The sequence below is a fragment of the Pararge aegeria genome, chromosome 4 (assembly GCF_905163445.1).
Source record: "Pararge aegeria chromosome 4, ilParAegt1.1, whole genome shotgun sequence".
In the NCBI taxonomy this organism is placed as follows: domain Eukaryota; kingdom Metazoa; phylum Arthropoda; class Insecta; order Lepidoptera; family Nymphalidae; genus Pararge; species Pararge aegeria.
In genome coordinates, this window is record NC_053183.1 from 2,454,952 (window position 1) to 2,567,000 (window position 112,049).

General features: G+C 36.9%; 4 protein-coding genes across 6 annotated transcripts; 2 read left to right on the plus strand and 2 right to left on the minus strand.

The window, feature by feature from the left end:
- Positions 1-672: 672 nt before the first annotated feature.
- LOC120637686 (DNA-directed RNA polymerase II subunit RPB9) lies at positions 673-2,022 on the minus strand. Its single transcript, XM_039909633.1, has one exon. The coding sequence runs from the start codon at positions 1,839-1,841 to the stop codon at positions 1,467-1,469; it is 375 nt and encodes a 124-aa protein (XP_039765567.1). The 5' UTR covers positions 1,842-2,022; the 3' UTR covers positions 673-1,466.
- Positions 2,023-3,118: 1,096 nt separating this feature from the next.
- On the plus strand, positions 3,119-6,701 carry LOC120637687 (40S ribosomal protein S23). Its single transcript, XM_039909634.1, has 5 exons — positions 3,119-3,224; positions 3,571-3,730; positions 4,992-5,190; positions 5,864-5,953; positions 6,620-6,701. Exons 1-4 carry the CDS (start codon positions 3,221-3,223, stop codon positions 5,930-5,932), a joined length of 432 nt encoding a protein of 143 aa, XP_039765568.1. The 5' UTR covers positions 3,119-3,220; the 3' UTR covers positions 5,933-5,953; positions 6,620-6,701.
- Positions 6,702-13,421: 6,720 nt separating this feature from the next.
- On the minus strand, positions 13,422-65,003 carry LOC120637688 (receptor-mediated endocytosis protein 6 homolog). Of its 2 annotated transcripts, none has more exons than XM_039909637.1 (31): positions 64,460-65,003; positions 60,489-60,712; positions 57,863-58,030; positions 56,404-56,616; positions 52,399-52,582; positions 51,317-51,505; positions 49,375-49,481; positions 48,165-48,305; positions 45,959-46,146; positions 45,053-45,179; positions 44,171-44,312; positions 42,417-42,523; positions 39,932-40,040; positions 38,518-38,641; positions 37,639-37,739; positions 36,883-37,008; positions 36,061-36,128; positions 34,625-34,760; positions 33,544-33,647; positions 31,700-31,870; positions 31,001-31,453; positions 29,654-29,790; positions 28,786-28,951; positions 27,276-27,387; positions 25,414-25,622; positions 24,373-24,599; positions 22,514-22,628; positions 20,691-20,838; positions 17,928-18,041; positions 15,682-15,879; positions 13,422-14,511 (listed from the first exon to the last, which is right to left on the minus strand). In XM_039909637.1, exons 1-30 carry the CDS (start codon positions 64,751-64,753, stop codon positions 15,697-15,699), a joined length of 4,887 nt encoding a protein of 1,628 aa, XP_039765571.1. In that variant the 5' UTR covers positions 64,754-65,003; the 3' UTR covers positions 13,422-14,511; positions 15,682-15,696. The 2 variants fall into 2 exon arrangements, with proteins under 2 accessions (XP_039765571.1, XP_039765570.1); XM_039909636.1 differs by having other exon boundaries at positions 31,700-31,876.
- A 655-nt stretch (positions 65,004-65,658) lies between these two features.
- On the plus strand, positions 65,659-99,403 carry LOC120637858 (dual specificity mitogen-activated protein kinase kinase 7-like). Of its 2 annotated transcripts, XM_039909896.1 has the most exons (16): positions 65,659-65,901; positions 67,198-67,289; positions 67,635-67,778; positions 68,955-69,182; positions 72,828-73,007; positions 81,796-81,942; positions 86,363-86,439; positions 87,350-87,634; positions 88,223-88,321; positions 89,083-89,164; positions 89,437-89,537; positions 90,071-90,153; positions 90,589-90,670; positions 91,122-91,228; positions 97,165-97,276; positions 98,922-99,403. In XM_039909896.1, exons 1-16 carry the CDS (start codon positions 65,760-65,762, stop codon positions 98,998-99,000), a joined length of 2,040 nt encoding a protein of 679 aa, XP_039765830.1. In that variant the 5' UTR covers positions 65,659-65,759; the 3' UTR covers positions 99,001-99,403. The 2 variants fall into 2 exon arrangements, with proteins under 2 accessions (XP_039765830.1, XP_039765831.1); XM_039909897.1 differs by lacking the exons at positions 97,165-97,276; positions 98,922-99,403 and adding an exon at positions 92,294-93,133.
- Positions 99,404-112,049: the final 12,646 nt, after the last annotated feature.

Consider the following 112,049-nt stretch of genomic DNA (forward strand, 5'->3'; position numbering starts at 1 on the left):
AGGCATATGTTTCGTTGTATTATGCAAATTATAAAATCCAATTAAAATTTCAAAAACGGTAATTGCCATCGAAGCGTACACATGTAAACACTGTGTTCACAGTGTTTTAAAATATTAATATTTTTAAATTGAATGTTTGCTCTAGGTACTGAGTTTATTTTTGTTATTCTTTTGAGAAAAATAAAGATTTTAAACCATAAAAAAGCTATGAATAGCTAATAAAAAAATTGCAGGTATCCTACCTAATTTCTCCTGTTTCGAAGCTTGAATAAGAATTTGTCTCTCCTATCTTTCTTTTCCTTTACACTAAGGCTAAACAAATGGTCATTGAATTATAGACATAATGTGGAACCAGAGAGAAATATGTTATTTGTATTAAGCTATATTAAATTATTATTAATTAGTTATAATTATAATAAACGGCTGTGAATTGTTAATTGTTATACTTAGATATGTGGCTTGGCAATATTTTAGTTAAATAAATCATTCAAATTAATGTGTTTTTCATTTATTATTTTAAATAAATTTTTTTAACGTAAGAAGAAATCAAAAAATGTTAGAAATTTTTAAAAATACACACTTAATATAATAAAACAAAAGACAATAAAAAGTATTAACGTAGACTTTGTTGTCTCTTTGTTGGTTTTTGTTAATACCCAATTTTTTTTTAAATAAGTTTAGGGAACATACCCATAATACAGGATTTATTCAAAATTAAATTCATCCCACTCTAAAAATTGTATATCTTAAACTCTATTTTGAAAATGCATAAAACAAAGTCTGATACTAGTCAACTTGATGAAAAGCAAAGAATATGTGTTATTTAATGTTTGACTCAGAGATAGAACAAGGACTGCTTTGGCTCATCAACAATGCATTATGCAAGTCACCACTCTTTATAATAAAATTAACCAAAAATGTGCTACATACCAAAATATGTATGATTTACTATGCAATAAACGAAAGAAACAAATTTTTTTTTTATTCATTCATGTAGCATGAGTTCCTTAGTCATAATATCCTATCTCTCTCTGACTGAATTTCACAGATACACAGTAACAATTCCATTGACCCATAAGTCAAAATGTGGGATCAGACAGGAGATAATATTTTGGCACTACGAAAAGCCATAAATCAAAAGAAGAAGAAGGAGATAATATAACTCAATTTTGGTGTTGTAGTAGATTACTGTTAGCTTATCTATATGCAATGTAGGTGATATTTCAAGTAAGTCTATTAGAAATGAATGAATTTTTACAGTTCAGAGGGAATTTTCAAAATTTAAATATACAATATATATTAACTCAAAATATATGTAGCAGGGAATACAGGTGGCGGGAGGGTGTACATCTTAGAAGTTTATATCAGAAACATGGACAAAACCTTATATGCGTTTTGATTATTTTAAGTTAAAAAATAATTACATTTGCTATATTCTTAAACTTATTAATTAACACTACAGTCCTTCACTCAGTCCACCTATGCTTACAGCTGGTACACACATAGTACAGCCTCATTTCTTCTTCAGCTCGTCTTGTCTGCCCCTGGAAGAATACCGCCTCTCTATGGTTGCATTTTGGACACATATGATCCTTCGTGCGGGGTAACGTTGGATCGCTCACAACGTCCGGATTTATGTGAGTCAGCTCGTCGACTTCGTGCATTATTTTGTTCACGTACACGCAGTTTGAGTCCGCCAGTTGCTTGTAATCACAATTTCTGCAGGCGTACAACAGAACTTTATTGTTTTTATCCTCGCGCGGGTAAAGCATGTTGTTGCACTCTTGACAAAATTGTATGCCGACGTAGCCCGGACCTCCGTCCTTTCTATTGATATTCATTTCTATTTTATGTTGCCCTGGAACTCAACCTGCAGGAAGCAATCTTAAAACTTTTGAAGAAACTTTGATTTACCGGTGTAAGTTTTATGGTGCTTATAATATCACAGAATTCACAGATGAATAACCTCTCAGAACGACAAACGACATAGAGGTCAAACGAGGTCAACTGTCAATGCTGAATGCTAAGTCGTGATTGCCATTACAAAATTATACTTCGTGTAAAACGAACGAACGCTTTTCATTAGATTTACCTGTGTATTTGTTTAACATACAAAAAAACATATATGACAAAACCGTTAGAATGGAGTTGCCCCGGGTATCCGTATATGCTTCACGAGAAACGCGAGAATGGACCAAAGCTTTGACTGAATGGGAAGTTATGGCTCAAAAAGAAAACGGGGTAGACCAAGAAAACGCTGGGCTGATGATATCAAGGAGACAGCAGAGGCATACTATTGTCAAGGAAAACTCGGAACCGGAACACATGTAAACACTTGTAGGACGCGTACCTATGCGTTAGGAGACGCGCTGATTTCAATAAACTGAAGTGCGAGAAACTGAGTACAAATATAATTCGTATTTATACATTGTACATACTTTGTATCAGCAATAAAGGCTTTATTTATTTATTATGGGTATGATAGGAACCGACTCCTTTGGAATTTGTATTTTTTTATGACTCTTATAAACTTTGCAGATATATTGAGGACCCAGGACAATACACTAACTCGATAAAATTATTCAATTTTTCAAATTGCAAAACAAGATTTTGGTTAATTTATATCGTTTTCATCTAAAATCGATAAGGCAGAAATGATGTTAATTTTATTTTGCAACCATTATCTTTAGCTGTTTTTTTTCTAAGATTAACAAATTTGATGATGAATGGGCTACCGATTAATTTTGCTCTCATAAAAATAAAAGGTAAAAAAAAATTAAAAAACACTCTTTTAATTCTTTTATAAATCAATTAAACTAAAAGGTACACATTAGTTTGGTTTCTTATACCAAGCTTGTTTTTTTTAGTTGTTTTAATTTTATTTGTTTTAAGTTTATGGTTTCCAATTGTACCAACCGTACGCACCAATCAAGTAATTTATTTTCAAAACAACTGCACCAAGCATTGATACAATAAATCCCTATAAACCCATACTGAATATAAATAATTCCTGTTTCATAATAATTATCTAGGTAATAATACTTAAATTTTTTTAAAGTAAAATTTATTTTATTTCGATTTCAAAATAACTATGGCTCTAAAAACTAGTAACACTATTTTGTTACTTATGTTGGTAGCCATGAGGATTTGAAGGCTAGCAGTGGTTGGCTAAATTTTATTCCTTTTCCCATCCGTAGCCGATTGGTGTCGTGCTATCCAAATGGGTAAGAAACAGTTTTGTGCCAAATTATTGAAGTTTATTAGTAATTATTATTTTAAGTTGTGCCCATTGAGTGTAAATATGCGCGGAATCTATGTGAAAGTGTATAACCCGAGAATTCCACCAGAAACTCCATAAAATTGGTTTCATACTTGCACGCCTAGCTGTCGGCCATGGCGCAGACATGTTTTTCTCGTGGTGTATAAATAAATCCCTTTCCATCCCGTAAACGCTACGATGGTTGTGAGGTATAATAAAAGATTTGCCGTTCATGACATCGTAAAATTGGTGTAGTGTATCGATTTCGGTGTCTCTTGTGAAGTTTGAGTGCTAACCGGCATCTATTTCAGGTAAGCCCCGTGGTATACGCACGGCGCGTAAGCACGTGAACCATCGCCGCGAACAGCGATGGGCTGACAAGGATTACAAAAAAGCCCACATGGGCACAAGATGGAAGGCCAATCCCTTCGGTGGTGCATCTCACGCTAAGGGCATCGTTCTCGAGAAAGTGTAAGTACTAGTACGCTATAGTTAACGGTGCATGTAGTGTTTTTTATTGCCAGATTCTTGTAAAGAAAAGTGTAGTAGTGTTATTTATGTTAATGAAGTGTAACGGCGGACAGTGCGTGAGTTGGTGCGCGTCAAGAAAGTGTGTCGTCGGACGCAGCCGCCCCCGGTCACGTATGGAACGCCGGCGTCTCCCCGCGCGGTATTAGTTCTGTGAATGTGTTTCCACCACAATCACAGGATAATACTGCGAGGGGATTCGCCGACTCTCGCCGGACATCGATTGTACGCAAGTCGCAAATTCGTCTGCCTCACGTGGGTCAATGAACTCTCAATGGGGAGTGAGCAACAAGTATGGTGTTAATACAGCACATTGTAAAACCGTTATGATAATCTTGCCCATCAGAAATGATTGTTGGGTATATTGTAAACTGTTTAATTTTATTTATACTTTTTAATATTATAATTTTAATTATATCGGTTACTTGTTGGTTTATAATACCAAATGTTAACTAATCAATAAAATGCTATCAAAGTTGTTTGCTAGGCATACTCTATGCTGTTGAAAAGCTATAAGTGAAAAATATGCAATTTACAAAATCTATGCTATATATCATGTATGTAATATAGTGTATATGCTATATATCATGTATGTAATATAGTGTATAAGATTTACTCAAAAGTGTGAACTAGTTTCAATAATTGTATTTTATTTTAGCTTCATTTCGATTGTACTCATAATTTTTCAATTAATGACATTATTTTTAGCCCTTGTTAATTAAACTTTCAAGAGGAATAGAATCTCAAGTTTTAGATTTTAAGGTATTACATTTTAAATGGTTTTACTCTAGTAACAAACTGTTTCCCTTGATTTCTTCCTAAATTAACTGTTAGTTTCACCATGTACTATTTCTTAAGTTAGTATTACTAGTAGTTTGTTCTCAAACCACATGAAGAATTTAAGACTGTTAAAAATTTTAGAACTAAACCAAATTGATTTGGTTACAAGCAGTGTTATACATTGTGAAAATGACAAAAATACTTTTAGACTGGTCAGTTTTGTTTAGTTCAAAAGTTTTTGTAATTACCTATTTGTACCTTATGGGTACTATCAACAAACCTTAATATTATGAGTTGTATCTTATATATTACTGCTCTATTTAATTTGGTTTTTTGTGATTTTTCTTTCAATTTTTATACTATGTTGAAAAATTTGTTTAATATATTATTATTCTCATTTTTAAAATATATATATTTCCTTCAGTGGTGTGGAAGCCAAGCAGCCCAACTCTGCCATCAGAAAGTGCGTGCGTGTACAGTTGATCAAGAACGGAAAGAAAGTAACTGCGTTCGTACCACGTGACGGTTGTCTGAACCACATTGAGGAGAACGATGAGGTGCTAGTCGCAGGATTCGGCCGAAAAGGTCACGCTGTCGGTGATATTCCTGGAGTCAGATTCAAGGTTAGTACATATATATTTCTAGACAGCTGGCAACCAGATGGAATTATTCATTTCAGATTGTAGAGCTGTTGATTTAGCTGAATAAGCATGGACAGGTTGTGTGGCATAACTTAAATATGCTATGCATTAGGTGCTCAAAAAAATATTTGTTACTTATTTAAATGCCTTTGAACTTCATGTAACTCACTTGTAATGATTGATTAAGTGGATTGTAGCGTTCGTAAACCCTCGCTCGAGTGCTTCATAAGTTCACAGGAAATACCGAAAAAATTAAAAACTAACAACTGATTAATAGTACCTGAGGAATATTTGTCAGAAACAGATTCTGAGAGATATTCAGTCTTTATTTTTATAAAGCTAAGTTTCTTGTCACATTGGGGATGAGGGACTTAAAAGTAAGAAAATGAAACATTGTACTTGTCTTGTAGTGTTAACAATCTTTTCATTACTTTTTAGTGTACTTTTTTATATAAAAAAAAGTATGGTAATATAAATAGTCATTAAACAAGATTAAAAGATATTTTCTATATCGAAGTGTGTTCTTATTATTTTAATGAACACTATATGAAAATGAAACATTGAACTAACAATTACTTGCATAATTCATTATCAACATCTTATTCTCTTTTAAAACTGTTTTTTTTTGTTTTATTTAGACATATTTTCTTTACAGGTGGTCAAAGTGGCCAACGTATCACTCCTAGCGCTGTACAAAGAAAAGAAGGAGAGACCTAGATCATAAGATCTAATTCATTGTGATAAGGTAATTAAAGGATTTTTTTTATACAATTTTGTTTAAATCTTTCACCAGTAAAGGTATCTTGTCAGTGCAGTGCTTAAAACTAGGCATTCTGGTGTAGATTTCACTTGTATAATAATTAAATAATATAATAATAATATACTATACTTTATTTAATTTGCATAGAGTTAAAAACTAGCTGATTACAAGAAAGCTATAGGTAGAGGGTGACATCAAAAAATAATACTCTGCTGTCAGTTATGCAAGGTTTAAAAGTAACTTGTCTGTTTCCTCTTGATACCAGAACCACCAAAAGAAATAGAGATTCTAAGAAATTCATAGTGTAATTTGCACATCCTGAAAAATTAAAACATCTTTATCACATTAAACTTACAATGGCTAAATTATACTTTCATCTGTATTCTCTAGTCTCCACTACTTGAAGATAGAATACAAATAAGATTTTCAAAATCCTAGCTATCCAGAAATGTATTCCGACAGAAAAATAAGTGTACTATACTAAATTTTTAAGTATTGTGTGGAGCACCTACATGTTTCATGATGTATCTAAAATTTTTATTTGCTACTGCTGAATGCCATGACGTTACAACATTTCTGATTAAGACTAAAGATTAGAAGTGTGATTTTATGTTGAAAATGGAAGATTTTATATGGCTTCTTTTGTTTCAGTGCTGCCTGGGGTGGTGTTGTTCATAAGTGTAAAATTTATAAAAATGGAAAAATCAAGTACACAATAAAAGTGTGTATGGCATTGCATTTGTTTTATTTGTCTCACCATTATTCTCCTTTAGGCGTTCCATATCGTCATACAGATTTTGACGGTAGGAATTTTAATGTCCCCACATTGGGACTAAGGTCTCCTCATAGGTGTTACTTTAGTAATCACTGACTATAACAAGGACCTACTGTTTAGCTCTAAAGCACATGAATTGATGCCGCCTTACCGAAAACTGCTGGTATAAGCGTTTTCTCCGAGCGACCAAGTTTTAGTAGTAATTAGTAAAAAGAGGATGTCTTAATTAAAGAATTATAAAAGCGATAATTAAGAGTAGAGTAACTAGGGACCGACTGGTCCCACGTACGCGATGGATTTGCTGTTCACTACCGCGTATGCAACGGTAATTTAGCATCGGAAACTTGTTTTATAGACATGTTTTATTGAAAATACCTATACATTTTACATTAGCAGTTTTCTAGCTATTGTCGGACATATAGATAGGTGATGACATAGACCGATTCGTCACCAACACCGGCTTCCCGTGTAGCTAGGACCTCCCTTGTGCAGTAGTGCTTCTGTAAGTCATGATTTCCATAAGAATCCAGAGAAAATATACCGAACTGAGAACCTTATATAGGTAACATAAAATATACGTAAGTATTTCCATACTAGATCGATCTACAAAATGGGGCTAAACAGTTCGCTTGAACAACTTTTTGACAACATATTTACAACAAAACGCGAGCACCAATCTTGACATAGGTACTTAACTACTTTCCCTGCTAGTGGGATAGTCTTCGTTCTTTCTCGTTTTGGGTGTCAAAATACCAGTGTACGGATAGGCGTTATGCCAACCAAGCGTCCTACCAAGTATGCTTCGGGGTCTAAGTTTCATTTCTTATATAACATAATTAATTATTTTACCTCTAATATTCTGAACTTTCACCATAAAATTAGGAAAAATCATTTCGCGGGTGTGAAGCGAGACAATGCACTGCATGCAATAAGGGTTCTGTATGTTCTTAATTTTGTGCCCCTAACCATCGTTCAACTTTAATCGATAGTTCGGAGCGAGACGGCGTGAAATACCACTGCCTTCTTTTGCGAGAGCGAGAGGACATCTCTCCCCTCGCATTAGACGCAAGGGGCGCTTGAGGGAAATCAATTACCTCCGGCCTCCATGAGTTATAGGCCTGCGGGTGGCGAATTTAAAGTTTATCACGGGACTAAATGACAGGTGAGAGAAGGCGGCGTGCCGTGCCAGCCTCGCTGGAGCATTTGGCAGCAACCAGGCTGCCGACGACGTTGGGATACGTACATTAGAGGCCTTAACCTTTGCGAGAGTGCGTTGAATACGCAAGTAAATCCCGTACTATTACTTATTGATCCGTCGATGGACCGAGTTTTTAGTGCGTGCAAGTTTCACATAACTACCTACGATTAACCAACGGAAGCGGTATGCGTCAGGCATTTTCTCTAAAAATAAGTATAGCCACATTGCGCTAGGACACTGGCAGCTTGGAGAAACGCTTATGTATGCGGGCGAGTCAGCCGCGTAACTCAGTGTGATTCCACCTTTACGTTAGAGTGACCACCTTAAAGTCTCGAGTTAGATAGCGTATATTGTAGAAAGTTCTATTTTCTGTTGGTTTTCTTTAAGAATTGTTTTTTTCCAGTTCTATTAAGATTGTGTCACTAAAGGCAAGCTAAAACATTCATGTCCTTTTTTTTCTATAGAAGTATTCGGGTATTTGTTACAGAGAATCTAAATTCTTGCAATAAAAAACCCTACAGATTTATTATTTATTTATTTCTAAATATATTTAATTGCTCTGGTTACATATTAATCTCTAATAATAAAATAGGTGAGCTATACAATTTGCAGTCTAGTTAACATTCTAGGCAAGATAAGTTAGTAAATAAATACACAACAATATGTAATATAGATTTTTATATAGTAAGCACATTACGAATTTGTAGGGTGAATATTCTCAAGTAGTTAATATTTCGAAAGTGTGGAATGTTATTCTGACCAATACCTGAGCTTCTCATAAAAAGTTTTACATCAAAAATATTAGTTGCTTTTTTGTTTTATTTTTTTTAAATAGTCTAGCTTGTAGTAGAAAGCAAAGAGGATAATAACTTTACAGAAGAAAGACAGAGTGATCTGCATTTTTTAAACTTTACTGTATTTTCCTCCATTTTTAATGGTTTCTCTATACATTATTTACACCAAATAAATAACAGCTTTTTTTACCTAAAGAATTATTTAAAACGGCTAGATGTAAAGTTTAACAGAGTGCTGTAGCCTGAGTCCAAGCATTTGCTCCCTTTCCATAGCTCTTTATCGTCAAAGTAAAATACACACCACCTAACGTTTTAGTCTTAAATCCTGTAGGTACTATTTATTTTTATTTTACAAACTTTCTTTCAAAAGCCCGAGTTAAAGTATGGGCATGGTGATAGTAACAAATAATTGCAACAAAAAAAAAAAACATTGGATTTATCTAATGATATATGAGTGTATTATGAAAAACGTATTGAGATTTATTTTCAATAAATGAAACTGCAAAATCTAGACATCCGCCCGCCGACAGGTGAAACGCCGAATTCAAAATTATGGCGTCAGTCGTCACGTCTATATAAACATAATGTTGTACCGCTTGAGCTTCGAATATTTCTGCGGGTTTTGTTATCAATACCAAAATGTATCTTTAGGACTTGCTAAATTTCTAATTCTCCTATGAAGTCAAGAGTACGGCCACGACAGCCGGCGAGCGTTACAAACATTTACAAAATATATAATTTACGATATAAATCAAGAAAACCTTTAATTTCTGCAAGAATGAGACATTTTTTTGATATAGTAGATACTTCCGAACATAATAAATAAATTACGTGTTATGACATATAGAATTACAGCTTCTTTTATACTTAACTTCTAGAAGTTAAGTATAAAAGAATAGTAATTGCATATTATAAACATAACGAAATTAGAGATTATCTAACCCATGTTTAACGGCTAAGTTCGAAGGATGTGCTAGGTATGCTGTCTGGACGTTTTTTTTAGCTCTATATAGGTATAATAGACTAGCTGACCCCCCGACTTTGTCCGCGTATGGATAGACATACGCGGACAAAGTATGAGCAATACGTAATGATAGACATACGCTGTCGCGAACTTTTTAGATCTTTTAAGAGGTTCGATTCCTTCATTCATTGTTTTGGCGTAACTTAAACCGCTTATGCATCACACGCATCGGAAGCTCTCAAAAAGAATTATGTTTTACGTTTTGGCAACATTTTTGATTGGTGCTCTGCTCCCTTTGGTCGTAGCGTGATGTTCTATAGCCTTCCTCGATAAATGGACTATCCAATACAAAGATTTATCAATTCGAACCAGTAGTTGCCGAGATAAGCGCGTTCCACCAAACAAATTATAGGCCATAATATGGTTTAGAAAAGATAAATATCAAGAGGACTTTGGAATCTTCTAGGGCAATCACCTCGCGAATGATAATTATTGTCTTATCATCATCCTAGAATATAACTGAGGGAAAAGTAGCTGGAAAGAAGGAACGAGGACGTCCGAGACTGGCTTTTTGACAAAAAAACGAAAGGTTGGGGATGGGAACTTATAAATAGTTACTTATAGAGAAGGTTTGAAAAGGCTACACTGACAAGTTTAAGAAGATTTTAAAAAGAAGAGTGGCATCTTGTAACGATTAAGAGCCCTTACAATTGTAATTACTTTCTTAATTAACGTTACTAGATAAATATTTTAAAATTTTATAAGATTTAATTCAAAACTTCGTACGATCAAGCTCGAAAACTAATTTTATTAGCATTTAATTACCTACGTGTTCGTTGATGGTGTTTTTTTTTTATTTTAATTCTTATTTAAATATAATGTAACCTATGGGGGCTTCCATTAAATAAATCCGTGGGCTCAAAATAGGGGAGTACACGAAAAATAACATGTTCATTATAATATTATAAGTATATACATTTTGTTTTACAATAACCCAGTGCAGACATTTATTTAAATGAATTAAAACCCATAGTGAATTGCGTTCCATAAAATTTATATGGAAAATTTCCCAATCGGTGAGGATCCGAGAACATCAAATCTAGCCGAGTGAAATTCAAATTACAAGTTATCTATGTGCGGTGCGCAGACGCAGGTATAAATAAATGGTAGCCCCCTATTCAATAAATACACAGAAATATAAGATGTTGATAATACAATGTTGTTAATTGTATAAAAAACAAATCTCTAAACTAAACTAAAACAACAATTGAAACTATTGCTATCCCTTTCATTGTTCCCGATGAAAAAGGATAGAATAATTTTAAGACATTTTTTTTTTTATAAACACCATTTGTTTTAAAGCCCGTTCGTCTATAATAGAATAAAAGATGCACTCACACTGTTCCTTAATATTAAAGCTTAGTTAAATTTATGTGTGTAGAGCTTAATATTGGACCTTAAACTAGTCGCAATATCTCGGTGAATGCGGGTAAATTAAAAATAAGCGCAACTACTGTCGTAAAGTCGGTATAGAGTATCCAAACGCTATTACGTCAAAGTAAAATGGACCTATAAGTACTAAACAGAGTCGCAATTTTTTTCCCTTCGATTTTTATTTATGTTAGCAGCGCTTGCTGTAGAAGTTTGTTTGTTGTAGATAGAAAATGAGCCTTAAAACAACTATAATTAAATTCCATATTATCCTGCAAGCAAACAAGTATCTCAATACGAATCTACTAATGCAAGACGCGTAGCGCGAAAATGACGCGTCCATAGACGTTCGAGGCGCGTGCGAATTTATGGGCCTTCACATCAACTGTCCTAATAAAACATTGGTGAAACCTCTAACCATTTAACTACATAAGATACTTCCAAAAATATATTATCCTCCAGTACAAGATAGTCACGTTTATGGCTACCGCACACAGTATAAACTCAACATCGACTTCGTCCATAACAAAGCACTTTTTTTTTTATAGAACACCAAACTTTAAGTAAATCATCCGAAACGTTTCATATCAGACTTTGACGATACAGGATTAATTTTTGAACTTTGCCAATTCTCAGAATCGTTAATAGAACTTATGCATAAAATATAAACCATTTTTAAAAAACCTACATAATGTTTCATACACTGCAAAATTCATAGATAAAGGTATCTAAGTAAAGACAAAAATTAGTTTATAAACTTACGTGTCGATGGAATGGTCTTGCGTTTACTTGGAAAATCTTTGATACAGGTATTCTCAAAGAGTGGCTTTTCACAAAAGAGAGATGGCATAAAATCTTTCCCCTTTATGAGTGATATAATTTTTTTTGGGTAGGCAGTGCTTTTGCGCCTGTATGAAGTGCACGCCACTGTTGTCAAAACTTCCAAGACTTATTTAATAATAATAATACAGTACCTCTATACTGTCCTCCATATTCTAATTTGAAAATGCAAAGTTTCGAAAATTAGCCCTATTTAAAGAAATTGAATATCGCAAACTTCATGTGCTACTCAAGCTGTGCCTGGCTAAGGCTCAGCGCAAGCGAGTTCTAAACTACAATCGCACGCTTGCATAAAGTTAATTTTTTCTCACCTATCTTATAATGAAAATAACGCTTTTTCATTACTTTTTAGTCGTATACATGTTTTAGAAATAACAAAGAAACAAAAGAGCTTTTTGATGTATATAACTTTTTAATTTATTTCTAAATCGACTAAATATTATTGTAGGAATTGTTAACATTTTAGGATAGGTGAGTAATAATCTATAGATTTTTTACCAAAGTTTTTAATACATGAAGACCTGGGACTCACGCCTACAAGTGCGACAAGTTATCGCATGCGAGAAAGCGACGAGTGTCATAAGCTGGCACAAATATAGCATGCGGGGATTCCCTACATAACGTTATAGCGACCAATGGAATTCACCATTCAATAGTAGAATAGTAGGCAGGCATGCGTTTCAATGAATGCTTCATGATGTGGAACCAGCCAATGACAATGTTTCCCAGAACACGGATTGGCCAATGAAACGAATGACCGATCGAAAATATGTAGTCTGCGCTGGCTCCACAATGCCAAAGAGTATAACAATTATTAGATTATTTCGAAAAAAATTTAGTTTCCGAATTGAATTATTCAAATACATTATTTTTAAGTAAAATTAATTTAATTTTCGATAGATTACATTACATAATATTCGTTATCACACTTAATGTTCCGATTAAACAATATACGATCACATATTAAGTTACTTCCACAGACTATAAGGTTTTATTCTAGAAGTTATAACTTTATAATAAATTTATACACCTGTGTCTTAAAATGACTAAGATTCTATATTTTGTTTGCAACTCCCTAACGCGCGTAAGGGTGGTAAAATAAAAAAAAAACTTAGGCATGCCGTGGTGGAGTTTACCCCTCGTGTTACCGCGTGTGTCGTACGAGGCGACTAAGCAATTATTCTCTGTGCTACTACTACCATGTACTGCGATCATCAACTATTTTATACACAAAAGCTGTTTTTTTTTTACGCACGCATAACAATGGTGCTAGTACGGCTAAACAATTCGCTGAACCATACTTAATAGAAGGATATATAATAAATAATAATAAATATATTACGACAATACAAACATCGCCATCTAGCTTGTGTTATAGGAACTAAGAATATATAGGAATAATATACATAAATACTTATAATATACAGATTAACACCCAGCACTGAAAAACATTCTTGTTCATCACAAAAACATTTTCCAGTTGTGGGAATCGAACCCACGGCCTTAAGACACGGCTTAGGCCACTGCCCACTGCGTCAAAAGTAGTACTATCCTTTTTAACAGGGAACATTATGAAAAGGATAGCAATACTTTTGGAATTATCAATTTAGTTTGGTGTACAGATTAGTGTATACACACACATCGTGACCAAACTAAATTGACAGATATATTGGTGATTTCTTAATCAAACTTGTGTGAATGGATAACAACTACTCTGGATGGAGAGAAATATATATATTATGTAAGCAAGAACTAAGTCTGTGAACAGCTAAAATGTGACTACTTAATAAAATAAGATATAGAATAAAAAAAACGTTTGCTGAACAAACCACTAGCATCTGTTAGATATACCTTCTAAAGTCAATAAAACATTAAAGCGTCAATTTAAAATAAACCTAATTTCGCTGGATTTAAAGTCTTACTTCACTTTGTTCACTAATGTTTTTTCAAAGCCGAGCATATTTAGACATAATATAAATCACAAATGGCCCCTGCCGGAATTGAACTCGGGACCTTGACTGATAAGCACAGCGCTCACCACTGCGCCAGGAAGGTCGTCAAAAGATTATATTTAATAAAAGTTCGTTGAAATTAGAAGTGTAGACGAAATTAAGCTTTAAAACAGAGTTATTAGGTCTATTTTACTCTGACATTAGTGTTTCGATTTTAAACGCTTCCCGATTGCGAGCTTGTAAATGTCGTACTAAGGGTATTATCCGATTCAAAATTTATGTTTTGCAGAACTTAGCTGCGATTGTAGCTTCGCGCAGGTAGTCAACTGTACACACTGATTGGCGGATATAGAATATAGAATTCTGCGCAACGATACACACGAAGTTCGAGAAGTCATAAAGTTTGAATCGGACTGTACTGCTGAAGAAAGTACGCCACGATGTAAGAATTTGATGATTACAGTTAGTTATATTATTATATATTTAATACATTTTAATTATTTTTATTCGTTTACAGTGTGTTCCTTCGGTCGATGCGTGCGACGCCTTGGAACATTTTAAACCTAAATTCGATGTTTCGCGCTGATCTCTGAAATAAAAACAAATTATTTAATACATATTTTACTCATTAAATATTTGTTTGTGGTGTTTTAAAGTTATTCGCCCATTATTTGTGAAATATTTAATATTAATAATATGTAAAATGAAAAGATAATAAGTAAAATAATAAACAAATATTTTATAAATTTATAAAAAAAATCGGAACCGACAGGCTTTCAAGAAAAGACTCTCTGCCAATCGCGGCTGAGCGCATTTACCACTAAGCTACGACTCTCCTTAGCAAAATAAACAAACAGTTTCGTATGCACACAATGGACACGACAAGAGCGGTGGCGTGACGGTATAAGAGAGCGTTGTTCTGTTTACCGTGACGGCGTGGTGGACTATGGCCTAAGATCTCATTCTAAGAACAGACTCGTGCCTCGTGGGTCGGTGATGGGTTGATAAACAGTGGCGTGCACAAGGTTTTTGACCTTGATTTAAATTAATATTAGAAAAGAGTAAAGAAAATTATATGGAGGATTTAATTAGAAAAAATAGTATCAGTAAAATTCTATTTTCTTACTTTTTTTAGTTATTAATATAATTACAGATAACCTCAAGTATTTAATACTCAATAGTTTTTTTTTATTATTTATTATTATAGTTTATATTAGTTATCTATCATTTATTATTTTTCTTTTTTTTTTTTAAATTATTAACAATGCTTAAGAATAAATTAAAAAACACTATTAAAAATTTATAAAAAAAAAAAAAAAAAACTTCCACCCTCCGCTTGCGGGGCTTTTGAATGCCCAAGCAACCGGTGGTCAGGGCTCCAGAGTGAGAAACCTCCTCACAATACGCGCCGTTTCAAGGACTACTGTCTTCTGTATCCGACCCTTGATCCAACAACCAAGCGAAAGCTTCTTGAGATGTTGGTCGAAGCTTTTCGCGAGAAGACCATTGACTGTAACGACGATCGGAACAACAACGGTCGACTCAACACTCCACATGGCGGTAATCTCGTGCGCAAGGTCCAAGTATTTAGATACTTTACTTTACTTTTTACTTATAGTTTTATTATTACCGGTAGGTATTTTGATGTTTACTACGAGGTCTCCACAACATGTATCATTTACTATGTAAGAAACGAAATACAAACAATTTATACTTCAGTTTAACTAATCCTCATGTGACAATGGTTATGAGGACATACCAGCGCCTGCCCCCGCTAGGAGTCGCTGCTGGAGGGGGGTGCGGGCGGCGCGGGCGCGGCGGCGGGGTAGTCCATGGTCTTGATATAGGCCACCGCAGCGCAGAACTGCGTCCACCAGTATAACGCCTCGCCCGACAGCGCGCTGCCACCCAACGCGTTCACCAGCTCGATGGTCGACAGCAGTGACGGCGGGTTCACCTGTACACAGCATACGAGTAACTTTAAAAAAAATATATTATCATCAGACAACAAGGCCCAAGTGAAAACACCAGCATACTTGTAATTTTGTTATATAAAAATATCTACAGGCAACAAGGCCCGTGCAAAAACACCCGCATACGTGTAAAATAGTAATTAAAAAAAAATCTGGCGTGACGGTCAATATAAAATCACCAGCATACGTGTAACTTTGTTGTTCGATAAAAAAATTATCAGGCAATAAGGCCCATATAAAAACGCATTTTTTTAGTGATCTAAACATGTTGCTCTTAATATAATTCGATCTGGTTTAAACAATAAACACAAAAGAAGTTTGCTTTTGAAGATTTTTAGAGCTTGTATTGTGTTTTGAACCCTCGTAGCTTTAGTTTTAAGATTACAAATGTTTTTATCGCCATCCTCTCACTACAATGTACTTGTTTATGTTATGGTTCTAATTGCATGTAAGAAAATATAACATTAATATATATTTACACATATATATATATAACGTTATATATTTATATTTACACATATATATATAACGTTGTTATTAAAACTAAGCCACTATGGCATCAAAAACGTTGCACTCAATTTAATTGCCTCTTATCTAAGTGATAGAGTTCAAAGGGTATGCGTAAAAGACATAAAGTCTAAGGGATCATCTGTCTTAATGGGTGTCCCACAAGGCTCAATTTTGGGTCCCTTATTGTTTCTGGTGTATATAAATGATCTGCCACACCATGTCAGGGGCACTTGTGAGATTGTACTGTTCGCAGATGATACATCTCTCATTTTTAAGACTGATAGAAATAAAGATAATTTTGACGACGTAAACCGTGCTTTGTCACATGTGTCAGACTGGTTTACTGTTAATAACTTACTTTTAAATGCAAAAAAAACCAAGTGTTTGGAATTTGTTTTGCCTAACGTAAAAAAAATTGATAAAAACATCATAATAAATGGAGAAACACTTGAAATAGAAAACTCCACTGTTTTTCTAGGAGTGACCTTAGATTGTAAACTACAGTGGGGTACCCATATAGAAAGCCTAGCGAGTAAACTCAGCTCAGCTGCATATGCAATCAGGAAAATTAGACAGCTTACCGATGTTGAAACAGCTAGGCTTGTTTATTTCGCATACTTTCACAGTATTATGTCCTATGGGATCTTGCTGTGGGGAAAAGCTGCAGATATTGAAAGTATATTTATACTACAGAAAAGAGCCGTACGATCAATATATAAACTTGGATCACGCGAATCGCTTCGCGAAAAATTTAAACAAATAGGTATTCTTACAGTAGCTTCGCAATACATTTATAATAATATAGTCTTTGTGAGGCAAAATATTACTCTTTATAAATCAAAAGCTGAAATTAACAATCGACTTACCAGAAACGGTCATAAATTAGTGATATCTGCATATCGTCTGCGAAAGGTGCAGAACTCCTTTGTGGGGTTGAGTATACGCTTTTACAACATGATTCCTAAGGAAATTCTTGACCTACCAATGCATACATTTAAAAAATGTGTAAAAACGCATCTAGTACAGCGAGGTTACTATACATTTGATGAATTCCTCAATGACAAGGTAGAATGGAAGCAGCCAGCCTCGCTCTCATCTCCCGCAAGATAGCAAAATGATTGTAAATGTTGATGTTGGAAAAGAGCAACTACTGAGTTTCTTGCCGGCTCTTCTCGGTAGAATCTGCTTTCCGAACCGGTGGTAGAGTCACACAAACATGCATACTTGACGTTTCAAAAGTGCTTATAAAGTAGGCCTACTTGAAATAAATGAATTTGAATTTTGAATATATATACATAAATACGAAACAAAAGTTATGTGAACCGGACTTTTTATGGCTTGCTTCCCCAAAGCGACGGAAAATGATGCTCTCAGACCATAAAGAGTCATAACGAGTGGGTTTACAGTTATAGAAGCTGAAGATTGCAGCACGGTGGGTCTCTGCTCTAAAGTCGCTCCCTTATTAGAGAAGACGCCAGTGTCCAGTTGTGGGATGCTATTAGGCCCGAGCATGATGTCTAACCTTGATAATCACGAGTACTAAGGTCGGTGTGAGATCGTCTGCTGCGGGCGGAGACCCATCCGTCAGCGCCAGAGTCGACACTAGCGAGCGTACGCAACGCAAAACGCACGTCACCTGCAAAACAATTAGTATAAAAGAATTATAGGTACACGAGCCTGGGGCTTAGCGCCTATGCACTAACATATAACATTTATTTATATAATGTTATTAGGTACACAAAACAGGTAATAACTAAAGTTAGATCAAAATATAAGTAATAACAAGTTTTGTTCTAAGCTAAAACCCAAAGTATGTAAACACCACTTGGAATTAAATTATATATAATGTTTGTTTTATTTTATAAATTTAGCTTAGTAATTTGATTCTGAAAAATATAATATCTTTTGTTAGAAAATGATAAATATTTTATACATTATTACATATACATAGACTACGTGTAACGGAATTAAGAAATACTGTTGAAGGGTGCATAGCAAATCATCCAGTAAAAATATTAAATCATAATAAGCATATTTATTTTTCCATACAAACTAATTCAAAACATTCTAAGTGTTTACTTATGGAAACCCTGTTGAAGATAAATATTTAACAAGTTACTTTTGCCTGTGATGTTAGGGCTGTATCTGATTTCTTTCAGTACAAACTATGGCAGTTGTTTACTCAAAAACTATTCTCGTTTCGGTTTCACAGATAAATCTCAGTGACAGTAAATAATGTACCTCTAAAGTATTCTTTCTTTTTTACAGTAAGTTTATTATCAGTTAGCATTCTTTTGAGTTTATTGTAATTGTGTATAATATTGTTAATAAATAAGTTTTGAATTAAAATGAAGGAATAAATAAATTAATATGTAATATAAAATGAAATGTTGTATAATAACAATACGAAATACTAACAATAATATTAATCATAACAGAAAATTATAATTATGGTAGTAGAATTATTGGCTTTTTTATTTATTTTATTGATTTTATAAAGTATTCTTTCGGTTTTTAATTTACATGTTGTATATAGAGCTAAAGAAGTTTTACTTCAGTCGTGTGGTCTAAAGCACAAGCTTAGAAAAGCTTTTTGTGAGAGTTCATCCGGGGATTTTCCGTGTTACCTTGCTTATTTCTGCCGCTAAAGAAGCATTATTTTAATGCTTTCTTCCGGTCTAGAGGGCGTGGTTTTCGGTGTAATTTCAGACATATGAGGTTTAATATCTACCCCTCAGTTTGAAGTACACAGCACGGCTAGCATGGGCAGGAGACAATTATATCCCCGGGGAAACACAAAAGAAGTTTGCTTGCCCGTTTATGAGTGATATAAAATTTGTGTTGTGTGTGAGTGATATAAAAAGGTGAGCAAAAATAATCTATAGATTTTTTACCAAAGTTTTTAGTACATGAAGACCTGGGACTCACGCCTACAAGTGCGACAAGTTATCTATGCGAGAAAGCGACGAGTGACATAAGCTGGCACAAATATAGCATGCGGGGATTCCCTACATAACGTTATAGAGACCAATGGAATTCGCCATTCAAAAAAGGATATAAATGTATCTTCTCCCACAGTTTTATCAACTCTTAGGGCATTGCCACACAAGTGGAAATAATATCCAAATAATATATGTATAAATAGCCGAGAGTTAGTCTTGACTAGTCATGTTTGGGGGCGTGGCCTACTCGGACGATGCCGTGGCGTGGGGCGCGCGGGGTACAAGGCTGCGCGCACGCCAAACGGAGCTCATCCGATCAGTCCTCCAAATTCCGACGTCCGCCTAAGCCGAGGTCCGAGTCTCGCAGGAGACGCCCCTAGGTAGACGTCACCCCGATATTCCTCGAGCCCTGGGGCTCAAAACCCTTCATCAGGCGACGCTTCGCGCTCGCCCCGCCCCACCGGTGACGCTGTTGAAACCCGTAAGGTTCACAGCTAATAACATTTCGAATCCACACAACGGAGCTCGGTTCGGCTTCAGCACCAGAGATAGACGGACGTTATAGTTGCATAATCATTTCATAAACTTGATAAATAAAAAATGTTTTCTTTAGTTTTTGTTTATTAACTGTTTTTTTTAGATAAAATAAATCGTAATTGCTTACTGTATAATAATAAACGGGGGTAAACTTCTTTTATTCCTTGTTCCCTTACTTTAGCAGGTGGACACGTTGATTATATCCCTTGTCAGTGGATATAATCGGGTGATATAATTTTTGTCTCCTGTTGCTCTGTTTATAGGCTATAGTTTTTCACTTAACATTAGCTTGGCCATCTACTTGTTCTATCAATTATATAAGGCAGATTTAACCTTGAATTGAATACTCTACATTTCACTTCTCGCGATGCAAGAAAATTGAATTTTGAATAGGCGGGAGTAAACCTGGTTATTGGCGTGACGATACAGGCCGTGGCGACGCATCGCCACGCTATATTATTATGGAGTATATGCACATTACGTAGTTGAGTTGTGGCGATTTCAAATAAATTGTTAAATATTTATTTCTTAATTTTATGCCGTTTTTAATAAAAATGTAATAAAAATGTAATCAACAGTTATTATATTATGGAATAAATTTGTAATACTTTATCTTTTCAGTACGCTATATCTGATTCCTGACGTGGTCTGTTCTTTTATAAATATCACTTATATGAAACAGTTTCAATGTTTCCCATCTGTGAGGCGTCCCGTGATTTTTCATCTATCCTCGTTAGCTCGCTACCTACTTACCACCTGGTTGCAGTCTTTGCGGCTAACTTGTAGTGCAGTAAAAAAAAAATTACCTTATCCCGGGGCGTGCGGTAGACGGGCAGGTACCGCAATTGTAGCATGGCGTGTGGGAAGGGCGCGGCCCACAGGTGCCGCGGCGGCACTCCCGCGCGGATGGCGTTCGTGCTGGCGGACAGCCGGCGGATGTGCTCACTCAGCACCCTGCGCACACAGCTCCACTATAGCCACTCCGAGACCGATAGCTTCGAACATTCGAACATTCGAACTTGCTTCGAACATTCGAACTCGCTTCGAACATTCGAACTCGCATCGTACATTCGAATTCGCTTCGAACATTCGAACGGGCATCGAACATTCGAACTCGCTTCGAACATTCGAACTCGCTTCGAACATTCGAACTCGCTTCGTACATTCGAATTCGCTTCGAACATTCGAACGGGCATCGTACATTCGAATTCGCTTCGAACATTCGAACTCGCTTCGAGCATTTGAACTCTCTTCGTACATTCGAACTCGCTTCGAACATTCGAACTCGCTTCGAACATTCGAACTCGCTTCGAATGTTCATTATAAAAATTAAGCTTAGTTTGCTATACTCCACGAAAAGCAGGAAAATCTGTATGGTGTAATTTATAATTTCTTCAATCCTTATACTCCACGCCAAACAGATCTTCTGCAATGTACCCTCTAAGCACGCTTCGTTCCGAAACCGGAGCATCCTCAGGAGATGTTGACTTTACAATGAATAAGTTAAGATTATTAATTGTTAGATATTGACTTAAGAATTATTCATTGTAAAGTAAACGTCTCCTGAGGATGCTCCGGTTTCGGAGCGAAACTTGCGTAGAGAGTACATTGCCAAAGATCTTTTTGGTGTGGAGTGTAAGGATTGGAGAAATTAGAAATTATAAATTCTAAATTCAAAAATTCAAAATTCATTTATTTCAAGTAGGCTTAATACAAGCACTTTTGACACGCCAAGTCGGTCCGTGTGTAATGACTCTAACACCGGTTCGGAAGGCAGATAAATAAATAACACAATACAGATTATTCCTAGTTTTCGTTGAGATGTTGAGAATTAAGCTTAGTTTTCATAATATATCATGGAATATTCCGTAAATTAACGCCTGCTTCTATCCAATATTCGAACGTTCATCATTATCAAACCATTACGGGCCAACGGCAGGGCACGGGTATTGAAGCGGTTAGCCCAGTGGGCAGGAGCTCAACTTTACTTCAGAGGGGCCGAGTTAGAATCCCAGCACGCACCTCTAACTTTTCTAAGTTATGTGCGTTTTGAATAATTAAAATATCACTTGTTTTAATTGGCCGAGTGCAGATTGGCAGACTTCACACACACGTTTGAGAACATTATGGAGAACTCGCAGGAATGCATATGCAATCCGCCGAATCGGTATCCTAACTTTAGATAGCGCCTAACGTCGTTAGACATCACATAACAGTTCGTGGAACTTTATATTTCTCTAGGAATCACCTAAATCACTAGGTATCCGATTGAGGCGATTCCTAGATTTAGTGTGATCATCATCGGGCAGGGGTCTCCGCCCACAATGAGAAGGGTTTAAGGCCGTAGTCCACCACGCTGGCCCAGTGCGGATTGGTGGAGTTCACACACTTTTGAGAACATTATGGAGAACTCTCCGGTATGCCGGTATCCTCACGATGTTTTGGTTTACCGATGAAGCAAGTGATATTTTAATTGGCTAAAACGCACATAATTCAGAAAAGTTAGAGGTGCGTGCTGGGATTCGAACTCGCGACCTCCAAAGTGAACTCGACGTTCTAACCATTGGGATATCACCTGTAAGATTTAGTGTAAACGGGAATTAATGTTAAAACACTGAAGAACACTCACTGATCCCTGGCGATGTCTCCGTCGCCGTTCGGGAAAAGCACGTGCAAGTAAAGTCTCGCGAACACCGCGCGCTCCACCGTCACTTCCGCGCTCTCCAGTATCGTGGCTGTCGCACCTTAGATAACATGTATGAATGAATGAATGAATATACTTTTATTGCACACCATATAAAGTACATAAAAAAAGAAAAGTATAACAAAACAACGTATACATTTTGGCGGCCTTATCGCTTAATAGCGCTTTCTTCCAGGCAACCAATGGCGAAGTAAACCAATACAGAAAATAGTTAGGTGGTGTATATATACATATAGCCATAAAATAAATATATCATTACTTAAATAAATATCTACCAATATATAAAAATGATATTTACTTAAAAATAATATAAGAATTAAATATGAAACAATATACATATATTTATTTCTATATTTATACAATATACAAATATAAATAATTATACTCAAACATAAATAATAATAAAAAAATAATAAGAGAAGAAGGGAGCTGTGAACTGTCACGAGTAATCAGATCATTGAGACAAAAAGTGATCTTTCACAAGTTAATATCATATTATAGTTGCATTGCTAAAAAAACCTTATTGCTTGGGCATTAAAGTTTATAATCACTTGTGTTGTATACCAACTACTGGATAACTTATCCATTATTTATAAAAAACAAAGTAGCTGGGACAATATGTCTCAAATTCATAAACGTACGAAAGTTAACAAATAAATACATAAATAAATAATAAATATATCACGACAAAACGCACATTGCCATCTAGCCCCAAAGTAAGCACTTTGGGGGTTTATTTATTTATTTATTTGGTGGCTTGTGTTATTGGTACTAAGACAATAAATGATAAAAAAAAAATATCCTACGACAATACACACATCGCCATCTAGCCCCAAAATAAGCACTTTGGGGGTTTATTTATTTATTTATTTATTTGGTACTAAGACATTAAATGATAAAAAAATATATATCCTACGACAATACACACATCGCCATCTAGCCCCAAAATAGGCGTAGCTTGTGTTATTGGTACTTAGACAACTGGTGAATATTTATGAATAATATACATAAATACTTGTAAATGCTTTTAAGATAAACACCCAGACATTGAAAAGCATTTATATGTTCATCACACAAAAAAATCCAGTGTTGGTCCAGTTACCTTAGGTGTTTATAATATGGCACTGTGTTCTTGAAATCTTAAAATTTCACTAGGACTATACTTTCACTACACTACACCAGCTCAAACAGCTTAGTAGTAGTACTAGCGTCTTCTTTCTATATATATAAAAATGTTATGTTGGTTTGTGTACGCTTTAAAAACTCAAAAGTTCTGCACCGATCGAGCTGATATATAATACGCATCAAGGATTGTTTTTATCCATTTTTGCATTAGTCACATAGCAGACAGTGGAAAAATTTATTGTTCAAATGAAATGTATTCTTTATTTTGTTTCTCATTTCAACCATTCAATCACAATGTGCCACAGCAAAGCGTGGCATGGTGCATCTAGTCTACGAAGACCATTCGCAGATCCCGGTTAATGTCTTAATTTCTTACATATTGTGGAGCATTAACGATTCCTCTGAGTGCTTTATTTTGTAATTGCTGGATTATTATTATTTTAAGAGATTGTTTGGTACATCCCCATCGCTGTATATTGGCATTAAAACTTGTTTGATGATGATGACGTTGAATGTCCTGTCGTGTGCGTTAATATTTTTTACATCTATATTTTACGTCTCTTTTGTATCCACCACCTAAATCACCCAGCAAATGTTAGTTCGCTGTCGTTCCCGACAGCAGTTTATTCGTTGGCCGAACATTTGGTAGGTTTGCTTACCTTCCCAAGACGGGTCAGACTTGATCTCGGCGGTGATGGCTTTGATGCTGGCCGTCAGCCTGGCGGCGCGCTCGTCCATGAGCTCGCCGTTGAGGAGCGCGTGCGCGTGCGCGTGGTGCGCGGCCAGGCGCCGCAGCGCGGGCCCGCGCTCCAGCTGCTCCAGCACGCGCGCCGCGGCCGCTGCGCGCGCGCAGCCCGCCCACTCCCAACGGACCAGCTTGATTTGCCTGAGGGCAATTTGTATATTTACTTTATGTTTGACGTTATACTTCTTTTGGCGCGTTAGGGAAAAACAATGAGAGTAAATTTATATATAGACAACATTTTAGTTTTTCTAAAAAAGGATTCACAGTCCTCCTTCTTAGTCGTTCACATTTGACAGAGTAGTCGTGGTTGACTACGATGCATTTTCTTTGGCTACAGCAGCCCCCACGATGCGCCTCCACTTGTTACGGTCTTAAGCGTTTCGGGAGTTTCCGAATTCATTCATTCCGGTGATATAATTGATACAATTGTACAAAAATCTCAAATTTTAATGTCGATTGAAACTTGGTTGTCCGTTAATTAGTCTATTAGTATTCCAAATCTTATTATGTTTATTATGTCCATGACTTTAATTATGTAGAATTTTTTTTTTGTGATAATTATATAAACATTATTTAAGTAGATAATGCGTGATTTTAACACTTTCAATGTATTAAATAACTTTTTTCTATTATTAGCGTAGTTTTTTCTATAAACGTAGAATAAGGCGAGAGATTTTCAAAAATATTATATTGTAACTCCAAGGAAGTATATAAATAAATAAATAAATATACTACGACAATACACACATCGCCATCTAGCCCCAAAGTAAGCGTAGCTTGTGTTATGGGTACAAACACGGATTTTTAAAGAATTTAAAGATATGAAACATGTAATATAATAATAATAATAATCTTTATTTCAGACATTTGTCCATATCGTTTTAGTAGAACAATGAAGTTAAACCTATGTTAGTACTTAACAACTAAAAAACAACCTTATATTCAGGTCACTCACGTCTGTAGGTCGTGCAGCGAGTGTGCCAGGGCCGCGCGGCACGAGGCGAGGTACGCAGCGTAGGGTCGTCGCGCGGCCAGGTCGGCACGCAGGGCCGCAGCCAAGCGTGCCGCCCGCGCACCGCACGCGGATAACGCACGTGCCGCCGCGGCCGCCTCGGCACTACCGCCCGCGCGGACCCACTCCGTGAGATTCGTACTTGTACACCGCTGTTATTTGAATTACAATGAAAAGATAAAAGCGATTACTTTCAAGAGCTAACTTTTAATAAAGTAAAATAAAATGTGCGCTTTAATAATAATATATAGTACTTATCAATCTGTTATAATAGCTTAAATCATATTTACATTATTTTTACATTTTTAACTAGCGTACCCAGCCCGCTTCGCCGGGCTAGATTTTACTTTACTCGATTTAAACAATTAACTTACATCATTAAATTTTTAATTTAAGTCTCATAATATATTTAAACATTTATTTCTCTCCGTATTCATTCTATTCTCTTCTCGAGCGGGTGAAGATCATTATCTACACCCATGTACACCCAACAATAGAATATCATCATAGTTAATAAAAGCTGTATTTGACAGTTCAAAAATAGGAGTGCTCCGATCGTCACCAAACTTTACAGGATTACTCGCCAGGTCAATCCGGAGATTCCCTGAAAGTTTCATTGAAATCGGTCCAGCCATTTCGGAGCCTATACGGAACATACCCACACTTTCTCTTTTATATTATTTTTAATAGTTTTTAGTTAAATACTTATTTTAGTTTTTATTTTTTTATAATGTGACCGGAGATAACAACAATAATTCTGTATACACCTATAATTGATTATTGTTATGGCACTAGACGGAATTGTGAAATGTAATTCTAACACATAATAAATTTTTTTAATTAAGTTACAATTAATTGCTGGTGTGTAAATTAATATATAGTCTAAGGAACGAAAACAAGAATTACTTAATATACAATACATTTTGACTGTTTTCATCGTACAAAAGTGTTTTAGTTAATCTGTCCAATGTTTATGATAAAAATACACAAAAAATATGAATAAGATTTTTATAATAATTGTTTGATGTATAACACGCATTCTTTACCGAGTATCAGCGGCGCTTTGAAACGTTTTAAAATTCTCTTAATGCATAGTTAATTATTTAATTTTTTAATTTTTTATCACTGGTAACCTTCAATTATTTTGAATGTTCCTTAAAGATACTGCAGATCAGATAAATAAAAGGGGCTGCTGATATTTGACGATAAAAATATTGCTGCGATTCCAGATACACTCGTAAGAGACGTGGCGCTTTAAAGGTAGCCAAATTTAAGCTTTCAAATGCATAGGAGCTACCTTTAATAATTGGATAGGAGGGTCGCTGCCCACTGCGCCAGTCGGTCGTCATTGTCAGATATATTCCCTCGCTGACTTTTTTTCTAGGTAATAATGTACTCATTATGTATCATACAAGTATGTAATACATAACTTCCAAATCAAAAGTTTTCTCAGTACTCTTCTTGTAACTAATTTTATAGGCAATTTTTTTGCTACTTTGGGTAAATTTAGGCAAATTTTCTTATTTGATCCAATTAACAAAAAAAAATTTAGGCTTTGTTTCTTCGCGATAGAAAATTTAGCTTTCTTTTGGCGAAGAAATAGTTAAAATCGATCTAGTACATTCAGATCCTATTCGATACAAAACGACAAAAAAAAAATCCTATCTTTGACATAAGACAGATAGATAGATACTTTATTACACACACAAAAAAAAAAGAAAAAAACGCAAAAACTTAATACATTTATGCAAAAAAATATTACTTTTATATACTATATGTTTAATAGATGCAAACACTGCACTTACGTTGGGTACATATTGCACACAGTGGAAGTCGGTGTTGGACAGCACGACGCGCAAGCGCCGCTTCATGCTGTTGAACACTTCCGGGTCGTTGAGATCCACGACACCCTCGCACCTGCGAGACAAACATTTTTTTTATTAAACTACAAGTTTTATTTAAGACAAGAATGGCTTAAAATTATGGAACGAGCATTAAAGCGGAAGTTTGAACGTAGTGCCACTGAGAGAAAAGATGAGGAGTAGTGGACTTACATAGGAAAGTTATGGTATACTGAAGAAAGAAATATAGATTTGAGATGGGCATAAACGTTAAAAATTAATAATACTGCTACATGTTAATGCATAAAATTTGCAGTTATTTTTAGCAACTGTTAAATTTATCACAGACAGATTGTTACATAATTAATTCCCATTTCCTTCATACTTTTTTTGTAGTAGTAATGAAGATCAGCCTTTATTTAACACTAATTAAATATAACATTTTCAATTGCAACAGTTAGCAGTAAGTTATATCAACTTGACTAAATAATAATCTGTCTGATGAACAGTGAACAGAAAATTAACAGTTTGCAGTTGCTATGTTGAAAACAATTCAATAGAGAGAGACGGAACGAACATCATTGTCATCGCTTCCTTTCCTTTCCTTTGTTTCGTCGTCCTGCGCTGCGGCCTGCAGTAGTAGGATAAAGGGAGACAAATATATATACGTCCGTGTCACCGCGCCGTACACTGCTCCGCTGCCATTATTTTTATCTGTGATCGTAAGAGTTGTGACTTGTGACTAATAGATTTAACAACTATCTCAGAATTCTCAATTTCTGAATCTCAGAATTTATTTAACAGGTGTTGACACTAAAAAAAATTAGCAGCGTTAATTTAGCAGCTTATTAATATTAGACTCTCTAATATAGATGTGTTCATCAATCTATTAGCAATTAATTGTTCTTTAGTGCACACAAATTCATGGGAAGAAACACAAATGAGGTACAATAATAAATTTATGAAAACATTGGTATGCAGGGGCGGCCTTTTTGCTAAAGAGATCTCTTCCATACCACCCATGAGGAAAGTAATCTATGATTATAAAGGTTAGCGGCGCAACATAAAAAATATACTGAATATAAACATATTAAATCTACTGTTATATATATTAACTAATAAATACTATAAATATAATTTATAGATGTGTATATGCACGTTTATTAAAATATATACACAACACAATAAGTAAATTTCATAAGGAAACTTTAAATAAAAAGAAGCATCACCCATTACCGGCCCACTTCAGGCCTCGGGTCTCCTTGTGTCCTTCCACAATGAGAAGGGTTTAGGCCGAAGTGCACAAGGGCGGATTGGTTGACACTTTTATATAGTAGCAAGGAATGTATAAAGTACTTTAGAATATTGTAGGAAGTTATATAATTATATGAATATGAAATACACAAAAAAACAAAATACAGTCGAAAAACAGTCAAATTTTGATAAGGATAAAAATTTGGTCAATGTAAGCTACCTCTCCATATCATGGCCATCGGGTAGGTCGGAGTGTCGCGATTGCCTCCGCGGCGTGCACTCGGCGGCTCGTCGGTACTTGGCGAGGATCTCCTCGGAGCTCTCCCCTTCCCGGATCTCCTGGGCCACATCCTCGCCGCCCAACTCCTCTTCGGATACCTTCATCTCTGCAATGTTTCAAATCTTAGAACAATAAATATCAACTTATCAACAGATTACAGATAGATTGATATCTGTAATCTGTTGTATGGATTTTTTTGTCAGCAACAACGTTGCCAAATGATAAATCTGAAGGTTACGGATAGATTCGATTATAAAAATTGGGTATGAATATCGTAGCAAATATTGATAAACTTTGAAACTACTAAAAAGCTTTTTTATCTAGGATTAGCATGGGCTATCTTTTATTTTAATATTTAATTATTTCTTGTTTTTTTAATAAATGTATCAGGGAGGTGTGAAAAATATAATGTTTAACGTAGCTAACTACCCTATTGTTTTCGTCTCCGGCGCCCTTAAGCACCCCGCTACACTCAGGATTCTAGATGTAAAAATATTTGAGTTACTTTGAGATGTATTCCGGCACGTAAACCAATACCCCCATGTTCAACAGTCTACTATATAACTATCATCCTCGTCATGTCAACCAATGGACGTCTACTGCTGGACATAGGTCTTTTGTAAGGAGTTCCGAAAACCATTGTCTTGTGCCGTTTCTGTCCAGCTGCCTGTAAATAGCTTGATGTCATCCGTCCACCTTTTTGGGGGTCCACCAACGCTGCGTTTACCCGTGCAAGGTCGCGCAGTCCACCTACCTGAAGGTTTAGTTACTCTCTGTATGGATGGAAGTTCACTGTCATCAATATTACCTCCGCTATGATGGTGCGAGCGACCCTTGTGCCGGAACATTTTGATTTTGTGCAGCAAGTTGCCACCGGAGCGTTTCACGTTATTCTTCAATTCATCCAAGTTGTTCACTAGTCCGTCTTCGCCCATAATTCGTCTCCTGTTTAAGAGTTTCATTATTATTATTAGAGTGTAAGGAAAAATAAAACAAAAATTAAACAAATCAATTATTCGAGTTATCGGACAATATACGTGACCATATTTATGTATTTTATTTAAATGAAATTTTATTTTATTGTACACCTAACCGAAATAAAATTATTAACAAAAAACAAAACACTAAATAAAACACAGGTATAATAGGCGGGCCTTATCGCTAAAAAGCGATCTCTGCCAGGCAACCCAATTTAAACCACTTTATTGCATAATACAGGAAACACACGCAGGAACACTTACGTACACATAATTATGTGCAAAAGCGGCCTTATCACTAAAGGGGATCTCTTCCAGGCTACCTTAACTAATGGAATAAAGCAATGAGTGACGGTAAATCGCAATTCTATACAATTCTATACATAGATTAACGCACTACAAAAATACATAAATAATTAAAGAAAATAGTAAATGTAATAACACATAAATACACATATGGTATTAACATATTTATAGTGACAAATAGTGCCTTCTTACACGACTATTAAAATTCGCAAGGAACTTAGAGCGGCGAATGTCATCAGGGAGTGCATTCCGTTGCCGCTTTTCAGTAAAGGACTCCGAATAACTGGGAGAGTTACATTTTACCATTCTTAGAAAGTTTTCATATTTCATACTTAGAATATCTTCTCTGGTGGATCGCTGAGAGCCGATATGTTAGTTGCGGATTTCTTTTAAGGGTTTTAATCTAAACTATCTTGCCTGTGAAATTTTACTCCGTCTTTTTGGAAACCCGGAAGTCTGAGTAATTTTACATCACATATTACAGAGCGGGAAACCAGCGTATTCGTTGTCTTATTTACGACTTTCAAAAGCGGACGTTTTTGCCGCGCACGTCTATGCTAATATTCGAGTCATCCACTTATATCACACCTAAAAGTATTGGCAAGTGCCTGTTAAAGGAGTCTACTGGATATGTGGTTGCTGGTACACACAAATGTTTTGGGGACCATCCATAAATTACGTCACACAACTTGTCACATTTGTGAGACTCCCATCCATAGTGAAGCGTAACATATTTTGAAATTAAAAACATCAGTTGCAATGTGACGTCAAGAAATTTAGAAAATCCTCCCACATTATTCTTTTACAATGACTCCGTAACGTGTGACGTAATTAACTGAAGGGCCCTTGTCACAATCATTCATTTCACTTACCGCTGCGTTTTCTCGGCTGTGGCATCGAAGCTGATACTCTTCGGTATAGCGCCCGTCGAAACAATCTTGGGAGGCGGACTGATTCTCCTCTCCGTAACGTTCTCCGAGTTCACATCCTGACTCGAGCTTTTGTCTGACACCGACGTTTCGACACTATTAACCGAGAGCGTACTGAGGGATATATTACTTTCGTTTCTAGTTTCTCTCTTTTTCTCAACTCGCGACGAACTGATATTGACGATGCTGGTCCTCATTTCTGATTTGACGATTCTTGAGGTAATGTTGTTGACGAGATTGGAGCTGATTGTGGCCGAACTCATGCGCGTCATGAGGTCGGAGATGGCGGACCGGGGCTCCGGGTCGGGGCGGTCGGACTCGATGCCCGAATCGAATCGGCGGTCGTATTGGGACACTGAGAGTGCGTTGAACGAACTTTCGCTAGAGTTTAAAGATCTGAAACAAATATACATTATTTATTCATCATCATCAACCCAGTGGAGAAAACGTCAGAATATGTGTGGAGAGCATTGTATGGAGTTCCGGACTTTCTGAATCTGAATTAAGTGGTGAATAATGGTGTGAGGACAGCTTTAGTCGACTCGTACACAACCGCGGAAATAGAACAGGGTGGTGACAACTGTATTCTGATCTGCCGTCACTATAACGCTAAAATAAATTAAAAATCAGCATGCCACATACCTGTCCATGAGATCGTTGTTGTCGTACGCCTTGGAGGTGGAAGGCAAGGCGTACTTGGCCGGGAAGCTGTCGTCCACCCACTGGCTGGTCGCGTCCGAGCCGGATGCGCAACTGAGTCCACTTGGCTCCTCGCCGCCCGCCGCGTCTTCCACGGTCGACTCGGACGGTGCACTGTTACTGGACACAAACACCATTAACAATAGTCGTTAATCTAACATCAATTTTGATGCGATAACTTTTTTAACCGCTTTGAGCGAGCTTTGGTAGGGTTAAAAATCTTATGGGGTTTCTTTAGAAACTAAAGTGGCTTCCTGTACGTCGTAACCGTCTGCATTTACTTTTGCTCCTGTACTGTGTGTTATTTCATTTAAAAACTCGTTCATACTTTAAAGAGAAGCTAAATTTTTTGAAGGACAATCAGTCTAAGGTAGTGCCCTGCTCTGACGCTGAGTATGCCTTTCCACATGACCAAATTTTATAAACATTTATGAGCTATTTCAAAAAGCGTTGCAAGTAAGATGACTGTTTATTTACTCTTATTTAAGTAAATATTGTATGGACAAGCATATTTTATTAGCTTATCCTATTAAATATTTATTATATTTAAGATGTATTTGTGTTAATGTATTAGTTAAATTGGTTAATGTTTTAGTTTGTAGTTATTCGCATGTGTGCATTTAAATTTATTTTCCATCTGCAGTTGAGGCCGCCTTTCATATTCTTCTTATATTTTCATGTTTCTGTTTTCTTGTCTATACATCCTTTATTTAATGTGGTGTACTAATAAATAAGCTATGCAGAACCAAACCACTGCCAGTCATATGGAGAAGTTACTCCGCAAAATGGAGCGCGTTAGCTAAGATTTTGGATTATTGATTAACCGCAGTAAAGCCAAAATGATTTTTATAGAGAGAGCCAAAAATAATTCGCCGTAAATTATTCAAATCGCGAACTGCCAGGGAACGCGTTTTTAAATCGCAGAAGCGGGCAGTCAGGATACTTGCTCACGTATCGCAAGACACCCCAGCTCGACCCAACTTTATCAAATTAGGTATTTTAACGTTACCTTGCCTACTAATTTATAATGTAGCAGTATACGTAGCACAGCACAGAAACGAGTTTGCCAAAAGGAGTCATTCTTACTTACGGTACCCTCATAGACTTCTATCCAAATATCACAGCCTTAAAAAGGCAACAAAGACTGTAGCAGGCATGGGCCCAGAAGTTTTTAATAGGATACCAGGTAGCATAAGAGATGAACCAAATAATAACTTATTCAGGAAAAAACTGAAGACTTGGCTTATCGAGAAGGCTTTCTACAGTTATAATGAATTCTTGGAAAGTAAAATATTGTGAAGATTGACTGTACTTATTTGTTATTATAGAATAATATTATAATGTATTTATGAAGTCATATACATTTGCATGAGATAATTTATTATTTAATAATTGCTATAATTGCTTGCTGTGACGTATAATATTAATATTTATAAATAAATGACTATTGACTATTGACTAATAAACCTTGTATCGCGGCATCGTACAAGATTATTTTGGATTTTTTTTAACCCAATGAACCCGTTTAGTTTTCGGCATAAAAATAAAAAAGCTTCCTATCCTCACGGACGCAAGCTCCAAATTTGCCCTCTATGTAGAACTTCTTCAAGATCTGTTAAGCTTAACAGCTTAAGTAACGAAAGTATTTTTTTTATATTCTGATATGTTTTATGATGATGGATTTGAAGAAATAGATATACTTTTCGCTACAAAAACTATTAAAACACGGCGTAGTTATTCCAGCGTTACACCACGTTAAATGAGGGGGCCAAAGCATATCAACAAACCTTTGCTCGTTGAAGTTATTCTGTGGCACGTAGTCGAACACGTCATTTGACATAGGGGGCGCTGTACTTGGACTCTCCGGCGCGGACGCGTAGCATGTCATTACCTGAACAAGATAATATTTGTTACAGTAAAAACACAAGGCGGGTTTTACCGGGTGATTGCTTATGAAATACACTTATGCATCTTTCAAAATTATTATATAACGTTGCATTAGGCCTAAATGAAATAAATGAATTCGAATTGAATTTGTGGACTATGGCCAGTGGCGTGCATAGAGGGCATAAGTTTAGTTATCAGGGCCTCTAACGTATAGTTACGCTTTGGTGACCTGTTTACATTGTTTTGAGAAAAATAAATTATTATTATTATTTAATCCCTTTTTCAGTCATCTCTCAGAATGAGAAGGGGTGGGGCCGTAGTCAGTGGCGTGCATAGAGGGAATGCAAATGATATAAAATGAAGAAAATCTCCAGTACGAGTTATAAGTACTTAAGTAAGGGTAAGCTTTTTATAACTCTTACTGGATATCATCTTCATTTTATATAATTTGTATACCCTGTGCATACCCTCTATGCACCCCACTGACTACGGCCGAACCCCTTCTCATTTTGAGAGATGACTGAAAAAGGGTTTATATAATAATAATAATTTATTTTTCTAAAAACAATGTAAACAGGTCACCAAAGCTTAACTATAAGCTAGAGGCCCTGATAACTAAACAGAGTTTAACATATGATGGTGATTAGGCTGATTAAAAAAAAACCGGCTAATAAGAGCTTCAAATTTCCTACAAAAATATGCTTTGGTCCGCTAATTCAATGACCGTTGCAAAAAAACGAAATATAATAATTTTTTTTTAATTTTGCAATTAAAAAAAAATTATTCCTGTGTTATTTAAACGGGAAATAGAAATTCCCGATGCGCGACCTCATAATAATAATATTAAGGGCACTGCTTTTTACAGGCGTCTTTTCACACCTTCTCGGAAGTTTTTATGTGAGGAATTTGAAAAAGAAAATTTAGCCGTTTTTTTTGAATTAGCCTAATAATTGTGATGAAGATGAAACATCGCGTACATACCGGGTATCCGTTGACGAGGATGCTCTTCCTGTTCTCAATGGGGTAATTACGCGGCGACGTGTGAGGGGTGTGCATGGGCAAATCGAGTTCCCCGCCGCGACACAGGGCTGCGGTCGCACTGAGGTATCCAACGTTCCTGTTTATATAACTTTGACATTAGGACACTGTTAACCTGCTGTAGGCAACTGTCTTAAATACTCCTCTGCATACATGCCGGAGGACGTCGTACGACACACGCAGCTCTGCTAATCTGCCGTCACCACACGGCACAATGTGGTGTAGCACACAAATATTATTAAAATTAAGCTTCATTTTCTATACTCCGCGTATATAGCATTGTAAAGTCAACATCTTCTACAGTACACTGAGAGTACACTGCCGAAGATCTGTTTGGTGCGGAGTATAAGGATTGAAAAATTACACCATACAGATTCTCCTGCTTTTCGCGGAGTTTAGCAAATTAAAATTAAGCTTAATTTTCATAACATATCATGGATTTCCGCAAAGTAACGCCTGCTTCTATCCAATAGATATATTGATGAAAAAATTATAAATTCATATACATGACCTAGAATTTATTCAAATAAATATATGTACTACGTTTTTGCGGCGCTTGCGTTTGAGACTCTAGGGCCATGGTCTTCGGACACGAAAAATTTTATTAACATCGTGTCACAAAAATTGGTCCTTAAGTCTGGTGACCCAAGAGCTGGCGCTTATTTAGCCCAACGGCTAAGTCTAGCTATACAAAGGGGCAATAGCGCCAGCATTTTGGGTACCATGCCCATAAGTGAACAGTTAGTCGGCTTATATTTATTATAAATATTAATTTTAGTTCGTAATTATTATTTCCATCTATATGTATTATTATATAACAATGTATTATTGTATAAACAATAAATTAACATAATAAATTTTTTATATAACCTTACATTGCTGTGTTAGTTCATTTAACTGATAACTAATGTGTCTTTTTGTATACCATTTTGTATACTTTTGTAATCAAATGTACCTGTTTCTTTGTGCCCAATAAAGAATAGTAGTATATTATTAATACACACATCGCCATCCAGACCCAAAGTAAGCGTAGCTTGTGTTATGGGTACTAAGATGACTGATGAATATTTTTATGAATAATATACATAAATACTTATAATATACGTATAAGACACCCAGACACAGAAAAACCATTCATGCTCATCACACGAACATTTTCCAGTTGTGGGAAATAGAATAAAATGAAATAAAAACTAATAATATTTACTATAGCGATACTAATTTTAGGTGTGTGTGTGTGTGTGTGTGTGTGTGTGTGTGTGTGTGTGTGTGTGTGTGTGTGTGTGTGTGTGTGTGTGCGCGTGTGTGCGCGCGTGTATATTTGTAGATGAGAGTATATAGTGTTGTAAAAGAAATCCAGTTATTATACGCTCATTCACCTGTTAGTTAGATTGGGGCGCGATGTATGTCTAGGGCTGCTCACATCAGGTCGTTTTGCAGTGCCATTCTGTGAAGAAGATAGAAAAAAAAACTATAATCACTATATAAATACACTTGGCCAGCGTAGGTGGTAGACTACGGCCTAAATCCATCTCATTCTGAGAAGAGACACGTGCCCTGTAGTAGGCTGGTAATGGGTTGATATGATGATGATTCTAGTGTAATAGTCACAGAATTAAGAACATACAGAATCCATGTGCAAGACTAATATTGAAGCATCAAAAACCACTCCACTTTAGTAGTGTTTCTCGAACAGGCGGTTAGTCACTTCATTCCATTTAGCAGTTGGACAGTTATTATTTTAACTCTAATGTCCTAGTCGTTTTAGTAATCATAATATATAAGACACACACAGATAATGGGCAAAGTTTTTGAACTAGCAACATTCCGCGGAAGTGAAGTGAGTTGTGCGCGGGGCGTTTTCACCGTTTTAGGAAACAATGCAATTATGGCTAAATGAGGGTTCCGTATGTTCTAAAATGGGGAAAAAGGGCAAAGTTTTTGAACTAGCAACATTCCGCGGATGGGAAGTGAATTGTGCGCGGGGCATTTTCACCGTTTTAGGACACAATGTAATAATGGCTAAATGGTGGTTCCGTATGTTCTAAAATGGGGAAAATGGGCAAAGTTTTGAACTAGCAACATTCCGCGGGTGGGAAGTGAGTTGTGCGCGGGGCGTTTTCCCCTTTTAGGACACAATGTAATAATGGCTAAATGAGGGTTCCGTATGTTCTTAATTCTTTGTTAATATAATAACTTACGGCAATTTGGTGCAGCTTGTTGGTCGAGTTGGCGGTGAGAGGCGCCAACTCCTCGTGGTGGGACGCTCGTCGGGGCCACGAGGTGTCCGAGCGCGCCGCAACCGACACGCAATCGTCGGTGTCAACCTAATTAGAAAAAATTTATAGTCCTTAATATTTACTACCGCACCAACCTGTTCTTTATAAGAATTACTTTCACCAAAGGTTGTCTGGGAGAGATCGCTTTAGCAATGAGAACGCCTTTGCACACCTAAACTAGTTTGAAGTTTCTATATTGTTTGCGGAGGCAAATTAGGAATTTAAAGTTTTCGAATTTTCTCTAGTCTGCTCTGGGTTAGGTTAGGCCGTGGCCTATCGGCAAAGACATTTCTTCAAGCGAATTTAGCGTTCCGGTACGTCAATCTTAGACTGCATTATTGATTCATTATCACTTACTACCAGGAAATTTAATTCATTTGCTGACTTGGAAGTGGAATATTTTTTTTTTATCTCGACGAAAAAGAATCAGTTAAACATGTTAATAATCATATAGCGATCATCCAGCCAATCGTTTGCTATAGGTACAAGGATAACTGATGAATATTTTAAACATAAATACTCATAATGTACACCCAGACACTGAAAAACATTCATATTCATGAAAGAAACATTTTTCCAGTTGTGGCAATCGAACCCTGGCCTCAAAATGCAGTGTCACTGCCCACTGCGCCACTCGGCCCTCAAAGTTTACAAGTTTACACATGCTTCATAAATCACCTCTGTATTGCGGTCGCTGTCTGAAGCCAGCACGTCCATACTCCACGCGGACTCACTCGCTGTCTCCGACACGTCCGGCGCCACCGTGTTCGCGTTCGACCCTGGTCAAACGAAAATCCATAATGTTATTAAACAGGTTTAGCGCGGGAGGTCGTGAAATCGAAAGCAACAGCTATATCTTATAAATATATCGTATATCGATAGTGATCAAAACGAAACCAAAAATTTGATAATTTTTGTCTTGTGTCCCTGTAACGACGGTACTCGATACTATTTCATATGTACTGATTTGACGATATCTGGTAAAACCGCCAAAACGTGCCGCCAAACTTAGTTTGGCGTAGCGTTTAACCAAGCAGATGATCTGTTAACTATTTCAATTATTAAAAGCTACTCAATGTGGGACTTGTGGCGGCGGCCATCAAAGTTAAAGTCAAAAATATCTTTATTCAAGTATATCAAAAGTGCCAGCTATGGGCGGCACATTATATATAAGAATTACACGGTAGTGAGATGATGGCGATAACCACATTCGCAAACCTAAAACTAAATCTACGAGGGTTCCAAACGCGTCCTGGTCTAAGAAGAAGCCCACAACAAACTTAGCCGGGTACCATCTTGGACCGCTTTCATCAAGAACACATCCGACTGATTTACCTTTCAAACAAAAAAAAAACAAAATAAAAACCGTTTCAACCGCTCGGCAACTAAGATGCCTCAGATAGAAACACACACACACACGCACACGCGCACGCACACACACACACACACACACACAAACACACACACACACCAAACTTATCACACCCCTTCGTTTTTTCGTCGGGGGTTAAAAATAAAAGGTCAGTGGTGGAAGATATGGACTGGAAGATCGCTAACCTTGACTGGTGGCTACTTGAGTGTGCTCGCAAGAATCACCGATAGTCTCCGAGTCTGACGCCAACACGTCCGTGCTCCACGTGTCCGACATGATACTTATCGTTTCGTCACCCTCTAGAAGTTTCTGCGAAACGAAGAGAGATTCATCAGTGTAGCAGAGTGCTATTTTTTCTTATACAGAGGCAGCTGGCCTTTGTTGCATAAAAATAGCTGATAAGAGATGTGCCGAATATTCGGCAAAGATCACCGACCATCCGGCTTTCTTTTTCTCGATTAAATGTATATAAAACTCGATTGTTTATAAATATTTTTATTTCATAATCAGACTTAGTGCGCGATGATATTTGAAACCGTCGTCAAACCAACTGTTAAACTCAAAAAACTTTCTTAACTTGTGTTATCTTTGTTTGTCCACATGTGTTGTCTTTTATACGTATACGTACGGTACGTGACGTTCGCATCCGCAATCAGTAAATGTGTCTAATTTGTTTGTTTTCCTTTAAACTCTAAATGAAGCCAAAATAAACACATGTTGTGAAAACTTTGATGGTTTATTGGAATATATTAACTATCTAATCCGAGGTTAAAATATGTAAAATGTATAGCCGTTTGTTTTTCAAATAAATAAAAAATGGTCGTAGGGACTGGTAATTTCAGCTGCATTGATCACTCTTCGCAAGTTGAGGAATGATGTCCTCGGTTAGATATTTTCTGGCCGGTATTTCTGATTATAAAATTAAAAAAAATACTTTGAATCCCGTAATCGACTTGCCCGGCTTCTTTACCACCGACTTATCTCTGATCACCGAAAAATCGGCTAGTAGGCGTAATTCATAATCAGTACATCTCTAAATATATTAATTGGACGTAGTTTAACAAAAAAGATCCAACTCACTTTAAAGAAGTTTCGAGATGTATAAACCATGACAAATAAATGTGGCAAAACGTTGCAATAGTTATGCACTTATGTCAGTGTGAAAAAACACTAACTATTGCCCTAAATAACTTGAAACTACATCAATATACGTTGGATCCTTTTTAATTAATTACTTCCAATTGTTTATAAAAATTTAAATATATATATATATATACAACGTGTTAATGAAAACTGAAATAATACTTCGCAGGCTTTAGAGGTACATTATGTACTGTCTCTGAGACTTATCTGTGAAGCCGAAATTCTTATAGTTATTGAGTAAACCACTGCCATACTTTTATTGAAAGAAATAAGATACCTTCATCACATCACATGCATTTTTTTATCATAAGTAAACACTTAGAATGTTTTGAATTCGTTTTTATGGATAAATAAATATGCTCCTAATGAAATATACTTATAAATCCTTCAATATTATTTCGAAATTCTGTTACACGTTATATAAACAAATGACAGAGATTAAATAGATATTTTTACCTTAATTTCGAATTTGCAGAATTTATCTTCAATATCGTTACGACTTTGCTTCAGAAGTTTAGCCTGAGCGGCGCTCGATGCTTGGCTTACTGGAGCGTTGGCTTGAATCCTGGCAAATATAAACTAATATTATAAATGTGAAAACGTTAGTTGATCCTTCTTACATGCAGCGACGGCAACTATATGTCTGGTAGGAGGCTATATGTAAGGTAACTGTTTGAAATTTAATTTGGGCTAACACTAGCACGAAAACATACATTTATCTTCTTTTCTTCTTAGTCGTGCACTCTTGGCAGAGTGGTCGTGGCTGCTGAGATGAATATCATGGCGCTAGGCATCATTGGATTGCACGGCTTCTCGCGCGAGTCTTCTCCACTTTTGGCGGTTGGTAGCGTGTCGAAAACATTCTACCACAGTTGTCTGGGTCAGCGATTTCACCGTATCTACCCACTGAGTAGGTGATCGCCCTCTTGCCCTTTTTCCTTCAACCTGTCCTTGCACCACCAATCGTTCAATCGACCCCTCATTCCTTGAGATGTGGCCAAAAAACTTGAATATGCGTAACTGCACCGTAGACGAAAGTCGTTCCTTGATATTCAGTTCTTTTAAAATTGAATTGTTGGTGCGGAATGCAGTCCAAGGGATCTTTAAAAGGCGTATCTAGGCACCACAGCACCACATCTCTAGGGCATCGATTTTTCGGCGGTCTTGTAGTCTAAGTGACCAGGTCTCCGCTCCGTATAAAAATATTGGACAGACAAGGCACCTCATGAGTCGAATCTTAGTGGTTTTGGTTATTCTCTTATCTTTCCATATCTTATTAAGCTTCTCCACTGCAGACCTTGTTATCGCACACCGCCTTCGAATTTCGAGGTCACATCCCCCAGTATTAAATATAGTTGAACCAAGATAAATGTAGGTTTGCACAACCTCACAGTGCTTTCGATTTCCAGCCTATTTTGGTTTCCTCTACTATCATCATCTTGGTTTTGTCCCTGTTGATGTTAAGACCGAATTCAGCACTAGTTACTTCCAGACGTGCTAGCAGAATTTCTATATCCTCTTTGGTTTGGGCAAGAAGCGTAGTATCATCAGCATATCGCATATTACTCATTTTACGTCCTCACACCGATATACCTTTATCCCAGTCTTCCAGAACAATCCGCATTATGTATTCGGTGTAGACGTTGAACAGGAATGGAGACAAAATACAACCTTGCCTAACGCCAGCCTCGGTTTGAAAAATTGAAGAATGTAATTCGTCTACCCGAACAGCCGCCGTACCATCTACGTACAGTCTTTGTATGAGATGTATTAGGTGTTGAGGCACATCCATTTCCAGCAAAATTTGCCAGAGTTTGGCCCATTTAACAGTATCAAATGCTTTACGAAAATCTACAAAACAGATTTATAAAGGAATGTTGAACTCTCTAGCTTTCTCTATTATCTGGCGGATTACAAGAATTTGCTCCCGTGTACCTCTTCTTTTTACGAAACCAGCTTGCTCCGGTGAGATTTGGTGTGATAGATAAGCTTGAAGTCTTGTGTTTAAGATATGAAGTAACACCTTACTCGCATGTGATATTAGAGAAATCAGCCTGTAATTGTTGCATTTCTTTGTTGAACCTTTCTTATGTAGAGGTATAAATAAGGAATGTGACCATTCCTTTGGCCAACACCCTGTTTCCCAAATCCTGCAGCAGATGGTATATAATACATCAACGCCTGACTCTCCTATTGCCTTAAATATCTCAATGGGTATCTCATGGCTTTATTACACTTAAGATGTCGGATAGCGGCATATACCTCGTCCCTCATTATAGCTGGTTCCTGCTCTTCAATAATATCACATTTATCTTAGACTGCTTCATTACTCACCATTTGCACACGAGGGTTAACTTGTAGTGAAATAAAAAATAAAAAGAACACGGTAAGATGTATCTCGCACACCCAAACGCTTCATTGGAAGTAACTAATTTGTGAACTTTTTTAAGTGTTGTTTTTAATTATGCGTGTACTTTTTTTTTTCTTAATTAATTATCTGTTATAAGTGTTGCTAGCGTTGACTAACTATCGGGAAACTATTGAAATGGATTGCTTTATGCCCTAATGTGCAATGTACTAACTCGTAGTGAAATAAGATTATGTTTTTTCCATTTTTGCCTGGAAGAGATTGCTTTGTGACGGCCAAATTGTATGCGTCGTGTGATCTTGTTATTTACCATTTTTCTGTATTTTAAGTACCGTACAGTAAAAGTATCAAGTCATTCATTCATTCATTCATTCCTTAAGATATATCTTCCACACCCAACTGCTTCAGCTCACGGAGGAAAATAAATTGATGTTGCAAAGTAATTTGTTTATTTTTATTTATGTGTGTCTTAGGGGAACACGAATTGGGAAACTGTCAAATCTCTCTGGATATTTGCATTAATAAAATTTAGAAGATATAGTTAGATTCATGTATTCATCGTCAATATCTCACCGTCTCGGCGGCACGTCCCCAGCCGCGTCGCCATCTGTGACTTGCGACGAGGGAGTCTCCCGACCGGATATGTTGGGGCTGCCACGACCACTCACATTTGCAGACACCTGGAAATAACATTTACGCTATACCAGCTGTTGCTCGCGACGTCTTCCGCGTTTTTACGGTTCTTTATGAACCGGTAATCATTAATTTTCGAAGGATAAAAAAGAGTCCTTCAGGTTGCCATCTCCATGCCAAATTTGGCCAGATTGGTTTAACTGTAAAACCGTGCATTATATTTTTAATTTCAAGTTCTAAGTAACCCTAGTACATTTTCGGGATATAAAAAATCATATGTCCATCTCAGTTCAGGTTGCCATCTCTATGCTGAATTTGGTCAAGATTGGTTTAACTGTGAAGTAAAAAAAAAATCGGGATATAAATACACACGTTCATCTCTAGGATCTACGTGCTCCTTCCTACATACATATATGTGCCAAATTTCATCTAGATGGGGTGAAGTAGCTGAGCCTAACGAAGGTAACCAATCCATAAATAAACAAACAAACCAATACGTTAAAATTACCATTTATTAAACTATAAAGATCAGACATTTCATTTCCAACCTCTGCGAGTATGATACAGTGTGTTGACGGCCGATTGGCGCAGTTTGCAGCGACCCTGCTTTCTGAGTCCAAGGCCGTGGGGTCGATTCCCACTACTGGAAAATGTTTGTGTGATTAGCATGAATGTCTTTCAGTGTCTGGGTGTTTATATGTATATTCTAAGTATTTATGTTTATTATTTATAAAAAATATTCATCAGTCATCTTAGTACCCATAACACAAGCTACGCTTAAATTGGGGCTAGATGGCGATTGGCGATGTGTGTATTGTCGTAGTGTGTTACAGTAGTTTTATAAAGTGGGTAAATAATTGAACTTTTCATAACTATAAATTCATATCCTCCTGATGTTTTATTAAATTGATCAGGATTTTTACAAATGCGCTAATGATTATTATTTATATGATTATTATATTTGATTTACAACTAATGTTCATGATATGGAGACTTCATACTGTAGAAGCTAGTTTGAATTGTTTTTTTTAAATGGAGAGATTTTGGTGAACCAAATAAAAAAAAAACTCTATGCCAAGAAAATTGATTGTTTGCTAAAGAAGAAACAAACAAACACTTTCATATTTATAATATTAGTGAGAATAATAATTTCACTATACTTCAAAATTTTCAATATTTTAGCTTTACTAAATTCAATCCGCAATATGAAGATTTTGGATTAGATTGATTGCATAAACTTACAGGGTTAAAGTATTTTTTTCTAACATATAAATAAATAAACTACGACAATACACACATCGCCATCTAGCCCCAAAGAAAGCGTAGCTTGTGTTATGGGTACTAATGGGTACTACTGATGAATATTTGTATGAATTATATACATTAATTCTTATACATCCAGAAACTGCAAAACATACATGTTCATCACACATACATTTTCCAGTTGTGGGAATCGAATCCACGGGCTGGGACTCGGAATTCAAGGTCGCTGCCCACTGCACCAATCGGCCGTCAAAAAAACAACGCAGAAAGCAATAAAAATACTACTTGTGTTATTAATCGGTCGATTATAATGCCTGTACCTTTCACTTTTAAGGAATATACACAGGCAACCGCTATAAATAAAATCATTTAAAACCATATCTCTATAAAGCATAGATAAATATAAAGCGGTGATGGTCCGTATAACTCACCATATCGGAGAGATTGTCGTTCTGATCCTCGGTTTCAAGTTCGAGGCTGGAAGTGACACTGTGGTTGGAAGCCGCTTCTGATACCGCTTCCAAGTTGTCCGAAGTATTCCCGAGGGATACTTCGTCGTGCGACACCGAGAACCTAATTTTAAGTTTTCAGTAGTAGTAGCTCTCTGTGACAGAGCTCGTCCGGGGAAGTACTATGTTTCAGTAATTTTACAAAGTGGGAGGTAAACAATTAAAGTTTTGATAACTATAAATTCATATTGGCCAACTAGTTTAAAAATTTCATTCGAATTTAAATTCAAAAATATTGAATCATGTTGACCAGGCAATTAGGAAGAGTTCATACTCGTACATATATGTTCACATAATTGTAAAACGATGGTTAAACCTAAAGCTACTTGGCTTCCAAACGCGCCCTGGTCTAAGTAGAGCCCAAAACAAACTAGGCCGGTTAATTTTTTTGCTATCACCATCACATATCACAGTAAATTATTATTAAGCTATGTAGTTCGAGCAATTCACATTTACAATTATCGTTTAAGTAATCCTTAATATTGTTATAGGATTTTTCTGTAAGCTTACGTTTTATATAAACTTTGAACTTATTGAGAGACATCTCAAGGATTTCATCTGGTAATTTGTTATAAAATGATATACCCTTAAATGAATTACTAATTTTATGCAGATAACTTATAATAATTCTTTAAATTCCGCTTGTCTGTTCTTGTCATCCTCCCGACTAAGACGTACCGTGGTAGAGGTTTGGGTGTTTTATAACTGCCATAATCCTTAACAGATTAGCCCGCTACCATCACTTAACAGCAGGTGAGATAGCGGTCAAGAGCCTAACTTGTAGTGTAATACAAAAATACATACCTGGTACGCTTCTGAACGGGTGCAGTGACGCCGGTGGGAGGTAAGTTACCTACATCGCCTTCCGTCTCAACTTCACCCTCGCCGCCACCGTAGTAGCACTCGAGAACCTTTGACTCGGGAACTAGACCTGTGCAAACACATTTCATCATCATCGGTCATCACTTAATTTGCTATACTCCGCGCAAAGCAGGAGAATCCGTATGGTGTAATTAATAATTTCTTAATCAACAGATCTTGAGCAATGTCTAAGTAACAAATTAAAATGTTACTAGGTAGTGGCTAAGAAGAAGAAGAAACACTTTATTGCACGTATAACATACAGGAAAATAAACAGTAAAGAGTATACAGTACACAATGTAGACATGCAAAGGCGGCCTTATTGCTGCAAGCAATCTCTTACAGGCAACCTTTGTAGATCCAAATGGGTAATCTACAATAACATATTTGTTTTTATTATTTAATAATTTTTGCTTATTGTTTTTATTTGGGTTAGTTTATTATTATTGTAATTTTTTTTAATTTAAATCTTCATTTTGGTTAGCTACATATATATTTTTTTTCGAAATTAAAATATCCATTTGATTACGAAAAAAAAATGTTTATATTCGTTGAACAAGATTTTTTTTGTTTTTATAGCCCTCAATTGAATGAAGTTGAATTATTTTTATAGCCCCGGGTAGACGAATTGGGCAACTGTAATGTCTTCACAGGGGTGTGTTTTTTCTAAATAAATTTAATTATAAATCTTATTTTAAGGCTGTAACATAAACTTGACTTTGTTTTAATGATGAATTATTCAGATCATTGTTTCATCATAATAAATATACTACGACAACACACACATCGCCACCTAGCCCCAAAGTAAGCGTAGCTTGTGTTATTGTGTTATGTTAAGTATGTACTAACCGACATAGCCGTGTTCGTCGACGTTGATCAGCTTGATGACGAGTACCTCGGGCTCCAGGTCTCGCTCCGACACCCTCTCATCCGAAGAAGTGGAGCGAGGCACGCGGGCCCGACCCACCTTGCCCAGGATACCGCGCTTGCTGTGACCGTTCTCGGACATTGTCTCTTTGATGTCTGTAGGCGAGGTTCTGTCAAAAATAGGTAGATTAATATAATAAAATTGGTTGTCTGTAAAGTCGGCTTACTGACGATAGTTGAACGTGACAACGTCGTAAGAAAATACTGATGGAATGGTTGCATTTTTCCAAAAGAAAATTTTAATTTTATTTGTTTGTTAGATATTATCGTTGCTATAAACAATTGACACCACATTCACTTTTCACTGCACTTCATCCTTGCCGAAAACATGTAAATGTATTATTGTATAAAAGCTGTCCACGCGCCGCATCGCTCATTCAAGTAGGAGAGAGACAGATGTCGAACGCGGAGGCCGACTGTGCCTCTTTGTCGCTCGTTCCACCCTCTCGCTTGAAGTGCAAGCCTTGAATGGAACGCCTCAGAGTGAGGTACCACCGTATACGACATGTTTTTTCGTGCGTGCAGCCGGCTCCATCGAATTATAAGACGTTGTCACGTCAAAAAGGTCACATAAATAAAATTCATTTATTTCTTTAATGTAGGTAGTTCAAATATAAAATTTGTAGTAGGTGACGATAATGGTCGACTTATAACAAGGCATACGGATCAAATATGACCGCGAGCACGATGGTCTGGTGTTGCTTGTCCAACGGAAAATGACAAGGTTGAGCGTGAGGATGCAATTTTGGAACCAACCTCGGAGATAGCAGAGTCGGAGATGACGGCATCTAATGTAGCACATGAGTGCGATAAGGACAGGAATACCGAAACAGAATCGTCGTTAGTAAGGCAGACGTCCAAAACTACAACAAGCATGTCATCTCCGCCACGAGCGGCCGAGGTCACAGATAATCTTCCCAAACGAGAACGTAAAAAGGTTGAACGTTTTGGTTACACGTACAATTGTTACGCAGTCAATGAGTTATACGGGCGATCGACAATAAAGGATTGACGCAATAAGGTGCATGGTGTTTTATTCATGCTTGAGAGATATTAAAATTTCAAGTAGGCCCAAGTACTTTTGAAACGTCAGGTCTGTCTGTTTGTAGTGACTCTACCACCGGTTCGAAAGGCAGATTCTACCGCGAAGAAGCCGACAAGAAACTCAGCAGTTACTCTTTTCCAACATCAACAATTTTCATTTTAACATTCATTTTTCTATCTTGTGAGAGATGAAAGCGGAGGCGGATGTTTCCGAGCAACCCTCTCATTAAGAAATTCATCAATTGTATAAATGGATTGTTTGATGTTTGTTACTTGAACGCAATGATCTCAGGACCTACTGGTCTTTAATACAGACTTTCAGTGTTGGATAGCCCATTTATCGAGGAAGGCTTATCTCATTATCACGCTATGACCAATAGGAGTATTGCACCAATGAAGTGGGGTTTTTTTCCTCTTGAGAGCATCCGCTGTGTGAGGTAAGTATACGGTAAAATTTCGATAAAATCATGAATGACAAAGTTTTTCCCCTTTAAAAGTTCTAAAAAAACACCGCGACAGCATATAAATTTTTTTTTATATACCTAGACAAAACACACATCGCCACCTAGCCCCAAAAATTACAATTTAATTACATTACATTGTGAATGAACAAATATACATTATTGTACACTACAGATTAAATCATCTGTAGTCTATATATATAAATGGCAAAGGTGGGTGACTGACTGGCTGACTGACGGTTTAATGGGGGATGAAAATTTGTGTAAAATCGTCATTTATCAATTTATTTTTCAAGTTACATCCGTGAAACTTTGATTTTAGGTTTTCGATTAAAAATAAAGAAATACGTGTTTCAAAAATTTAAAAAATTCGTTAAAACTAAAAGTAGTTAAAATTTACCAAATCAAAAATGGTACTTGACGTGAGCGTAGCCGCGGGCAAAAGCTGGTGTACAACAAAAGTGTATTTATTCATTCACATAGTTATAACTTTATTGTGAAATCACCCTTGTGGGGTTTCCTAAAAGAGTAGAGTTCTGCAAAACGAAGTATGCTATAGACTACAAATAGTGGAAAGTAAAGTAGAAATTCTAGTGTAGAGTAAAATGAAGTAATTTACTTACTTAAGCGCAGTAAAATCCGGCATCTTCCGTAATAAGTCGTGCAGACGTGCTCGGTAGTTAGGTTCTGTATTCGCCACCAGAGCAGCTAACCGAGTCCCCCCACCTCCTTCGGTTTCCGCCAGAACGTTCGCAGACTCGTTGCTGTACCAATATAATATTAGTTTTAACATCATCATATCCACTGATAGACGTCCACTGCTGGCCTTAGGTCTTTTGTAGGGAGTTCCAAATACCACGGTTTTGTGCCGCTTGGATCCAGCGGCTACTTGGGACGCGCTTAATGTCGTCTGTCCACCTCGTTGGGGGTCGACCAACGCTGCGCCTACCAGTGCGGGGCTGCCATTCCAGCACCTTGGGATTCCAACGTCCATCCATTCTCCGAACTTAGGTGCTTATGTTGTTTTATGCGATGGTATTATGCGATGTGCTTAGTAGCGATAAGGCCACCAAATTGTACTCTCTTGCTCTGTGTTTATCTCTGTAACTACGTTAACTACTTTTTTTTTGGTGTACAATTGAATCAAAAAAAAAAAAAGTGTATTCATTAATTCATTCATTCATTCCCATATCCAATACATAGGAAGTTTTAAGCATGTGATATAAGGTTTTCTCAGACTAACCGGTTGCAGTTTTGTTGCACAAGTCACGTATGAAATTAGTAGACATAAATTAATAATAATAAATAAATAAATATATATACTAGGACAATACACACATCGCCATCTATCTAGTCCCAAAGTAAGCGTAGCCTGTGTTATGAGTACTAAGTTAACTGATGAATGAATAACTAGCTGTCCCGGCGAACTTCTTACCGCGGATTTTTTTTTTTGATGAATGTTATATTTTAATACTTATCATCCTATTCCGGTCTAAGAGGAATCCAAAATGACAAATATCATAAAAATTGGTCCAGCCGTTCTTGAGTTATAAGTAGTGTATAACACGACTTTCTTTTATATATATAGATATACATAAATACTTATAATATATAGGATAAACACCCAGACACTCAAAAACATTCATGCTCATCACACAAATATTGTTTAGTTGTAGGAATCGAAACTAAGGCCTAGGACTCAGAAAGCAGGGTCGCTGCACACTGCACCAATCGGCCGTCAACAACATACGTCAAGACATATTTGTACAATCGTAAATACTGGATTTCGTTGGTAGATTTTAGAATTGATAATGCGATATTTTAAACACCAACCTAAACACAGATTCGTCGGAGTTTTGTACGGGGCCGTTCGCGTTATCTTCGCTGCCATTCTGCGTGTTGTTATTGAGCTTGGATGAGATTCTTCGCAGGAATGTTATCTGAAGCAAAAATAATGGTGGCACCTGAAGTGTTGGTACAAATTTTAAAGGACGTGGCGACTCTTAACTCTTCTTATACAACGTGTAACGGAATTACGAAATACTGTTCAAGGTTGCATAAGTATATTTCATAAGAAATCACCTTGTAAATATATTAAATCAAAAGAAGCATATTTTTTTTTCCATACAAACGAATTCAAAATATTCTAAGTGTTTACATATGACAACCCTATTGAAGATATAAGACCGACACATGCATAGTACCTACGCTACGCGACGCGTACCCGATAAAGCGACAGGAGTCACTTGATTTTACTTTTTCAAGGTACTTTAGGGCTGTATCTGATTTTTTCAGTAAAAACTATTGCAATGGTTTCCTCAAAAACTACTAGCGTTTCAGTTTCACAGATAAGTCTAAGAGGCAGTAAATAATGTACCTCTAAAGCCTCCGAAGTATTATTTCGGTTTTCATTTACACGTTGTATAGCAGCAGTCTATGTTTTATAAACTATATCTAGGCAATATTTAAAATGTTTTGGCTAACTAAATAAATAATTAAAATAATAACAACAACACACACACATAAACCCATCGCCACCTAGCCCCAAAGTAAGCTTAGCTTGTGTTATGGGTACTAAGATGACTGATGAATATTTTTATGAATAACTAGCATACCCAGCCCGCTTCGCCGGGCTAGATTTTGCTTTATTTTATTAAAAGCTGTATTTGACAGTTCAAAAATAGGATTGCTCCGTTCGTCACCAAACTTTACAGGATTACTCACCAGGTCAATCCAGAGATTCCCTGATTCATTGAAATCGGTCCAGCCGTTTCGGAGCCTATACGGAACATACCCACACACTTTCTCTTTTATATATATAGATATACATAAATACTCATAGTTTACATATAAACACCGAGACACTGAAAAACATTCATGTTGGTCACACAAACATTTTCCAGTCGTGATAATCGAACCCACGGCCTTGGATGCGCCAATCGGCCGTCAATTTATTGACGCGATGATAGCCTAGTGGGTAAGGCTATGGCTTTCCTTCCGTGGAGATCTAGCCTTATCCCCGGCACGCTCCTCTAACTTTTTGATAATAATAACTATAAAGTTGCACACTGTTTATAGTGCACTGGAGCTTTATTTTCATGGTAAATCTTTTTCTAGTACACTTCTCCCCACTATGTACGAGTCCTGTGCAGTGAACAACGCAACAGTTGTCAGAGTGCCGGCGTTCTGTCCGGTCGGTCCTGAGGAGCGCATCACAGGGCGGCGCCGGGCGAACGTGTCTCCTGCTACCCCAACTACCAGTGACCAACCCCGCAAACTTCATGTACACTACTCACCAGGAGATGTGCGTCGTGTGCGGTGAACAGCACCGGAAAAGTAACGGCGTCTGTCCTGTGGGGCGTGTCAGAGGGCGGCGCCGGGAGAGGCGGGGCGAACTCGACCCCTGCTACTTCACCAGCGACTTAACGCTCAAGCTTAATGTACACTACTCACCAGTAGGTGTGCGTCGTGTGCGGTGAACAGCACCGGACGTCAAAGTAACGGCGTCTGTCCTGTGAGGCGTGTCAGAGGGCGGCGCCGGGGGAGTCGGGGCGAACTCTTCCCCTGCTATTTCACTAGCGACTTAACGCTCAAGCTTAATGTACACTACTCACCAGTAGGTGTGCGTCGTGTGCGGTGAACAGCACCGGACGTCAAAGTAACGGCGTCTGTCCTGTGGGGCGTGTCAGAGGGCGGCGCCGGGGGAGTCGGGGTGAACTCTTCCCCTGCTATTTCACTAGCGACTTAACGCTCAAGCTTAATGTACACTACTCACCAGTAGATGTGCGTCGTGTGCGGTGAACAGCGCAACAGTTGTCAGCGGGACGGCGTCTGTCCTGAGGGGCGCATCAGAGGGCGGCGCCGGGGGAGGCGGGGCGAACGCATCCCCTGCTACCCCCTCCACCAGCGACCAAACGCACGAGCGTTCAAACTTCATGTACAGGTCGCGAACTTTGGGCTCTACCTGTAACAAAGATTTTGAAGGAATCAGTTTGCCTCAACGTTCATACATATTAGGTTCTGGTTTAAAATATTGTTGCCTCGTTGGTTGGTTTTTTTAACTACGGATGGCGGATACGGATTTACGAGGGCTTGGGATGGCTAAACATGTTTTGGGGTTTTCTGTAAAATAAAAAAAGTCCTAACCCCGTGAATCGTGAAAGCCCGCCAAACCGCATTTGAGCAGCATGGAGGAAATTCGCTCAAAAGCAATATATTGCTGGACTTTGACGTGTCAAAACCTTGACAACTTGTAATGTACCCAACGTTATGCGAAACACGATAATGTTTATTCGATCTAGTCTAGGCGATCTTCTGAATTCTGTTTTAACCTTTTCCCTCATAATTGAAAAAAGGGAACATAACTTAGAAAAGTTGGAGGTGCGTGCTTGGATTCGAACTTTTCAGTTCGGTCCCCCGAAAGTGAAGTCGAGCTCCTACCCAATGCGCTATCACCGCTAAGCTAATATTAGTAACAAAATTCAAAATTCATTTATTTCAAGTAGGTCTAATAAAAGCACTTTTGAAACGTCAAGTCTGTCTGTGTGTAGGGACTCTACCAACGGTTCGGAAGGCAGATTCTACCGAGAAGAAGCCGGCAAGAAACTCAGCAGTTGCTCTTTTCCAATATCAACAATTTACATCTTACATCTTAACGTTCATTTTTCTATCTTGGGAGAGATGAAAGCGGAGCCGGATGCTTCCAAGCAACCTTGTCATTAAGAAATTCATCAATTGTATAGTACCCTTGCTGTAATAAATGTGTTTTAACATACTTTAAACTTATGCATTGGTAGGTCCAAAATAACCTTAGGAATCATATTATAAAAGCGTTTACTGCGTGACAGCCAAACTTACCTCCTGGTACCTGGCGAGGCAGAGCATCTGAATGATCTGCGCCACCTGGATGAGGTTACAGCGCGCGATGTAAGACACGGGCACCTCCACCACGCCGTGCGCCTCGGGGTTCACGATGGCGGGGCATATGAAGTGGTTCAGCACCAGGTCCGTGCATATCGCGTGGATCTCGCGGTCGGTGGTGCTGCAACGACATTCAAAGGGTCATACAACACGTAGCTGACGCTAGGTTACCCGTTAGCCTAACTTAGTTTTCATGGTAACATGGCAAATTAAAAAATGTTTCAATCACGTAGACCTTATCACAGGCACTTATGAATCGTTCATATATAGTATACTAGCCGTTTCCAGCCCGCTTCGCTGGGCGAATTGAAAAAGGAAATAAATTACATTTAATGTAATGTAAATTGTGTTTATTTTTTCATATTTTTATTATTCTCCTTTTTTTTATTTTTGTATGAACATAAATAGGCCCCGCGGATAGAACTGTAAGCATCGATATTGTTTAGACTTACTCAAATTCCAAATTCCATCGATTTAGCCTGTATCTTTCATCCAGGTGATTTTTCTCACTCATATTCATTGTAACTTTCAATGTGCAATCATTATAACATTTCCGTGCCTTTCTTCCAAAAATTAATAATAATTGACATGAAGAAAAAAATTTGAAATGAGCATTGAAAGTTTAAGTTAAAGTCATTGCAAGTCTCATATGTGAAGTTGAAATCTGTCTAGGTTCAAGTGCGACGAATTTTCTGTTAACTAAAATTTTCTCCGTGACATCAATTTTTTATAGAAAATTAATTGTGCATGTTTTTTTTGAATTCTATTGGAATAAGTAACTAAATTTCTTTTCCACATCTCATGTGCTTGGAAAATGCATTCATTTTAATCTGTTACATTTCCGCGATCCCGCAATAAAAGAATTCGTCGGTTATGTAGTCTGCAAAAGTAAATAAATGTAAAATTCTTAGTCCGTTGATTGGATAGCTACATGTAAAGTTAAGTTTTTGAAACCTCTCAATGACTTTTTCTCCGCTTCCAAAAAGACGATTGTTGTAAGGAAATACACGAATATCCCTACATACACGAAGATCCCCACCAAATTTGGAGTCTGTAGAAGTTACAGGTTAGAAATAAAAATTTTAGATTTTAACACCCACCCCCGCAATTCCTGTCGGAAGTAGACTTTATTGAAATCCATTTTGAGATGTTCTTTATGAAAGATTATTTTCTTCTATATAAAAGATTCCTACCATATTTAGAATTTTTAGAAGCTATATTTCGAAATTGAAATTTTTTATTGTTAACACCCACCCCCGCGAACCTTATTGGAGGTGATTCATTGTAAAATCCGCTCGAAGATCATTTTTATATTACATATAGAACACTCTCACTAAATTTGGAGTCTATAGGAGCTATCGCTTGGAAATTGAAAATTTTCATTGTTAACGCCCCCGCAATCTTCTTTGGGGTGGGATATCGTAAAATTTGTTCATAAATCATTTTTACATCACTTATAGAAAATTCCTACAAAATTTGGAGGTTGTAGGAGCTTTAGCTGGAAAATTAAAAATATTAATTGTTAATACCCACCCACGCAACCCCCTGTGGGGTGAGCTATCGTAAAATTCGTACATAGCCCATTTCTACACCTCTTACAGAAGATTCCTACCAAATTTGAAGTCGATAGGAGCTATAGTTTAAAAACGGGAATTGTTCATTGTTAACGCCCCCGCGATCCCCGTTGGGGAATGAATTTCTTAAAATCTATTCATAGCTGACCTCTACATAGCAAAAGTAATATTCCTACCAAGTTTCACGTTTCTAAGTCTTATGGTTCCCGAGATTTCGTGGTGAGTGACTATATAGATGAGAATTCTTCGATTATAATCGAAATTTTTAACTTTTTAGCGGGCTTTTTTAAAATTTTCTTACATACAAAACTTTCTCCTGACAATTCTGAAGATAAAAAAAAGCCCAATTGGTCCAGCCGTTCTCCACTACCGTGAGTAGATTCTTAGCTGAATGTAAAAAACCATAATCCGTTTAATACACTCTGTTGAAATCCATGAAAACAAAAGTATCAAGAGAAAATGCTTATCTTTTGTTTTTATTAGCGGGATAAATGTTCATAAAAGTAAAACAGCAATAAAATAATGAAGGAATGTTGGAATTCAAAAAATAGATAGCCATAAACCATCTAGGAAAAATTTCGCATCGAATGGTGGTAGTTTCATGTCGATACGATCAGTGGTTTAGGCGTGATTGAGCCTCAAACGAAGACCATTTTCATTATATATATATATATAGATATATATATATATATATATATAGATATATATCTATATATATATTATATATATCGTTAAGGTTACCTGGCAGAGATCACTTTTAGTGATAAAGTCGCCTTTTGCTTTTATTTTTTTTTAACTATATTTGTAATTTCTCCTTTACTACGCAATAAAGATGTTTAAATAAAATAAATATATATATATATTATGTGTATATAGTATATGTATGGTATACTACGACGATAAACAAATCGCCATCTTGCCCCAAAGTAAGCGTAAATTGTGATATATTTATATTATTCATAGACTGAATATGTTTATGAATAATATAAATAAATACTTATAATATACATATAAACACCCAGACACTGAAAAACTTTCAAGTTCATCACACAAACATTTTCCAGTCGTGGGAATTATACCCACGGCCTTGGACTCAGATAGCAGGGTCGCTGCCCACTTCGCAAATCGGCCGTCAAACATGTTCAAACATATTCGTACATTTAACATGTTAACACTAATGTTAGGTGATCGCGGTAACTGAATTCGTTAACTTAAAACTAACGCTAGGAGGGTTCCCAACGCGCCCTGATCTAACCACGCCCACAACAAACTTAACCAGGTAATTTTTTTTTGTTATCACCATCTCACAGTCGATTTAATGTTTAGCTATAAAATTACAGCAATTTATATATACATGTAATCCTTTATATTTTAATAGGATTTTTCCATAAGCTTACGTTTTATATATAAACTTTGAACTTATTGAGAGACATCTCTAGGAATTCATCTGGTAATTTGTTATAAAATTATATACAATTACCCTTAAATGAATGACTAATTGTATGCAGCCTTGTAAACTGCACTACAAGTTAATTTTTACTTCTAATATTAATATTGTTACAGTCCACTTTCTTTTTGAATTTTGTTGTATTTTTATGTACATAAATTAAATTCTCAAATATGTATTGATTATGCACCGACATTATTTTAGCTTCTTTAAATTTATCTCTTAAACAGTCTCTTGGGCCCGTTTTATATATTGCACGAACAGCCCTCTTCTGCAGTACAAAAATAGAATCAATATCAGCAGCATTACTCCGTAATATTATGCCGTAGGACATAATGCTGTGAAAGTAACTAAAATACACAAGCCTGGAAGTTTCTATATATATGTCTATCTTTTTTATGCTATAGAGCCCAGCCTATTCGATAAATTATTTATCATTTTGTCTGTCTTCAGGATGCTTCCTGTAGATATATATGATATAATACAATGAAGAATAAGCTTCACTGATAAGCAGGGGAATCTGTATGGAGCATTTTATAATTTCTTCATTCTTTATACTCCACGCCAAACAGATATTCCGAAGTGTACTCTCTGCGAACACTTCCGCCCCGACACCGGAGCATCCTCAGAGGAAGTTGACTTTACAATTAACATTTGCTAAGTAAGTAAGTATTGTATAACAATTTTTAACTTATGCATTCATCGACATCATTACCGACCCATTACATACATGCCACGGGTCTATTCTCAGAATGAATTGTATGAAGAAAGGCATGCAGGTTTTCTCACAATGTTTTCCTTTAACGTTAAAGCTATATAATATTACTGAAATTAAAAAAAAAAAAACTTATGCACAGGTCGGTCCAAAATTACCAAAGGAATCATAATATAAAAGCAAAAGTCTTTATAGATGCACAGTACCTGGAATGTTGTTTGAGGAGGTGCACAATCTGTTGGACGATCCAAGCGATGGTTGCGGGGAAGTTGGCCCAGTGCTCCTTCAGCGAGGAAGTGAACCGGCTCGTGAGGTTGTACAGTGACTGGACTGTCCACTTGCGGTATCGCCCCATCTTCGTCGTGTACTCGGTGCTATTGGGCTGGCCGAACTTCTTTAGACGATCCGGCGGTGAAAACCTGAGGGGAAAGAAATAGTATATACTAAATCCTATTTTAAATGCCAAAGAGTATAACGTGTGTCATTAAAGAATATATTTTTGGAGTCTGCCAAACCTTTTTAACATCGGTGCAGTTATATAGTCGAAATATAACGTAGGATAAAACAAATAAACAAATGCGCATGCCGTGCTTTGTGTTTTGCAGATAGGCATTAACAGATATACGAATATAGTGCGAAGGAGATAACACGTCACCGGACGCCTTTTATTAATCTATTCTTTAATGGCGCGGGACATATTTTGTTCCTACGTTATATTTCGGCTATACCACTTTACACGGATGTTGAAGAGTTTTGGCAGAATCCAAAGAAACATATTGCGTCTTGGAGACGGACGTATAATATCGTGATACTCCGAAAAGCGTAAACACCCGGAGACCGTTGCCTCAAGATTTAAAAAAAAAACCTTTATTACCAGCAAGTACCACCACTTGACAAAACTATGAGATAAGACTTAGCTCCGGAGCCTCGGGAAAATAAAGGTAATCTAAAACTGTGACGACTCTTCTCTTTTCCTTTTCCTTTGTTAATGCAACTGGCTTTTGTTGACGCGTATTTAACATAAGAAGAAGTAATTACTCTTGAACTTCTGCGTATATTTTTGCTAGGTACGAGTATAACACTTTTATATTTTCTAGCTTCAAGGGTAGTGGTCTTTTCGCGTACTAAGACTATAAAGCCAAAACACATTGAACTACTAAATGATTCATAATAGACTGTGTCTGTATACGTGCCCCAAAAGACAATAACCTTCGTCTACGAAAAAACAAATTATTCGTTGTCCATTCCTGTAACACTGTTGCACGAAACATGGCACCCATACCTTCATTCAATGCGCTATTGGACAGCAATACTCAATGGGATCTATTCCATGACGGGTGGACAGCATTGTTCCGTGAATTGTTGAGATACTCAAGAATATTGAATGACCTTTACTTCATAATTCGCAGAGTATCACTATATTACACTATATTAATATCATGTCTTTTATCATGTTTAATGTCCTCTTTAATTCATTTGTCTTATAGTTATCCATAAATTATGTAGTTATATTTTGTTAGTGTAACTGGCCCTGCCGTACTAACGAGATTTAAATAAATAAATGACAGAACTTTACCCATTTTTTTTTTTTTGTTAAATAGCACGAAAAGTTAAAAAGATATTCCCCAGCAGATAAAACGCATCCTTACAACCCTGAAAACTCACCTCTCAATAGCTTTATCGGGATCTATGTCAAGGAAAAACTCGTCCTCATTCAGAACTGCCATGACGGGAGCTTGTAACGCTGCTATAAGGAACTGCCGTGCTGGAGTGTGGCCATCTCGAAACACCGCGTACAGCGATGGCAGAGCGCATTTATTCGTTCGAATTAACCTGGTAACAACACTAATAATCAAACTCACGGTATTACTGTGGAAGTTAAGCTTAATTTGCTATACTCTGCGAAAAGTAGGAGAACCTCTGCGGTTTAATTTATAATTTCTTCAATCTTTATACTCCACACCAAACAGATATTCAGCAATTTTTTTTTATAAATAAATAAATATACTACAATACACTCATCGTCATCTAGCCCGAAAGTAAGCGTAGCTTGTGTTCTGGGTACTAAGATGACTGATGAATATTTTTAATGAATAATATACCTACATAAATACTTATACTAATACAGATAAACACCTAGACACTGAAAAACATTCATTTTCATCACACAAGCCTTTTTGCAGTTGTAGGAATCGAACCCACGGCCTTGGACTCGACAGGGACGCTGCCCAATGCGCCAATCGGCCGTCCACAGCAATATACTCTCTACGCAGGTTTCGCTGGGATGTTGACTTAACAATGAATAATAGTTAAGATAATTAATAATAAGACTTAACTTAATTGTAGTGAGTATATCAAAATAAGCTTAGGTTATTTTCATAATGTATCAAGGAATTCCCCAAAGTAACGCGTACTTCTATCCAATACTCAGTTTCAGGGTTTTAGTTTCCCACTACTGGGCCCCCATTGTGACCCCTATCACATCTGCTCATCCTAGAGATGACTTTTTAAACTCTTTTTACGACCTCCCCGGCGCACCGGTGAGTAATGTGGGATTAAGTGGGAGGTCCCGGGTTTTTAGTCTGATCTGGTCTGGTGGCTAGGTACCACCCTATAGAAGACGTGCCGTCGCGATCCAGTGCGATGTCGCGTACAGACCGATTAGTGGTACGGGTTTAAGAGAACTCCCACGCTCTTAACAGGTTAACCCGTTAACATCTTAGACTGCATCTTCACTTATAGTGACTTGTAGTAAATAAAAATAGATTATTATATACTAGTTGCTAAGTTTAAGGGGAAATGGACATATAATTGGTAAATTTCGAACATGGCATGTCTTTTTAGCCATATCTTACTGCAGAGACAAATTTAACAAAAGACGAACTCTTATCCATTGATAACCTTTTCCAAAGAGCGTTTATACAGAACGTGGCATTGTGACACCATGACATCACGCTAACAACGTTCAGGGTTGTCTGAAGAATCTAAATCTGTCTGAGTAACCGATGACCTTCTGACCTTGAAAATTGTATATACATATAACTGAAACGTCAGTTGAAATTTATAACCAACATCATCATCGCATTGACCTATTACCGGCTCACTACATGGCACGGGTTTTCTCCCACAATGAGAATTGCTTAAGGTCCACCACGCTGGCCCAATGCGGATTGGTGGACTCCACACACCTTTTGAGAATTTTATGAAAAGCTCTCAGGCATGTAAGTTTCCTCATGATGTTTTCCTTCACCGTTGAAGCTAGTGATATTTTAATTGCTAAAAACGCACATAACTTAGAAAAGTTCTTGGTGCGTGCTGGGATTCGAACTCGGCCCCTCGAAAGTGATGTCTAAGTCCTGCCCACTGGTATTACTTTCCCAATACTGGGCCCTATAACTGGAGTTCCTTCACGGCAAGCGTGCACTAACCTAGACCTCATCATTGCTTTCTAACAGGCATGACTGTCGTAAAGCGCTGGCCGATCGTTAATAAAAAAACTACACCGGCAACCACACCCTTTAGACCGGAACAAAGCACCGCATCCTTTCTAGTGGCACGACAACTTTTCTATTGGCACGACACAACATAGACTTAAGACTATTAATCATTAAGTATTAAATTATAAGTTACTCCGTATGTAAGTCTGTTTGTGTTGTTTTGGTAAATAAACATATTCTATTCTATTCTATTCTACATTCGTTTTAAACATAAACGTTTGCCAGCCCTAGGTCACCTGTCCATCAATCCTCGCGCTCCTGACGTCATCAACCAAGCCGCCTGCAAATATTTATTAAGATGTCTATTGAATTTGTTGAGACATATCTGTAACATTTGTATGCATTGAATCGGTACATCCGAATCTTGTGACTGATTATCTTACAGCAGAAGCCTGAGATTCCAGTTTATAAGCAATTTAAATATGCGTGCGTTTTAAGCAATTAAAATATCACTTGCATCAACGGTGATGTAAAACATCGTCAGGAAACCTACCTACCTGAGAGTACTCCATAATGTTCTCAAAGGTGTGTGAAGGCTATGAAGCGATAAGGCCGCCAAATTGTATTCGTTGTTTTGCTATACTTTTCTTTTTTCAATATACTTTTTGTGGTGTGCAATAAAAGTATATTCATTCATCCATTCAAGTCCACCAATCCGCGCTGGGCCAGCGTGGTGGACTACTGCCTTAACCCCTGCTCATTGTAGGAGGAGACCCGTGCTCTGTAGTGGGCCGGTAATGGTTTGATATGATGATTATTATGATGAAAAAATACAGAGTTCGTTAGAGACTTACTTTCTCGGATCGCTCGACGTGGCCATCTGATGTTTGATCAGCGAGCGAATGACAGTCAACAGCCGTGTCCTGTCTGCGGGGGAGCGACAGCTGCCGTACAACCCGGCGACCAGTGACGCCGGCAGGCTGGGAGGCATGTGGTCTTCGCCTAGCATTAGACACAGCGCCATGAGGTGGGGGGTGTCGCGGAGCCATCCTAGCAGATCACCCAGTGCTTGCACCTCCTAAAAGTAATATACCTTGATTCAAACTAATATTCTTAATAAGAAAGTGTAATAGTGACAGTGTGAAGCGGTGATATTGGTAAGGAGCTGGAATTCACTTACGGGGGCCGAGTTCGAATCCCAGCACGCACCTCTAACTTTTTTAAGTTATAAAATATCACTTGCTTTAACGGTGAAGGATAACATTGTGAGGAAACCACCTGCATGCCTGAGAGTTCTACATAATGTTCTCAAAGATACGTGGAGTCAGTGCCGTGCATAGAGGGTATGGACAGGGTATGCAGATAATAAAAAACTAAGAAAACCTCCAGTATGAGTTATAAATACTTGAGGGTAGGCTGTTTATAACTCTTACAATGCCTATCCTTAAGTTTTTTATAACTCTTACTGGAGATTTTCTTCATTTTATATCAACTGCATAACCTCTATGCACGCCACTGCGTGGAGTCCACCAATCCGCACTGGGTCAGCGTTGTGGACTGTGGACTCCTTCTCATTGCCGGAGGGGACCTGTGCTCTGTAGTGGCCCTTCAGCCCGGATCACAACTATGCTGCTAGGCGTAAGAAATCAGCATGGCTACTGAAGACCCTAGAAGAGCTCTGGTACAAAAATTTCTACTAGGTTCTACTAAAATCCTTCTTCTTCTTCTTCTTCTGCTTGCGGCTCAGGTTCGTCTGATCCCTGGTGTCACGTCGACCGACTACGATCTATTGTGACGCCGCTGTCTAGATCTCCCAGCAAGCGTTGGTCGCCTTCAGGAAAAGCAGCACTTTCCTTGCTGGAAGAGATTTAGCATCCACTGGTTGCATTATGTGTTTCCCCAAAAGAGTGCTGCGTTTATGCATCAGCGCGGGGCAGGAACAGATCAAATGCAGCGGCGTCTCCGCAGCCTCCTTACAGAGTCTACATAGATCTGTATCCTGCAGCTTTAGGTTGAACATGTGTCTATTAAGTCCACAGTGCCCCGTAAGCGCTCGCACTAGTATGCATAGGTTTTTTCTGTTGAGTGCTAATGCCTCAGAGGCGGCCCTTTTGTTAAATGGTTTTATTAGCGCTCGAGAATGGTTCATTCCTTGGAGTTGCCTCCAGCGAATAAGTGTGTGGTAATTACAATAGGTTTGAAGGGTGAGTTGCGCCAAGCTTTTGGGTATTCCGCATACCGGCTCAGGGCCAATCTGCTTCTCCAAAGCGCCTGACTTTGCAAGCTCATCGGCCATTTCGTTACCGATGATCCCCTTATGGCCAGGAACCCAGCGTAGAATGACCCTGTTTATTAGCGCCAGAGTATTCAGTAATTGTCTGCAGTTTTCTACCAGTTTTGAGTTTAGAACCTCAGAAGATAGAGCAGAAAGTGCAGCCTGACTATCCGAATGGATATAAATAGTTTTGTTTTTGTAGTTCTTTAGCAGACAGGTTTCCGCACATTCAATTATTGCGAAGACCTCTGCTTGGAATATGGAGGCGTAGACACCCAGGTTACGTTGGAGCCCTAACCTGGTGGTCTCCTCAAATATTCCACATCCTACGTTACTACCCGACTTGGAGCCATCTGTGTACCACTTAAGGCTCCCCGGTTTCCAGGTGATCCGGTTTTCAAGCCAGTCAATACGGTTTGGAATTTCCACAGTATATTGCCTGAGGAAATTAAGTTTTGGAGTTGTTGAGTCTGTTGGCATCCCCAAAACAGGTATCTCAAGAACTGAGTTATGAAGATGCCTCAGTTCTCGTGAGATCCAGTTTACCACACCCTGGCTTGCTAGCCTGTACATGCAAGCCTTCGCCTCCTTCCTAACATGTAGATGAAGAGGAGGGAGATTCAGCAAAGCATCCAGAGCAGCCCCAGGGGTGGTGCTCATCGCTCCTGTTATGAGTAAGCAGGCTGAGCGTTGTAGACTGCTTAGCTTGTTCTGGGTTCTTACCTGCATCGTATTACTACTCCAAACCACGGATGCGTAAGACACAATAGGTCTCACAATGGCTGTGTAGAGCCAGAAGGTTATCTTGGGTTTCATACCCCATCTGTTCCCCGCCAGCCGACCGCAGATCCCCAGTGCAGATTTTGCTTTTTTAAGTACGCCATCTATGTGGGAGTCTACTACATAGATGTACTACTAAAATCCTTAATACAAACTAATATTTTACATAATAAAGTGTTTTAGTGTCATCCCCATACAAACTAGAGATGCAACAATATATGTTAAATTTTTCTACACACAACAAACAAAAAGGTTTATGTACGAAAACGGGTTTAGAAATATATTGCTGGCACTTAATAAACAAATCATCATTTCCTATGCATAGCTTAAAGGCTGATCCAATATTGACAAAATTTTGTAAAGACAACAGAGAAAGGTTACATCTTAGACATAATTTTTATACCATTGGGAATTTTATATGAACTGAAAAAGTTGTTACTTTTATATCAGTATAAGAACTGATATAACCAGGGTATACGGGATATACTGACAAACAGACAAGACAACGAAGTGATTCCATTCTGCTTTTCCATAAGTAATAAAGTAGTGAACTCCAAAAACAATCAAAATCTCATATTAGGCAATTCATAAATAAAGGGTTTCATTTATTTCGAGTAGGTAGGGTAATATAAGCACTTTTAAAATGTCAAGACTGTTTTGTAGTGACTACTGACAAGAAACTCAGCAATGCTTCAAATAACATAGTAAATGTATTATTTGAAAGTTTGTTTAAATTAAATTATCAAATAGCAGTTGTATTGTTACTATGAAACAAAAGTGGGTGGATATTTAGGTCACAAAAGAATGGTTGTGACTAACAACTGATTACAATCTTTACGTACAATTAAATCATAAATATGTTAATTGAATGTCATTAATTTAAAATTAATTATTTTTTTGTCCAGTGGGAGACACTACCCTATGGACAAAAATGTGTGGCCAAGCAATGAAGTGTTCCTGTAATATGTCACGTAGATACTGATTTGGGGAATAACAGCTTAGCTTGCTAGCATCATCACTTTTTGACATAGCCCCTAGCGCAGCAGGTAGCGTTGTGGATTTAAGAGGGAGGTACCAGGTTTGTTTCCAAACATGGGCAATTTGGGAATTTATAATTTCAGAACTTATCTGGTCTGGTCTGGTCTGGTGGTAGGCTTCGACCATGGCTAGTTACTACCTTAAAAACAAAGATGTGCAGCTAAGCAATTCAGCATGCTTACTAGCTTGGAAACTGATTAGAGACTTGGACTGACGGAAAACCATTACTATTATAGAATACATCATTAAGTGAGATTGCAGTCAAGGGCTAACTTGTTGTGGCATAAAAAGGTGAAAACCTTACAAATAGGTGAGATTGCTGTGGTGGGTACTTGTAGTAGACAAAAAAATAATCACAAAGGCCCACTTCATTTGTACATTTTACAACTCTACCACCAGTTCAAACATCAATTTACCTTACACATTATCTTCTTAAAAAGAATTCTTAACCTCACAAGATATATCTATATTACTCATGATGACAGTAACAATTATTAATTATTCATTATCCTATCATTTTTAAAAAACTTTGGCAACATCAAAGTATAAAATGACTACATGCCAGAGATTTATTTGAACTCGGTCCGAGTTCAAATAAATCTCTCACTCCTCTGCTGGGTTAGTATTGCTATCAGGACATGATGTGCTCTCTGTCTGAGGCAATTGAGAAAACAACAATAATTATTAACTTTAAACAGAATACCTAAACCTAAAATAAAATTGATCGCCTACCTTGTACTGCAACACCTTGTGAGCATCAATAAAAGTGGTGCCTTCTAGAAGACTAACACGTTGACAAGCTACAACAGACTCTGCCTCACATCTTGAAGTGATAAGATTTGTGAGATTCTGTCTCTGTAGAGAACATATCCACGCAGTTTGTAACAGTTCCAGAACACTCTTCTCCACTTCCTCATTGAGATTCTGTAGCAACTGCCTTTCGGAGTTTATGAAGATTTTCTCCCTTCTCAACAGATTTGCTAACTCCGCGATATTCATACAGCCGTCTGACGTAGGCTGCATCATCCTGCCTTATTACACTGATCAGCACTATATTTTGTTCATAGTTAGATTATATTTTCATCTCATCACAGGAAATATTATCACTACTAATTGATTAGAAAACTGAAATCACAGGAGAGTTTCAATACATGGCGCAGCTCAAATCAAAACCATTTTCAAATGTTCTAGAGGGTATGTTACTATTTAAATAACACGAACAAACAACTAAACGCAGTTTATTTAGTGGACAATACAATAAAAGATGCAAAATGAATCGAGATTCTATGTTGAATGAAAGCTATTTTCGTTCATAAATAACAACAATAGTAAATGTCAAATGCAAAAAACTGTAAAGGGGCAGAAATTAAAATTAAATTATTTATCATTTTTCTCACCAATAATTTGACTTTAATGGAAGAAAAAATTGATAAAATTTAAACTCAATGATTTTACATTTTCGGTTTATGAACGAAATACAATTAATAGAAAAGAAACTATGACAACGATCAATGAGAATACAAACAATACATGAAGTTTCCAGATTGTTAAAAAAATCAGGTAGTTAGTTAGTTACTGTTCATAGCTTATTTTTTAAAAGTCGGATAAAGTACTTTTAAAATAAAGTCAATCGATAACTGCCTCTCAAATTATCAATTTAAAATATACAAGATTGGTTGACGTTGAATATTACTAGTTTAACATTGAACAAAGTTTTATTTGACTTATGTGTCGTTAAAGTTACGATTTTGGAATGATGATAACTTTTAGGCATCGTTTTTAAATGTTATAAGTATATAAGTTGACATGAACTTTATGTTTATATACTCTTTGCCTACGTCCTATCGATATCCTCTAGCGAGAGTTTTGCTTGGTGGTTATGTTCTGTCATCTGTGGGCCTACCCTAGTTTGACGGAGAAAAGAAATCTTTGGACTGCAGCTTTGACTTTACTAATTTTTGTGTAAATAATTAAAATAAATGTTTAGAAATAGATGTTTAAATGTGACTAGTGGACGATTATAGTAACTATAATGTCAGAGAGTTCAATTGAGGGAAAGCTGAGAGGTTTGCAAGAGCGTTTAAAAAATGAAATGTGTAATCGAGAGGGTGCTTTCCACAATCAAGGTGGACTTGGGGCTTCCAGGTCTGGGAGTAGTCGGAGGCCTAGACCCCGTAAGTAACATAACTGACATATAATCTATTATAAACTAGCATCTTACTCTCATTTTATGTGTTTCCTGAGGCTAGTTACCTTTGCCATAACAATTTGTTTTCCTTGCACTTAAGTTCAATAATCACTTTGTAGTAAGGTTATCGATAGATACAACAGCTCTTAATATTAAAAGAAAAGGATTATAATTAACATTTAACTCTCTGAAATCCGTTTATTTTTTATATATTTACGACAAACGACAGTTCCAAATTAGTACAATAACACTAACATCTTATTAATAGGAGTAGATTAGATGCAATCTATAATACTACTAGACAAAACACAAGATTATAACCTCTCATCCCGGTAGACTTAATTACAAGTAATAGGATTTGGTGTATTGAAGAAAAGTTGTTTGAAACAATAAAACATGTTATACTTCCTATGATAGTTAACTTTATTATGTACCTTCATTGAACATTTACTTGAATTGAAGTCATGAAGATTTGATTTTTTTTCGATGAATTCTATATAACAAATATCTATGGCAACACACATAGGCAGCATAAAATTTGAATATACTTCCATAATCATCCATAATCTATGAATAAAGATGTAAGACAGGAGAAACACCATCTCCAAAGCTCTTCTGGTAAACACTTCATCGTCATCTGCCTTAAAATAAATGGTTGCTGCCTTAATCACTTGATCTACATGATCTATTGACAAAACTGTTGCACCTAAATAAAATTCACAGATACTTGAAAGTAAAAGGTCAGTAAAGTCTAACCAAACTAGTTAGACTTTAATGACTTGATGTAAATGAAAGTAAAAAAATTGAGAGATCAGCTCATAGTATTCTTTCTAATTTTCTAATTCCTGCTGAATAAGGATGCCTGAAATACTCCTTGCTAAGTACACTTTCTACTGACAGCCTGTAACAACCTGTAACAACCTGCAAAAGTTTATTTAGCTTTTTAATTATTATCCTGAACACATACAAAGTTTTCAGCTACATATTACTTGAGTACCAATCTCATCATTGCTTTCCATTAAGCACAACAGTAGTCATGCCTGTTTGTTGTTTATGTGCTACATACAAGACTTGGCCATGGTGTGCAGCTCTCAGTCTTGTTACCAAACATAGGATACTTTTTACCTCCAATTTTCTTTAATGGAAACACAAGTTAATCTAGTAGTTTTATAGGTAATTTTATAGTTATGCTATTAATGCCTAAATTTTTCTGTAAATTGCTTTGTTAGTTAATCAGCAATAGTTACAACAAAGTAAAAGTGCTTTTTCTTCCATTTTGCAGCCCCAATGTTTTCTACAAGAGACATACCAGCTTTTCCACCAAGATCTCCACAGGCTGTTGATACTGAGTATAGAATGCGGGAGGTCTACAAGGTATGTTTAAAAATGTGGCACATTATGTAAGGAAATTTGGACTTGATATATAAATAAGCTTTACAATCACCAGTAGTTCAATATTTTGGAATGACAGTTGACGAATTCCACTCTGGTGTTGCTAAAAACACAAGCTGGATGATGATATTAAATTAAAAAATCCTACTTCATTGACCCTTTCTATAACAATTCAAGTAATTAACTTAGGATGACATATTGTATAACAGTTTGAGTCAAGCTAATAATTCGTACATATAATCTTACAAGAACTAAGGTACTTTATTTATGAGTCAGTTGATTCTGAGGCTTTGGACTAAATGTATGTGGACATATTTTGTGATCCAGGTGAGTGGCAAACTGAATGTGGATGGAACAGAATACAAATCTCACATAGATGACCTGCAGCAGCTGGGTGAGCTGGGCAGCGGGACCTGTGGCCATGTTGTCAAAATGCTGCACAGGCCTTCTGGAGCTGTTATAGCTGTTAAGGTTTTTATATTTCTCTTTTTGCTTCAACAAAAGAAAACAATAAGAAAGCTGGATTACAGATAAACTGATAACCATGCTGATAACAGGATTGTCTATTGCTGTACAGAATTGAATGGAGTTAACTATATTATAAAAGAATTATATTAAAAGCTGCCCAAGATAGAAAAGCGTGGAGATATGGATGTGGCTTTCACCCATCCTACGGGATCCATCTGACATAAGAACTAGCATACTAACACTAACTTAAGAATTTATTGAAAATAACAATAACCAAGAACTAACACAAGTAGTTTGCAAGGATTGAAGTTTTTTTGTAAATTTAGACGCAATAAATAAACCTTTATTAAAACAAAAAAAAAAACTATGTAATATAGGGTGTGCATATTAACCCAATAGTCATATATTTCTGAATTGAACATATAGATAAGAATGCCCTTGGAATAACGTGAATGTCAAACCGTTATCCATACTAATATTATAAATACGAAAGTATTTGTTTGTTGGTCCTTAATTACGCCCTATCAAAGTCAAAGTCAAATAATTCTTTATTGTAATAGGCACATACGAGTATATTGCACTTTTGATGTGTACATTATATGTAAAAATATAACATGAGTTGATGGCGATAACTAAATTCGTCAAAAGCTACAAGGGTTCCAAACGCGCCCTGGTCTAAGAGAAGCCCACAACAAGCTTAGCCGGTTGTTTTTTTTTTTGTTATCACCATCTAACATTGTAACTTAAAACTATTAAAGAAGCAACCTGGTTAGAGCAATAATTTACACCCAAGCATTGTTATCGTTGACATAGTCCTTAATACTATAATAGGACTTTTCTATAAGCTTACGTTTTAACCCTAACTTTTTCAGTGACATCTCCAAGTCATCAACTGGTAGTTTATTGTAAAATTGTATACAATTTCCTTTAAATGAATTACTTATTTTATGTAGTCGAGTATATTGCATTATCTAAGCAAACAGACTTGATTTTTGGCATTTAGTTAATTGAAAGGACAGAGAGTAACATATATAGGCTATACTTTTGGTCCGGGGAAAACATAAAATTCTCAAGTGTTAATATTTCTGCACGTTCTAACAAAGCAACCAAACAATTTATTCACCACGAACGCAGTTTTAAGAGTCGTTTTTTTTTTTAAACTTGAATCGTCTTCCATAGCAAATGCGCCGTTCGGGAAACTCTGAAGAAACAAAACGCATCCTGATGGACCTCGATGTGGTTGTCCGATCGCACGACTGCCCCTACATAGTGCGTTGCCTGGGCTGCTTCGTGACGGACGCGGACGTGTGGATATGCATGGAGCTCATGGCTTCGTGTTTTGACAAGCTGCTGAAAAGGCTCGGCGAGCCCATACCAGAGGTTATACTGGGGAAAGTTACTGTGGCGGTAAGTATGCTGAGTTTTAGTTTTTTCAGCAGAAAACACTACAGTGAAAAACCCTCACACCACCACAGTATAAAGGAGTGATTCAGTAGTTTGACGCCTTTGATCTCGTGGAAAATGCCGATTCTCGTTCTCACACTGTCAAGAGACTATCTAAGTTCTTTACTGGAAAAAGTACGCAATTTTAGCTTCTGGGAAAAGTAAACAATTTTATCATCTCCCACAGCTTTAATAATAATAATAATTGTTGACATTATTCCACATGACGTTAATCTGGTGGAAGCTGAAAAGGAAAAAGTATCTAAATACTTGGACCTTGCTCACGAGATTACCGCCATGTGGAATGTCGAGTCGACCGTTATTGTTCCGATCGTCGTTTCAGTCAATGGTCTTCTCGCGAAAAGCTTCGACCAACATCTTAGGAAGCTTTTGCTTGGTTGTTGGATCAAGGGTCGGATACAGAAGGCAGTAGTCCTTGAAACGGCGCGTATTGTGAGGAGGTTCCTCACTCTGGAGCCCTAAACATCGGTTGCTTGGGCATTCAAAAGCCCCGCAAGCGGAGGGTGGATGTTTTTTATATAATTTTTTTTTCATAAATTTTTACTCCGTAAAAATAAAATAATAAATTTAATTAAAGACCTAGTATACATAAAATTCACATAATATATAAATTATAAAAACATTTTATCAATTCTCCGAGCATTGGAAAATAAGTGGAAATAATATCCAAATATTAAAAGGGGGTAAACTTTTTCTATTCCATGTCGTCGTGCTTTGGTATGTGGACAATTTAATTTTATCCCTTGTCAGAGGTTATAATTTTTGTCTCATGCCCATGCTAGCCATGCCGAGGCTATACTGGGTACAGTTACTTTATCGAGTTTTATTATAATCTCACCTTTTAGAGACACAATATGTGTTTAATACGCTTGTTTAGATGTTGCCTTTTCACTCTTATTTTAAAGTTACCCAAAATCTTGAAAAGACATAAATTCAAATTCAAATTCAAAATTTCTTTATTCATGTAGGCCTATCACAGGCACTTATGAAGCGTTCATACATAATTGTTTACATAATTGTTTACATAATTGTAACGGGATGGTGATAACTTCGTTCGCCAACTTAAATCTAAAGCTACGAGGGTTCCAAACGCGCCCTGGTCTAAGAAGAGCCCACAACAAACTTAGCCGGGTAAATTTATTTTTTTGTTATCACCATCTTCCAGTAAATTTAAATTAAGCTATGAAGCTAGAGCAATTCACACCCAAGCTTTTTTATCGTTTAAATAATCCTTAATGTTATAATAGGATTTTTCTGTAAGCTTACGTTTTATATAAACTTTGAACTTATTGAGAGACAACTCAAAGATTTCATTTGGTAATTTGTTATAAAATAATATACAATTGCCCTTGAATGAATTTGCAATTTTTTGTAGCCTAGTAAACTGCACAACGAGTTTATTTTTGCTTCTAATATTAATATTGTTACAGTGCATTTTCTTTTTAAATTTTGATATATTTTTATGGACATATAAATTAAATTAAATAACATCATGAAATACAAAATGGCGTTGTGAATCTTAGTCATGTTCCTACTATGGAGGTCAATTTTTTTATTTTTTATTATCGCTTTCTTTTTTAAGTCTCTTTCCATGTTCGTAGAATGCGTTTTGTTCGGGAGGTATAGTTGAACGTTCGTGCGTGTTGATTTGTAGTGCTTCGAGAAAATCTTGGTAAAATAGCCCAGTAGCCATATCTGTATGATTGAACAGCCTTTAAGCCTTCTTAGTTGAAGAGCGTATTTAGACGAGCTCGTCCATGCGAAGTACTTCCATCATTATTTCTGACGCTAAGCAGATTTTATTTCATCAAAAGTACAATTTATTTCTTAAATTACCCTGGACCCTGGACTGGACCTTGGGATATCCTTGTTTGGGGGTCAGTGTCTTCCCATATGTGCATCGAAATTAGATAATTATCGAGATAAAACAGAGAGAATACATACTCGTATTTAGAAGATTACATTATTGACTTTCCATTTATTATGAGTAAAAGTGTTTTTTGATGTGTGTGTGTGTGTGTGTGTGTGTGTGTGTGTGTGTGTGTGTGTGTATGCGTCCGTGCGTGCAAGCGTGTGTGTGTGTGTGTGCGCGCGCATGCGAGCGTGTGTGTGTATGTGTGAGTGTGTGTATGTGTGTCTACCATATTTATTTATTCAAATTAATTTTCAGTATATATACATATATATATAGTAAATGTTCAGTAGTATGACTTAGTTGACGAAAAAAAACCTGGCATAGAATACTGCTCAAAAATAGCCAAACGAAATCATAGTTTAGTTCGCTAGTTTGAATGCTGACAGATTAAGAACAGAATAGAATTTTTCACTGTTTACACATAGAAAGGCAGTTGGCAATGCCTAGGAAAGCATTTAAAACATTATACCCACAGCCGGGCGTACAATTATAGTATTAAAAAAATAGGTATAAAAATAGGACATAAACAGCCGGATGGCGCAATGGGCAGCGACCCTGCTGTCTGTTGTGCCGTGGGTTCGATTCCCACAACTGGAAAATGTGTGTGTGACGTACATGAATGTTTTTCAGTGTATGGGTGTTTTATGTTTTATTATTCATACAAAAATATTCATCAGTCATCTTAGTACCCAACACACAACCTACCCTTACTTTGGGACTAGATGGCGATGTGTGTATTGTAGTTATTGTTAGACAATCGTTAAAGATGGCCACAGTCTGAAAAACAATAGTCATTAAGAACAATCGTCATTTCAGCTGACAGTCAAATCGAACAAGTTCACCACGTGGACTAGACTTGCGTATCGTACCACTTCTGACTGATAAACGACACCGGGAGGTATCTTTGCATCGTTCGAGTCCATGTAGGACTGCGGTGCATCGATAATGCAGTCGTATTTATATCAAATTACCCACCAACTCAATGTCATGAACATAAAAGTTTAATTACACGGGTCAACATGAAATTTGACTTTGATTGCAAAGCATTGAATTTCGGTAGTTTAGGTCGTAATAAGACGGAAAAAAAATATATGGCATGAAAAACTTTGCTTTTGTGCTTAGAAGACTGTTATAATTGACCACATATAAAACAAAATGCATCAGCATCGTATTTGCACTTTCGTGACGACATTTTAAGTTATTCTGGGCTTGTAAATAACACCTGATGGTTGTTTATCACTCGGGTGCCATCTAGCGGCACAGTGTAAACGTTAATTCCCCACTCTCACCCCGCGGTCTTTTTAAAAATATTAAAATCAATTAAAATTTATGAAAAAATTGAAAAATGATTATTATTATTATAAGTATCACAAAAGCAAACTTTATACCGAAAAAAGGTATTTTCTTTTCGTTTTTGTGCATAACTAACTGGAAAATAATAGTATAAACTTTAGGACAAAGAACGAAAATTTTTTTGTAGAGTCGTGTGTAGTGGGTAAATAACCCACTTTATAAATTTACTAAAACATTATATATTTATTTATTTATAGAGTGATTGGTACCTGTTACGAATGGTATTACTTAAAAAAAAAACTATGCCCTACCTCCCTCTGGCGTTGTGCCGTATGAATGAAGAGTGTCAATGCAAGTATTAAGTGATGCGTTGTCCTCAGACGGTGAACGCGCTCTCGTACCTGAAGGACACGCACGGCGTGATCCACCGCGACGTCAAGCCCAGCAACATCTTGCTGGACGAGCGCGGCAACGTGAAGCTCTGCGACTTCGGCATCAGCGGCCGCCTGGTGGACTCCAAAGCTAAGACGCGGAGCGCTGGCTGTGCGGCCTACATGGCGGTGAGTAGACCCCAAGCGAATAACACATGATTAACGAGTGCGGCCACGCGAATGTTTCCCAGATCATCACCGTCGTCTACCTTATCTTGTACCTTCTATCCTAACGCTCTATTATATTTGTATTTTGTGAATTTTCTTTGTGTGGTGTACAATAAAACTGTATTCATTCATCCATCACTTCAACACCATCCTCTTTGGGGCCATATATACTGGATTTAAGAAAGCCTGCAGGGTGATCCATCCAGTCCTATGGAACATCATCATTAGTGCAAATTCTCTGCCGGCGTCCATGAAGTACAGTCAACCGCAGACAGAAATATTAATAGTATAGCACAGCCAGCCAGAGTTGCACGGAGTGTTGAGTGGAAATGTTCTGTCTAGACAAAGATTCGGAGAGCGACTGAATATTTTGTGGGCTATATTATCCCCACGGGAAGACTATAGAGGAAGAGAAGAATACAGAAGAAGGTAGAGAAGGTTTCAACCATAATACCATACACTTGAACTAAAAGATGCGAGAACATCGGAGTAGTACGCCGTACGCGCAACGCGTACGAAAAGGGCCGTTATTATTATTTTTTGTTTATTTGGATTAGTTTCGCGGTCTGTTTTCAGATTTAATGCAAATTTAAATAATATGATAAAACAATCGTTTACTTCCTGGGAAAAAAATACGCCATCGTCTTTTCATACTTAAGGTTAGTAATTTTTGGCTGACAGATTACACGTACAAAATTATGCCATTTTGTACGTGTAATCTGTCAGTCGAACAAATGAAGACTGGTGCGAAATTCATACCGTTTTGTTTTTATCGTTTATGAGCGCTGACCCGAAGTCTATTTGATATTTGGTCAGTGCAGATAATAATCTAGTATATTTATTTATTTATATTTAAAGTAAGAGTTATCGCGAGTTTAAAAAGTTTAAGGACACTATACCTTAACAAAACATTTAATTTTAGCGAACACTTAAATCAAAAACTTCTTTTTAAAAATGCTAGTATCAAATAAAATTATTAATATATATTTAACCTATTAAAAACATAACTAAATCGAAAACGAGCACTAATAACAGTTAAATGCAAAGGCAAATGAAATATCTACAGAAATATTAAAAATAAATTAAAACTACAAGTAACAATACACAAACAATACAACGTTAAATAATCAGTAAGTCACAACTATTTAAGAAATAAAATAAAAAACAACAACGTGTACAGATCGCCATAAGGAACAGTTTCGGAACGCAACTCAGTTACGCCAACTTTCAGATGTCATGTGTCAGTGTAATTGTATCACCGGCCACCGCCCGGCAGATCATTGATTTTTGTAAGCTGCGGCAATGCAGACTTAATGCAGTTACAAGCTCTGCGCTACTGCCGGGAAATAACTGAACGACTTAAGTTTTTTAATTCAAGATACATAGAAAAAATACACTGTGCAATGAAAAGAATAAATAAACGCAACTCTAAAACCTCTACTTCGCTGTGGCTTTGTTCGCACGGGAAGCCATTTCAGTCGTTCGACGCTTTTGGATCTAAGAACTGGATGTCTGAGGAAAACTGTAAGCACTGATGCTCAATCTTGGGTTGTAATCTTTCTTAGAGTTTTATTATTTGAGATGACATTTATTTTTATTATCTAAGCTAAATAAAACGCTCTAGTATTTATCTCGGTTTAGTTCAAAATTCATTTATGTCAAGTAGACCTAGCGTATAAGCACTTTTGAAACATCAAGGAAGTCTGTTTGTAGTGGCCTTTCTTTCTTTATTCCCATTATGTGGCAGATTTTTTTCTATTCAGATGTCAATGCAGGAGCAACGCTCTAGTATTGGTCTCGGCTTAGTTAGAAATTCATTTATTTCAAGTAGACTTAGTTAATAAGCGCTTTTGAAATATCAGTCAGTTTGTAGTGACTTTTCTTTCTTTATTCATTTTATTTCGTGTTCATTATTTGTCTTGGGCAAACCATGTATAAGCAATAGATTCCTATGTGACCACATCTCTTGCTCGTTGTGGCCTGTTTTGTGTAACAGCAGCTGTTGTCGAAGCAGTGCAAGTGTTTCCAAACTAGAGTTTAAAAGATGGAGAACTCAGCGTGCTGTGAAATTAGGTTACCAGAAGGTTTGCACGAGAGAGACTTTAGTGATTACCGTCTTCTTGCCAGCGTTTAGGCGAAAGTATCCATGCTGGAGTAATTAATTCTCACAACTTCTTCCACATAGGCGCGCAAGCCGTCGACGCGAGCGCACGTTTGTTGTTATCTACTAAGAGGAATTTATCGAGTCGGTATTTTAGTATTATTCTACCTACTTTTTAATATGGTGATTTATTATTATGGAGGAGACTCGGGAGTTATTTGATACGAGTAGTAATATGTCTGAAGAAGAAATAATTATGGGAAGTGAGCAACAACATGGGTCAGTACCCAAACAGTGTGAGGGCGAGCCTCGAAATGTGGAAAAAAGAAGCCGCGAGGAGGACTCAACGGAGGATGAACAAGGTTTTATTAAAGTGCAACGAGCATCTAAACGTCATGCAAGAAGTAACTCTGACAATTTGGAAGAAGATTCTGGTTTTAGGGTATGCATTATATCAAAAGAATTATTACCAAAGCAATTTGGTATGGCAAAGTTGTTGAGATCTGAAAATATTGCGGGTATTAGAAGAATTATGTATAAAAACCCTTATAAGGCTATCCTGTATTTTGGTGACAGAGAAAGTGGTAACAAGTTGATGAGTTGTGTGAGTTTAATAAACTTGGGATATAGAATCCAACCAGCTGATGAGATGTCTCTATGTTACGGAATCGTTCGGCAGGCTGATCTAGAAGAAACAGATGAGGAAATTTTAAAAAATTTGAATTCAGAATTTGAAATAGTCTCGGTAAGGAGGCTCAAACGGGTAAGTGACTCAGGTGTATGGGTTAACTCAGAAACGATTCGGTTAGCCTTTAAAGGCCCAACCTTACCGCCGTATGTTTTTGGTTATGGCTGCAGATTTAAAGTAGAGAAATATACCTTTCCTGTTACCCAATGCAACGGGTGCTGGAAATTCGGTCACCTGTTTCGATCTTGCCCCACAAGAAAAATAGTGTGTCCTAAGTGTGCAGGTACTCATGCCAATTGTGAGACAAGTAATTTTAAGTGCGTGAATTGCAAAGGTAGACATATGGCTTTGTATAAAAAATGCCCAACTTTTCTTCATGAAAAAGAAATTAGAGACATTATGACTAAGAAGAACTGTACGTACCGAAATGCATTTAAAATTTTCTCAGATAAGAAACAAACTGAATATAACGACACTGATATTCTATCGGAGCACGAAAGTATTGAATTCGACCAGCCAACCAGGAGTCATATGCAAAACAAAAGATCTTATAGAGATGTAGTTATAGAAACTGAAATAAATGGAGAGATGTCCACAGAGGAAGATGATGAGTTAAAAAAGAACCAGTCGGAGACGACTAAAAAAGTACCAAAACAGGGAAAAAAGAAACAGAAAGCTGAAATAAGAAAGGAAGAACAATCAAACTCAAAACAGCAACCACCGAGTTGGGCAGACCAAGTATTTGGGGAAAGTGCACAACAAAGTGACGAAGCGCAGGTGAAGAAGAAGAAGGAAGGGTATGAAAAAACTTTTGGTAAACTTCTGCTAACCACTGTAAAAAATATAATAGATATTTTTAAGTCTGCTCATAGTTTTAAAACTAAATTAGAGTTAATAGGAAGTTTGTTAGTTAAAGAGATTTGGGAATTAATATCGAGTTTTGTTCAAAGTAGGGCTATATGTAAAAAAATGTTTTCTTCTTTATTTAATGGATAGTTTCAACAGACACAAAGAATTTGTACTGAATTTTTTGCAGTGGAATGCGCAGAGTATAAGAAATAAGCGTACGGAATTTGAGTTGTTAATGTCGCAGGAAAAAATTCATATTGCTTTAGTTTGTGAAACATGGTTGGGCTCAGAGTCTCACTTTAATATAAGTGGTTATAACATATTTAGAGAAGATAGGGAGGATTCATATGGTGGTATAGCTTTTGTTATTCATAAGTCAATTAAAATTCAAGAAATTCCTCTCGTCATTAATAATTTAGGAATAGAAATTAAATGTGTAAGTTTATTAAATTGTAAAGAAATTAAGAAAATAATTCTAGTATATTGCCCGTCGTCAATTAACACTTCTTTAGCGGATTGGGAACATATTTTTTCGATATATCCTAATAACTGTTTAATAGCTGGAGATTTTAACGCACACCATACTAATTGGTCATATAAAACGGACACAAGAGGTAGAAATATTTGCGATGCTGCTTTAGATGCAGGTTATGTATCTCTTAATAATGGTGACTATACAAGAATAAAGTATGTAAATAATCGCCCTCAAAGAACGTCACCTGATGTAACCTTTGTGACAAGCAATATAGCATTAAATTTTGAATGGAAAGTCATAAATGAAAGTTTAGGAAGCGATCACATGTTTATTAAGATGAAATTTAACTATAGAGACTCTGAGGATATGACACAAAAGCGCAATTTTAAGTTAGCAAATTGGGAATTATACAGAAGTGCTTTAGAAGTTCAGTTTACATCGTTTGATAATGACTTAGATATTCAACCATTTTATGACCTTTTTATAAAAATGATAAATGAAGCGGCTGATTTGTATATTCCGATGGTTAAAACTTGCCATAATCCGAAGCGGGGCTTCCATCCCAAGTCATATTGGAATCAAGACTTATCCAAATTGGTAGCTAAACGTAGATTGGCTTTGAGTAACTTTCGTAAGAACCCCACACCGGATAATCTAAATATTCTTGAAATGAAGACTAAGGATGCTAAGAGCGCTATTAGAAGGGCAAATACAGTGGATTGGCAAAGTTATTGTGATAGTATTAATGAGAAAACAACAATCCCCTACATGTGGCATCGGTTGCGGTGGATGAAAGGTTATCGGTCTCCTAAATGTTATGCGCCTCAGAACGAAAAAGTTGAGCTTTTATGTAGTCTTGCCCCTGATTACGTTTCCAGAAAATCACCCGAATTTTCCTCGACAAACACTTCTTTAGAAGGTAATTTTTCAGTGCAGGAGATGTATTATTGCATTAAAGCAAAAGATACAGCACCGGGTGACGATGGAATTACTTATTCCATGATATTTAATTTGCCTACAAATGGAAAATACTACCTGCTAAAATTGTTTAACCGCATTGTAAACACTGGTAATATTCCTATGCAATGGCGTGATATTCTCGTAGTGCCAATACAGAAGCGAGGTTCATACAATACAGCAAATAGTGTCAAAAGACTAAGACCAATTTCTCTAATATCATGTATTTGCAAAATTTTACATTCTATGCTAACAAAACGTATTGAATGGTTTGTGGAAAAAAATAATCTATTATCACCATTCACCGCAGGATTTAGAAGAGGTCGTTCCTGTCAAGACTGTTTGACAAGATTAGTTACGCAGATTCAAATAGGCTTTTCAAAAAATCAACAAACAGTAGCGTGCTTTTTAGATATTGAAGGGGCTTACAATAACGTCTTAATAGAGAAGCTTACTGTAACGATGGATGAATTGGGTTTTGGTAAAAAGTTATGTCAATATATATGGAATTATTTAAGTGAAAGGCATCTCAAAATGCAAGACAACATTGATAATCGGAGTTATATTACAAGATTTACATATAAAGGTTTGGCCCAAGGTGATCCAATGTCACCAATACTTTTTAATATAGTGACATTATTTTTTTTCCATAAAATAGTAAATATCTCAATGTACCAATATGCGGACGACTTTGTTTTACTTAGCACCAATAAGAATGTACAGGAGAGTGCTAATAAAATGCAGAGGGCTCTGAATATATTTAATGAAATGTTGAATGAGCTTGGCCTGGAGATATCGGCAAAAAAATCAAAGTGTTGCATATTCCATAGGGGTCATAAAAGACCAAACGTGGAATTACAAGTAGAGAACTGTTCTTTGGAGTTGGTAGAAGTTTATAAATATTTGGGTTTGTGGCTTGATAAATCTTTGCGTTGGGGTAAACATATCGGCGAGACTGTCGTAAAGGTTCAAAGATGTTTTAATTTACTTAATGTTCTGGCTGGTTCGTCGTGGGGCGTTCATACTAAACATCTAAGGCAAATATATTTATCATTAATAAGAAGTCGTATAGACTACGGCTCCGTTTTATATGATAGTAGTGCTAATTGCCATTTAACAAAACTAGATAGACTACAAAATCAGGCATTAAGAATAACTGGAGGTTTTATAAAAACTACTCCAATCCATGTAATGGAGAGTGAGCTCTGTATTCCACCATTGAAGTTAAGAAGAAAATATTTAGCTAGGAAATATAGTTTAAAGTCTCTATCTTGGAAAGAGAATGAAACTATTAAGCTAATTCAAAAACTAAGTGGCTTATGTAGCAACAGTTATTGGGCGAACAAGAGAATCCCTTTACTTGTATCGGTTTATGAGGAAGTTAAGGAAGAACCTATTGCGTCTTCATTATGTCTTGAAATGTTTACACTTAAAACGTGGGTTACCAATATTAAAGTACATGAAGTAATTAAATATCACTTAGAGAGTGTTAAAAAGTCCAAAAAGTTATGTGAATTTAATAATTTAAAACACGATGTTATTAGGGAGCTTAGAGAAAATTATGCTGGCTGGTTTGTTATTTATACTGATGGGTCTAAGAGCGCTGAAGGCCTTGGTGCTGGATTTTATATTAGTACAAAAAATGATTGTAACTTATATGATAATGATTGTTTAAAGATAGATGGAGGAGTATGTATTATGACATTAGAACTCATTGCTATTTCAGAGGCTTTATCATATGTAAAGACGACGAATTATAAAAAGGTACTTATTTGTACGGACAGTAAAAGCGCACTTCAGCATATAGCTCGATCCGCCTCTGGTCTTAGAGGTGTATCGATAGCTTATGCTGTGCTAGCTAAAATAGATGATTTGAATAGTAGGGGGGTTGTTCTGAGATTGCAATGGGTTCCATCGCACATTGGCCTGTCAGGTAATGAGGAGGCTGACTTGTTGGCAAAACATGCATCCAAGAAAGGTAAATATACTAAGGTTATGGTAAATTATTCTGAATTGCTACCGAAATATAGGCAATTATGTCAGATAGAATGGAAAGAATACTTTGATAGAATATGTTTAGAAAAAGGGATATGGTATAGAACACTTCAATGTGAGCCTCCTCATGTACCTTGGAGTACTTATACACGGCTGAAAAGAAAATATGTTGTTTTCGCACATAGGCTAAGATCGGGACACATTCCATCTAGCAAATTTGGATTTCTTATGGGAAAGACACCCTCTCCCAACTGTGACACATGTGGTGTAACAGATGATGTGCATCATTTGCTGATGGAATGTGCTCGTTATGACGTAGTTAGGAACCAGTTAATTGCATCTTTAAATCTAAACAAGTTGCACGTTGGCGTGTTTCATAACCTATTAGGAAGACCAGACTCCATCGAGGCGTGCCACTTGTTTAGATTATTTGCTGATAAAATGTAAAGTTAATGTTTATTAGGTTACAATAGGGCTGACATGCAGCTGTTCTGTAAAAGCCATTAAAAAAAAAAAGAATAAAAAAAAAAAAAAAAAAAAAAAAAACTTCTTCCATCGCGTAAAAAGTTAGCTGGTGGGCGATGTATTCCTCTCTCACTCGGTTTCGCGACTACCTTCATCCTTTTAAAATCGTGAAACCATATGCGCGCGCATTTTGTTACATCTTATAATTTCATTCCCATGATTCTTTCCTAACGCCCCAAAAGAAGTATAACTTCAATTAATTTCAGGACTACACCTGAACAAAACAGTTAATTTTAGCTAACACTTAATTAAATAACTTCTTTTTAAATCTGTCACTGTTAAAACAATAACATCGTGAACGAAGTCGCGGGCAACAGCTAGTATCAAATAAAATAAATAATATATATTTAACATATTAAAATACATAACTAAATCCAAAACAACCAAGCGGATTAAAATCAGCTAATTAGTTACTCCCACATTCACTGCCAAAAATCTAAAGAAATCCCTCAGTAAGTCACAACTTTTTAAGAAATAAAATAAATAACAACAACGAGTACAGACCGCTATAAAGGAACAGTTTCGGAACGCAACTCAGTTATGCCAACTTTCAGTTATCGAGTGTCAGTGTAATTGTATCACCGGCCGACGCCGTCCGCCCGGCAGATCATTGATTTTTTGGAAGCTCACTGCGTTAGTTATTGATTGAATGCAGATACAAGCTCTGCGCGACTGCCGGGAAATTAATAAACAATTTAAGTTTGTTAATTAGTTTTTGGGTCACCTGCTTGTATTTCGAGAATAAGCGATTTTAAATACATAGAAAAAAACCACTGTGCAATGGAAATAATAAATAAACGCAACTCAAAAACCTCTACTTCGCTGTGGCTTTGTTCGCACGGGAAGCCATTACAGTCGTCACACGCCTTTGGACCTTTGAACTGGATGTCTAAAGAAAACTGTAAGCACTTATGCTCAATTTTGGCGTGCAATCTTTCTTAGAGTTTTATTATTTGAGATAAAATTTATTTTTATTATCTAAGCTAAATAAACCGCTCTAGTATTGGTCTCGGCTTAGTTAAAAATTCATTTATTTTAAGCAGACCTAGTTTATAAGCACTTTTGAAACATCAAGTCAGTCTGTTTGTAGTGGTTTTTCTTTCTTTATTCCCATTATGTGGCAGATTCTATTGTTGCAGCCATTAAATTATTGTTGCAGCCAGAGCGGATAGACCCGCCAGACCCCAGTCGGCCGGACTACGATATACGCGCGGACGTATGGTCGCTGGGCATTTCGCTGGTGGAGCTTGCCACCGGGGTTTTCCCGTACCGGGACTGCCAGAACGACTTCGAAGTACTCACCAGGGTATGTCTTTTTTTCAATTTTCATTTACACTATAACTGTTTTCGTACGTCGCGGGCGGAAAATTCCAGCATGCCGATGAAATAACAAAGTGCAAAGTGTGAGATTTTTTACCTTTGTTTACTTATTCGATCGCAAGAGAGTTAACTTCGTTTTGTATGGTATCTAAAGGGCGCCATCTAGTACAATACTGGGAAACAGTATTGTCACTTGTAACCTCATTAACCTAGCGACATGTATTTTCTCACTCGTTTCTCATCCTACTATAATAACTTGAAAGTTTGTAAGGATTTATAGATGTTTGTAGCACTTTCAATTATTAAACGTATTCTAATACATTACTAAGCGTAAATTAAACGTATTGTAATATTTATAACAACTAAATGTGTACAATAACAATTTTACAGTAATATCAATTTATACAATTGAATAACACATACGCTATAATTTATATACATACCAGCGTTCTTTGTTCGCGTTTATTAAGGTTTTTACACATCCCATTGGCACGGTTTGTCTTCCTGGGATTAAGAGTAGCCTATCTAACTCTCTATCCTTTTAACTAACTATAATAATACTAGCTGTTGCCCGCGACTTCGTCTGCGTTTGATGTTGTTTTTAAAGTATTCAGTATCGCTAAGCCTTAAATGAGTATTAGTAGTATATATATAACATGTGACTGTCAATTAATTATAGACAAATAATTTGCAATAAAATAAAATTGCAACTATAATTAAAGATCTAAGCTATCCTATCTCTTAAGTTGGACCAGACTGCTCACGGTGTGCCAATTTAATTTAAAATCGGTTAAGTAGTTTAGGCGTCCATCGCGGACAAACATCGTGACAGGAGATTTATATATATTAAGATTATATTTAGTTAAAAAGGATCGTTTTTTGACATATGTCAAAAACCAAGCAGATGGTTTGCTTAGTTTGGGCATGGAGGAGGGAACATTAGGATTTTTGTTATGATTAAATAAAATCTCTATAGGTACCTATCTAGAAGTCGGAAATAATTGAAATTGTTATTGATGAATATTTTTATGTGAATATTCGTCTGTCATGTTATTACCCATAACACAAGCTACGCTTACTTTGGGGCTAGATGGCGATGTGTGTATTGTCGTAGTATATTTATATTTAAGTACGATTGTCAAACCAGTGGCGCGCACTTCATATATGCACAGAAGCATTGTCTACCCTAATATTTTTTTAGGTATGACTTTTATACAGAAGGAGGATTTTTCCTTTTTATGCTATTTTTGGCCTACCCTAAAAACTGCACGCCACTGGGTCTAATGTACTGTATCGCTGTGTTGTGATTGTTTTTCTATACTGTATTTACTTTACAATAAAAGTGTATGCCCAATTTCGCGGACATAGTTACTTCTAAACAATCATATAGGTAGAAAACCGCTAACCTTAAACTGACCGATTTATTACAACGATAAAGAGTTGTAGTTACCGTTTCTATCAGTAAAGATTTATTTGTTGTACTAAATTGTTATGTATAAAAAAAAGATATTTGTTTTGTATTTGATGGACCAATAATCTATCTCCCATATTATGGGGACCGTTTAGTCAGTAAGGGACTTTTAAAAAGTATTTGACGGTATCCTAATCCTATGGTTCGTTGTTGAAATAGGGCATGAGTGTAGTAAATTCACTAATTCATAAAAAAAATCTAAAATTATCATGACCAGACAGGACCTCATGACAATGTTTATACACGTGCATGCATGGAATGCAAATGAATAATTGTACCAAGCACTTATAACGAGCATAAATATAAAATTGCAACCAAATAATAATTTGCATGCCAAATTGGTGTGGTACAGTTAAGATCTCCAAATTTTCTTAATACCTATTTCACCTGTATCACCAAATCAATAAAACTGAATTCAATTGAAATAAATTGAGCATTTCAAAGTGGACTGCATGTATGTCGTGGAATTAACTGTTCGGTATAAAGATTGGCTGGTTTGATTATTGCTTCACTCCTCTCATGAGATTAGTCACGAGAAGCTCTACCACTGCTAGAGTAGTAATACTCTAGCAGTGGTAGAGCTCGTCCGGGAAAGTACTACCGTCATGCTCTTTGGCGTTCATAGGCGTTGGACCCAGGGAAAGCACAAGGCAGTGAAGTTATACTTCTTTTGGCGCGTTAGGGACAAATTATGAGCGTAAAGGAGAATGCCGAATGTAGTATGGGATTTGGTTTCACATCTGCGGGATCATTCCGGTGATTTATTAGATTCAACTGTATTAAAATCTCAAATTTTAATGATGAGTGAAACTTTGGATAGTTGGATAATGCGTTATAATAAAAACTTCAAAGCGTTAAACACCATTTTTCCGTTGTCTTTTTTTCTTCAAAGATAAAAAAAATCAAAACATTTTTGTCTTGTTACGCCAAAGAAGAAGTATAATTTCTAACGCGTGTACATAAGTACACACACGTTTTTTTTTAAAAGTTTATAGTAGTACACACGCCATTATATCTTTGCACGACACACACACTACTAAAAACGTGTGCACACATCTACAAAGTTGTGCTTTTGTTTCTCGTGCTTATTTCAATATCAGTACAGAGGGCGTCTTAGTTCGAGTGGTTAATAATGAATTTACCCTGCAATGGAAATTTACTCGTAGATAATATGAGATTTAAATTATATTATAAGTTTTTTTTTAAATCTTTTTATCAGGTAACCGTATGCAGGTTAAATTAAGGAAGTAGGTGATTATTGAACTACGTGCGTGCGTGTATAGAGCGAGCTCCATATTTGCGTAGAAGTGTCTCCGGTGTTTTATTGCCGCCTTAATCTTTTCTTATCTGAAGGCCTAGAAAGAGGCAAGGTTAGGGCAAGCTTCGGTGTTGTGTGAAGCAACCACATGGGCGCATGATAACGCAGGACATGAGCCCATGTGGTTCAGGGTGCTTGGACTTTGGATTTATTGGTTTTTAAACTCTGACAAAGAAACAATTGGAATTTATGTCTGCATGTAGGTCTGGTTGTCAGTGGCAGCGCATTTACCGAACGGATGAACCGATTTTGATTTTGTTTGTTAAGATAAATTAGTCGGGAGTATTCTTACCTATGTTCGATGAAAATCCAAGAGGGATATTTTCACAGCTCCCTCGATATGGATATCAAATGAAAGGGTAATATTATATTATAATTATATTTATTGACTAGTAGAATCCTATACTCGCTTCCACAAAATGGCGAATTTTCTACTAATTACTACCCCCTCAATATGGGTATCAAATTAAAGGGTTTGATTAGTTTATTGGAGGTTCGGGGGTTTTTTAATTACTCATTTATATTTTATATATCGTGTAGTCATTTTTCTTCCATAGCTGTTTAGGTGATGGATGAGAAGATGAGAAGTTGTATACGGAGAGAAGGAGTGCATGTTCGTAGACAACCATGTTTGTTGGCTGGCTGACTACGAGCATGCTCTCAGTTTCTCCGTAACCCCACTTCGAGGAGGCCTAACGAAGCGGCCAGGACCCAGCAACGCCGAAACTGTCTGACCATCGAGGATGCCACGGAACAAATTAACACCGTCTACGTATTAATAATTATAATATAACTTACTATATTAAATTCGCACATTGTTTCCAATAACATCGGTTTTGTTCACTGTGGCTATGTGGATAGCTGAGCGAAAATGCATGATTAATCATGTTAAGCTTGGAGACTGTATTAAGCACGTAATCGCGTACTCACTGAATTATTATATTTACGTGATTTTATTTTAACATCTTCCTTCCTACTCGTACCTTCCCTTTAGATAGGGAAAGCACTACTAAATTCAATCTTCCATTTAAAGTTTAGGGATTATCCTGGGGTTGAAGCGGTGATAGTCGATTGGACTCCGTCTTCACTTTCGGAGGCCGAGTTCTAATCCCAGCACGCACTTTTAACTAACATCTAAGTAATTTGCGTTTTAAGCAATTAAAATATCACTTGCTTTGCTACAACGGTGAAGGATAACATCGTGACGAAGCCCGAGAGTTCTAAATAATTTTCTCAAAGGTGTGTGAAATCCACCAATCCGCACTTGGGCTACGACCTAAACATTTCTCATTTAGAGGAGAGACCCGTGCCCTGTAGTGGGCCGGTGACGTGCCTCAGTGATCTACAATCAGATCAAAAGCCTGAATCCTGCACGGTTCGATCCCCGGGTCGAGGAAACTGGCGTTGATTCACAATTGGCGGACCAGCGTCTGAGCTTTCCGGTCGTGTCGGAGCGGCCATTCCATCGGACTATGAGAGTCAAGGAATAGAAATTGCACCTGTTTTTGCGCTCTATAATAACTCCTGCGTAGTTGGAAAATCTATCCGACGACCACCAGACCAGAAGAAATCATGATGATGCGATAATGATGTGATGATGTAAATGTTTTTCAAAAGGTAATAGCGGATGACCCGCCTCAGCTCCCGGACGACAGGCAGTTCACACCCGAATTCAAATCATTCGTCTCACAATGGTAAGGAACTCTCTCACTTTCTCTACGAATTTATTTTTCAGTAGTAAAATAAAATAAAATAAAAATAGTTTATTTGGGTAAATAAAATTATTGTAAACACTAATGGCTGGAGCCTTCTTTTAAGGGTAGTATTACTACCCCTCCGCTCTTCCATAACAAGAAATAAACATAGAAACGAGGGTAGGTATACAAATATTTGTGTAGATATTAGAAATAATAGACACTTTACATAGCGGAAGTTAAGTTAACTATAAAATAAAAATTAAACAAAAATGACATTACAATATATTTAAAGTGCAAAGTAGTTCGCGTGCGTGTTTGTGAGTATGCGTTGTGTGTGAGTGTGTGTGTGTGTGCGTTGTATTAGAACTTTGTGTTCGTCCGGGAAAGAATTTCTGCCATGATATCTACCAGCATTGCAGTGCTGTGTTCCGGTTTGAAGGACTTAGTTGCTGATGTTAATACAGATTCGACGATAGCGACCGATTAGAGTGCCTATAACTGGGCTACAGTGCTGCATTAATAGATAATGGATTTGACTTGACTTGGAAAAGATAACTAAAAATCATTAAAACAATAATTTTACTCCGTGTTTTAAGTTGAATTATAGAATAACTGTCACCTTTCGGTTCAAAGGGTCGCAATGTCGATGTAAAAAACACCGGGGCCCTTTCGGAGAAAGTCCTATTGCATTTAGTTATAATTCTGATGATGGGGATATATATTTTTGGCTGCTAAATCATAAAAAAAGGTAATAAAAAAATTTGGTCCAAAAAATTTCAAATTAGATTATTCAGACCTGCCGAATATGCAATTTTTTTAATAGAATCTATCAAGCCGTGTCGAAAGAGTGTGTCCCGAACATAAAGTTCGGCCACTAGTATTTTATATATGAGATTTATTTTTTCAGCCTCACAAAAAACTACAGACAACGTCCGAAGTACGCAAAACTATTGGAACACCCGTTCGTAGTTAAATCAGCGCGAAGTTCAATATCGGTCGGTACTTGGTACGCGTCCTTACCGCTCGTCGGCCACAGTTCGAAGTACAAAGCCGCCTGTGTATCGAGTTCTACGCATTCTGTGAATGTGTCGAGCAATGGAGTGGAAGTGCCGAAGACGCCTGTGCCCGTCAGGAATTTCGTCACGAGCTCGCAGCATTGGACGCCGGAGCAGGCCACGCCTACACCCGGCAGGTAATACTGCTGTTATTTACACATAGTTCACTATCCAAGGTCGCCCGAGTATCGAATTCCAAATATTCTGTGAATGCGACGAGCAATGGAGTTGAAACGCCGAAGACGCCTGTGCCCGTCGGTAATATCGTCACGAGCTCTTCGGCTTTGAACGCTGGATCAGGTCACGCCTACACATGGCATGTAATACTAAAGTTGTTTACACATAGTTTGCAATCCAAGGTCGCCTGCGTTTCGAGCTTTACGTATTCAGTGTATGCGACAAGCAATGTAGTGGAAACGCCAGTGGCTGTCAGGGACTTCGACAGAAGCTCGCAGCATTGCACGCATGGGGATTCACCCCAGCAGGTAACGTTTTAGTTATGTACAGTTTGATGTCCAAAGCCGCCTGTGTTTCGAGGCCCACGAAATTCTGTAAATGCAATGCGCCATGGAATACAAGCACCAGTCACGCGGAGTCCAAGGTTAGCTGTGTATTGCACTCCATGCATTCTGTTACGAGCATTCGTGCGAGCGAGAGGGCAATATATTTGAATGCGCGTGACCAAGACAGAATGTGCAATGTAAAGTTCCTGTAATTCGTTATAGAGCGTGGTGGGCGAACACCGCGAACCCGGGTGGGAGCAGTTCGCAGCCCGCCAGCCTGGAAGCTGATCTCTCGAGCCATTCGCCTTACCCCAGACGCAGGTACTGAAGTTTAGGAGTTTAACTAACTTTTGATATAGCAAGGTTTTCTTTTGATCTAAAAGTAATTAGATCATTTGTCTGGTGGGAAGCTCCGGCCGTGGCCAGTTATTACCCTACCCACAAACACGTGCCGCTAAGCGATTTAGCGTTCCGGTATGATGGCCCGTAGAAACCGATTAGGGGTATGGGATAAAAATGGGCTTACCACCAGGTGAGATTGCAGTCAAGGGCAAGGAGGGTGAGGTTGTAGTGCAATAAAAAAAAAAACAACAACTGAGTTCGACTCGTCTTGCATCTGCAATAGCTTACCTGCGTGCGTATCTTATTGGTTTTTCTGTTTCTATGTCTTTCCTTTTCGGTTTCTGAAGAACACAAGACCGATCGAGCTCTACCAGCGTATCGCTATATTTATTACTCGTTTGTGTCTGTCTGTGTCTGGTTTCCGAAAATAAAAGCGTGTAAGATACATAGAGGTATTTCCAAAAAACCCGAGTAAGGCAGGAGCTCTCCCTGCGTATCTTATTCGATTATTTTTCCTATGTCTGTCCGTTCTCTACCAGCGTATCGCTATATTATGTTATACCCACTTGTATTTTGTCTCTGTTTCTGGATTCCGGAATGAAACAAGTAAGATATGAAGAGGTAATCCTTTTGCAGAAGCCAGACAAGTCTGAAACTCAGTTTTAAAAATTCACCTTTTATTAGTACGACAGAATAAGTTGAAATTGGCATGCATGTAGTAAAATATCCTTTATTATCAGGACGATAGAGGCGTGTGCGTCGCCTCCGCCCGCGCCCGCACGCCGCGTGTCCGCAGACAGCCGCTGGAGAGCTTCGCCCGCCGTGAGTCTTATATTTTTTTATGTGAACGACCTACTGTCGCGTTTTAGCATTAAAGTAGACTTCCATGCCATCACGGTAAACGGCATGACGCTCTCTTATGCCGTCATGCCTTGTGTGATACTGTTTACTGCCTGGAATTCCGTGACTGCTAATTCCAGTCAGGGAACTGCAGTAGTTCCCGGTTATTATCACTCACAATGAGAGCGTACCCTGTAGTGGGACGATAATATGCTAACAGTGGTGGGTAAACTAATCTAAAAATTTGTACACAGAGTTCCGGCAACACGAGTCCCATAGTATTACAAAGATTCTATCACCAAAGCCAGCAGAGAAGGTCGAGAGTCGATCTGCATTCTACGCCCAGACATCGGAGGTAAGTGAAAAAGGAAATATAACAGAAATCGGGCAGCAGCGACCACCTGTTCTAATACTACCATCTAAGGTCATCATCAACCCGTCTGCTTTGTGATTATGGGCAAACCCGCTGGGAGAGGTCTAAGGGGGCGTTCATAAAATACGTGGTATGTTTAAGGGGGGAAGGGGGTCGTGTCAAATCTCATGTAATCTTACGCTTACGTTGGAGAGAGGGGGGGGGCAAATATCACGTATTTTTTTCTGATTGAAACAAAAAAAAATTATACTATTTTGGTCCTTTGGTCTTATTACGATAACATTCCAACGCGTTTACGTAAGAAACCCACATTTTAAATAATCTCACGTGAGATTGGGGGATGGGGGAGCGTTTGAATAAAAATCTCAGGACATCTCACCAGAAGGGGGAGGGAGGGACAGATAATTCAAATAAACACCTCACGTAGTTTATGGACGCCCCATCATTGCATTATTGGACTGTTATAGACTATTTATATCTAATGGCAGTTCATGTGAACTATGGTGTGTTTGTAGCCTTAGCCGGGAGCACAGTTCGGGTCGCTCGCCCGAGCCGCCTCCACGCACTGTCCGGCTTCACCACCTCGAGCACCATAAAGGTAATATTTCATAATAATTGAGATTAATGACAGTCTGACAACTCAGACAGACAGTAACTCACACTAACAGACACACACCGACACACAACAGACACACACCGACACACATACAAACACACCGTCACACATGCAAACACAAACCGACACACTGGCACGCATACAAACACACACTGACACACATACAAACACACACCGACTCACACATACAAACACACACCGACTCACCCATACAAACACACACCTACTCACACATATACACACACACACACACACTTACACACACACATACTTACACACACAGAAAGACACGCACACACACACAGACGACACGCACACACTTGATGAGTTGAAAATGATGATCATGATGAGTTGAATGATTTATTGGTGCAAGCAAGCAATATTAAATACATTAATTTAATATTGCTGTTATTGCAGCTAACGGAAGCATGGAGCTGGAGCCCCCACCACTTCACGATAGACTGCACCCACCCTCGCCTTTACTACTAAGCAACGACAGGTAATACTAAGCAAATCCTAGAGTCTTTTACATGAAATCTGTAACGATGTCGAATTCGGAAGATATTTAAAAAAACTAGAACTGAATAAAAAATTTTAGAATTTTTCATGGTTAAGCTTCAGCATACGCATAAACTAGCAGTGCGATTTCGATTCTTCCTTTTACGATTACTATTTTTTGTCACTAGAAATTAGGTTTGACTGATGGATACCATCCAACAATATTGATCCAAGTCTGTCAATGAATGGGTTCCGGCTTCGGAAGTTTTGAAGTCTCTTCAGAACTTCCGAAGCCGGGACCCATTCATTTATCCATTCATCCAATATTGCTTACCCAACACTGTCGACTTTGTGGTGCTGCTATTAAAACACTGTTGGCAGACATCTGTTATAAGGAATCAAAGGTATTTTATTTGTTAATTTTTTTTATCTTGTGTTACTATTGTTAAAAGGTTATCGGAAGGGCGGAGCCAAAGTCTAACGCGGGCGGAACTACGGAACGGTTACCGAACCGAACTGACGGCGCCGGTGCAAGCGAAGCACCACCACGACGACCAGGGTGAGTCCGCCGTCTGCTTCCTGGGACTAGGCTCCAGGGTACTGGCCACCCGGCCATTGCTGGTTTAGGAATACTGGTACACAGGTATGAAGTGTAAAAAAAGTTGGCCGTCCCAGACGGTGGCGTAGAGGGCATGACGGCATAAGAGAGCGTCATGCCATTTACCGTGACGGCATATGGGTTGATGTACTGGCCAGTTGTGCCCATGTGTTTCTCACCAAAAATGCATTTGCTGGTTTAGGAATACTGGTACGCAGGTATGAAGTGTAAAAAGGAAAGTTGGCCGTCAAGGCTGCTGGTGTATAGGGCATGACGGCATTAGTGAGCGTCATGCCATTTACAGAGGGCGCTGTGTGTTTCTTACGTGTCACCAGTCTGGGGTTAGGGGTCTGTGGCCATCACTTAGTATGTATCAATACAAAAACTTTAATAAATTTAAATTATTAGATTTAATTTCTAATTTATTACAAAGAAAAAAAAAAATCTTATTTAATATTTTATCAATGCCGTGCATTGTTGTGATGCACCCAATAATCCACTGTGTAATAATAAGAAAGAGTACCAAATTTTGAGGAGATCGGGGAGGGATTTATCTTTGTATTGTTGTTGAGCTAGGATACTTAATACGAGGACGATATTATGGCGACCAATCCCACATTAAATGTATCTGTGGCTCTGATCAGGTTTATTACGAAATTACGTGATATTAAATGATTTATTCATAACCGATCTGTGACTTTGTTAACAGATTATTTATCGGTATCTCGGTTTCTAATATTCGGTTTTAGGATTTTTGGGTTTGAATTTTGCAAATCCAAGGTCACTAATATAATTAATGCCGGATTTGTCGTTTACCGTTCGTCGCGGGGTTTAAACTACCAACAAACACACAAGACATGCAGAAAATAACATTATTTACGTTTTCTTCATAGCGAATCACCTTTTTCATGGATTTTTTTTTATTTCTTTCCTATTAGCACTAAATTGACCAAAATTTTGGGATATATTATAATTTTGTTCGTATGTTCTTTTACATGTTTTGTGTATATGTGTTATGGAGGGCAGCCAGCCTATGATGTAAGACGTATATATACTAATTGGTGTTAAATTGCTGCGCTTGCCACTCTACGCCACTTTTTTTTTCGTTTGGGAAGTGATTGTATGTTTTAAAAGGTTATGTACACTGATAAAGAAGTGCCATTAGATTCTTTGTTGTAGCAGATTCGGCTGTACATAAATCTTTGAAGCTAAAGTGAGAGGTCTAAAAGCAATGCTATTCTTTTCCACAAGAAACATTGTAAAGACAGCAATGCTTTCAGATCTGTCTAGTTTGACATCAGAGATTTGCGAACAGCCCAATTGGCAGCAATCTTGGTCGATTCAAAATTAAGTAATTAATACAACCCGCGATGTAAATCTTGAAATCAAAACCTACTGTCAAAAATTCAATATCAATTTTTTTTGTATTATTTCAACTTTTTTTAATACGCATTCAATTTTCTTTCGATTATATTATTTTATAATTCACGAACATTCCTTTATTTAATCATGTATTTCATTTGCAACATCTCAGAAAGCGAGTGTACATAAATTGAACAGATAAATGAGTATACAATCAATTCGCCATATCACTATGTATCATTTCCATATATTTGTCATACGGTTGTCCCATCATTGTGTCGATGTACATAGGGCTGGTACGACAAAATGAATTATACGCTTAACGCTTTGCGGTTCCGCTTGCGCCAGACGATATCACTGTGACAGGATTAAAAAAAGGAAAAAATCGGCTTCCGTGTCTACAAAAGTTATGCTTAAAAGTATAGATGTCCATTACTGCACACCTCCTCTTTACTTCCCGCGGGTGTCGTACGAGGTGACTAAGGAAATGTACACAGAGAACGTGCAGCAGCGTCCTCTGTGCTACTTCTACCATCTACTGCCAAACAACGGGAGGGTTGGTTATGACCAAGAGAGAGAAGAGAGGTCTTTAGTTCAGCAGTGGACAGTAATGCTATTGATAAAATATTACTGTAATTGCAAGTGGTTTACTGCTGCCCTATATAAGAAATCCTTGCTCTATTCTCTCTGAGTATAAAAAGGTTGAGGTAAGCCCATAAACCAGTGGCGTGCATAGAGGCAATGCACAGAGTATGCAAATGATATAAAATGAAAAAATCTCCAGTACAAGTTATAAAAACTTTAGGGTAGGCATTTTATAATGCTTACAATTCAAAAAAAAATCAAAATTCATTTATTTCAAGTAGGCCTAATATAAGCACTTTTGAAACGTAAAGTCTGTCTGTTTGTAGTGACTCTACCACCGGTTCAGAAGGCAGATTCTACCGAGAAGAAGCCGGCAAGAAACTCAGCAGTTGCTCTTTTCCAACATCAAAAATTTACATTTTACATTTTAACATTCATTTTTCTATCTTGTGAGAGATGAAAGCGGAGCCGGATGCTTCCAAGAAACCTTGTCATTAAGAAATCAATGCCTTTCCTTCCAATAACGTAAAAAAAAAACTACATAATCGGTGTAGAGAAGCGAGGAACTTGGCCTATAAAATGATGGATCTTAATTAGTCCTTCTAGATCTCACAGTGACTTCTATGTTTAGACAAATAATTCCGACTCAATTCGAGGCTAGTAGTAATAAGTGTAAGCTAACTAACTTTTGGCTTTAACTAGATACTTAATGCAGTATACGATACGTTCTTAGCACGTGATCGAGCTCTTTCAAACTGTAAGGCAATTGGAAAAGGTAAAAAATATGTGTTACGCTATGATTGTTTATTTCGTGCAGCCCTTACCTTAAGTTAAGTGAATGTGGTCCCAGTTTTAGTACTATACACTTCCCTATATATTGAATTCGTTAAAATATTTAAAAGCCAATTGTTGGCGGGGGTGATGATACGAAACTAATGCCCGTCTTCGCTAACTACGAACATGGCAATAGGTTCTTAGGCATACGTCAACCTTTCACCAACAGTTATTACCTAAGAGTTGGTGAAGCTTTACTTTCCTATAGACGTCGCGCAAATCATTATGCATTCGATTTAGGCGAGGTTTTATGAAAACGGTCATAAGCCGCTTTTTAGTTCGCGCAGGTTAAGCTGGAAGGTAGAATAAATGACGTACCGTGTACGCCAAAATAGCCCAAATCTGTAATTTTATATGGACGAGATCATTATATAACAACTCCTTATAAACTTACGTTACGGCTACTGACCTAGCAATAGCACAAAATAGTGGCCACTATACTAAATGATATTACCTCTCCACTATCCTTACAGTTGACTTCGACATGTGTATGTTACTTCAAAACTGTGTATCTCATGTACTATGTGTAAATTATGTTGTATATTTTGCGACGCGCCAATATTCGTGTGTATAGCTACTATTGACAGATTAAATCTCAAGTCTAATTGCAAAACAACTTGGTTACCATGCTATTTCTAAATTAGCAATGAAAAGACATTTGTCAAGGTTTAAAAATTACGATAAAAGTATTTTAAGTTTAAAATCCGATAGTCCTACCAATTCTGCTGTACAAAAATCTCTAAAATCAACAAAATTGACAAGTGTCAAGATAATATTATTATTCCTTTCAACGCAAAACATAGTGAACAGGATGGGCACTACACACTTTCAAATCTGCCAATTTTGTTTAGTTAAGAGATTTGCTTACAGCATAATTGGTTCCAGTGGAGCTCAAGGTCAGAAGTGTGTAAATATTGCTGGTCTGTATTTTACATAACTCTCATTAAAGAAAAAATAATTACATATTTTATTAATGACATTAAAAGTAAACCCTTGAATCCAATTTCACCTAATGGTGACTGATGATGCAGACTAAGTTGGTAGCGAACAAACCTGTTAGAGATATGACAATTATATTAAACCTAATCTATTTTTTCTAGCGAAATATAAGTGCACACATTTTCGCATTTATAATGTCAGGAAATTTAGTTTAGTGGACACTTCGACAATCGCTATACACACGGAATATTAGTGCGGGCGCACAAAACCTGTGCTTTGCCGCTGTCCTCACGCGCCCCACATTCGCCTGTCACGCGCTCGCTCACACCCTAACACCGAGCTAACCGCGCCTCACTGGGGAAGCTTTGGTATACGCTTACATGTATTTATTGAGGCCATCGGCTGTTGTATCGAGCGGGCGATCCGAACAACTAGTATAACTGCCATGAACTCGTTCCTTGGGATATTTTTCATATTCTAATGTACTAAAATGTTTAAGAGGAATTCTTGCGGTGTGATGTATCAAACGCTATATTTTTCGCAGTTCGATATACCCAAATGTCTCCAAGAATAACTGGCATTACTGGAGTGGTACATTTTCAAGTCAGCATTGTTTACGATTGCCCTCAGAAACTCATTTAAGCTCTGAGACTCCGCTTTATTATTTGTTTTGGGTAATTAATGTAAGCTTTAATGGTGCCAATTCTGTTGATTACAAATCTCTAAACTAAATTGACTGGATTAATAATTTTGCTATCCTTTTCGCAGAGAATAAAGTTTTTTAACTTTATTCTCTGCGAAATATACCTGTGATAGCATCACTGTTAGACCTGAAAATTTAGGGTACTTCAGGGATTTGTATATAACAGAATTTATACCATTAGCCTAAAGTCTATTCTGATTCTGACACATTCTAATGGACATCCAGCGACAAAATTTCAATCACATTGGCACATTATTTTCGTGACAGCAAACAGGTTCAAATTTCAAACAATGATATGTATAAAAAAAATGTTCTTGGAAACAATCACGTAAAACAAACTGCGAAATTTATTTTTATAGCTGGATAATTCTGAGGAGTAATTTAGCAGATACATTAGAGAATGTGAAGAATGTCCCCCCTTGGCCAGTAGCGTGGTGTGTGGGTATCATCATCAACTCATGGTCTCATGGCTTCGCTCATCGCTCAGTAACATTAGCCAGCCATATCGTACAAACCGGGGAGCTCTTTGATTCTTTAAGTAACAACAGATAACAAAATCTCCAACATTCGTCAAAGCAATTGAGAATTCTATCATTAGGCTCGTTGAAATTGGTTGGGTGGGAGTTGCTAAGGAAAATGGTCGCGTACAAAACTGTGAGCGATGTTGTCAATATTGCCGTGCTTTTCGCGTGAGGGATGGGATAATATGGATAGAAGGTCACGCACTTATAAGAATTAAAGTACGAGGTAGAAGTATATTTTACTCTGCCAATTTTAGTTACGGAATTATCAATAAAGTCACTACACAAAGTTCATTCCTAAACATCTCCGGAGCATCCTCAGGAGATGTTGACTTCACAAAGAACAATTTCTAACCATATGTTGCACAGATTTATCGACCTAACACATATATGGATTAATTATTGACCAGTGTTATATATGGTCTTCCGCAAATAACGACTGCTTCTATCCGAATGAATGATACGATTTATAAATAGGTCGCGTGATCAAACCGCTGGATTTAAAAATAATCGAATAGGGTCGAATGATCATGGAGCTTGGACTTCAGCAAATTAACGCCTTCCATCCGATGGAGCGGATGGATATACGCGTTATGAAACAGGTTGCGTAATCAAAGCGCTGCACTTCCACATATTCAACGCCTGCTTCCATCCGAATGAATGATACGAGTTTCAAAACCGGGTTACATGATCAAATAGCTACACTTCCAAAAATCAACGCCTTATCAAAGTTTATGTCGTCGCGGAAGTAAGCAGACGTCCCATGATGTTCTGATACCGAGTGTTAAATTCTGCGCATACGCACGACGTTCGTGAAGTCATTAAGTCTGGTTCGGACTGTTCGAGTTAAAAAATGTGTCGCGTGATCAAAGAGCTCCTTGGGTCGGAGTGGGCAGCGTGCGTAGGGCGGGGCGGGGCGCGGGTAGGCAGCGGGTGACGGTGGTGCTGCGTAGGCTGGCTGCACTCGCTGGCGGGGCTGCTGAAACGCCGCCTCAGCGGGTACGTCAAGTGGCATCACGTTGCAGCGCGCCGCGACCCCGTGCACGAGGCCGTCGCGCACCACAGGTGACTATAACGCTTAACGCGACCTGCGTTTGTCTGAGACGGTTACTGATGCACCTATACGTAAGCCAAATTCGATATGGTTGTGTTTACCTACAAAGCGTTGCTCATCGTAACCGAGTTTGTTGAGGGACAAAAAAAATCATCATTTCATACCTTCTGTAGTCAATTTGATGATTAATCGAAAAAAAGCTAAAAATTGGCGAAATTTTATGAGTACTATATATAATATAAGGTTGTTAGACATGTAGTAGTAATAAAGAATTGGTAAAATTTTGTTTTAAGCTATTTTTCTTACGTAACACTGAGCGGTTAAGCTATATTTTCGAAAACGGTTTTAAACTAATGTTTAACTTGGAAACGGTGATAATTACAATTTTTGATTATTAAAAGTGTGACAACCCTATGATTTTTGGTTTGTTTACATTAATTCCACATCGAGTTTGGCTATAGTATAGTCTGATATTTTCTACCTATACGATCGTTTGAAAGTTAACCTTGAGTTGTATAGAATCGATGAAGCGCCATCTAGCTACAGTACACGGAAACAGTATTACCACTAGATGGCGCTCTATCGATTGTGTGGTAACGAATGAGCACAATCTATATACAATCCTGGGAAACTGGCATTCCATACACATGGTGCAATTTCAACAACTGTGAAGTTGTGAAAGAACTTATTCAGAAACTGACTCAGTTAAACGTTAGGCATAAATTTGAGATGAAAGATTTGAAAATACATCTCTCTAAATTTCACGGCAACGGCAAACCAAGTACAGTTTTCCGTTTTAGCAACCTAAGGTTTTAGCATCTTCTTTTATTATGGTCAGCACTGTTGTTATTTAACTGCTTACAGATGACAAAATTTAAATACAGTGTGACATTAATAAACTTGATAACTTGTGTAATAGACGTGGCATAACGTCGGGTTAGTTAAGAAGTGTTATATCACTCTATAACTGACAGCACCTTTCAAATCTTAGAGTGTAACAACACTGCATATTTATTTATATATCATAAGATATGCCAGGCATCCAAACTCCGTAAACATACTCGCATTAATTGTCCCACAGATGTAACTGAATATATATCTCTTACTACTCTACTACTATGGCAGAGTAGATTCTTTTGTTTTTGCCTTGCATATAAACTATATATCTCTATTACGATGTAATAAAAACTAAAAGTTATGTAACGTTGGGAAATCCATGCGAGCAAATGTGAGCGGATTCTGACGTGACGTGACGTCCTTTTGACGTGTCTTCTTACATGCACAACTTTTTCTAAAATTTAAATTGGATATATTTAAAAGACCCCCTTAAACCTTTTGTTTAGAGCTGAAACAATTTTATGTCTTAGAACTCAGATAATCTTGTGATTCTATCCTGTTTTATACACTTTAGTGGTTAATATTGGGAGACTTTAAACGTACTCGAATAATTTATTTACTATATAATCCAGAACCCAAGTACAACTTAACAAGTTAAAGAATGTAAACGAAGTATGTAGTAACGTAAATCTGCCAAATTTTATGCAGTTGTGATATTTTGATGTCTGGTATGAAATGACAGCTTTACGCTAACGTGGATCTACGTTAGTTAACTTACAATACACCCAATGTTTGTGTAACGTAAACATGATTCAATAGATGGGGTACGAGCGAGAGTTGGAGTGTGCCCGCTTCGCCCCTCCCGCCCCGTGCCCCGCCGCCGCGCCCCTCCGACTAGCAGCCGGGACCGGGGAGCCGACACGTGACACCAAACATCCGACACCTGATACTCGCATCTGCTGTTACGTACGACGTGCGGACCCGGTACCTGACGCCCGACACCGATCTTCAATCAACCGCGTGACCACTTTCATTACCCGATGCGTGTTTGCGTACACTTAGTTCTTTGGGTGTACGTGGCCCTAGTACATAAAAGCTAGCGTGTTGGCCGATGCACGTGACCCTGTACTGTGTCCACATTGAACCAATGTATACTAGATACGCACTGCGGGGTTACGCGGGCACCTGATTCACAGAGCAATTTTACGTACGTACCTCGAATGTATAACCCGCGCCATTAAATAATGGATTTTTCAACTTGATTTATCATCTCATTCGGATATCTGTACTCTCGCATTTTTTTCTAACTTTTCTTATAATGTTAGCAATAATTTCATTTTTTATTAATGTATATATGTATTATGTTTTAATTATAAAAAAAACAAGTGCGATAAAATAAATTTAAACGAACAAATTAAAAATAGGCTTTTTTATGTAATTGTGTTTTAATTATTTTCTTAACAATTCTTAAATAAGCTTTACTACACTATTTTTAGGGTAATATTTAATTAAGTGTTTTTTTATCTCATGTCATATTAAAAGTAAAAAAATTACATTGTAAGACAATAATGAAAAAATAGACTTTACTTCCCGTATTTTGTGCGAAAGAGTTAGCTAGACATCGGCTGCCTTTTTTAAATCTATTCTTTAATGGCTCGGGTTATATGCACTTCGTAGTAACACTTCTCGCGAATAAAGCTAAGCCAATACTAACCTCAAATGTGTTAGGTATATACAAAAAATAAATCGACTTCTTTAATAAATTTTATACTAACTAATAAATAATTAAATTTTTGTATAACTCAAGCTTGAATACTATATATAGTAGCCAGAGGCGTGCACAGGGTTTTTGACCAGGGTATGCATAAACAAGGAAAATGGCATAAAATGGAAAAATCCATCCGCTTTATAAGTAATACAAAACTTTTAGGGTATGCAATGCTTTTGTGCATGTATGAAGTGCACGCCACTGATAGTAGCTTTCATTCGCGAAAAAATTTGCAAGTACTTAAGTACTAACTTTGATAGAAAATGTAGATGTACCGCCGTAAAATATTACGTCTGCGTAACCCTGTAACCCTTTCGAGTGTATAGGCGTGATGCTATTTAGTGTGCTTGCGTAAACAATGCATATTTATGTGAAAGCAGTAATCGCAGTAGATTTGCTGTAATTTTTGAATAGAGTTCCGTTGTATGTCTCCGAATACCTTCATGAGATCTATATGAAATTTTAATGGAACCAGTTCAAGAATTTGGCAAATCCGTTTGGCAAATGACAGAGTTACTGCCGAAAATACAAAAAACCTCTTTTTTGAAAGAAGGCGATTAAAAATACGTCTTCGTATGAAGGAAAGAACCTTCCATCCATCCAACATCTTCCTTCGATAAAGGAACCGTACTGGCTTAGCTTTGTTCGTGGTGGATTTTTCGGTAAAATTTTAATTTTTCGTATTCAATCCAACGAGTACCATGCGTGCATACTTCTTTGCGTCTGTGGTTCAGCAACACCGTGTCCCCGTTGTACTGCAATGAAAATATACGCTTCGCGAACCTTTAAACCAAATAACGAAAACACTTTAACGTGTCAGACTTTGTATGAAGGACAATTAAGTTTGTACATAAAAAAAAGTCATTTATTTATACAAAGATATGAAATAACGCTTGTAACAATAATTATATATATTTTGTTTTATTATATATTTTGTTTTTAAATGTTGCCCTTAATAGATATAAAATACAAGTTCGTTTTTGTTTTATAAAAGTTTGTTTTTGTCACATCATTATGAACGGTTTTTATCAGTCTGAGATAGAAGTTACGGTTGCCCAGATTTTGCGTTCAAACATTATTTATCGTAAATGTAACCAAAAAAGATAATTTCAACAAAAAAAACTAATACAAACGAACAAAAGTAAACCGTAAATGTACGCATTTTTAAGACTATACTTTTGTAACTATTAGGGCAAAGCGAGATGTCTAGTATTTATCAACTTGCTTAACATATTAACTTAAACATCGTTTTACATGAACATGTAATTTTATTTTTGCTAGCGTGACGATTAGAAAACAATTACATATGTATAGAATTATTTTTTATTAATTATTCTTTTTCGTTTTTCCATTTAATTTATAAACACATGCAATCATGAATTTAATGTAATTTCTAATACAAAGCTTGCGACAAATAAATAAAAGTTAAATGTATTTAAATAAATTTACATTAAGAGCTTTTACACACGGCGAGATTTTCGCGTGCGGTTTTAACACATCGGCTTGAACTAAAACGCGCTTTTAGTGCGATAAAGTTGCAATCTATCCCTTAGGACGAAATTCCACAGCTCGCTAGCGTCGATGGTTTTCACGTATCGATATACTATAATTTCACAGTGTAATGGACTTATACTACCGTTTAATGGAGCTCGATTTCGTAATCAAGTTTGTAATCGGCAAACTCATCGACTGTAATTCAGTTCTTCACGAATCGCGCGGGGACCATGGATTTTTTCGAGGTCAAATTAGCCTATGAGTTAATTCAGGCTATAACTTATTTCCCTATATTTTCGGAGTTATTCACGTTTATAATTTTTGTTGGATTATTCAAATAAAGAAGTTTAATTACATTTTACTCAGACGTTACAGTGTTTCGACGCGTGCGAGCTTTACTATTCCGTACTAAGGGCTCAGTAAGTTTAATAATGCATGCACTTATATCGCGCGTTAGCGAAGCGGCAACTGCGCGGGGAAATATCTTCGTTTGTAAACCCTCTTTATTTTTTAGCATAGGTTTTACTAAGAACACCAAAAACGTTCAAGTCATATATGAATTTTTGTGTAAATATTAGTTTTAGGGTTTGCGACTAAATGCGAAAGCATACTATTAACACGCGACCCGACATCGCGAAGTTACAAACGCGGATGTTTGTGGTGGGTATCTGGTCATAGAAAATATTTAAGTACGGTTAGCAAAACAAGAAAAAGAAAACACTGATCTCTGGCACAGCGGACATAACTCCGAAAAGTTAAAGTTTGCGTGCCGGTAATCAAAACTCGTCCCTCCGGGGAGACCGAAGCTCAAACATGTATTTCAACATTATACCCACCTAAAAAAACAGGGATAAGTCTGCATTTATAAACTTTATAAACACTATATAAGTTTTCACTCAGTCTGATTAAATGTCAAGAGTTGTTGCTAACTAATCTTCTAAATTGTTGTAACTTTATCTCGTTTAACTAGCTTTAGTAAACTGTGGCTTTTTGTCGGGGCGCGTGTCAAAAGTATGTGTTTGCCAGATTTTTGTCGACGCGAGATTTTCTTATTTAGTTCTATAACAAATTGTAAACTTCGGTCGGAAAGAATTTTTCGATCATGTAAACATTATTTCATATACAATCATGTAATATTTATCATATTTGCTGTTACATATAGACTAACTTACTGATTTATAGATTTCCACAGCTTAACAGAGGTTAAGATAAGGACTTAAGTATTTTATAATGATAACAGCGTTTGCAAAAACTTCGCAGTTTATAGTAAATATTACAGTCGTGATGTATTTCAGTCGTGTTAATATTTTAACTGAGTTCGAAGTTTGTTTACATGTTCGTACATTCTGTTTGACTCAACTAACTTATTTATCTGCCAAAATTGTGTACGCTGATTTGTCTTATGTGTCATATAATAAGGTCTATACTGTACACGATTAAGGTGGATATCATAAATCCACAGTCCGAATTCAATTTGTTTTAATATCATGTCAAAATTAACTTCAACTATACCAACGTATAACTGAATTCCGAAATACTTTTGAAGGGTGGATAAGTATATTTCATAAGGAGTGATTCCTTTAAAACTCCTGTAACAATATTAAATCGAAATAAGCATATTTATATTTCCATACAAGTTAATTCAAAACATTCTAAGTGTTTACTTATGACAACCCTATTGAAGTTAAAATACCGACACGCGCATAGTATCTAAGCTACGCGACGCGTACCTAATAAAGTGAATTTTGCATGGGATGTTAGGGCTGTACCTGATTTCTTTTAGTAAAAGTTTCTTTCTTTGGCAGTGGTTTACTCGAAAACTATTAGGTTTTCGGGTTCACAGAACAATGTACCTCTAAAGCCTGTAAAGTAATACTTCGGTTTTCATTCACACGTTGCATATGATATATATAAGTTTGACTAAATGAAATAAGTTATCATATTTGTTACTAGCAATTACCTTACATCCCATTTTTCGTTCTACAAAGTATAGTTAATACTCGTTTCGAAAGTTTTGTTTTACTACGGGAAATACTGAACTGATTACGATAAAACTTTTTAAGTCAGCTAATCCAGGACTCAGCAAATGCATTAAAGCAATATGGAAACGAAGCCATGATATGATATGGGGTGGGAGCTTGACTTCACTTTTGAGGGGCTAACTTTCCTAAGTTATGTGCGTTTTAATTAAAATATCACTAGCCTCAACGGTGAAGTTAAACATCGTTAAGAAACCTACATGCCTGGGAGTTCTACGTAATGTTCTCAAAGGTGTGTGGAGTCCACCAATCCGCACTGGGCCAGCGTTGTGGATTACGGCCTTAACCACTCCTCCTTGTGGGAGGAGATCCATGCTCTGTAGTTAGCCGGTAATGGGTTGATATGATTATGACGATGAATATGGAAAATACGAGCAGCAACGAAACAGCACACTCACACAGAAGCACGCTTTTACGAGGCCCCAAAGCTATTAACATTATCGAAGTATAGTGGACCCCCGGTAGTCCGACAAACATTTTGCAGGGCAGTGTCGAACTATCGAATTCGTCGGATTATAGAGTACTGCCTAAGACCCCCTATAGTCCGGATTTTTTTACAAAAGAGTATCTTGTAATCCGACCACAATAGTGATGGTGCGTACAAGTTGTAACTTGTTCAATCATGCTTAGCGAATACGTATTCAATAATAAATAATAGACCATGTCGGATTACAGGGGTGCCGGATTAGACAGGGGCTGGACTACCGGGGGTCCACTGTAGTGCAGTCGGGGTTACTGTTTGGAGACGAGCGGTCACTTGCGTTACTGTAGCGTACGTAATTACTTTATGAATCGGGTATAGTTTCCGTACTGCTTTAGCTTATATACTTACTGTGGTGAGAATGACTTCCTTGCTTACTAACCAAGTTCAAAATGTGCGATTTTCTACTTACGTTACTTATTCGTTCGCTTGAAAGTTAGGTACGATGTGTATGGTATCGAAACAGCGCCATTGCTATTGACACTATCCCATTGTTGTAACTAGATGTCTCCGATACCATTAAGATCGTAGTTTACGGCCTATCAAAGGCCGTGGGGTTCGATTCCCAGATCTGGAAGATGTTTCTGTGATGAACATGAATGTTTGTCAGTATTATATTTATCTTAGTAACCATAACACAAGCTACGCTTACTTTGACGCTTATAAGGCAATGTGTGTATTGTCGTAGTATATTCATTTATTACTTGAACTTATAAGAATAAGTTAATGTAGGTAGAAAATCTGTCACAAGGCACTGGGAAATATTGTAATCTATATTGGCTCTGTATTTCCCGTGATAAAAGGCAACTTACAATTTCCTTGCAGAGCCCACTACCAGATTGTAAAGCGAGCTAAAACGGGTAGCAGTTAAGAAGTACCCAATTCCCAATCTTTTAAATGTTTTATTACAAACCATATGGTTAAAATTTTCACTCTTTTGAATAAACCTAATGCATCGTTTTATTACAAACCATACGGTTAAAAGTTACACTCTTTTGAATAAAAAAGTTAAAGTTTAGTTAAGGAATGATACTTTGTTCGTATATCATTAATGGCATTACCGTGGCTAGAATTTCTGCTGATTATAGAGTAGTTATATCGATGTAAATATCGTGTATTATATCGGTAATTGAAGACATAACTTAAGCAGGTAATTTTTTCGATAGAAATGTGATACGTAGCAGTTTTTATACGTTGAGGGTTTATTCACACACATCGGTCACGTCACCAAACAGTACAAAATTGTAGGGCATTGATCGGCTCTAAAGGCCTTACTAATAACCGTGGTATAACGTCGGCATAGTTATGCAGTGATTGCCAAATTAATGCTATTTTATTCATAGCGGCAAATATTGTTAGCAATCGTTACAATCTGACCGATCGGTGACGTGACGGACTCGTGACTGTTGTGTGTGACTAATAAACCTTTAAATCAAATGTGAAAAAGTCATTAGATAGTATGGTAATACATAGCGGTTTTTGTACGTCTCATCCTAAAGCTGATCGCAAATTACTAGACTTGTTGCAAGCGCCGAATTAATGCGATGGGCGCTAGTGACGTCATTAGTATTTATTTAGTGCGCCCGATGCGTCATTTTGTTTTTCAACCAAATCAAATTATACCATAGACAGGAGACCAGAAAATAATATTTACTTGCCCACCTGCCAAATCACGGCAACGGGGGATAGGAGAAGTTTACCCACGTTTATTATTGCTTATATTGTTTGAATATTATTTCCACATGCGACAATGTTCTGAGAGTTGGTAAAGTGGGAGAAATAAAATGCTGGTCCCGGGGAGAAAAATGTCTTCTTCCCATAATAATAGCCTTGGTTGAGATTTGCACGCTTGCAAGTAGTTTTTGAATGAAAAATCTTAAAAGTCAGATTAAAAAAGACCATATGTTCCTCGAGTGTCACATTCTGTACTTTTGATTTTTAAAAAAATTGAATCAAAATGAACGGGAAATTTATATAGAATAAACTTCTGCGAGCAGGATACAGAACAACCTACCCAAACTATAATTGAAACGTTTATGACAGTTTTATAACAAAAAATAATTTATATAGTTTATGCATTTGTTTTAAATATAAATATTCGAGAATGAGCATAGATAATTGATATGTTTTCACAGAACATTCATTCGACCGGCTTTCTTATGGTCTTAGCACACTATATCGATCCAAATTATGGCATCCGAATGTGTGTTTTATTTTATGTGACATAGTGTTGTTTCAAGTTTTCGTTACATAACATAAAGCTCATAAATCGAATGCGTTCTAAAGTTGTTTTAGACTCGATATGGTCTGTGAATGCCTTTTTTTCATATATTCATATATCTAATAAATGTGCCTGAAGGGTATTTTATGTAAGAGATAATAGATAGAGGTTATTGAACGCGCGTAGATGTGTTTATAGTTATTTTAGTGACATATTTATATCATTGGTTGTATACTCACAATAGGACTGAAGATATGTAGTTCAGAATGTACAAATTGCAGTGGTTTATATATTTCTATTTAATTATTAATCTGTGTAAAACTAGCAAGGATTTTCTGTTGTTACCCAATCTAGTGTAAAATATACGATTTTTAGAAAATATGTCTGTCTCGATTGTAAAATAAAAATCTGGCTCGGAGGACCAAAGTGGAGACATTGATAACGAGAAGATACTTATAAAATCTATTAAAGTGCCCTTCACGGCTTTTGGAATCGCAGACAGACACATCAGTTTTATTTATTTGCTTAAATTATAGTAACATTCAAGATATCCTTGCTCTAGAACTTGATGATTTTGAAAAAAATTGTATTCCTAATTTTTACCTTATCACAAAGCGCAAAGGGATATGATTGTCTCAACGTTTTATAATGCAATATAATCAATTTGGTGAAACTTGACAGAATCGTTTCTCGTACATATTTCAATAACCTGCCCCTGGCTACAATTCTACGATTTATGTGAATATGCACTAAAGCGTCGACCCGCGATCCCCGTAGCTTGCAAATTTTGCAGCCAATCCCAAGACGGGTCGCTGAGCAAGTCTTGCTATTGGTCAATAGAAAAACGCACAAGGGATTAAATATATGTCTGTAGCCTGGCTTCCGTACGCGTTAAAGCCGTATTTATCAATAGCTGAAGCTATGTGAATTTAGTACAATTGTTATTTTTATTGATGCATACATGTTTTTTAATGGACGTATTTGGAAAAAAAAAGTGACAGATGAGTAGTAGGTAAGCCTAAAAAGTCATAATATATTGCACGCCATCACGTTTGACCTTGCTTCTGTTGAAAATTTCCCCACATTAGGTACCTCTTCTGTACCAAAGACTTTTTATGTCTTCTGCAATCTATCCCTATACACGGTGACGTTTACATGGTGAAGTGAGTCAAGAGTGCAGAAATCGTTATTAAGAATCACGGGTAACATTTTACAGTGTGCATAGTATAATGTCTTATACATACATCGGCTGCAAACTTTTACTTGCCCTAGTAAGATCGTGCGATCTGTAAACGCGGAGCCATCACGGCAATTTGCGTTCAAAATTGCGTCTTGCGACAACCAATCACAACAACGCGCGTATAAGCAAGCATTGTGATTGGTCCTTCGCATCTATCGGCTCGCTTGCTTAACACGATATAAAAGTCACTGTGAAGAGCTTTTGCGCTCGCTAGTCGGCACAAATCGCGTGCAAATCTCCGTATGCGAGATGTTTTACAAAAAGTAATGTATTTTATTAAAACAACGATTCAGTTTTTTTTCCTTTGTAATTATTATCGCGATAGTTATTATGTTAATGTGTATTGTAATAAATGCGGATCAAATTTTCTTCAATGTGTTTAATTTTTTTCAAACCCTTGGTATTCTAAAGGTTTGTAAGAACCAGCAACTTCGATTTGGCGTAGTGTGAATGATTTATCACATGTTAGTGATAATAGGCAGGATCGACGGCTTGACGTGATCTCCGAGGCACGGGGTGGAGACCGCCAATTTCTAATCACTTTTTGGGTGAACAAAAAGAGTGAAACTCGCGTCATCGTCACCGCACGCGCTTCCCATGAGGTTTACGTATACTGTGTACATATCGTTAATATTCTATCGGCAGTTCGCCCAGCATGTTTTTTTTAATTCGAGGATGGTACTAATAATACTGTCAGAAAAACCTGATACCTAACAAGTTTGAGTACATCCACCAAAGCATATTCAGTAAGTCAGTAAGCAACTTATTAACTGTTTTTAGCAGATCTTCTCAAGGTTGATGAAGAATATGCAATATGACACTTTGATCATTCCATACAAAGACTATTTTACTGGTCATAAGAAACAAAGTGCTGCCCGAAAACCAATGTTTGCGAAAATCCGAAATCCGAGCATCTGTTTTAGAGCTGAAATGTCTCTAGAAGTGCTTAAGTTTACAGCAAGTATAGCAACCCTGTTTTGAGTGGGAGGTTAGTAATAATTGAGACAATTTAAAAAATATGTGGACTTTTCAATAACTTATTTGGACCATGTTTTGGAGTTAACATAGACAGAATTTATATTCTCTGGTCTTGTCTGTCTGTAGTTACCATCCTACCAAAAAAGACGTGCAGCCAAGCGATTTCGGTACGATGCACGATGTCACGTACAAAATCAATTAGGATTTTGTGTTAAATATAACTTCCATACCCCAATCAGGTAAGCCCGCTATCATCGTAGACTGCAACATCACTGGCCAGGTGAGATTTCAGTCGAAAGCTGACACGTAGAGGAACAAAAAAAACAGGAAATTCAACGTCAATTAAGTAGCCGAAAGAAATACGTCGCACAGTAAAAAACAATGAAGTTAAATAAAATAACTTTAATGATAAACCTTTGTACAATCATTTGTGTTCTCTAATCAACAAGCTAAACTCTAAACAATAAATGATGTTACGCATATAAATACATAGATCGAGAGTTTACAAAAATAACAAAATTCCTATATTTCTACAATAATAACCAAAAGAATAAATTATAATCATTACAATAATAGGCAATATATTTGTAGTTTAAACAAAAAAATAACCTTATATGAAAATTAATATCGCTAAACTAGATAAAACAATTAATGTTTTTCTCTTCATTACAAAATACCTTAAATTGAAATTAATAAAGATAAATCGTACTAAGTACAAGTAACTGAAGCGGCCACAAATCGACATCTAGCAAATATTGCAAAACTGTCAAAATAGTGTAATTTTTCTCAGCTTGTCATGTTCCGAAGAATTTCTCCATTTGCCTCATCGGTGCGTTACTGAACGCTGTGGCAAATGTCATTTCAAATACATGGAAAATAACGCACTATGCGTAGGCAGAGCTCTACAAAATTAATACTTCAAAACGTATGGTAAATTTTGAAATGTAAATTGTTGATGTTGGAAAAGAGCAACTGCTGAGTTTCTTGCCGGCTTCTTCTCGGTAGAATCTGCCTTTCGAACCGGTGGTAGAGTCACTACAAACAGACAGACTGACGTTTCAAAAGTGCTTATATTAGGCCTACTTGGAATAAATGAATTTTGATTTTTTGACGGACCATGTAAGGCATAAAATGTTCTTGTGTTTAGAGTTGGGACTTAAAATACCAATCTTAACTCTAAAACGAATTCTTTGGTTTGACTTAGTTAGGCGTCATTAGATACGTGTCACTTTATATAAATTATAACCCTATTAATAATTTAGCTTCTTATATTAATTGCTGTCCACATATCTCAAACTAAAGCATGTACTCTAAGCTTGCTGAACTAAACTAAATTGACAGATTTATATGTAGTGTTTTACAGTACCTACAGTCAAAAAGATCACATAAGTGTAAGTTTAACCTGAAATAAAGAAATTTAAAGAAGATTAGCTCGATTAAATGAACATTAACTAAATGGACAGATATATGCATAGATGTATTATCCCATTTTTGTTAATTCCCCTTGGAAAGGGCTGGACACTATTTTAGCCTGTCAATTTTGTTGAGTTCAGAGATATACCGTATACGTTAGTACATGTCGAAGTCACTATACATATTCAAACTTTTAGAGTTGTATGTTTGTATTTTGTGTATTGTAAATAATAGCTGAGTTGCACGTATAAACAGAATTTAGACTTACGAGTATGGCAAAATTATAACATAGATTCGCTTACTAGATAATTAGTATATTAACCTTAGGAAATTAATCCAAAACACAGCATAAAATTTGGTAACTTTGAATAAAATAATCTTAAAAAATAGCATACATAACAACCAAGATAAACAACCTTTGCGTGAGAGCGCTGTCCGATTCCGTTTTTGGTATCTTTTTTTAATATTTTTGTCGCAGTTATATATAAAGCTTAAGCTATAGTTTATTTTATCTTCTCTTAAATTTTGGTTTATAAACTATAATATTATCTAATTTTTCTTTTCGGGACTCATTTCCGTTGGCTGGTGCCCATAGACTACCATATTGATAGGTCAATTTTATTGGACGCCCAAATTCACTCGCCCAATGGTGCTGATTCTGTTGTACGAAGATCTTTACTAATATTATTGAAGGAAAGCAATATTTTTGGACGTGAATTTTGGATTCGTTTATATAACTATGAACAATGGCACCACGATACTCCGTTATGATATAATGATCATAGGAAATGCGACCTTAATTGCATTAGCGACTATCTTGTTGGTTGAGCGACAAGTGAATGCGATAAGTTACGGCCTTCGCACTTTATATAGACTCAAAGCCTTAAACTTGAATGAAGTTAAAGCATCGAAATGTGAGCTTTATAATTACTATAATAATTTATTGCTATAATAATTATTTGACTTTGCCTTTATTAATGATCACCAATGTGCATCTAACCTTTACTTTCATATTAAATATAGTAAACCCAATCATTTCTTTTGACTAGCAACCTTTAGTCATGTATTTTCAATAATCCTAATCTTACTAACATGGCCGTTTTTCCTTTCAGGAACAGTATTTTGAAGGTTATAAAGTCCTATAACCTTCTAAAGTCTAACAAATCCAAAAATCTTCAGATGGCAGATTTCATTCAGTAGTACTATACTTTGACGGCCAATTGGCGCAGTGGGCAGCGACCCTGCTTCAGTCCAAGGCTGTGGGTTCGACACATAGGTTCTGGTACATTAATGTTTTTGAGTGACTGGGTGTTTATCAATACCTATATTATTCACTAGCAGTCCCTCGTGGCTTCGTCCGCGTTTCTCCCTTCAGTCAATCTTAAAAGATAGTCATATGTTTATAGGGGACCAACTTGGTCATACATAATTTTTGCAAAACTTTAAAAGGAAAAAAAACCCCGATTTTGAAACATTCTTCATAGGTGCTATGCTCCTATTGGTCATAGCGTGATGATATACAGCATATAATTTTACAAATAGGACCAGTAGTTTCAGAGATCATCCCGTTTAAATAAATAAACAAACAAACTCTTCAGCTTTATAAATTAGTATAAGATTTAAAGAAAATATTCATCAGTCACCTTGGTACCCATAATACAAGCTACGCTTACTATAGGGCTAGGTGGCGATGAGTGTATTTTCGTAGTATATTTATTTATTTGCCTCCTCCCTGTATATTAAGCTAGCACTACTTCATCTGCCTTCTGAAGATCTTAGACTGCAATTGGTTTTTAAAGATTGATGAAGTAGGATTAATGTTCTGGAAAGATTTAAATCACACAGGACGACCGGAAGCTGGTCTAGATAAGTACAGCCGTATGTATATTTATATATATTTGTACCTTTTGACACGCGTTTTTATCAAACGAGTGATCTCACTGAAATCACAGAGGTCATTAAGGATTTAAATCTATACCGCAATTAACCTTACACTTGTGGTTACATTTTTGATATAAATTATTTCAAGTTTTCTATAGAATATTAATTCTTGAAATGTTTGATTGTTATTTTTGTAGTAAGTCCGTTCAAAATAAGAAGAAAAACGATGCTAACATTACACTGCGATTTGTAATTTTTTTTTTCAATCTAAGAAAAAATTCACTTGTATACTCAATTTGTTCCAACCTGTCTTATCATATTATGCAATCTTTTCAATACTTTTTAGTGTAAAGTACGTATTAAAAATAGTATAAAAACAATTGTTTAAAAAATTAATAAAAAAATAAATATAAAAACACATTTTCTTTATGA

Bases quoted from the DNA above. Each gene is read 5' to 3' on its own strand.
- LOC120637686 (XM_039909633.1), bottom strand. From the start codon at position 1,841: ATGAATATCAATAGAAAGGACGGAGGTCCGGGCTACGTCGGCATACAA.
- LOC120637687 (XM_039909634.1), top strand. The intron at 3,731-4,991 runs GTAAGTACTAGT...TATTTCCTTCAG, and splicing joins GGCATCGTTCTCGAGAAAGT to TGGTGTGGAAGCCAAGCAGC. The intron at 5,191-5,863 runs GTTAGTACATAT...TTTTCTTTACAG, and splicing joins TTCCTGGAGTCAGATTCAAG to GTGGTCAAAGTGGCCAACGT.
- LOC120637688 (XM_039909636.1), bottom strand. From the start codon at position 64,753: ATGATGCAGCCTACGTCAGACGGCTGTATGAATATCGCGGAGTTAGCA. The intron at 36,129-36,882 runs GTAAGTTATTAT...TCTTCTTCACAG, and splicing joins ACAAGCTGCACCAAATTGCC to AATGGCACTGCAAAACGACC. The intron at 24,600-25,413 runs GTGAGTGACCTG...AATTGCCCTCAG, and splicing joins TCGCTGCACGACCTACAGAC to GCAAATCAAGCTGGTCCGTT.
- LOC120637858 (XM_039909896.1), top strand. From the start codon at position 65,760: ATGTCAGAGAGTTCAATTGAGGGAAAGCTGAGAGGTTTGCAAGAGCGT. The intron at 65,902-67,197 runs GTAAGTAACATA...TCCATTTTGCAG, and splicing joins TAGTCGGAGGCCTAGACCCC to CCCCAATGTTTTCTACAAGA. The intron at 69,183-72,827 runs GTAAGTATGCTG...CGTTGTCCTCAG, and splicing joins TGGGGAAAGTTACTGTGGCG to ACGGTGAACGCGCTCTCGTA.